The sequence below is a fragment of the Pelobates fuscus genome, chromosome 1 (assembly GCF_036172605.1).
Source record: "Pelobates fuscus isolate aPelFus1 chromosome 1, aPelFus1.pri, whole genome shotgun sequence".
Lineage (NCBI taxonomy): Eukaryota > Metazoa > Chordata > Amphibia > Anura > Pelobatidae > Pelobates > Pelobates fuscus.
In genome coordinates this window covers 315311695-315455873 of record NC_086317.1, presented here as the reverse complement: position 1 = coordinate 315455873, position 144179 = coordinate 315311695, and the positions used below count along the sequence as shown (strand labels likewise).

Here is a 144179-nt window from a genome sequence, read left to right as displayed (position 1 = left end):
GCACTGATTTTGAGGAAGAAAGTAGTATGCATGAGTAAACACTAAGACATACAGGATCTGAGTGCATAAATAAACTGTGATAAGATAGTGTATACACGGTGTGAAAAGAGTAGTTATAAAGGCAGAACCTTACTTGAGTCCAACTAGATACGTTGTCTGAGCTTTTGGCATAAGTTGTAAAACAGAGGAATGGTAGGCTAGCTAGACAAACGTACAGTAAAAATGTGGGGAGAGCAAGCTGCACTATCTTATAAAATGAAAAAGCACAGGCTAGGATGCTTTGGTACCACTGGATATTAAGACTAATAGAGGGGGGGGGGGGGGGAAGCTTACAGATCAAATCAAACAATAAAGTCAGTATTATAACAGCACATTAAACAGCTGAGGTAACAGAGCTTATGTTGTAGCGACATGTCATCCAATACCGCTTACAGGCCAAGGAGTTTTCGTACCAGACTCGGCTTCACCTCTGTCCCCGGTGCTTTGCTGCAAGGTAAGATGAATCGTATACAAACGTGGGGGGCATAATCTGCAATGCCGTGGTTCTGCTCCTCCCCGAGCCCAGGCTTTAGCTCAGGAAAAGGTTGGCATGGGTGGTGAACTGATTTGGTGGTGCAATGGGCCACTTGACTGGTTTTGCCCCCCCAGGCCTAAGGCTGCCAGCCCTCCCCTGCTGGCTCTGCCCCTGATCTGCCTCTTTGTCAGTCTCAGCCAATCCTATGGGGAAGCATTGTGATTGGATCAGGCTACCACATGTCAGCAGACTTCTTGTTATTCTGAGTCTAACAGCATGCAGATTTACAGCTTGATGCTTGAATACAGTACGGTTTTTACTATATTTATGGAGGCATGAGGGGCCCAGGAGGCTAGATGGTGGTGTTAACACTATAGGGTCAGGAATACATGTTTCACAGGGGGAATATGATAGAAACATTTAAATATATAAAGGGAAGCAACACAGTAAAGGAGGAGAAGAAAAACTACCACAAGAGGACATGGTTTTAAATTAGAGGGGCAAAGGTTTAAAAAAAATATCAAGAAGTATTACTTTACTGAGAGTGTAGTGGATGCATGGAATGGCCTTTCAGTCATTCAGATTAACACTGAATGACTTATGCATGCGTGGGATAGACATAAGGCTATCATAGCTATAAGATAAGGCCAGGACTAATGAAAGTATTTAGAAAACTTGGCAGACTAGATGGGCCGAATTTTTCTTACCTGCCATCACATTCAATGTTTCTAACTGTCACCATCTGGTGTGTCCAGTCTTCAGTTCGTGTGTTCTGACTGTCACATTCCACCATACCACATTTCTGGTACAATGGTATAGCTCACTCCAACTAGTTTAATTCAGGAAGTGCTACTTGCCACATTATAGACTCCAACACTTTACAACTTTTGTTACAGGCTCTAAAAAAAACTGTATAAGCCTGTATATAGCTCTATAAAGTAATATGCCTTTTCATTGCATTTGTTCTATAATTACTATAACCGTGTGTATGATAGAATTATGGCTTTGGATCACATTATCTCAGTTCTAGGTATAGAAGCATTACTAAAACTGAGCAGGGAACTTTCATCAGAAATAGATGATAACCCCTGTTATCATGCAAGTGGCAAAGTATAAAATAAGTTAAACGAGCATGGGCAGTGTGTGATGAATTCAACTTACATGATAACAGGAAAAGGACTTTTGATGTGATTTTTTGCTTAAAGACAGTAAAATATCTGCATCCCATATCCCTGCTGCTCTGGCACTGAGACTAATGTTTGCCACTGTGCACAGTTTTAATATTCTAATTATGAGGAATAAGATGTGAAATATACCATGTGGGGGCCCTCCAGATAAGACTAGACACAAACAGGTATATGAATGAAATCAGACATCCAGGAATTGATTACAACATTAAATAAAAGCTCATTATTTATCTGTATGTTCAATACAAGCTTATTTCATCATTTTTTTTTACTTTTATACTTACAGAGACAAAAGTATATTGTGTGAAAGGTAACTGAGATTTCATATTGATAGATCTATTCCCAGCTGGGTGAGGCTGGCAAGCTCCAACATTTCACTAATCCAATTATTCTGCACACTCAGTCACTTGGACTGATATTCATGTAGACAGGCAAATAACATTGTGACATGAGAACAGCCAGAACACTCAGCAGTAAGGAATTGGACCACACTAACAGGAAGCACAATTAAGTTGATATCAGCAAATTCACTACTTTTGTTTTTAAGTTAATGTTATGTGAATAAAAGTGGATTAAATGCCGGCAAGATAACATTGTTATATGAATTTAATTGCTTCTTTGTATGTGGAGTTTAAAATATTAGAACATTGTCTTCACAGTTTCAAAGTTGAAATAACTGGATTTACCTTTATGACTCGTGGAATGGGTTAAAACAGCATTAAAAAAAAAAAAAAAAAAGAAAGAAAGTTTCATTTAAAAAAAGGTTCACATTAAGTATAGGTTGTTTTTCAGTGTTTTATGAAATAAAGTTCAAGAGAAGTGGCAGTGCCCCATAAAGTGAACGGTGATCTAAGTTGGGGATTTGTGCTGATAGTTGTCCAGATGCTTAATATACATCAAGGCAACTTAAATAGGTAGTTTCCTGTCTCAACACAAATCTGGTGCCTAGGAAATTTCGACATTTGTTTTAAAATAAAATGATGGTCCCCACACACACACACACACACACACACATACACTCACAGACACACACATACTGTAACGGATCGACGGGCACCCCGACTGGGTACCTCCGTTGAAAGATGCTCCTAGCGCTTCCTGAGGGCTCCAAGCACCCCAGCCAACACCATAACCACTGTGGACTCCTTCACAGAGCAGGACAGGAACAAGCTCTTACAAGAGCCTAGTAGTGATTTAGCAAGGGAGTATGACAAGCATAGCAATCCCTTGTAGCAGATTCCCCTAATAAGAGACGGCACTCCAAATTAAGGGTGAAGTAGAACTGAAGCTTTTAGTCAAATACATAGTACTGCCCACAGGGTTTTGCAGAACAACCAATCAATACGTACAATACACTCAGACACTCCCACACAAAATCCTCCCCTCTGCCTGCGATATAATTACTGAACACAATGGTCTAACTTAATTATCACAGGCAGGAAAATACACAGTTTTACACAATATTCATAACTCTAAAAGTATACATCATATTCACATAAACAGACTTACATTTTCAGAATCAGCAAACTCCAAATACAAACATACGTCAATTACCTCCAGCATACAGAAAATAGCTCTATTCACAACAACAGTAAAAACACAAAAAATACATAATTCCTATTATACTTATCAGAACCCCCACATTCAACCTATCCCCAGATAGCTTGGATCTGAGCGCTCACTATATCCGAACAGCGCTCAGATACCACAAACACAGTCAAATCTCCATGGGGTTAAAATATAGCAAGAGCTGATGAGAGACCAAGGAGGGGCAGAACAGCAAGTTCCAACTGGTCTGGCAGTGTGCCTGGGACAACACCCTGCTGGAACAATAGACAGGAAACGGGGGAGGGGAAGAGACACATCTTCCCATGGATTCAAATGGGCAGAAACAGTCTTTTAGAAGCCAAAGAGCCCCAAATAGTCTTTTTAAATGGCAATACACCCCAGGGCCATAGTCATGAGGGAGGAGGCTGGCAATCAGGCTCCTTCAACAGCCAGGGGCAAAGGGCAGTTGGTCATATACAAATCCAGTGACAAAAGGCATTTTGTCACACATACACTAACAAATTATTATAATTTTTTTTATTAAAAAAATGTCCACCTCCCAAAGCTGCACCCACAGCGGCAGGGATGCAGTACTAAACTGCCACGACAAACCACCCAACACTTCCGCCATTTACCGGAGGCAACTACCGTGGGCCGCCCACAATGCCTTCCCAGGTTGAAGGCCACAGAGAGAGGCACCGACCACATCGCCGGAGGCTTGCCCGCCGCTGGCGGCGGCTTAACACCCAGGTCTCGCATGGCACCCGACGACGGGTCGACCCGGCCTCTATGAGCAACAGAGTCAGTGGATTACAGGTGCAGGCCTTTGTGGAGACCTGGGGCCGGAGGGCGGCCGCCATCAACCTGCACCATGCTGCACTCTTGAGGATTTCCCAAGACGACGGTGCAGTCTATTCCATCCTACTGGACCGCTCTATGGCCCTAGCCAGCAGCGGTATAGGCTAAACCAGCCTCTTGGACTGGCAGCTTGATTTATAACACTCACTACCAAGGACTTTGGGTGACCTGGCCCAAATGGCTTGCACGAACTCCCCTCACTGGACTTCCACCCGCGGAAACACTTACCACATGGCTTAATGGTATCATCTAGTGGTGGCATTTAGCTAATATCTATAACATACTTATGTATAACGCCTTGCATTTAACTGCTACCCTTACAGCAGCCTACGTTTAAAATTTGTTGTATTTCTTTGTTTTATCATTTATATTGCTGCTTGGAGATGCATGTCTGGGACCTGGCCTACTACAGTCGACTTCGCCTGCATAACTGCCACTAAGCAAGTCAACCATTTTGTATTGAGATCACTTTGTTCATGGTCACAATATATATGTCTGTCTATAAAGCCACCTCTGCATGCAGGCCCTAAGTTTAGAATTGCATTAAATTAAACTACTACCGTTCAATCGACCACTCTCGTGGCCTGACTGCCTAAGCACACGCCACAACATACTTGTATACTAAGATACACTAACTTAACTGCCCAAGTATTGCAGTACTATATGTACCTAACTTGCTTAGATGCAGGCTGTGCTATTTATGCTTACCTTTAACTTTTACGGTTCTGCTTTTGTTCAAACACATAATTCTTATGTTAAAAAAAAAAAAAAAGAGGCATTACTAATCTGGAAATGTGATACTTTATTGATGTCTAACCCAACGATGTAACTCATACGTACGTTTTTCCTGTTTTCTCTTTTGTACCCCATTTGTAACGCCTTAAATAAAAACAGATTGACAAAAAAAAAATGTCCACCCAGCCTGAAGAGTTGGCGTGGACCTGTCCCTGTGGTCCAGTGGGTAGAACACAGCTCACTCGCTGCATCTGATATGGAGACAGGTGCCCGCCGGTGAGGGTCCATCAGGTGGCCATCAGGCCACCTCTTGGGACCCCCCCATGACAGGGGGAACACGGTGGTCGTTTGGGGGCGGCATTTTTTGCCTGCAGGAATAGCAGGAACGCCGTTCCTGCTGTAAAAAAAAGTGCAGGAATGCCGTTCCTGCAGGACTCGAGCCCTGCTTTTGGGACTTTTTAGAAAAAAAATAATGTTTTTTTGTTATTCTGTCTCTCGCTGTTAAAATATACTTACCATTAAAATTATAGACTGATCATTTCTTTGTCACTGGGCAAACGTTTAAAATTAGCAGGGGATCAAATACTTTTCCCCCCTCACTGTATATAGTAATCAGAAAGCTAGTCTGGGTCAATTTTGGGAGGTCAAATAGAAGTTTAGAGTGTCTTAGATGCGAGTAATCAAAGTAGTGTTATCACAGCATTGCAGAAGTAGGCACGAAGTTTACAGTGCACAGAGGCATTGAATGTCTATGTATTTAAAAAAAGACTGTCAGTGTCTCTCTGAAAGAAAAAATGTCAAAGAGACATAACAATATAATAATAAAACCAGCCCTAGTCACACACTCCTAGCTTTAACTTACAAAATCTTAATTTTCACATTTTTCAGCACGATGTGTTTACTTTAGAAGCTCATCTCATGCTTTGTTAATTTAACTTTAAAGGTTTTTTTTTCCCGTCTCTTCTTTTTCTTTTTTGCATATATACCATGTGTGCATTGTGTGTAAAAAGAAAACTTAATAAAAATAAAAACTACAACTTTAAAGAAAAAAACTGTGATACTCTCAACACTTAAACAAGCTTAGCTTCATGGAGTGGTTTTGGTGTATAAATCATGCCCCTGCAACCTCATTGATAGGGATTAACCCTTTAAGAAGTACAAGTTCTGATCAAAACATAAACATAAACAAAACCTGGAATTTGCGCTGTTTAGTCACCTCTCTCATTTTCCCACGCTGTGGAATTTGACTCCCTGATTGGTTACTTAATCCACCAATCAGAGTGTTATGAGTCAAATTACACAGCGTGGGAAAATTCCAAAGAACTTCCCCACGCTGTGTAAAATGACACAGAGGACTCTGATTGGTGGATTTCAAAACCAACCAGAGTGCTGTGACAGGTAAATGTAGAGACTTACCTGTCAGTCTCTTCATTTACCGGTCAGAGCACTCTGATTGGATGGCTTAAACTCTCCAATCAGCGTGCTCTGAGCCTAATTGCAGGGCGGGGCAGGACTTTATAAGGTATAGCGAGTAGGGGCAAAATTTAGTACTACTAAGTAATTTTTACTGACAAATAAGAAATTGACACACAAACAAAGTTAAAAAACATTAGTCATTAGTGTACTTGTGTAGAACTGTCTAAGTCATTGGCAGGGGAGATGTGGCTTGGGCTGCATAACAAAGTGATTTAACTAAATGGCAGAGAATTGGGCAGGCCAGGGCCGGATTAAGAGCACAGTGGGCCTGGTGCTGACAATTATGATGGGCCTAATTACGAAATCTTATCGACCAAAAACACTAAAACAGTCATACCTCCCAAGCGTCATGTATCTGATGGAGATGGTGCTGGAGGGAAACTCATAGGATGCAGCTATAAGAAAAGACATACTCTATGCTAATCTCTCTCTAACTTATGCTTTCATCTTTCAAATAAATCCATAACCCCTAACAGCAGTGTCCAGTGAAGCAGGAAGTCAATGGGTGGGGTAAAAAGGTGTGCCATTGGCGCCAATCACGTTACCAGACCCGCCAAAAGGGGGTGAACATGCCCAAAAAGGGGGCATGTTTGTCCAAAGAATTGGAAGGTCAGCCTGGCATGAATGCATGTCAGGCTGCCTGCCAATCCTGCAGGCTGTCCAACTAAGGGCATACTATGCAGGCAGCACCATGAGCTTGACATAAATGCGTCTAATGATGCACTCACTCAATGCTTTCTAAGGACTGTACCCTAGTACTCGCTGGTCCACTTGTCTCCTTACCTTCTTACTAGCAGGCAGAAGTTCCTGGTATATTGTCTGAGACAGAGAAAAGGTGTATGTAGTGAGTATAGAAGAAAGGGGACATGCCACAGTGTTAGAGAGACCAAACTAACCAAACTTACCTAAACTAATTTTATTGTCAGCCAGTCCACACAAGTTTTGTTCCCATACATCCCTCTTAAGCTTCCAAACTTAAAGGGACACTATAGTCACCAGAACAACTACAGCTTATTGTATTTGTTCTGGTAAGTAGAATCATTCCATTCAGGCTTTTTGCAGTAAACACTGTCTTTTCAGAGAAAATAACTCCACTGGCCGCTCCTTAGATGGCTGCTAGAGGTGCTTCCTGGGGCAGTACTGCCTAGTGTGCAGCACTGCCATTCAGTGTCTCCACCCTCTGCATGCAGACACTGACATTTCCTCATAGAGATGCATTGATTCAATGTATCTTTATGAGGAGGTGTTGATTGGCCAGGGCTATGTTGGACTTGTGCTGGCTCTGCCCTGATCTACCTAGTTGACAGTCTCAGCCAATCCTATGGGGAAGTATTGTAATTTGCTCAGACCACAACTTCTGTTGATGTCAGCAGACAGTCAGTTCAGAGGCAGAGCCAGCAGCTGCAGACTTAAATACAAGTAATATTTTACTATATTTAGGGAGGCAAGAAGAGGCCAGGGTGGTGGTTTTAACATAATAGGGTCAGAAATACATGATTGTGTTCCTGACCCTATAGTGCTCCTTTAAGCAAGAGTATGTGAAGAGTAGTTAAGGTTGCCACCTTTCTTGGAAAAAAATACCAGCCTTAATCATTTGTATAATTAATTAGTTATGCGTGACATCACATGATGCAAATCACAAGGAGTGACATCAGAGAAAATTCTGTAAAATCACCAACAAACTACTCACAGTTTGATTCTGCTGTATAGATGGATTGCTCCCACTGTCTCCCTGTCTCCCAGTGTCTCAGTCTCGCAAGTCACCCAGTGTCTCAGTGTCCCTATGTATCACAGTGTCAGTGTCCCCATGTCGCCCAGTCCCCTAGTCTCCCAGTGTCTCAGTGTCCCCATTTCTCCCAGTGTCCTAATGTCTCAGTGTGTCCCCATGTCACTAGGATACTGGGAACACAGTGAGACATGGGGACACTGAGACATGGGGACACTGAGACATTTAGGGAAACTGGGAGAAATGGGGATACTGAGACACTAGGGACACAGACACTGGGAGACATGGGGACACTGAAACATTTTAGGACACTAAAACACTAGGGACACAGAGACATGGGAACACAGACACTGGGAGACTAGGGGACACTGGCTGGGAGACATACACTTGGGGACACATGGGGACAGTTGTGGACATAGATATGGGGACACTGGGACATATGGGGACACTAGGCACACTGAGACACTAGGAACACAGACACTGGGAGGCATGGGGACACTGAAATATTTGGGGACACTAAGACACTAGGGACACAGAGACATGGGAACACAGACACTGGGAGACTAGGGAACAATGGGAGACTAGGAGACACTGGCTGGGAGACCAACACTTGGGGACACTGGGAGACATGGGGACACTGGGTCATATAGGGACACTGGGACACATGGGGACACTAGGCACACTGAGAGTAATGGGGCACAGACACTGGGAGACTTGGGGACACTAGGGACACTGGCTGGGGGACATGGGGACACTGAGAGACATGGGGACATAGTGTCTCTGTGTCCCAATGTCTCAGTGTCTCCCAATGTCCCTATGTCTCACAGCATCCCCATGTGTCCCAGTGTCTCCATGTGTCTCAGTGTCCCCATGTTTTCCAGTGTCCCCAAGTGTCTCAGTGTTCCCAGGTCTCCCAGTGTCTGTGTGCTCATGTGTCCTAGTGTCTCAGTGTCCCCTAGTGTCTGTGTCCCCATGTGTCCCCTAGTGTCTGTGTCCCCTAGTGTCTGTGTCCTCTAGTGTCTCAGTGTCCCCATATGTCCCCTAGTGTCTCAGTGTCCCCTAGTGTCTCAGTGTCCCCTAGTGTCTCAGTGTCCCCTAGTGTCTCAGTGTCCCCATGTTTTCCAGTGTCCCCAAGTGTCTGTGTTCCCAGGTCTCCCAGTGTCTGTGTCCCCATGTGTCCTAGTGGCTCAGTGTCCCCTAGTGTCTCAGTGTCCCCTAGTGTCTGTGTCCCCATGTGTCCCCTAGGGTCTGTGTCCCCTAGTGTCTCAGTGTCCCCATATGTCCCCTAGTGTCTCAATGTACCCTAGTGTTTCAGTGTCCCCATGTGTCCCCTAGTGTCTCAGTGTCCCCATGTGTCCCTACTGCCTTTCCCCCCTCTCTCACTTACCTGAGCTGTAGAGCTGCTGTCTGGACTCTGTGCTGTGTTGCTGCTCCCCCACGGATCAGTGAGTAGTAGAGAAAGGAAGGGATATGCTGTAACTTCCTATCCCTGCCTCTCTCCACACACAGTGACCCCTACTGGCTGGTGCTGGTATTGCAGAGTAATCTCCATTTATTCTGAGAAAAATACCTGCATTTGTATTGCCGGTATTACTGCAATACCGGCACGGCCAGGCAGCTTCAAATACCGGCTGTGCCAGTTAAATACCAGTCAGGTGGCAAACCTAAGAGTAGTGTGGGCCTATTCCATGGGCCTATTCCATGGGCCTGGGCCTGGAGCTGCAGCTCCATCAGCCCCTATGTTAATCCGGCCCTGGGGCAGGCCTTAGAAAAACAAAAAACCTTCTATAGTACGTTAAACTCATATTTTCCGCTATCCTTATAAGAGGTCAGCAGCCTGTTGCAACAGGCATTTCAGTTTTATAGTCTAACTCACTGCCTTGTTCATCATACAACCCAGTTAAGTCTTTCTTGATCTTCTAGGGAGCCAAGAAAAACTGACAAAGGCTGGTGCCAAAACATTGTTCACTTTCTGTACTCCTAAATAAAAGACTGCTTCTTCAAATAAACCACAGGTGTCCCCAAACATTTCTTTGTTTGGTTGGACTGCCCACTTCAAATAACTTTGTGCAAGGTTCTTGAGCTCAGAAGGAATTAAAATGTCCACTACAGATTATATAATTAAGAGTGGCTACGATTGCCTTACTACAATTTAAAACGGAATTTAAATATGCATGGATTTATATGAAGACAGAAAACTGTGTAGTAGTTACCTACCTAAATGCCAGAGGGGTACAAAGAGTTACCTTCTGATAATGAAGATGAAATGTCTTGGTCTATTTGCAACATAATTTCCAGGAATAGAAAACATCCTAGCAGACTATCAAGTAGCATCTGTCAAAGTAAACATAATGAGCATCTTTCTCCAGATGACGAAGAGCTGGGGTAAGTCTCACGTAGATTTAATGGCCATATCAGAGAACAGACAAGTTCCACAATTCATCCCGAAAGCTCGGTGGCATGGCACGTGCCATGATAGTACCTATCATAATTAGTAACATTGGTTAACCTGGAAGAGGAAATTGTACTCATACTTACTATAATTCTCTTTTCATGGATAAGATCCATGGTGGCATATGACTTTCCTTTGTGTTCCTTTTTTGTTTCCTTTAGATCAGGGGTACCCAACCCTGTCCTCAAGTAACCCCTACCAGTCCAGGATTTAGGGATTACCCTGTTGTGTCTCAAGTGTTTGGTGTTTTTCTAAAAACACCTTAGACACAACTAGGTAATCCCTAACTCCTGGACTGGTAGGGGGTACTTGAAGACTGAGATGTCCAACCTTTTGGCTTCCCTGGGCTGCATTAAGCGAAGAGGAATTGTCTTGGTCCACACAATAAATATATAATATAGTTAATGTATGTAGGTAACGCAACTTTAAAAGCCCTTTTCTTAATTTTTATATTTTACTGTTTAGTAAATGACTCCCTTATTTCTTAGCCTTGTGTGGGATTGCCATATTTAAGGATACCAAAAAAATCACAGATCACAGATACACACACATACACATAATCACAGACACACATACAATGTCAGATCTAAACACACAATTACATACATACACACATTCATAGACCTATGCACACAATCAGACAGACATATACACACATAATAACAGATACACACACACAATCACAGACCCAGAGATCTATACACACACATACAATTATAGACCTATACACCAGTGGTGTATCCTGGTTTTGTGCTGCCCTAGGCAGGACAAAACTCAGGCGCCCCCCACCCCCCCCCCCCCCCCCCCACCAAGGACTTCTCAAAATAGAAATAGTGTTTAGTTTTTCCATTTAACTGCAGCTTTGTGTAAAGGAAATTGATGGTTCAATTACAAAGAAATGTATATGAACACAATAAAACTTCTAAAAGCAAGTGATTTTCAATCTCACTACATTTGTACAATTACTCACAATGTAATTTTGAGAGACAGACAATTGTTTTGTTCTTGTTCTAGGATTTTCTCTCACATGTCCTCTTTTCCTTCTGTATGAATATTAAAACTACAAATATAAATTCCACACATATAAATTTGCTATAAAAATAACAATTACAAAATATAAAGCACTTAAACAATGTTAAGATGTATAGCAATCATAACAAATATATACTTTTGTTTTGTTTTTTAATGGGAAATCCTTTTCTAAAAAAATTACTATTGGCTTTCCTGAAATGTATCATCTGTTTGTTTTATGACTGCACAGCAATACTGAGAAAAATCTTATTTTCCTGGCAGATCCATGGCAGCAAATGCCAATGGGTAGCTCTTCCATCTCAGCCGATAGCACAGGAGCAAACTTCGAAATTATGCAAAGCCCCTCTTCCATGCTAACTTCAATCTGTATTACAAAACTCCAGTTTAAAAAGCTGAAGCAGACGAATATGACGTCATATTCCGGCTCCCGGCATCACTCTGCGGCGCGCGAGGGAGCTGAGCAGAGAGCCCAAGGCTAACAAGACATTTGCCCTGGGCATTTGGGGGCGGCTTTTTTTGCCACCCCCTGGAAAGTGCCGCCCAAGGCAAATGCCTTGTTTGCCTCGCGGCTAATACGTCCCTGCTATAAACACAATCACATACAAACACACACAATCACAGATATACACACACAATCATAGATCTATACACACAATCACATATATACACACACAATCACAGATCTACACACTCAAAAAACAGACGTATGTACACAATCACATACATACAATCACATAATCACAAACACACACACATAATCACAAAATTACACACACAATCACAGACATACACACATACAATCACATTCACACAAAACTACTGACATACACACACAAAAATCACATTTAAACACATTTAGTGAAAAAAAGTCTCCCTACCTTGCTCTAGGAGTGCTGGAGTGGATCATCTCCCTGGTGGCCAGTGGTTGCTGCTGTGATGGGATCTCTGTGCTCTTCCTGCACAGGTCCCTTGCACATCCTGTAGTGATGCTGATGATGGGGTGATGTCATATCCTGGCTGCCGACTCACTGCGGTGCACACAACGGAGCTGTGCAGGGATAGCCCAGTAAGTAATGGGCTACCAGCCTTCATGGCCGCCTGGCAGCCAGGATGGCAATTGGGCTGCTTTGCCGTTGCCGGCCCAAGGATGGCGGTTGTATACGTCTGCTTCAGCTTTTTAAACTGGAGTTTTGTAATACAGATTGAAGTTAGCATGGAAGAGGGGCTTTGCATTATTTAGAAGTTTGCTCCTGTGCTATCGGCTGAGATGGAAGAGCTATCCATTGGCATTTGCTGCCATGGATCTGCCAGGAAAATAAAATGATGGTAAGCATTAAAACATTTTTCTCAGTATTGCTGTGCAGTCATAAAACAAACAGATGATACATTTCAGGAAAACCAATAGTATTTTTTTTTAGAAAAGGATTTCCCATTTAAAAAAAGAAAAAAGTATATATTTGTTATGATTGCTATACATCTTAACATGGTTTAAGTGCTTTATGTTTTGTAATTGTAATTTTTATGGCAAATTTATATGTGTGGAATTTATATTTGTAGTTTTAATATTCATACAGAAGGAAAAGAAGAGATGTGAGAGAAAATCCTAGAACAAGAACAAAACAATTGTCTGTCTCTCAAAATTACATTGTGAGTAATTGTACAAATGTAGTGAGATTGAAAATCACTTGCTTTTAGAAGTTTTATTGTGTTCATATACATTTCTTTGTAATTGGACCATCAATTTCCTCTACACAAAGCTGCAGTTAAATGGAAAAACTAAACACTATTTCTATTTTGAGAAGTCCTTAACTTGAACCTGTCTGTCAAAAGCAAAACATTACCTTTTCTTTACAATTATCACATAAAGCTGCATTATGGGGTCATCCTGGGGTGTGATGTGATATTATTAGTGGTCAGGGCCGTCTTTATAGCGGGGCAAATTGGGCTGCTGCCCCGGGCCCAGTTACTCATGGGGGACCCAAAAAGCTGCCTCGTTTGCCCTCTATCCATAACTATTTATTTTAGGATCACTGATCCTCATGAAATGAATCTTTGCCTCCCCTGCCTGCACAGAAGGTCAGCAGGTTTGGCAAAGTTATATTAACCCTCTAACCCCCTAACCCTGTCTCTCTAACCCCCTAAACCTGTCTCACTAGCCCCCCCAACCCTGTCTCACTAACCACCCCTAACCCTGTCTCACTAACCACCCATAACCCTGTTACACTCGCCACCCTCCCACAATAACTTAGAAACCCCCAACACTCACATTCAAACCCCAAACCCTGTCACTCTCAATCCCTAACTGTGGCATGCTCACCTACCCTCACACCTACTATCACACTTACCCAATGGATGTCGGTGTATGTATCTGTGTGTCAATGTGTGTAAGTACCAGTGGGTGTATCTCTGTGTATGTGTCAGTGTGTGTAGCTTTGTGTCTGTGTATTTGCATGTCTGTTGCTGTGTGTATCTGTGTGTGGCAGTGTATACACTACACACAAATGTACGCCTGCATTCAAAAGCCAACATTCGCACACACATACTCCTTACATAAACATGCTTACATACAATCACACACACTTTGCTCATTGCTAAATACAACCCTGCAAGGATGGGCAAATTGTAGATCCCAACCTAGCAAAGCACTGTGGACTTGTACGACAGATAGGGATCTACATTTTGGCCAACCTTGTGCTAGAAGGCGGTCCCAAAAAATATTCTTGCCCCTGCGGACCTTTAGTCACTTGTCTGTGTATGTGTATGTGTGTGTGTGTCAGTATGTCTGTCAGTGTATATGTCTGTGTGTTTTATTAGGTCTGTCAGTATGTGTGTCCGAGTGTGTGTCAGTATGTCTGTCAGTGTTTGTGTGTGTGTGTGTGTGTGTGTCAGCATGTTTGTTAGTAACACACAGATTGCATACCAGGGAGCAGGGCTGCCATCAGAAATTTTAGGGCCCCTGACACAGCTCAAGATCTGGGCCCCCGGGGCCAGCCCCGAGTCCGCCCACAAGGATGAAGTGTGTGTGTGTGTATAGTGGATGCGGTATGTGTGTCATGGATGCAGTGTGTATAGTGGATGCAGAATGTGTATAGTGGATGCGGTATGTGTGTCATGGATACAGTGTGTATAGTGGATGCAGTATGTGTGTCATGGATGCAGTGTATATAGTGGATGCAGATTGTACGTTTTGTGTAATGTATGTAATGTTTGTATGCATGCATTAGATGCAGAGTGTGTGTGTAGTGAATGCAGGTGTGTGTATAGTGAATGCAGAGTGTGTGTTTTTGTATTGGATGTAGTGTGTTTGTAGTGAATGTAGTGTGTTTGTAGTGAGTGAAACGTGTGTATAGTGAATGTAGTGTGTGTGTGTGTAGTGCAAAGTGTGTTTAGTGAATGTAGTGTGTGTGTAGTACAAAGTGTGTTTAGTGAATGTAGTGCGTGTGTAGTGCAGAGTGTGTTTAGTGAATGTAGTGTTTGTAGTGAGTGCAGAGTGTATAGTGAATGTAGTGCAGAGTGTTTAGTGAATGTAGTGTGTGTGTAGTGCAAAATGTGTATAGTGAATGTAGTGTGTGTATAGAGCAAAATGTGTATAGTGAATGTAGTGTGTGTCTGTAGCGCAAAGTGTGTTTAGTGAATGTAGTGTGTGTGTGTGTGTGTGTAGTGCAGTGTGTTTAGTGAATGTAGTGTTTGTAGTGAGTGCAGAGTGTTTTAGTGAATGTAGTGTATGTGTAGTGCAGAGTGTGTTTAGTGAATGTAGTGCAGAGTGTGTTAGTGAATGTAGTGTGTGTGTAGTGCAGAGTGTGTTTAGTGAATGTAGTGTGTGTGTGTAGTGCAGAGTGTGTTTAGTGAATGTAGTGTGTGTGTGTAGTGCAGAGTGTGCTTGTAAGGATTCAGTGTGTGTGTAAAATAGGGGGAGGGGAGTATTATTTTATTTATTTATTTGTGTATATTTCAATTTTATTCCCCCCTCCCTGGTTCTTACCGTGCCAGGGAGGGGGGAGATCGAATTTCTGTTGATCCAGTGGCATGGTGGAGGGAGCCAGCCGCGGTACATTGAAGAGGGGGCCCAGCAGCACACATTGTCTTTCTTTCCAGCTCCTCTCTGACTAAATCTCACGAGACAGGCCTGCGTGTGTGCGGAGCGTTGCCATAGTAACTCGTGGCAACGCTCTGGCAGCCGCCGGGTGCAGGAAAGTTAGACAGAGAGCAGCTGGAACGGAGGACAGAGTTTGCTGCTGGCCCCCCTCTTCGTCGTACAGGTAGCAGGGGGCCCTCTGTGCACATATATATATATATATGTGCTTCTCTATGACAAGCGTTCAGCGTCGACATGCAGAGCATGGAGATGTTGAATGTCAGTGCTGCACATTTTGCAACACTGACACAGGAAGCGCCTAGGTGTTCCTAGGCAGCAATGTAAACACTGCATTTTCTCTGGAAAGGCAGTCTTTGCAGCAAAAACCCTGCAGTGGTAGACTATACTCACCAGAACAACTACATTAAGTTGTATAATATAAATTAAGCTGTAGTTGTTCTGGTAACTATAGTGTCCCTTTATGTTTGTGCGTGCAAAGGGGTAGGGACTGCAGAGGGTGCCGAAAGGAAGGGGCTGTAAAGGGTGTGAGTGGAAGGGGCTGCAGAGGGTACAGGGGGGAATAGAGGCTGTAGTGGGTGCAAAGGGTAATAGGAGCTGCAGTGGGAGCAGTTGGGTAGCCCACTAGCCACTACCAAAAGCGAAACCCTACCATTGCACACAGTGCAGGGGGCAGGAGCTGCAGTGGGAGCAGGGGGTAGGGGATGCAGTGGGAGCGTGGGGTAGTGGATGCAGTGGGAGCAAGGGGGTAGGGGATGCAGTGGGAGCAGGGGGGAAGGGGATGCAGTGGGAGCAGGTGGGAAGGGGATGCAGTGGGAGCAGGGGGGAAGGGGATGCAGTGGGAGCATGGGGGTAGGGGTGATAGGGGATGCAGTGGGAGCAGAGGGGTAGGGGGTGCAGTGGGAGCAGGGGGTAGGGGATGCAGTGGGAGCAAGGGGGTAGGGGATGCAGTGGGAGCAAGGGGGTAGGGGATGCAGTGGGAGCAAGGGGGGGTAGGGGATGCAGTGGGAGCAAGGGGGGGTAGGGGATGCAGTGGGAGTAAGGGGGGGTAGGGGATGCAGTGGGAGCAGGGGGGTAGGAGATGCAGGGGGGTAGGGGGCATAGGGGATGCAGTGGGAGCAAGGGGGGGTAGGAGATGCAGTGGGAGCAGGGGGGATAGGGGATGCAGTGGGAGCAGGGGGGTAGGGGGTGCAGTGGGAGCAGGGGGGTAGGGGGTGCAGTGGGAGCAGGGGGGTAGGGGATGCAGTGGGAGCAAGGGGGGGTAGGGGATGCAGTGGGAGCAAGGGGGGGGTAGGGGATGCAGTGGGAGCAAGGGGGGGTAGGGGATGCAGTGGGAGCAAGGGGGGTAGGGGGTGCAGTGGGAGCAGGGGGGGTAGGGGGTGCAGTGGGAGCAGGGGGGTAGGGGGTGCAGTGGGAGCAGGGGGGTAGGGGATGCAGTGGGAGCAAGGGGGGGGTGTAGGGGATGCAGTGGGAGCAGGGGGGTAGGAGATGCAGGGGGTAGGGGGCATAGGAGATGCAGTGGGAGCAGGGGGGATAGGGGATGCAGTGGGAGCAGGGGGGTAGGGGGTGCAGTGGGAGCAGGGGGTAGGGGGTGCAGTGGGAGCAAGGGGGGTAGGGGATGCAGTGGGAGCAGGGGGGGTAGGGGGTGCAGTGGGAGCAGGGGGGTAGGGGGTGCAGTGGGAGCAGGGGGGTAGGGGGTGCAGTGGGAGCAGGGGGGTAGGGGGTGCAGTGGGAGCAGGGGGGGTAGGGGGTGCAGTGGGAGCAGGGGGGGTAGGGGATGCAGTGGGAGCAAGGGGGGGTAGGGGATGCAGTGGGAGCAAGGGGGGGTAGGGGATGCAGTGGGAGCAAGGGGGGTAGGGGATGCAGTGGGAGTAAGGGGGGGTAGGGGATGCAGTGGGAGCAAGGGGGGTAGGGGATGCAGTGGGAGCAAGGGGGGTAGGGGATGCAGTGGGAGCAAGGGGGGTAGGAGATGCAGTGGGAGCAAGGGGGGTAGGAGATGCAGGGGGATAGGGGATGCAGTGGGAGCTGGGGGGTAGGGGGGATAGGGGATGCAGTGGGAGCAGGGAGGGTAGGGGACGCAGTGGGAGCAAGGGGGGTAGGGGATGCAGTGGGAGCAAGGGGGGTAGGGGATGCAGTGGGAGCAAGGGGGGTAGGGGATGCAGTGGGAGCAGGGGGGGTAGGGGATGCAGTGGGAGCAAAGGGGGGTAGGGGCTCCCAAAACCCTCCCAAACCTTACCTCTCTGGTGGTCCTCTTCTGAAGGAACCTCACAATGCTGACACTCTGCCTGTAAGTCTGCTCAGGGCAGCTCCGCACAGCTCACTCTGCACTGTGACTGGTGATGTCACTTCCTGCAGAACCAGCCGCAGGGAGCTGCCCTGAGCAGTTACAGGCAGCTCAGTGAGGCTGTGTTTGGAGACAGGCACACTGAGGGGCAGCCTAGTGGGGTCTTTGGAAGGCCCCTATAGCTGTCCCTCAGTGTGCCCTGCACGGGGAGATGATTAGTAGCAGCAGGGGCCCGCGGACGGCTGTGCGGGCCCCTTGCTGAGTGCAGGCTGGCTGGGGAGATTGTTTAACTCCCCAGCTCAGCCATTACTTACTGAAGCAGTATGTGGGGCTCAGGGCCCCCCAGGACCGCCGGGCCCATGACAACTGTTATGGTTGTCATGCCCTGATGGCGGCCCTGCCAGGGAGTGTGGAGGCTGAGTCCAGGGGGCCCAAGCAAATGCTTGCCCAGGTTCCAACCATTATTAAATACGGCCCTGTTAGTGGTGACTATAATAAAATGATAGACTTGCTGGTTCAGTCATAAGTTCAAATTAAAGAAATTATTTATTTAAAACTATTAATAGGTCTCACATTTCTCTACCTTTGAAAGAGTTAAAATTAAATGTATATATCACTATTGTAACGGAGCTCCCTGTACCCCTGACTGGGTACCTCCGCCAAGGACCACTTCATAGCTGGAAGAGGGGACAAACAGCAGCACTTCTGCCCACAGTAGCCGTGGCTTGACTGGGGCCCTGAAACCGCTCCTTCCTGGAGCCGAATGGGGAATAATTTCTAGTCCTTACAAGGACTTTCCCTGTTGAATCCCCTGCAAGCTGGAACAGAATACACAGGAGTAAATCTTCTTTCGCTCCAATAACAGGACGACACAGTTTTGGAGTGCAAGCTGGAATAGATTTTAATGGAGGCACACTGGCCTTTTATGCAAGTTTCCCAACAAGGGCAACACCCAGGTGGACCTTGTTGGGCACAGGGACGCAAGGTGAACAACCAAGAAAAACAGAGTCATACAGTGAGACACTCCCATACACAAACAATAGAATCCTGCCTCTGTGCGTGGGAGATAATTGAATCAGGAACTGTACTAATCTAACCTAATTATCTCCAAGCACAGAAAAAACATACAATTTTATGAAACCCCAAAAAGTACCTTAAAAACACACAAAACCCCATAAAAGTCACATCCTGATAGCCCCGATCTGGGTGAACAACAAATCCAAAAATCACCCAGATCGGGTCAGAGGTTCAGAAATTTCCTGGAAGTCGTAGTTTTGACCGACCGCAAGCATGGCCCCATGCCCAAAACAGTTCCAGGGAAATCAGTGCTAACAGTCGGTCAAGTTCGGTAGTCTTTTACAGGTTTCCCTGCAGGGCTCAGTCTGTGGGCAGGAGGCTGGTAAGCAGGCCCCTCCAAGAACTCGTGGCAAACTCACTTGAAAAGGGGAGTTTGTCACAACTATTATTTCTTAAACCATCTGACCTAAAATTATTGTGGGTATTAGAATGTCTCCACCCATCACTTATTTAAAAACAGGATGTTGAATTAATCGGTGCTCGATTACTGAGATATAACCTAGCCATTTTGTTTGTGAATATTTGTTGCTTTTTAGCTTTGGTTCCTGTAAGTCTGTAAATTTTGGCAGTAAACCTGATTTTCAATGGGGGGGTTGAATAATTTTAAATACAACTGTACACCTTTGCCTAGGGTGGCAAAAAGTCTTGCACTGTCCTTGTTTGTGAATGTGTGTGTGGCTGTGAGTGAGTGTGTGTTCCTCCCTGTGTGTCTGTTAGTGAGTGTGTGTGAATGTGTCTGTGAGTAAATGTGCCTGTGTACATGTGTGACTTTGTCAATGTGCTTGTTTGCGTGCATGACTGTGGGGGCAGCATTTGAGTCTTAGGCCTGGGTAGGAAGGTGATTTTTTTTCAAATTCGTGTAAAAGTAAATTAATAAAGACCTGACGATTTTTCTCGTGCTGGTCCCTAAATGTGGTACACAGCTACCTCAAAGGAAGTGTCACCTTCTCTGCTCCCCTTTTTGTGTACTGTTTATTAGACATGTGCAATTAGTTTCGGTCTGAATTTAAATTCGTACAAATTTCGGCAATTTGGAAATTCGGATGCTTCCGAATGTCCGAAGTGCCGAACTGAACCAAATTTTTTGCCCATGCACATCCCTACTGTTTATTGCCAGTATGTTTTACTGACAATTTTAATATCAGAAGAAATAAATCTTAAACCTTTACTCACCTGCTCGAGTCTGGACTTCTGTTCCCTCAACATATGGGGAAGGATTATGGAACTAATTATGTGTAGGGTGGAGTGGATATTTATAAGAAGAAAACAATCATGCTAATAGTGCAGTATTTAAAGTGGCACCGTCATGGCCGCATCAGTTTTTAGTTTTTGGGTTTTTTAACCCCATTCCAGACTCCACTACATTTGATTGTCCCCCTAGTTGGGGGATAGTAAGTAGGTCCCCCTATATCACTCACTTAGGGCCCCCACCTTCCACTAACAGGTGGGGATTGGGGGAAACTAAGAAGCAAAAAGGTCCCCCCCTCACTTGCCGCTAGTGGGTGTGGGACGAGGGGGACAATAGGTTCCCCATTAAGTTTAAAATCCCTACTTCGCAGGGTAGGAGTGGGGGCTCGGGAGGGACACTATGTCCCTCCATTAATTATTTTAATAGGTGTCCCGCCATGGGGCACTCTATTAGATTTGGTGGGGTCTTCTTTTTTTACAACAGTGAGCAGTTACTTGCTGCTCACGGTTTAGTAGACAGACCCCTACTTGTGGCATAGCACGTAGGGGCAGGAGGGAGATTTCAATCTCGCTTAATTATTACTAGTACTAAGTAATTTTACTTAGTATTCGTAAAGTTAGCTGAAAGACCAATTTTGGCGTTTCAGCTTTTTTTAGTAGATAGTTTCCTAATACTTGTTTACCACTTTGTGTTTTTGTATTGGTACAATTTTGAAAGCTAACTCTCTGAAAGAAAGAGTTAATACCATAGAGGGGTACAGTATACCACAATAATTAAAACATTTAGTTAGTTTATGCAATATAAATTATTATTGTTTTCTTTTTATTATATATTAAATTCAAAATATTTCATTAGGTATTATTTTATCTATTTGCACACTTTGTGTTGGTGTTACTAGTGGGCAGACACTATGTATCTGTTATTTTATCAAGCTGTCCTCTACATGATTTCAGTATGAAATTTATTCCAATTCAGTGTTTGCTAAATAAGTAAATTCTATATTTTATATAAGATTTGCAAGTGAAAATTGCTGATTTTAAAGCAGTCACTGGATGGCACCAAATGAGATGTGCTTATTTAGTTTAAATAACTACATTTCTATTGCATTTGCCTTTAGTAATATGTAATTCTTTAATTTTAACTTAATTTTGTTGAAATTCAATGCATTTGGTTCTTAGTGTGACATTCTCACAGTCTAGAAAGAATTCTACCACTTTTCTATTTTGCACCTTCATTCTGAATTTCTGCCCCGTTTCTTTGTGAATCTACACATTCACAATGAAGCTTCTTCAATAAAGCAAAAAATGGACCAAGCATTGGCAAATATTTTTTTTTGTATAGCTATTAGGTGAATCAATGTATTTGGAAAATGTACTCATATGGAATCAAATAAGGCCTCAACAGTGTATAGCATTCGTATAATAAGTTAATATATTTAGTGAAGGCATATGCCGTTGAATAAATTAGCATTGGCTAAATTGTTAGCATTACTTTATTAGCATACAGATGTATGGTTGATAAGCGGTTTTAAAATGTATTAGTGAAAAATATAAAATGTTGTTATGTAGCTATTATATTTGGCAATAGTGACATCTGCTGGGTTTAATATGCAGCAGTAGACAGAATGTCCCCTACAAAGCTTCCAATATTTTGGATTGTAAAACGGTTACCGTACATTAGACATATGATAGGTAGACAGATATATTTTTTTTAAATTTCATTGCACATTGGCAATGCATTATGTGCAAAGCTACTCACCTCAATTATAATGCTGGTGTCTTAATTTTTTACAAATTAGTTTGCCTTTTTAACAACTCAGAATAGAACAGTGCAATATTCTGCTGTCCATGGTGGCACTTAAAAAAACACTACAGCGCTAAGAATACAAACGTTATAGTGCCCTGTTGACGGTTTAGGTCCCCAGCCCCCCTATTTGTAAAAAAAAAAAAAAATCTCCATGCTGCCATCCCAACTCCTTACCTGGGATCATCGAAATTGATGATCTCAGCCAATCCAATGCTTTTTGCATTGGAAAGCATTGGGATGCTAGTGCACATACGAGTCAAAACACAATTATGTGGTAGTCAGAGTTTTTTAAGGGCCATTCCTGCTGAACGTCAGCGTTTCATATTGCAGGGTTAAAATGAGATGAAGTGGTCAGAGTGCCTATGGTGTTCCTTTAAAGGATTTAGTATAGTTCTGGTGCACATGCCATGCTATTACACTAGTATACTCGTGAAGCTCAGCTTCTAACTAAATGTTTCTTATGACGTCACAAAACTATTGTGTAAATGTAGAGCCAAAATAATAATAAGAGTATAAATAAAATTTGACTTTACGTCTTTGTAAAAGTGTTCTATAAAAATAATCTCCCCGGTGCTAGCGTAGGCATATAAAGAAGTTCTTGCCAATTGGGAGGTCGAGAATAGATTTTAAAAAAAAAACACTGCCCTAGATTAGTGGTTTTCAACTAGTGACCATTGGCACGCTAGTATACCCCAAACAACCTTAAAGACGCACTCTAATGAAAATACAATATACATATATAAAGGGTCACTGTAATCTGTTTTTACAATTCTTGTTTCTAAATGTATTTATTTATACTGCCCTATTGGGCTCTACTATGTCTACCCCATTTTGTAACCACAAAGCCTGTAAATAAACTCAAAACCTTACCTTGATTTTAGTGCTGGGCCAAACTCTCATCAATCATTTCCACTCCCCATACGACACTACATCACATCATATCTTCCATGGTCCAATCAAATGCTTCTCATAAGGAAACATTTGATTGGACCATTCTCTCTGACTCAGAGCATATGGGCACCTTCTGAGCTGGGGAGGAAAGGGAGGGAGTAGAGAGGTAAACGATGGTGGGTGAGTATTGTAAGAACAAGAAAACAGAGGACTATTAAGGAATATACATACGTAATTTTTGCACAAAATTAACATCAGGTAGTCCGGAACAGAGATCCACGCTATCTTAGTACCATGTGCCAGAGGTGCGACTAGGCCCCAAAAGTGCAGATATCTCTGTATGTGCAGCATTTCAAGCAGAAATACTGCACATACAGATTCCTTCGACCATGACCACTTCTAGAACCATAGAAACATAGAAACATAGAATGTGACGGCAGATAAGAACCATTCGGCCCATCTAGTCTGCCCAGTTTTCTAAATACTTTCATTAGTCCCTGGCCTTATCTTATAGTTAGGATAGCCTTATGCCTATCCCACGCATGCTTAAACTCCTTTACTGTGTTAACCTCTACCACTTCAGCTGGAAGGCTATTCCATGCATCCACAACCCTCTCAGTAAAGTAATACTTCCTGATATTATTTTTAAACCTTTGTCCCTCTAATTTAAGACTATGTCCTCTTGTTGTGGTAGTTTTTCTTCTTTTAAATATAGTCTCCTCCTTTACTGTGTTGACTTTACAAGTGGCCATAGTGGTTGGAGCTAAACAAACAAAAACTGAACTTCCCTTTATTACAGCTCTGATACAGTGTCCTAACTGCAGATCAATCATCCTCTAGTGTAGTCATCAAGATTTATGTAATTAATTAAATCAGACGCTTCTCAAACAGATACTATGAGATGAAATGCTTAGACTGCTTTTGGTACTTAGATTGCCCTATTAAATAAGGCCACATTGTCGTTTAAGTGATTCAGATTTAATTTTTTTTTGCCTACACACAGTAAAATGATTTTTAACTTCTGTGAGAAGTTAATCGGCAAGGTTTTTAGAAAAGCTTATTTATATGTTAAAGTAAATTTAATTACAGCCTTGTGTGCAAACCATTCAATCCTTTTATAACAGATGAAAAAGGAGTTGACTCTCAGGGTTAGATAGAACACTATCATTAGTTCTCCAGTTCCAATTGGCTTTAACACCATCTTTTGACTTCATAGAGAGGACCTTTGATACATGATTTATCTATGCTAAATTGACATATTTAATCAAAGATTGTAAAAAAATACTTTTCACAAATAACTATTTTATACATTAGAGTAGAAAGAATATTCTCTCCTGCCTGCATCCAGAAGCCTTAAAGTAAAATAAGCCCTCAATTACTTTGTATATTCTCTGAGCTTCACTCAACTCCTTTTCAAGCATCTCACTTGTAGTGGGGCATGAGAGCCCTTGGTATCCAATGATAAATAAATCACTGCATGTACCTTGGTTGCCCTTCATTATTGGTGAAGTTTATTCCAATTCAGTGTTTGCTAAATAAGTAAATTCTATATTTTATATAAGATGCCTCCACATACAGTTGTTACCACTAACCAATGGGGAAGTCTGTTCTACACATTTACTTTATGTTTCCTGCTATTAATGGAATAGAATATATAACTGAGGAAAGCCCTAACTCCACATCCTTTGACTATACTAATATTCCTAGCATGACCCCAGAAAAGAAAAGAACTAGTGATGCTGCTAATCCAATGGAAAATTTAAATAATGGCGAATAAAAATCTATTTTTTCTTCATACAGATAGTGTCACTAAGGACAAAAGGGATATAGAAAGCTTAGAATTAAAAAGTGGGCTTGACTATTTCCGCATGGGCACACAAAGATTTCACTTGAAAAGGGCTTATTGAGAGACCTAGACATCAAAAAAGTCATATCTTATAAACACATGGGGGCAAGATTAAGCTGTTGATTTACACAAATGCTCAACTGATTCTGATGTTTCTGAAATCCAAAAAGTTGACACCAACCTGAAATTCTGATTGCCAAAAAAACACAACTTTCAAAGTTATACTTTACCAATTGCAGGGTAATAGCTTCTTAATCAAGGATAAATCCATCCTGGGGTCAAGAAAGACTGTTTTCCTAGTTTATTGCAAAATTGGAAGTGCTTCAAACTGGGGGTTTTGCCTTCTTTTGGATCAACAGCAAAAAACAAATGTGAGGAAGGCTGAACTTGATGGACACATGTCTCTTTCAGCCTATGTAACTATGTTACTATGCAAGATAAATGTGCAGGATTCTCTTACTATCCAAGAGGTTACATCTATGTAATCCAAAGAATTGGTAAAATCCTCACAGAAAGCGAGCTGCTTAGATTTGGTCTCAAGGGTGTAAGAATACATAGGACCATTTTATATTCAAGATTAGATATGGGGCATGGGCTCCAAGGCTCGACATTTACCCCCTTTTTTGAGTACTCTCATGGATATTAAACATGCTGTCTTCGAAGAAAGATGCATCAGTCAGTGCAGTGAAAACTGGATTATGTATTCAAGGGCTTATTTTGGACTCTGCTCTTAACAAAACTCATAACAAGAGGATTGGCAGCCAAGTTCTTGATTTAAAAGCAGTTTATAGCCAAAATTTGGAATTTGAGCTAAGTTGCTTGGCAAAAGGATGTATAAAAGAAATATAAGGATGAAAAAACTGAAAATGTAAGAGGATTTTTTTCACCAATGCACATATTTACACGACCCAGACTGACAGATGATCTGTATACAGCACTGATTCCGCTCTCTTAAATGTTATTCATGCATTTCAATTGAAGCAATCTAAGTTAGCAGCATAATAAAATATATAGTCATGATGACAGAAACAAGAAAGTAGAATAACATAAGCATGGCAAGTACTGCACGAGTGCTGCAGTAAGGGGTTAAATTCATTGAAACTTCCTAGGAGATACATTTTCTAAAAGGTTTCTTTTCTAAGTAGTTCACCATCATGTACTGACTCAAGAACATGATCAAATCCCTAAATCTCATGCAGGGTACAGGTTGTCCAACTTCTAGAGAAAAATGGCCGGTCACCGGTGTGTTAGAGTCTTTAGTACAAAAGGAAGTTTTGATGGCAGACTGATGTACCTTCCTTCTTGCACATAGGTAATTTGCCATCTGTAATAAATTCACTTTCTGTGTTTTCCAGGGTGATTGAAATAAGTCTTATATATATCTTCTTTCTTCTTGTTGGGTGGCTTGCCGTGTTATATAGATATACATCTATATTATAATTCTTCTGTGTGTCAGTTACAAACATCAATATGCACCAGACTTACATTTGCTTCAGGTTTATTCTTACAATTACTGATTTATAATAAAATAAACTTGTGATTGCTGCCCACCAATGACTGCACCAGCAATGAAACCAATCAGACTACTCTGAGTCAAATTGCAGGGCATGGGAAGGCTTTATAAGCCTTTCCCGTCCTGCGGAGCTCAGTCTGCGCAGTGCCCTCGCTGGGTGAAGATGGATTAGGTTTTTAATCATCTGGATTATTTTTTTTTCGGCATTTTTTTTACTCAGGTTTTTAATTCTATAAGTTTGACGGGTATTATGGATTTTTATTTGGCCTTTTTTGGGGCTGAAAAAAGAAGACATCAAATGGTAAGTTTTATTTTTATTTACAGGTATTTAGTTTTATTGTTTCCCCCTCATTATTTTTAGGGTGTGGGGGGTAGGTAGGGCTTTATTTTATTTTTTTGGGAGTGTGAGGGTGACTAGGGGTATTTTTTCAATTAGCCCCCACCCGTCGCCCATGGGTGAGGGTGGCGGGGGAAACAAATGGTGTTCCCCTATTGTCTTTTAGGGCCCCACCCGCTACTCATGGGTGGGTTCAGGGGGACAATAGGTCCCCCTTATTGTAATTTAGGGCCCCCACCTGCCACTCATCGGTGGGAGCCAGGGGGGACAATAGGCCCCCCCATTGTCATTTAGGGCCACCACCCATCCTTCATGGGTGGGTGCGGAAGACAATAGGTCTCCCCCATTGTCATTTAGGACCCCCACTTACAGCTCATGGGTGGGGGCCAGGGGGAGGACAATAGGTCTTCCCCCGTTGTCTTTCTGGGCCCCCAACCGCAGCTCATAGGAGTCGGGGGGGGCATTATCTCCCCTTATTATCATTTAGGGCCCCCACTCACGGGGCACAGGGGTGGTACTTAATAGATGCCCCACCATAAGCGCTAGTTTTTAGAGGGGGTTAACAGTGAGCAACCACAGGCTGCTCACTGTTTAGTAGACATACCACTACTCACGGCATAGCAAGTAGGGGCATGCGGGAGATTTCAATCTCCCTTATGGTAATATGGGGGTCATATTGACCCCCATAGAGTGAGTGAGGACATGGGGGGCTTAGGAAGTGGCGGGGAGCACCTACCGCTTCTATTTTTACATATTACAAGGAGGGAGCTGCGTGCCGGTAGCTCCTTCCTTGTAATAAACTAAACGAACGAAGAAATGACCACCGATATTCGGTGTTTGTTTTTTCGTCTGACATTTTTATTCATTCCGTCATCTTTCTGGCGAATGAATGGCCAAAATTCCCGTCCACATTTCGGACAATAGTGAATGCCCCAGTGTTTAACTGGGCATGCGCTGGAATTTTACAGCGCTATCTAGTGTGGGCAGATGACTTGTCCCATAGGGACTTCATCTACCCAGACAAAGATGGCAGCGCCCAGGACCTAGGTCCAGGCACGAAATAAAGATGCAAAAATAGGTAAGATGGGGGGCCTAGGGACATTTGGGAGTGACTATTAGATGTAGTGGAGTTGGGTTAAAAAAAAACAAAAAAACAGATGCCGCCATGACAGTGCTGTTTTACGTATAATAGTTTTCTTTTAAAGTTCACTTTTGATACATTCCTCCTCTTAATTAATACAACATATGCATTAGGCACATGTGCAAGCTGTTGTTGCCCCAACTGATGGCATAAAAAGATATGAGTCAACTATCCCATATCTATTAACAATGTAACATTGCACAACAAAACAAATAAATAATAATACAAAAAACAATAGAATGCACAGTTAAACATATGAAAAGTTTCAGAAACAAAAAGCCAAAACTTGGTGTCACTCCCAAAATGTTCAATATGTGCAACTCCCTCACCCATTCATTGTGTTCCTTCTCCTTGTGCCACACATTACAGCTGTCAAGCACATACATAGACAGACTTCCATTTCTTCATCTTTGATAAAGAGTCCTAGGTAGTGATGTCGCGAACACAACATTTTCGGTTCGCGAACGGGAATTTCCTCAAACGTGCGCGAACTGGCGAACCGGGCGAACCGCCATTGACTTCAATGGGCAGGCGAATTTTAAAACCCACAGGGTCTCTTTCTGGCCACAATAGTGATGGAAAAGTTGTTTCAAGGGGACTAACACCTGGACTGTGGCATGCCGGAGGGGCATCCATGGCAAAACTCCCATGGAAAATTACATAGTTGCTGCAGAGTCTGGTTTTAATCCAAAAAGGGCAGAAATCACCTAACATTCCTAAATCACATGGATATGGATTGACACCTGACATATTGACACCTTGACATATGGATTGACACCTGTCCTCAGAGACCCTGATACACACTGACACAGAACAGAATAGGGACTGTTCCTCCTACATAGAGTCACCATTTTTAGCCCAAGGCAGCTCATCTCATCAGGCCTTTTTTAGTCGAATGTATCGCCCACTGTCAGTCCCTTCGGGATCCATCCCTTATTCATCTTAATAAAGGTGAGGTAATCTAGACTTTTTTGACATAGGCGACTTCTCTTCTCAGTGACAATACCTCCTGCTGCACTGAAGGACCTTTCTGACAGGACACTTGAAGCGGGGCAGGCCAGAAGTTCTATTGCAAATTGGGATAGCTCAGGCCACAGGTCAAGCCTGCACACGCAGTAGTCAAGGGGTTCATCGCTCCTCAGAGTGTCGATTTCTGCAGTTAAGGCGAGGTAGTCTGCTACCTGTCGGTCGAGTCGTTCTGAGGGTGGATCCCGAAGGGCTGTGGCGATGCGTAGGACTTAAGAAGCTCTGCATGTCCTCCATCAACAACACGTCAGCCACTTTCTGCTTATACCGGGGGTCTAGCAGCGTGGACACCCAGTACAGGTTGTTCTCCTTCAGCCTTTTTATACGAGGGTCCCTCACCAGGCATGACAGCATGAAAGACCCCATTTGCGCAAGGTTGGATGCCGAGCTACTCATTTCCCATTCCTCCTCCTCAGTGATCTCAATGAAGGTATGTTCTTCCCCCCAGCCACGTACAACACCACGGTTACCAGATAGGTGACAACGAGCACCCTGGGATGCCTGTTGTGGTTGGTCTTCCTCCTCCTCAAAGCCGCATTCCTCCTCTGACTCCTCTTCCTCACAATCCTCTTCCAGCGTTTCCGCAGGTCCAGCAAGCGATGCTGATAAGGCTGTTTCTGGTGGTGATGTTGACCACAACTCTTCCTCTTCCTCTTCACGCTCATGTACGGCCTGATCCAGTACTCTTCGCAGGGCACGCTCCAGGAAGAAAACAAATGGTATGATGTCGCTGATGGTGCCTTCGGTGCGACTGACTAGGTTTGTCACCTCCTCAAAAGGACGCATGAGCCTACAGGCATTGCGCATGAGCGTCCAGTAACGTGGCAAAAAAATTCCCAGCTCCCCAGAGGCTGTCCTAGCACCCCGGTCATACAAATATTCATTAACGGCTTTTTCTTGTTGGAGCAGGCGGTCGAACATTAGGAGTGTTGAATTCCAACGTGTCGGGCTGTCGCAAATCAAGCGCCACACTGGCATGTTGTTTCACCGCTGGATAGCTGCAAAGTGCGCCATGGCCGTGTAGGAACGCCTGAAATGGCCACACACCTTCCTGGCCTGCTTCAGGACGTCCTGTAAGCCTGTGTACTTATGCACAAAGCGTTGTACGATCAGATTACAAACATGTGCCATGCACGGCACATGTGTCAACTTGCCCAACTTTAATGCCGCCAACAAATTTGTTCCGTTGTCACAAACCACTTTGCCGATATCCAGTTGCTGCGGAGTCAGACACTTTTCCACCTGTGCGTTCAGGGCGGACAGGAGTGCTTGTCCGGTGTGACTCTCTGCTTTCAAGCAAGTCAAACCCAAGACGGCGTGACACTGCCGTATCCGGGATGTGGAATAGTACCTGGGGAGCTGGGGGGGGGGGGGTGCCGTTGATGTGGAGCAAGACGCAGCAGCAGAACTCAGCCAAGGAGGTTATGGAAGAGGAGGAGTAGAAGAAGTGGCAGCAGGCCACAGGTTTACCTCAGGTTTACCCAATGCGCAGTGTAGGTGATATACCTGCCCTGACAATGCTTTGCAGACCAGGTATCAGTGGTCAGATGGACCCTTGCCCCAACACTGTGTGCCAGACATGCCATTACTTCCTTTTGCACAATCGAGTACAGGTTGGGGATTGCCTTTTGTGCAAAGAAATTTCGGCCGGGTACCTTCCACTGCGGTATCCCAATAGCCACACATTTTTTGAACGCCTCAGACTCCACCAGCTTGTATGGTAAAAGCTGGTGGGCTAATAGTTCAGACAAGCCAGCTGTCAGACGCTGGGCAAGGGGGTAACTTTCTGACATTGGCTTCTTACGCTCAAACATGTCCTTGACAGACACCTGACTGTCGGCAGATGAGCGTGAACTGCTCAAGGCGAGAGACGGAGTGGCGGATGGTTGAGAGGGGGCAAGGAGGACAGCAGTGGTTGACGTGGCTGAAGATGCTGGACCAGGAGGAGGATGGCGGCTTTGAGTTTGTGTGCTGCTTGTACTCATGTGTTGATCCCATAGGCGTTTGTGATTTGCGATCATGTGCCTACGAAAAGCAGTTGTACCTAGATGGGTGTTGGACTTCCCACGACTCAGTTTCTTTTGGTACAGGTTGCAAATGGCATCGCTGTTGTCAGAGGCAGACACAAAAAAAATGCCACACTGTTGAGCTCTGCAATGACGGCATTCTGGTGGTGGACACAGCATGCGTTGATTGGCGTGCTGTCGGGCTGACCCCGGGTGCCGATGCATGCTGTCTGACTGTGCCACTAGCTCCTTGCGATGACCTCCCCCTGCTTCCAACTCGTCTCCTCCTCCTCTCTGTCTCCCCATCTGAACTTTCGCCCTGTTCTTCTTGCCGAGCGGGCACCCACGTGACATCCATGGACGCATCGTCATCAACCGCTTCACTTGTATCTGACAACTCAGCAAAGGAAGCAGCAGCGGGTACAACATCATCATCATCACACCGTACGTCCATGTGTGTAATGCTGCCTGCCTGAGACATATCCCTGTTATCTACATCCGCTGGTAATAATGGTTGCGCATCACTCATTTCTTCAAACGGATGTGTAAATAACTCCTCTGACATACCAAGTGAAGCGGCTGTGGTGCTAGTGTTGGTGGTGGCGGCAGGCGGGTGAGTGGTATCTTGAGAGGTGCCTGAAGCTAAGCTGGAGGAGGATGGTGCGTCAAGGTTCCGAGCGGAAGCTGTAGAAGATTGGGTGTCCTGTGTTAGCCAGTCAACTATGTCCTCAGAACTTTTCAAGTTCAGGGTACGTGGCCTCTGAAAACTGGGCATTATTCTAGGGCAAAAGGGAATCACAGCACCACAACCACGATGGCCCCTGCGGGGTGGCCTGCCTCTGCCTGTCATTTTTTTGGGATTAGTGGTACTATGCGTGCAAGCTACTGTGAGACCAGATATGAGTGGCACTGTGCAGTGGCAGAGGTTGGCAGAGTACACGCTGTACGCCTGACACACCCGCTTGAAGACAACTAACTGTTTTTAAATACAAGCTATTGTGACACCAGATATGAGTGGTGGCACTGGGCAAGTGGGCACAGTATCCACTGTGAGCCTGACACACAGACGCTTGCAGACAACTAACTGCTATTCAATCTATTACAGTGAAAAAAAAATTGTTTGTTTTTAAATGCAAGCTATTGTGACACCAGATATGAGTGGTGGCACTGGGCAAGTGGGCACAGTATCCACTGTGAGCCTGACACAGAAGCTGGCAGGCAGGCAGGCAACTGCAATTAGATTAGACAAAAAAAAAAAAAAAAGCAGACTGATGTTCTAGCCCTAAAAAGGGCTTTTGGGGGTTCTGTCCTTACAGCAGAGATCAGATGAGTCCTTCAGTACTGTAGTGGACACTGAATACACTAGCCTAGCTATACATTTCCTTATCAAATGAGCAGCAGCTACACTTTCCCTCCTCTATCTAAGAATGCAGCTTCAGAATGAATCTAAAATGGATGCTGTACAGGAGGTGGGAGGGTCTGGGAGGGAGGGTCTGCTGCTGATTGGCTGGAATGTGTCTGCTGACTGTGAGGCACAGGTCAAAGTTTAGTCAATGATGACGAAAAGGGGGCGGATCGAACCGCGCATGTGTTCGCCTGCCGTGGCAAACGCGAACACGCTATGTTCGCCTGGAACTATTCGCCAGCGAACAGTTCGGTGCATCACTAGTCCTAGGGAAAGAGATATTTTTCTTATCTGTCATAGACTGGCTGATAGTAATGTCTGTTGGAGGTGTGTCACCACTCGTGAAGAAAGGGGTTTTAGCCCTTGAGCAAATAGAATAAAGAAAAGGTGGTGGTGAAATATCAAATAAAAATTTACTTTTATTTCTAAAAAAGTAAAAGTACTGGGATTCTAAAAGCAATGAAACACAATAAGGGGAGTATATACTCGAACACAGAACACGAAACATAGAACATAAAGTTAAGAACGAAATAAATTGGCCACAGTACACATCAACATCGTTGCTGCCGTCCAGGAGTGATGGGAGTGAGCGCAGGTCTTATCTTTTTGTATTTGTATTCACTTTTTGTATCACACAGCTTTGTTACAATGCTGCCACCCATCCCATGTGTTCCCTATTAAGGGTTAATAAGTATATAGGGGTGTATATAAAAAAAAATACCACTCTCTGTCTCATTAGAGATATCTTTGCCAGAGGCTCAGGGAGGCAAGGTGAAGGGTCAGTGTAGACCCGGTTAGGGGGGTCTGCCTTGACGTTGGCAGGCGGGCATTCCCTCCAAAGGCTATTGGAGTAACTAAATGACCTCCACTTGTTTAAATATACATAAAGATTAAGGAAAGAGCGCAGGTAACTTTTTTTTCTTTGGTTTTTACTATATGTCTGCTGTTGACTAAGTTGTTCAGTGATGCTGGTACTCTTCTGGTCCATATTGGCTTTAGTTCTCGAATCCAGTTCTTTCAAGAGGCCTTGCTTCTGGTACTATTCTGGTTGGCATTTGTACACGTCTCTGCTTTTGGGTGTTGAAGAGAGATCTCCCTAGTAATGTAGTAGTTCTTAACTCCACCTTTTGATAAAGGTTCTCTTTACTGAACATGTGCAGTTCTTTGTTTGCTACCATCCTCTTGGGCTCCATTGGCCAATGGCCACCTCTTCTTATCAGTGTATGTAGAATTGGCTGCTTGGTCTTGGTTGGTTATCGTCATGGTATTATGAAGTTTTCTTGCTTCTTTCCATTTCAGACCATCGTTAATGTCATTGCAACCCATATTGTCATGTATTTTTCACATAAACCACCGGTACTCAACTGTCTCAGGACGCCTGTGATGCCCTGCAAGTTGGTCCATAGAAGTTATGGTGCCTGTGGCTAATGCACTCAAAGAAGGACGATGATGAGCCCACCGTCTAACGAATTGTGCTGGGTTGTTTTGTTGCCTGCTTCAGAACGCCTAGCGTTATTTACTCAGTGCTCCCTGTCTTTACAGGTTCCTTACTTTTGCTTGCCTTCTGACCTCAGTGTTTGCTGCCTGCCCTGATGTCTGAATCATCTGATTCTGGTTTCTATTTGTCCCTTGTTTGGATATATTGCTTGGACTTTCTCTTTTTTCTATTAAAGGTTTGGTTTCAAATTCACTGTGAACAGTTTTTTTCCCAAAGCAAACTTGTTCTTTCCATCTGCCCGTTTGGCTGTATCATGAGTGATATTAAATATACTCAGGACTGCAGCAGTCAGCAATATATCTTCAGGTAGTCAGCTGACATTTGCACATCGCCATCTGACTATGATACTGTCACGGCTTACCTTGGTGGGAGTCTGGTATGCAGAGATATGCTCACCCTTGCAATTAAACACAGGCCAAGGTGGTCAGGGAAGAACTCACCAGTCTGTGCACGGGGGCTGTGCAGGATGACGCTCCAAGTCGCAGTACAGATATGGACATAAACAGGAGAATCGTCATGGGTAAGCCAAAGGTCAGTGGGTGCCAGAAATCAGGACAAACGAGTAGAGAGCCGAGGGCAGAGGATGCCAGGGTACCCGAAATAACAAGCCAAGGTCAGGAATCAACAGGAGAACACGAAACAGCAATACTTGAACAAGAGTCAATGAACTGACACTGCCCTCAGGGAGAGGCAGTGTCTTATACCTGGCTAATTGGTGATCAGCCACAGGTGTGCTGAGAATGTTGGAGCAGCCACAGAATAACGACCAGCCCCCAGTGCTGGATACAAGGCAAGATTATACTTCAGGCAATCACTAGAGCTGTATAGTGGCTCAGAGACAAAAAAGCAGGTTCAAATCCCTCATTGGGCACTTCTGGGGTGACCTTGTCTGGATGTTGCGGTGAGAAGACAGACATTAGAATATCAATAGTGCTGTAAGCAGGCCATGTTTCTACCTTTTCCTGGTGCTGGTATTGTATCTGGCAAACCAGTATGGTGGGGGAGGAATAATATCTAGGTTCCATTTGGGAACCCTTAACTTGTATCTGGGGAACCTCATGGTGAACAATCCTCAATGCACGTACTGTCTTGATTTGCCAAAAGCTGTTCTGGAAGGATAGAAACAGTTACATATTTATCACTTTTTGGCTAGCATTAGAAAATGGGGCTACTTTAACTAGTGATGCCAATGTGCTTCTCCCACACTGGCACTCTATCACAGGGACTGCCCTGTGGCATTGCCACTTTCATGTGTGCACTCTTTTCCAACCTTTCTGACACTTGAATCTGCTTTTGTTTCCACTCTATTATCAGCATGTGTTGGTCCCTAGTGGAGATATTTAGTTTATACACCACATATGTCTCACCAGTTTGTCGTAATGGTGAGGGCCTTCCCCAGCCATTCTTTTTATGAAGGGACAATTCATAGAATAACAGAAATCAAGTTGCTTGTATGGTCTGGTCATTGATTGTAGTGGCTTTATCAAGGAAGCTTCATACTTTGTTCTTATAACAGCTTTCGCTCATTTCCAAATTAATCCAAAGAAGAAGATCCGGTGAAAGCAGCACAATGGAAGCAAAGATAAACAGCACCGATCTCAGAGTCATTGTAAAAGAGGGCTTAAAGGAAGAGATACATAGGCTGGGGGACTTGAATTTGAATTTGATGACAGAGCTGCTTTAACACACATGTAATTTTCTCCTGCATGATCCCTGGGTAACCTCCTCTTCCTTTCTTACATAATAAAATGACATGCTTTATACTATTCACTTTCATTCTCACAACAAGTTTTCAATGTAGCCTTTTCTATCAGATTTTTCTAACTGCTGGGCTTTTGCCTCAATGCATATAAGATACGATGTGAATGTATGTCTATCAAGAAGACTCTTTGTGCTTCAGGGGCTTATTGACGAAACTATTAATTTACTATTCAAGGAATTTTGCACTTTACCCAGATATTCATACTTAGTTATCAGGTTAAATCCTATCGACTACGCCATCTGTACATAATATGATATAATATTGCAAATATCAAATTAATATGAAAAACATTTTATATCTAAAATGTCATCAAGATGTATTTTAAAAAAAGGATTTATATATGAGTGTATACATTGATTTAGTTCTCTTTTTGGGCATGTTTGTCCCTTTAGGCAGTTCTGGTTATGCAATTCACATCAGTGGCCCACCCTTTAACCACGTCCACCGAAATCCTGCTTCACTGGATACTGCTGTTAGAGGCTATGGATTTACTTGAAAGATGAAAGCGAGAGATTAGCATAGGGTATGTGTTTTCTGATAGCTATATTCTGTCCAGTGTAGTACATACCGCGGTCGCAGGGGTCGCAGCTACGACCGGGCCTGTCACTCCAGGGGGCCCGGCGGACCCCTGCAACCAGGTGCCTGCCGCCATGTGTTGCTGCCCTGGCCCGTGCGGCAAACCGCCGGGGCCACACGTTCAAGGGGCCCATTGGGTGGCCCATGCTGTTAGGGCCACCTGATGGCTATAAATTTCCAGGGGGCACGGTCAGCGCTGTGGCGCTTTAACAGTGCAAACGGGCCCCCTGTGATGACATCACAGCTGGAAGGAAGTGACTGCCCGGCACTCCTCCCAGCTAACAGCGAGAGCCCGTGCGGAGGGAAGGAGAGGGAGTCAAAGTGGGAACTCTGATTCCCACCAGCCTGAGCCACCACTGGACCCCAGTGAAAGTCACCCTCTTGCACCTAAAAGGCAAGAAACAGGAGGGTGACTTAAACATTTTGTATATGTGTTTTTTTGTTTGTATGTGTGTGTGTGTCTCTGTGTGTATGAGTGTCTCTGTATGTATGTGTCTGTGTGTGCATGTGTCTATCTGTATGTGTCTGATATGTATCTGTCTGTATGTATGTGTCTGATATGTATCTGTCTGTATGTATGTGTCTGTATGTATGTGTGCCTGTCTGTATTTGTGTGTCTGTCTGTATCTATGTGTCTTTGTATGTGTGTGTGTCTGTCTGTGTGTATGTGTCTGTATGTATGTATATGTGTCTGTGTGTATATATGTGTTTGTCAGTATGTATCTCTGTGTGTATGTATATGTGTCTGTTGGGGGTGGGGCATGGATCAGTTTCGCAACGGGGCCCTGTGGATTGTGTGTACGCCACTGATTCTGTGAGTTTCCCTCCAGCATCAACTCCACCAGACACTTGTGAGGTATAATTGTTTAAGTGTTTCTGGCGATAAGATTCTGTAATTAGGCCCATCATAATTGTCAGCACCAGGCCCAATCGGATCTGGGGAGAAGTAGATAATATATAAATACTATATAAATAAATAAGAGAAATTAGAAATCAGCCAGTAGGCTTAATTTAATTGCTTATTTTTAAAAACACAAAGTAGGATTGTATACAACTATAGTATAAAATTTTAATTGTTTATAATACACTTGAATATGAATTCTTTACACCAGATTAGCATTTGGAGATCTCAGTTTTACCTTGCAGAAATGCAAATCCAAATAATGCTGGCTGCATTAATGTTTAACACCTTATGGAGTTGTATAGCTAATTTCTACACTTATCGCAAGCAGTTACCAACAGGCCTTTTATGTTTAAAATGGCTCTTGGGAAAGTTAGTGACTTGCGGTTGTTCCCTTGCTACATCACTTCACTGTTAGAAGCTGCTGCTACTTTTAATCTCTTCTACGGAGATGAATTGGACTGCATTAACTGGATTGAATGTTGCCCCTATTTCACTATAGGACAGTTGTATTATCCATAAGTCTGGTGGAGCCTTATTTTGTTTGATTTTTTCACCAGGCTGATTAGCTATCTGGGATGTAACCCCTACATTTTTTTTTTCTTTTGTGGTATGGGGTGTGTCCTGGCGTTTTTCTGTTCTGGCACATATTTTTTATTTACAACAAAAGTGCATATATAAAACTCTATATGCAGCAACGGCACCACAACACCAGTATCAATAAATTATATGATTACCACTCTGTTATGAGGATATGACATTCCATGGGGATAGAGGTATTCTTATATATAAAAGTAAATGGAAAATTCACCAGAATGTACTAGGTAAAATTGGTAAAAATGAAAGATAAAACAACAATTAAAAACAAACTCACAAACAGAATTGCACATATATAGACAAATATGCAATGAAAGCAGTGCCAAAAAGGGCTCAAACCCACATCTTGGAGGACATCCTTCTCTTTAATGTCCAGGGTAGGAAGCCCCAATTGATAATCCAGTTCCTTTCCAACTACTGGCTGTCTCATGGAAGTTTTAGCTCAACACGTTTCACCCTACATCCTTGGACCTCCTCAAGAGATACTTTCATCTTGGCGTTCAGAGTTTAAATACGCTATTTTCCCGCATTCATTTGATCCAGCGCAAGCCAGTTTTGGCACTCATAAATGTCTAAACTGGCTTGCGCTGGACCAAATGGATGTGTCATGATTTCTGAGGTTTTCTGATGCACATGCACAAAACCAACTTGGAATGCAAGTTAGTTAGGATAGCCTTATGCCTATCCCACGCATGCTTAAACTCCTTTACTGTGTTAACCTCTACCACTTCAGCTGGAAGGCTATTCCATGCATCCACTACCCTCTCAGTAAAGTAATACTTCCTGATATTATTTTTAAACCTTTGTCCCTCTAATTTAAGGCTATGTCCTCTTGTTGTGGTAGTTTTTCTTCTTTTAAATATAGTCTCCTCCTTTACTGTGTTGAGTCCCTTTATGTATTTAAATGTTTCTATCATATCCCCCCTGTCTCGTGTTTCCTCCAAGCTATACATGTTAAGATCCTTTAACCTTTCCTGGTAAGTTTTATCCTGCAATCCATGAACCAGTTTAGTAGCCCTTCTCTGAACTCTCTCTAAGGTATCAATATCCATCTGAAGATACGGTCTCCAGTACTGCGTACAATACTCCAAGTGAGGTCTCACCAGTGTTCTGTACAATGGCATGGGCACTTCCCTCTTTCTACTGCTAATACCTCTCCCTATACAACCAAGCATTCTGCTAGCATTTCCTGCTGCTCTATTACATTGTCTGCCTACCTTTAAGTCATCAGAAATAATGACCCCTAAATCCCTTTCCTCAGATGTTGAGGTTAGGACTATATCAAATATTCTGTACTCTGCCCATGGGTTTTTACATCCAAGATGCATTATTTTGCACTTATGCACATTAAATGTCAGTTGCCACAACTCTGACCATTTTTCTAGTTTACATAAATCAGTTGCCATTTGGATTATCACTCCTGGAACATCAACCCTGTTACATATCTTAGTATCATCAGCAAAAAGACATAGCTTACCATCAAGACCTTCTGCAATATCATTTATAAAAATATTAAAGAGAATGGGTCCCTGAGGTACCCCACTGGTGACAAGCCCAAGCTTCGAATATACTCCATTGACTACAACCCTCTGTTGCCTGTCACTCAGCCACTGCCTTACCCATTTAACAATATTAGAATCCAAACTTAAAGATTGCAGTTTATTGATAAGCCTTCTATGTGCAACAGTGTCAAAAGCCTTATTGAAATCTAGGTAAGCAATGTCTACTGCACCACCCTGATCTATAATTTTAGTTACCCAATCAAAAAAATCAATAAGATTAGTTTGGCATGATCTCCCTGAAGTAAACCCATGTTGTCTCTGATCTTGAAACCCATATGTTTTTAGATGTTCAACAATCCTATCCTTTAACATGGTTTCCATCACTTTCCCCACTACTGAAGTAAGGCTTACTGGCCTATAGTTGCCCGACTCCTCCCTATTACCTTTCTTGTGAATGGGCACAACATTCGCTAACTTCCAATCTTCTGGGACTACTCCTGTTAACAATGATTGGTTAAATAAATCTGTTACAAAAAACTCAAAGTGTTCTGGCACTCAATTACGTAGGGTATTCGAGGTTAACCCAAAACCAACCTCCTAATCACAATCATAAATAAATATGAATACCGCACTCAAATATGTAACAAATTGCAATAAAACGTATTGCTAATCATGCAATTAATTCATAGTTTTAATTATAATAATTATTATTATTATTAAATAAGCTTATAAGTCTTTAGACTGCCGAGAACGACCTGCTATACTGACCACACTAATACTTACTGAGAGGTGGTGAGGTGATCGTTTTTCACATCTCAACAGGAACCTTTTCATCCCCTTCAATATCCTTATCAGATTACAACTACAGACCACAGCATCCTCCTACAGTGCATACCAGGAGAAACTTCTACATTGGTGAGATCCACCCATAGACAGTGAATCATATAGTGCACTATATTTTGGACTGCAATATATCAGGACTGTATCATCCAATTTTTTGTTCTTTATTTTTTCTTTTTCCTTTTTTTCTTTTCTCCTTTTTTGGATTTTTTCTTATTTTTCAATATTTCCAGATTCTGTGGGTCATTACCAATTGTATATACATATCTTATGAACTTTACTTCACACGAGGGAGGATTATGTATATATATTTTTGTAAATAGCTCATGTATATAAGATGAAATGTATGTCACCACATTGCAATACCATATATACCTTTATAAGCTTATTTAATAATAATAATAATTATAATTAAAACTATGAATTAATTGCATGATTAGCAATAAGTTTTATTGCAATTTGTTACATATTTGAGTGCGGTATTCATATTTATTTATGTAAATAAATCTGTTAATGGTTTTGCTAGTACACCACTAAGCTCTTTTAATAGCTTTGGGTGTATTCGATCAGGTCCCATTGACTTATTTGTCTTTACTTTTGACAGTTGAAATAGAACCTCTTCCTCTGTAAACTCACGTGTAATAAATGACTCATTTATGCTTTTTCTTAACTGAGGTCCCTTTCCTTCATTTTCATCTGTAAATACCGAACAAAAATATTCATCGAGGCAGTCAGCTAGACCTTTATCCTCTTCTACATACCTTCCTTCTTTTGTTTTTTTGTTTTTTTTTATTCTTTATTTATGTAGTGCAGTTGGTTACAGAGAGTTAACAGACGCCACAACAGCATTATGTAAGAGTTGCAAGAGTTAGATAGTGGCCTTACAGTTTGCACATTTTTATATATATTTTTCAAGCTTGACCATACAGTTAGAACGTTAGAGTAAAAATGAATGTAAATAGAACAATTAATGCTTAACTACGCTATTTTCACCATACCAATATAGTCGTGATGTCACAAGCTAAACATGCTGCTTAAAACTAGGGACATGTACGTTTTTGTTTTTTCCAATAATCAAGAGTACGTTAGAACCTGCACTTTTTATGGTTATTCTGCATTCGTAGTGGTTTAGTCGCAAGATATTATAAGTGCAAATTATAACAGACAGGCATACAGTGACACATCCCATTGGTGTATACAAGAATATACATGAAAAGGCATAGCGAGGTTGAAAGGTGTCAAAAATGCTTCACTTTCCTATAGTAACATAGACCTCTGTATCAGCTATAAACAATTGTATAGTCGTGAACTTAAACATGAGGACAGTGCTAGTAAGGGGTAGGCTATTGCATAGTATTGTTAGCTAGGGACAGGGCCGGCGCTACCTGTAAGGCGGACTAGGCAGCTGCAAATCCGAGATCCTGCGCCGAAACCCTCAGCAGGTCAGAGAAGGGGCGCCCCCAGGAGCGCCGGCCCCCCTCATGCTGCAGCCGCCCGAGCGCTCTGTAGAGAGCCACAGGCGGCTGCAGCTTTGCCCGGGCTGGTGCGTCCATGAGGGTGCACTGCCCGGGCGCAGCATGAGGAGAGGGACTAACAGGAGGGAAGCGCTCAGCGCTCCCTCCTGTCACTCCCTCAATGTATGGTCCGCCGGTACAGGGAGCATCTGTCTCCTGTACCCGGCCGGACTAACAGGAAGTGCACACTGAGTGTGCACTTCCTTTTAGTCCGGCCGGGTACAGGAAACAAAAGTTCCCTGTACCCGCGGATCATACAGAGCTCGGCCACGCTACAACACAGGTTGGGGGGAGGATAAATATAAAGGGGGGGAGATAAATATAAAGGGGGGGAGATACATATAAAGGGGGGAAGATAAATAGAAAGGGGGGGAGATAAATAGAAAGGGGGGAGATACATTGAAAGGGGGGGAAGATAAATTGAAAGGGGGGAAGATAAATTGAAAGGGGGGGAAGATAAATTGAAAGGGGGGAGATAAATTGAAAGGGGGGAAATTGAAAGGGAGGGGGATAAATTGAAAGGGAGGGGGGGAGATACATTGAAAGGGAGGGGGGAGATAAATTGAAAGGGGGGAGATAAATTGAAAGGGGGGGATAAGTTGAAAGGGAGGGGGATACATTGAAAGGGGGGGGATAAATTGAAAGGGGGGGATAAATTGAAAGGGAAGGGAGGGGAATTGAAAGGGAAGGGAGGGGAATTGAAAGGGGGGGGATAAATTGAAAGGGAAGGGGGGATACATTAAAAGGGATGGGGGGAATAAATTGACAGGGAGGGTGGGGGGATAAATTGACAGGGAGGGTGGGGGGATAAATTGAAAGGGGGGGAATAAATTGACAGGGGGAAAATAAATTGACAGGGAGGGGAGGAATAAATTGACAGGGAGGGGGAATGAGAGTGGGGAGGGGAGAAGAGAGTGACAACAGGGGAGAAGAGAGTGACAACGGGGGAGAAGAGAGGGACAAGCAGGGGAGAAGAGAGTGACAAGAGAGGGGGGAAAGAGAGGGACAAGGGGGGGAGAAGAGAGTGACAAAGGAGGGGGGGAGAAGAGAGTGACAAGGGAGGGGGGAGAGATTGACACCCATCACACACAATGCACCCCTTACACACAGAAAAACACACAATGCATTACACAAACAGATACACACACACAAGCAATGCAACCCTTACACACAATGCATCCCTTGCACACACAGAAACACACAATGCATTCCTTACACACACTCAATACACCCCTTACAGACGCACACACTGCATCCCGTACATACACAGAAACATACCTTGCAGCCCTTACACATACAAACACAGATTCACACAATGCATTCCTTACACACATATCAGGACATCCCCTACACATTCCACCCCCTGTGAACAAACTCATTGGTAAAACATGAAGGTGGACCCTGGGACCCAGACCTTGAGCTGTGTAAAGGGCCCCCCAAAAATGGAGCTGCTTCCCGTCCTCCCAGAACATTGATTTTTGTGACCACAGTTACAAACAGGCTCCAGAGAGCCTGTTCTACACCAGACCAGTGGAGCCAGACTGCAGCTAGAGCCCATCATCATCCTCATTTGGTTGTAAGTAGGCAATCTAGTATATTATTCGTGTCACTAATCTCTAATTTACCTCACATTAAAGAAACACTATAGTCCCCAGAACCACTTCAGCTTAATGTAGTGGTTCTGGTGTATATAGCCTGTCCCTGCAGGCCTATTAATGTAAACATGGCGGCACTGCAGCACTGGCATTAGTTAACATGGCAGATCATATGGATGTCACATGGGGGGGGCGGCAAACTTTACTTTTGCCTAGGGCGGCAAAAATCCTTGCACCGGCCCTGGCTAGGGAAACCACCAACGGCTATTTAGCTTAGCTCCCTGAGTGTAAGAACATGGTAAAGTGGGCAAGGGGGCTATAGTGAGCAGTGGGATATTTGGTACCTTCACCCTATACCCAAGGCATGTAGGCAGGGATCAGGCCCGCGCAAACGGTAATAAGGGTCCACTGGGATTCTGCATCCCGCTGCAGTACAGGTTTCGGCGCAGGATCTCGGATTTGTAGCCCTTGTGCCGCCCGCTGTTGCTGTTTCGGTCTCAGACTAGTTGGGGGTTTCCTGCCATCAGGTTGAGTTACCTGGACCATCGCTGCAGATAATTTCCTCCGTTCCCTCAGTTTCCGCCAGAACCTCCGGCATATGGCATTGAATGCCCGTGTGAAGTCCTCTTCCCAGCTCTGTGCCGGTTCTTGTGTTTCGTGCGTTGCATCAGCGCTGCTGTCAGCCATCTTAGGTCGGCCACATGGGGGCTTTATCTGCAAGCTTCGCTCAGGAGCCACAGGTAGGTGAATGAGTACTGCTTGATGGGGACCGGGATAACCCCCGTCGGTCCAGAGGGGGGGGGGGAGTACGGGGCACTATAGATCCACAAAGAAGAGTACCTGGTCCACCCCGGTCAGAGAGATCGGCCGCTTCTCCCGCCAAGGCAACACCAGGCCGCACGTAGATGGCCGCCACTGCTTGACTGTGAGAGTGTGGACGTCTGGATCTCACTCCAGTGTTGCCTGTATGGTGCTAAACGAGTTTGCCAGTGTGAGTTAGTCCAGTAATAGGGCGCTTGTAACCCTTCAAGTCGATTTTAAGCCAAGATTAGGCAGGAGCCCATGTTTTCTGCGTCCGTTCAGAATGGCGTCCAAGCCCCGCCCCCCTTCTTTTTTTTTTTTTTTTATAAATCTTTATTAGACAAACATTTTTTCATTTTTTTGACATACAACAAATATGCAGGAATTAATACTTAGCAGCATATATGCACATCTATCAAATAAATACATAGATCTTTTATATTTAACATGCATAACACGTATTCACAAATAGTAGTCACGTATTCACTTATAATCCAGCATATCAATATTAACATACATAGAAAAACAACAATAGGACACAACAAAAAAATAAAAAAAAAATAAAAAAGAGATCCACCAACTCAGAGCGCATAATCATGATATGTTCTCTTCCACCTGTACTGGGGTTATTAACTTCTATTTTCAGTTTGAGAGATCTTTCTCTATTTATACAGATGTCAATATGTCTCGTATGAATTAAATTGGGAGATAACCATCTATAGGGTAGTTATCCAAATAGTAAGCTGTATTTATCTAACCATTCACAATACCAATTGTTTTTCCTAGAAGTGAAAGTCGAATTTTTGATCATCTCATGTTCCATTGATATTTGGTACCTTACTTGTTCTATCAGTAGTCGTTTATTAAACGACTTGGATATTTTCCAATTTCTCGCAATAATAATTTTAGCAGCGACTAAACAATGAATGGCAAAACAGATCTCTTTTTGAGAATCAAAAGGCAAATTCAGATGTAAAAGAGCCGCAGCAGCATTCTCCGGAATTCTATCTATGGTCATAGATGCAAAAATATTAAAGGCCCAGGACCAAAGAGCTTTAACAACTGGACATGACCACCAAATATGTATGTAGGTGCCTAAATGACTTCCACATCTCCAACAAGTTGGCTCGGCAGAGTGAAACATTTTGGCTAATCTAACAGGAGTATAATACCATCTATAGAGAACTTTGAAGTGGCATTCTGACAGATTCAAGCAATGGATATGTTTATTAACCCGAGTTAAAGAGGAGTTCCAGTCATCTAACGAAATTTGCAATTTCAAGTCTAATTCCCACGTCTTGATCAATCTATAAGGCGACTCCTTGAGTGGTTCCAACATTGATGAGGCAACAGACATGCTCTTTTTAATAGATTGAGACTTAAACATAACTTCCAAATTTTTAGCAAAAATAGAAGTCGATTTGAGCACGTTTTTATGTATAAAGTTTTTTATCCGCAAATAAGTGAAAATTTCTCTAGATGGAATATGAAAAATATCAATTAGGGTCTGAAATGACAAAATATTATCGCCTTGCATAATTTGTAATAACTTAATTTTATCTGCATTAGCCCAGTTCTTTAGAGAAAAATCTTTTATAAGGATTTGCAGTATATCTAGTGTACATGTCTTAGGTATCTTATTAATTAGGCCTAATTTTTTCTTAATTGTTATCCACTCTTCCAAAGTTTGAAATAATATCGTGGAGTTCTTAAACGTGTTGATTAAAGAATTGTTTGTGACTGTCCACATCGAAAATTGCAATGTATCTGTTTGCACCATTTCAGACTCTAAAATATACCATGGTTCAGGGACCTGCACTGGGTCCTGAAGGAGATAGATATGTCTAATAATATTTGCATAATAACTGTAGGTAATACTAGGGTAATTTAATCCACCATTGGACAGTTTTTTAGTTAAGATCTGTTGAGCAATTCTGGGTTTTTTATTATTCCAGATAAAATTGTTGAAGCTAGATTGGATCATAGCCAACCAAGACCCCGGGACTTTGAGTGGCATCATAGAGAACATATATAGCCATTTAGGCAAAATATATGAATTGATAATATTTATTTTACCTTGCCAGGAGGTTTCTAAATTTTTCCATCTTTTAAGTTTGAGATTCATATTTCTCATGAAAAACATTGTATTCCTCTCCATTATGTCTGTCACATTGGCAGTTATAAATAGTCCCAAATAGTTTAATTCTGAGTCTGTCCATATAAATTTATAGGAGTGGGTTAAGGTATTTACCAGATCATTGTTCAAATTCAAAAACATTACTGTGGTTTTAGTTATATTTAATTTAAAGTTCGAAATATTGGAGTACCTTTTAATTTCAATCATTAGCGCTTTTAAAGAGGACTCTGGAGATGTAAGAGTAAGTAACGCATCATCCGCGTATAGTGATATCTTAATATCCATCATGTTCGTTTGGACACCTTGGATTAGGGGATTATTCCTAATATTGATTGCCAAAGGCTCAATAGACAATATATACAGCAGGGGGGAAAGAGGACAACCTTGTCGTGTACCATTTTTGAGTGCAAACCACCCTGCTGTAATGTTTGGACCCACCGTTCTAGCAGTGGGGGAGGAATATAGGGCCATAATGGCTTCATGTATCCAGCCAGTGAACCCAAAAGCAATAAGAAGTTCGCTGAGGTAGCCCCACCCGACCCTGTCGAAAGCTTTTTCAGCATCTAATGACAGGGCCAGGAAGGGCTTCCTATTTCTATTAGCCCAGTCCAAAGTATCAATTATTCTCCTAATATTATTGGACGCTTGCCTACCCGGCACAAACCCTATCTGATCTGGATGGATCAGCGTCGCGACAATAGTCTTAATTCTATCAGCGATAATGGCCGCATAGATCTTCATGTCCACGTTAATTAAGGCTATAGGTCTATAGTTACTAGGGTTGTGGCTGGGTTTATCAGGTTTCAGTATCGGAATAATATTGGCCTGTAGTAATTCAGTTGGAAAAGATTTGTTTAAAGCTATTTGATTAAACATATCTGTTAAAGGATTAATTAATAGGGACTGCATTTGTTTATAATATATATTCGTGAAGCCGTCAGGGCCCGGAGTTTTGTTAGTAGGAAGTCTATTAATTTGAAATTTAACTTCATCCACCGAGATGATCCTATTTAAGGTTAGTAGATCATGTGGTGTGACTTTTGGGATCTGGATATCGGCTAGATAGTTTTGAATAACTTTTAAGTTAGGCGACAGTTTAAGATTATACAGATCTTCATAAAATTGATTGAATCTGTCCCCTATTGCAGCAGGTGTCGAATAGATCTTTTGGCCATCAATCAATTGTTCCACCCTGTTTTTTGCATAATGATTTAGAAGTCTTTTAGATAAGTTCTTATTGGCTCTATTACCAGTATAGTAATTTTTTAGTCTTAGTTTATGGATATTTAATTGAATTTTTTGTTCCACTTTGAAATTAATTTGTTTTTGTAACACATTTAACTTAGTTTTTATTTCTGCAGATGGATTTTGTTTATTTAATTTAGATAGATTATAAAACTCAATATACAAATCGGTTAGGGGCTTCCCATTTATAGACCTCATTATATGTGCTAATTTAATTAAGTAGCCACGCATAACTGATTTGTGTGTACACCAATTGTTTGCCGGCGAAGTATCGGAGGGACTATTTTCTAACCAAAAAAATTTTAATAATTGGGTTATTTCTTCCTTATTCTTCGGGTCATTTATGAGAGCGTCATTCAGTCTCCAAGTATTATATGCCCTTGGAGATTTATTACCAAAGTCTACTAAAATAAGGCTATGGTCGGACCATAGACTCTCTTTGATTTCAATTGAGTTGCATAAGGGTATCGCTTTAGCCTCTAATAAACAAAAATCAATACGAGCGTATGAACCATGCACGCACGATTGATGGGAATAGTCTTTATCAGTTGGATGTAATAATCTCCATATGTCGTGAAGGTTATATTGTTTACAGATATTATTTAGTTTCTTAGATTGTTTGACAGTTCTTTTATCATTTGTAGTAGCAGAGATATAAGTCTTATCCATTTTGGGGTCTCCCACACAATTAAAATCGCCCGCTATAATTAAATACCCCGTAGATACTTTGTCCACTCTGTCCATTATTGATGAGAATTTTGTCATAGGGTCGACATTCGGTAAATAAACATTTACTAAGGTATAGGTCTTTTTATCCATTACGCATACAATAATTATATATCTAGCTTCTGGGTCTAATTCAATATATTCGATTACCAATTCAATATTACTATTGAAGACGACTGCAACTCCTCTTTTTTTCTTGTCTTTTAAAGAAGCATGGACAATCTTGATAAATTTATCCCCACCCCATCTTTGTTTAAGATCTTGCAACCAATGAGTTTCCTGTAAGAATGCCACTTGAATGTTATGTTCACTAAGGGTATCGTATAATCTACTCCTTTTTTTGTTCGTGTTTAATCCTTGAACATTTAAAGATAATAATTTTAACATCTGTGACTATCAGAACATTAGTCGGGTATATTTATAATTAAACCCCCAGTAACCCCAGATAGGAGTACTATTATCGTTTTTTGCCATACATTTGTCAGTGAATTCATATGCTCTGAGCGCGGAAAAACACACATAAACATAAAAAGAAGAAAAACCAACCAAAAAACAAACTACAAAAAACTCTATCACATTAAAATTGGATCGGAAAAGATCCAACATGGTCATCCAGCATACAGCTAGATTAGAGAGAAGATGGTTCTTTCTACTCTATTTTAACCGTAGATTTCCGGTAGTATTAGAAATCAACGGCAGCAATGTAGTATCACTACACCAAGAGGGGCAAGCCTACCAAAGGGCCCAGAAAAAACGCCTTGGAGGGAACCACTATACCTGATCGACGAAAAGAGAGAAAAAAAAAAAAAAAAAAAGGAAAAACATAAATCCTTGCCCTTTTTTTTCTCTTTCTCCTCTTAAGGACTTATATCGTCATATGTACAAAATTTAAACCAGATCCACTTTCTCCAGTTATTCTATTAATGACACTATTGTATAGCATCTATTTTGTTGATAATAAACAGAAAATGTCAGTTGGCCTCACGAGTCTGACAAATCATATCATCTATCGAAATATATATGCACTGTGTTTTTTTGTGTTATATCGTTATTTCAGTGTGTATCTAAATATACCCCTCCATATTGGTCTACAAAAAATTGACCTACATAGTGTATGTATATGTAGTAACCACTTATGTAATATAAAACTATACAAGCAACTATTTCAAAAATTATCAATTAGTGTATGTATCCTATCCCAATTACAGAATATTATATCCCCGTGTGGAGTTGTATTTTATCAATATACCTCAATGAGGTCTTTCTTATTTCTCAATACTATATCTCTGTGTTATATTAAGTTGTATCATTATATCCGTGTATATCAATATATTTGTGTTACTCCCAATTTTAAATCAAACCTTACTGTGAAATAGTATCGTTCTAAATTAAATAAAAATATGATACAACAATTATTTACTTACACACACGTTTTTGTCTAATTATTGTCAAATTATTTACGATCGCCTTAGTGTTAAAAACCCATAGTGCAGGCTATTATTTACAATAGCCCTTTCAATAGGAGCCCTTTCCATAAACTCCTCACAAAGTGAAAAAAAAAAACCTTTGCTACTTAACACTTGTAAGGTCAAAATTGGTTGCTCACCTACCAAATATAGGGGTTATTACTGATATATTACCATTATCCCACCCAGAAACCACCAACATATCCTTTACACCATAAACGCAAAAAAAAAAAAAAAAAAAAAAAGAGGATTCTTTCTTTCCCTTTCTTTCCTTATAGTATCAGAATCTAGCCCTGGCCCCTGACTCAGCTGTTTACAAAGTCAATTTGTTCCCTTTCAGCCAGTCCAGCAATTTAGTATTTGACTCAAATACCTCTCTTTTCCCTTCAAATGACAAGCTTATTTTGGGCGGGTAAAGCCACCTGTATTTTATATCATGGCGTCTAAGAACTTGGATTGCTGGATTAAACATTTTCCTTTTTGTTCTCGTCTCGAAGGATAAGTCCTGGAATACTTTTACATTTTGAAAACAGCCCGAGGTTAGCTGATTCTCTCTTACGGCTTTCCAAACTTTTTCTTTATAGTCGTCTGTATTGAAACATGCAATGATATCTCGCGGAGCGTCGTTCTGGATGGATTGAGGTTTGAAAAGTCTATGGCACCGTTCTATTAAGTGATTATGTAAATTGCACTCCACCCCCAGCGCAGAAAAATATTCCATCAGGGCCTGTCTTACATCTTCTGGTCTTCCCTTTTCTGCTATATTTCTAAAACGCAGATTTTTACGTCTAGACCGGTCTTCGATACCGTTCAATTTAGACTCCAGGTCTGAAATCTTATGATTGGCCATTTGGCAGTTTTCTGCTAGATTTTTTACAGTGAATTCCAGCTCTTTTATTTGATCCTCGAATTTGTCTATTTTTGCTGCAAGTACATTTATTTCTTGTTTAATTTCTGATTTTATTTCTGTGGCTGTTGTAGCAAGCTCCATTTTAATCTGTTGCAGATTGTCCTTTAAGGTAGAACAAAAGAAAGTAATTGTTAAAGGCTCCTTATTGGCCTCTGAGTCAAAGCATTCTAAGCTGGCATCCGTGTTGTTCATCTTCTGTTTAGAGTTTTTATGTTGGGGAGAGAAATAGGCTGATAAAGATTTGTCCTGAGTTGTATCTTTTTTCTCCTTCCTCAGGGAGGATTTTGAATCGTGTGTCTTTTTAGCAGCCATGATCAAGAGTCACATAGAGTACAGAATGAAATACAGTTGCTCAGATATTGGGTGGGCTGAATTTAACAGATATATTGCCACTTGGTATATTTAAGCGTCCTGAGGATGCAGCAGATCAATAAAGAAAATATCTACATCCACTATAGTGTTCCCAAGGTGCAATTATAATGCTCTGTACTTGTATATATCAGGATTTAAACATATTGTGCATTCAAGACAGATTATACCCCCCAAACTTGGGAAGACATTTAGCAGTAAGTTATAGCCTCTTTTTTTCTTTATCCTTCTAATTGTTCAGACTGTAGCATACTGTGACATAAAAAGACATTATTAAGGGCTTCAGGCTATTTTACCATGCAGAGGCAGGATCAGCTGCAAATATGAGTCTTCACCCACCACACAGCAGATTGAGACAGCACAGCGGCTAATATGTATTACCACACTGAAGCGTCGCTGGAAATCCGACTGTCACATATCAATTTTCAGCGTGGCTGTTCATTAGGAGCTGAGACACGGGAGTCCGGGAATCCAGCGTGGCTAAAGAGCTGGCTGCCCCTCTACTCATTCAGGGCTGCAGAAGGTCGAACTGCCACCGATATAATTTCAAATTGCTGCAGTTCTAGGTGCCCCCTTTCAGTTTTTCAGTTTGATGGCATGCGATATGGGAGAAGAAAAAACCTCGTGGTTCTCGAGGTCGTCTCCCGCCGGGCGCGCCATTACATGGTGGGCCGCCCCTCCTCCTCCGTCACCACGCCGTCAGCGCGTCAGCACGCCTCAGCACGTCCGCACGTCATGACGCCTCTGCCCCGCCCCCTTCTTTTGTTTTTAATCTAACTAATCCTTGTTTTACTTTTCTTTTCTCATTTATGTATCCAAAAAAAGTTTTGTCCCCCTTTTTTACTGACTGTGCTATTTTCTCTTCTGTGTGTGATTTGGAAGCTCATATAACTTGCTTAGCCTCTTTCTGCCTAACCTTATAGATCATTCTGTCTTCCTCACTCTGTTTTTTTTTTTATAATTACTAAATGCTAACTTTTTGTTTTTTTACTATTTTGGCCACATCTGCGGAGTACCACAGTGGTTTCTTGAATTTTTTGCTTTTACTGACAAGCCTAATGCAATTTTCTGTTGCCTTCAGTAGCGCAACTTTTAAATAATCCCATTTCTCTTGGACTCCATTTAAATTGCTCCAGTCTGATAATGACTCCTTTACACATATTCTAATTTTAGAAAAGTCTGTTTTTCTAAAGTCTAAAACTTTTGTTTTTGTGTGGTGTGACTCGGTCACTGTTCTTATATTAAACCACACTGACTGATGATCACTGGATCCTAAACTTTCACCTACAGTAATATCTGATACCAAATCTCCATTTGTTAACACTAAATCTAGTATGGCCTCTTTACGAGTTGTTTTAGAGACAATCCCAATGCATGCGTTTCTCAGTCTGTGAAAGGGCTGATACCTGAAACTTCATAAAAATACATATATAATTACATACATATTAAAAGTACAGTAAATTCCATATTAAAATTAGGAAAACTTTGATAGTATTTTATAGTAGAAAACAAGAAGGACTTCAGTGGAATTAAACCTTCATAATAAAACAAGAAAGACTCCAATGATATCTGACAAGAAAAATATTGATAAGGCTACAAATAGGATAAAAATAAGGGAAATAAAAAACATTATTATTATTATTATTAGTATCCAATAAGAAATACAATTTCAAAAGCATATTATTATATTTAAAAATAATACCCACAAATTTAAAAACTAGAGATATTTTTTTTTGAAAACTTCTATTACTAAAAGTTACTCCATAAAACCTAAAATATCTAAATCTAGTTTACATAGTAGTTTACATAGTCGAGCCTCTGAGGTTATGGGCTGATACTGAATGCGCACGTTCAGAATTTTCGAATGTCTATTTAGTGACGGTATGTAGATCTGGCGCGGACATGATCTATAAAGTTAGTTTGCATTCCAAGTTGGTTTTGCACATGCACATCCAATTATCTCAAGCGTCATGACTAACTAAGTACCCCTGCCTCAAAAAAGCAATTAATATTTAAATGATACATATAGACATGGATTTTCAGTTAATCTGATACTGGAAAACAAGCCTGATTAAAGGTATTAAAGAATATTTTTACAATAAATACGACAATGTGAATATTGTGTATGTAAGGACTTGTGTATAAAATGTGTTCACATAGAGGACACTGACACACATTTACACACAGAGGACACTGATACACACTTACACAGAAGACAGCCTCATTGACAGACACGCACTCTCTGATTTGTCACACTGACAAACCCATTTACAGACACACACACATTCACTGACACAATCACACACAGTTACACACAAGCTTATTTTCTTGCTAAGCCTGTCCATCTTTGTTGATAGCTTATCCCCTTATACATAATAATAATAATAATTTGCGATTTTTACATGAAGCTGCTCTCCTCCTTTCTCTATATGGGAAGTTATATTATCAAAGGAATCAGAATAGTTTTTTGTTTTCTACATCAGAAAGTCACTCAGTAATTACTTTAGCTAGGTCACACAGTTTGAAGAACCTTTCCAATACAATAAAAATGCATAAGACTGACAAACATTTTTACTGCAATCCATCTTATGTGTGTTCGATAACATACCTATTCGATATGACATTATTATAGTAGCACACAAGGTTTTCATTAACCACATACTTGTTCTTATTCATGAATCTCCCCTTATGACCATAAGCTCGGATAGCAGAAACCCCCAAAAGTGTTTCACCAAAGTGGGAGATTCACCATTGAGTCTTCTGATTTGCCGTGAACTTGCAATGTAGTACTGCTGAAAATGCACTGAAAAGACAATTCTTAAAACAAATCTGGGATTCACATAAGTAAATATATTTTTGATAATGATTCTGAAAGGTTTGCTTGAACAGTTCATTTTAGTGAATATCAAACCAGCCCTTGGCAAGGCCAAATATTTTCTTAAAGGGACACTATAGTCACCAATGCAACTACATGTATTCCTGACCCTATAGTGTTAACACGACCATCTAGCCCCCCTGGGCCCCTCATGCCTCTATAAATATAGTAAAAATCTTACTGTATTCAAGCCAGAAGCTGTAAATCTGCATGCTGTTAGACTCAGGAAAAACAAGCAGTCTGCTGACATGTGATAGCCTGATCCAATCACATTGCTTCCCCATAGGATTGGCTGAGACTGACAAGGAGGCAGATCAGGGGCAGAGCCAGCATGATTCAAACACAGCCCTGGCCAATCAGCATCTCCTCATAGAGATTGATTGAATCAATGAATCTCTATGAGGAAAGTTCCGTGTCTGCATGCAGAGGGAGGACATACTGAATCACAGAATGCTCGTGCACAGCAGATCTGAGTGGATGGAGGCACTCAGAGGTCCCTCTGGTTCACTCTGAGTGACTGCAACTGGAGGTGTTCCTAGCTTTAAATGTAAACACTGTATTTTCTCTCCTGAACAACCTCATTAAGCTGAAGTTGTTCATGTGACTATAGTGTCCCTTTAACTTCTATGTAAAGAGGGATAGATTTTTTTTTTTGCAGTCTTAACAACCCTGACATGTCATCTGTCTTAAAGGAATGAGAACATTGACATTCCTTCCTGCATATAAGTAATAATGCAAATATATAAACTTCATTCTCATTCTGACCTGTTTGGTGTTCTTTGAATTTAGTGAATTGTTTTTACAGTTACACTGAAACTGACAATATATTTCTCATTTATCTCTTGACTATTTAAATCTATTGTGCAAAACTCTGTTCTTTTTAGAAAATAACCTTTCTTAAGTAATGACCAAGATGATTCTTAATTGCTTTTATTGATAACAGATATAAAAAATAAAAATACGAGGGGCGTGGCCTGGTCGTCGAGAAGACTGGATGTGTCTCCTTAGAGCTCCGCTCTGATTGCGCCCGAAAGCTAACAAAAGCGACCTAAAATCGTACTTATTCCTCTCCTCATCTCGTCCCATAACATGGAGAAGAGACTCCCTAAAAAACAAACAAAGAAGGGGTCGGAATCTGGGGGTTCTGTCCCAGACCTCCTCACGGCACCTAAGCATGGCCGGCCAGAGAGTCAAGATGGCGACGGTGGTTCCTCACAGGCCTCTCCTCGTGGACACAGGGAGGCCCCCGCCGCCGAACAGGACACGATCCTGATGAGGCTGGCTGAAGTCCGGACCTACCTCGCCAGGGAAATTGCCAAGTCCACAGCAGTCCTGCAGGCCGACATAGGCGCACTGGGGGAACGGACCGCGAGGTTGGAGGCCCGTATGGATGCTACTGCTCAGGCATATAACGTGGTAGTCGATCGGGTCAACCACCTCACTGCACAAGCAGTAGAAACCGACCTAGCTGTAGAAGATATGGCGAACCGGTCACGGAGGAATAACCTCCGTATAAGGGGCCTCCTGGAGGACAAGGGTGAAAACCTGCAGGAGCTTGTACTCTCCATCCTGAGACCCCTCCTTCCAGATCTCCCGGAGGAGCGCCGGCATATGGAGAGGGTGCACAGGGCAATGCGTGCACTGCGGGCGGAAGGGAATGCTCCGAGAGATGTAATTGTCCGGTTCCTGCATTACCGTACTAAAGAGGAGCTGATGCAGAAAAGCCGGAACGGCCCGGTCAGGTATGCTGGCACGCAGATATCCTTCTACCAGGACCTGGCACCTTCCACACTACAGCGACGTAGAGATTGGCGGCCTGTGACGGAAGCCCTTCGGGGTGTGGGTGTGAGGTACGCTTGGGGCTTCCCCTTTAAACTTCTCACCTTCCAAGGAGACCGGGTGCAGGTGTTGCTGCCCGGGGGCGATCCCCACCGTTTATTCCGGAGCCTGGGCGTCCAACCACCCCCAAACCTTCCTAACCTGGCATTGGGCCCGGAGGAGCTACCCCAGTTGCAGACGGAATGGCAAGAGGCCGGTGTGAGAGGCCACCGCTAGACACGGAGGGTATTGTATGGCCTCCTTTTTCCCGGGGTCCGTAGGATGCATCCTGGGGCTGGGGGGTGAAGTAACAAAGTTGCGGGTGGGGACTGGGTATTGGCCTGTTGCCGGGGGGCTTGATTTTTGCTTGACGGGCTTTGGGTGGGGTGCCCGGGTCCTATTATTGCTCCTATCTTCCTAGGGTATTGTTATGTCCTCACCGGAAGGGACGGGGTGCTCCGCGACGGTAGCGGGTATTGGCTGATAGCCCCGCTACGGTTGTAGTGCTGCAGTTGGGGAGTTTTTATTTTTGTTTCTATTTTGGGAGGGGGTGCGGGAAATGGCGCTTGGCGGCACACCCTGGTGGCCTAGGGACGATATGGGAGTTGGTCACTGTTTGCTGGCTCAGTTGGTTCCGGGACCTGGGTATGGAGGCGGATGGCCGCTGTGACTTGGGCTGAGTGGATGTTCCTCTCCCACACACTGAGCACTGCTGCTGTGATTGAAACTGGAGCACGCCGCGTCAGCTGTACTGGGACAGCTCCAGTATGAGCATACTAAGTTCGCGGGAACGCAGAGAAGACTGAGGTCCTGTTGCATGTTTTGTATTTTTTATTGTCCTTTTTTGTTTTCATGACTCTGCAATCTCTCCCTGTCTTTTTTCTCCTCCTCTGGTTTAAAAATTGATAACTAACGAGTGGCTAAAAGGGGGTATTTTGCTGAGACAAAAAAAAAAAAAAATTAAAAATAAATGTACGTTCATTTTAAAAAAGGGGTCACATTAACGAAAACCGCACACACAGTCAAACTTCACAGGCGCAAAAAGGAGGCGCTCTGTACGTACTGTTACTCGCCTAGGTGGGGCAGGTGGAATGTAAAAATAGTTTCCGTGTTTAGTTGAAGGGAGTAGAAGTGGCGGGGGTTTCGTAGGGCGTAAGCCGTAAATCTCAATTAAGCCTTTGTCGACTGTTTCGTAATTGTAGGAATCAATGTTCTCCCTAACTGTGGATCAAAGGTCAGAGGCGCTAGCCCATTGTGCCCTGTGTTGTTGGCTAGGATATACCCAATTTGCTTATTCCCCACCGTGGGTAAATGTTTGACTTTTACGATATTGGTATGTTACTCTGTGTGACGGTGGGGTCGGGGGGGTTAACACACGGTGTGCCAAAGGTAGGGCACCCCCATTAGGTTATCTGTGGCCCTCACTTAACTTCCCTTTGCCCGGGATGTTGAAAGGGGGGGACAGTCGAGGTGCACAGAACGCTCTTGAATGGTATACATTATGACGCAGTGAGGGGCCCCCACAGTGAGGGCGGGACGGCTGGCCAGGACTGGAGGGTGGCGACTGGAAGCGGGATCCGCTTATTATTAGGCTTCACTAGCTTCACCTCTCTGAGTCTGCCCTGGCATAGTGAGGGTCGTTGGGCCGCGGGGGAAGGTAGGGACCAGCGGGAGGGAGTGGCTCTCTCAGGATGGGTTCTAGCTCTCCCAGTCGGGAGTGACCACGTACTTTCCTACAGGACCAGACTGGGGGGATGAAAATGTGGGACTGTGATGTAATTCCAGTAAAATACAAGTTTAGCAGGCTAAGATTGCCACAAGGCATATGTATGTATATGTGTTTGTAGTATCAGTTAGTTAATAACACGTAGCTAAGATACTGTCATCACTGTACTGACCAGGTGCAGGAATGTAAGAACTGGAATTACGCGTCCCTCTCCTTTGTATCAGATGAGCCACGTGGTTAGACCGGATGGATGAGTTTAGACTCTATTCATTAAATAGGTTAAGGGTATGTGTGGGTGTAGTTAATTGTGGGAGGAGCTACAGTGCTATATAAGGAATGTACTCTATGTATTCAGTACTCAGACTTTGCTGTATTTTGGTGACGCTAGTCCCTCTGAGTCCCGATCGGTGATCCAATAAAGAATCTCTTCCTTCCTGAAGAAACCTGTGTCCATCTCTCTGTGCTTGGCTTCCGTCAGTTTCTCCGGTATCATTTGGTGCATTGGCCGGGAAGCTCATCGTTCAACGGTAGCTGAGAGGCAGAGGCGTGAGACGGTCTATCTTTGCCCACGTTCTCTACGGCTGCACCCCTGAACTTCTGCGTGGACCTCCCTTCGTCTCGGCGCCACTGGTCTGTTGTCCAGGAGATCATCGGCCTCTACGTGAGAAGTGCTGGGGTGTCCCCGTCGATGAGTGTGAACTCAGGTTCAGGAACGAGGAGGTAAGATAACTGCTGTTTTAGACGGCAGGACCCGCTAGGGGTATACCGATTGTGCGGTAGGCCCAAAGGGGTTTTGAATCTGTGTATCTGCCCCCTCTGTCGGAGGGAAGGAGCGAAGGCGCACCGCTCGATCGAACGCTCTTTAGTCAGACCGTTTGATTTGGTTAGTCAGGCGGGGTCCTGGTGTAAATAGCCCTAGCCGGACACCGGTGTCTTGTCTAGACTAGCGTTCTAGGGTGTATATTACGTTCGCTAGGTCGGAGGGACCGGGAGACTAAGCGGCGCCTGTGTAAATTCGGTTCGCTAGTTCTCATCCTATCTGGGCTAAGTGGGAAGGCGTGTAAATTTGGAACCCACTAGACTTTTGATAGTGCGACTAAGAGGCGCCTGTGTAAATTCGGTTCTCTAGCTCGCTATATATGTGGTGATTGGGCAGTGTGGCTAACCAAAACGGGTGTATATAGTTTTAGGTAGTCCATTCAAGGTACTGGCCAATAGTTTAGTTGGGAATTGTAAATGTGTTAACGATTGTTTTAGTAAAGTGTATATCTTGTTAGATAGCGCGAGCTCAGCCGTCTAGCGAGAGTGTTAATAGTGTGTTGCTGTATTATAGTGCACGGTACCATAACCCTGTATATTTACTGACATTATATAATAAGTACTAATCATTGTCGTCCATTGCATGTTTAACACCATAACCACTAATAATTGTATTGTGACCTTAACTTGTGCTTTGACCTATGCTAACCGTACTGTAACCGCTATTTGTAAAAGACGATGTTACTGGGGTGTGTTATAGACGGGTAATTCGTATATAGAGAATTATAGCGTGGGTGACTGTATAGTTACGCCAAAGGGCATAATATTGATTATATAGTGACTGGTGTAACAGCTGTGTGTGTACGGGAATTCCCTGAGTGTTTATTGTTATTGTGTACGTTTCACTTGGTAACCGTACCACGTGGTGCTGTTGCCAGAGGAAACGGGTGTGACTGTTGAATAGTACGCGTGTATAGTATTCGTTGTCGACGACGTTCCATTGTTAAGTATGGGTGCGTCGCAGTCAACGATTCCGGATCCCTTAGGATGTATGGTTAAGAATTTTAAAAAGGGATTCAAAGTTTGTGATTTTGGGGTAAAGATGTCTCCTGTACGTTTGGTCACTTTGTGTACTAGGGAGTGGCCTACTTTGGTTGCGGCATGGCCGCCACGTGGCAGTTTGGATCCAACTCTGGTACAGCGCTTACACGTGGCTGTATCGGGTAGGCCTGAACTTTACGGCCAGTTTCCTTATATTGATTGTTGGAGACAGGCCGTAAATGACTCGCCAAAATGGCTCCGGACATGCCACGAGGAACAGTGTCGCCTCATGGTAGCTAGGACTTGTTCGTCCACTAGGGCTGGTGTTAGGCCCATTTTGGACACGCCCCCTGAGTCCGAGATCCCTTTGCCGCCCCCTTACTTTCCGTTAAGAAGAAGTGACGCAAACGCAGGAAGTCCTGCACCCCTCCCCTCATTACCCTCATCCACTTCCGCTTCCTCCTCCAGTACAGGATCCACCCCCCCTCGTACTAAATCTCCCCTTCCGGAACCAGAATCCACCCCCATTAGAAACGAATATCCTGATTTGGCGCCACTTCAGACTTCCGGTCAAGCTTCATCTAGCTCGGCTCGAAGTGTTTTATTTACGACCTTTTCCCAAAACCAACCTCCCACATCCCCATACCCTATCTCTCCCCGACCGGAACCCATGACTGACGCCTCTCTACGTAGCCCCATCCAAACCCGACAGTTGACTGGTGCCCAACAATTAAAGCACTATCAGATGCCTCTTCGTCTGAATCCCGGGTCAGCTTATATCGATGCCGCAGGTCAAATGGCACAAGCTGACCCTGTCTTCGTATATGTTCCCTTCACTACAACCGATCTTTTAAACTGGAAGACCCACAATTCCTCGTATACTGAGAAACCACAAGCCATGACTGATCTGTTCACCTCAATAGTACAGACGCATAATCCGACATGGGCTGATTGCCAGCAGTTACTAATGACTTTATTTAACAATGAGGAAAGGACAAGAATAAATCAAGCAGCCATTAAAGCATTAGAGGATAGAGCCCGTGCTTTGAACCAAGCCAATCCAGCAGCATGGGCCGCGACACACTATCCCAACACCGATCCCGATTGGAACGTAAATGGTGCTGATATGGTTCAACTCAGAGCCTATAGAGACGCTATAATTGCTGGCATGAAAGCCGGAGGAAAGAAAGCCATTAACATGTCGAAGACAGTTGAGGTGATCCAGAAAAGCGATGAAGCGCCCAGTGTCTTTTATGACCGATTATTGGAGGCATACCGCTTGTATACCCCCTTTAATCCGGAAGACGCAGACAATTCCCGAATGGTTAACTCCGCCTTTGTCAGCCAAGCATACGGAGATATTAAGCGCAAGCTACAAAAGTTAGAAGGGTTTGCAGGTATGTCCATCACCCAACTAATGGAGGTAGCAAATAAGGTCTATATGAACAGGGATACAGAAAGTAAGAAAGAGGAAGAGCGCAAGATGCGTAAAAAGGCTGATATGCTAGCGGTAGCGATCGCAGGCGTAGATAAACGGGGCCCAGATAGAGGCAATAATAGATGGAGTAGGGAGCCTTTGAGTAGGGATCAATGCGCGTATTGCAAGGAAGAAGGGCATTGGAGGAACGAATGTCCGCAAAGAGAGCAGTACGAGAGAGACCAACCCAGGGCAGGCTACGGAAACTTTAGAGGTAGAGCGAGAGGTAGAGGAGGCCCCGGAGGGAGTAATGGTTATAGAGGGAGTAATGGGAACAGAGGAAGTGTTAGGGAAGACAGGTATATTCCAGCAGCGCAAAGGTCCCGCGATAGAGAAGGTAGGGACTTTGTAGGATTGGCTGACACTGTCATGGAGGACTATTGATACCGACCGGGCTCCATCCCCCTTGGTCGAGCGGAGCCTATGGTCGATGTATCAATAGGGGGGAAAAGGAGTGCGTTCATGATCGACACTGGTGCTGAACATTCAGTGGTGACTAATCTAGTTGCTCCTCCATCTGGAAGGACTATTACTGTGATAGGAGCAACTGGAAGAAGTGCTGAAAGACCGGTTCTTAAAAGTCGACTCTGTACATTGGGAGGCCACGTAGTAAAACACCAATTCCTTTATATGCCTGAATGTCCAGTCCAATTGCTGGGACGTGATATGCTATCCAAATTACAAGCGCAGATTACGTTCCTACCAGATGGAACAACATCTTTAAAGTTTAATGGACCTTCAGGTATTATGACTTTATCCGTACCAAAGGAAGAAGAGTGGCGACTTTATACAGTGTTGACTAGCCAAAACCCTAGGAGTGATGAGACATTGTTTAACATACCAGGAGTTTGGGCAGAGAACAACCCACCAGGACTGGCCCGCAATATTCCACCAATAAAAATTGAACTGAAACATGGGGTTTATCCAGTGAGCCTAAGACAATATCACATTCCGCAGAAGGCTAAGAAGAACATCCAATCCTATCTGGATAAGTTCATACGGTATGGTATCCTAAAATTCTGTACTTCCCCCTGGAACACCCCATTGCTGCCTGTTCAAAAGCCCGGCACAGATGAGTATCGACCTGTGCAGGACTTAAGAGCAGTCAATGATGCGGTTGTTAGTATACATCCAGTTGTACCCAATCCATATAACCTGCTTGCTTTAATTCCGGGCGGGGCTACTTACTTCACAGTCTTAGATCTCAAAGATGCCTTCTTTTGCCTCCGAATTGCCGCAGAAAGTCAATGTATTTTCGCTTTCCAGTGGGAGAACGCTGTAACGGGCTCAAAACGCCAAATGACTTGGACAAGACTGCCCCAAGGGTTTAAAAATTCACCTACCCTATTTGGTTCAGCCCTAAGTCAAGATCTATTGGATTTCGAGTCCATCCCAGGAGAGTGTGTATTGTTACAATATGTAGATGACTTGTTGATAGCAGCAGTTACAAAAGAAATCTGTCAGCAAGCAACGCACGATCTACTACACATTCTCTGGAAGGCAGGATACAAGGTGTCTAGAAAGAAGGCTCAGTTGTGTTTGCCAACTGTCAAGTATCTAGGATTCCATATCTCTGAAGGTCAAAGAATTATGGGGCCAGAGAGAAAAGAAGCTGTCTGCCAAATACCAATACCCAAGAATAGAAGACAAGTGCGAGAATTCTTGGGGGCAGCAGGCTTCTGTAGGATATGGATTCCCAGCTATGCGATACTAGCAAAACCTCTGTACGCAGCTATCAAAGGTACAGAGCACGACCCCTTCTTATGGACCCAAGAACAGCAAACGGCATTTGAAGATGTGAAGAAGGCTTTGATGAGTGCCCCAGCATTAGGTCTACCTGATCACACACGACCATTCTACTTATATGTACACGAGCAAAGAAGAATGGCTGTGGGAGTATTGACACAGTACTTGGGATCATGGCAAAGACCTGTTGCCTACATGTCTAAGCAACTGGATGCAGTGGCCAGCGGACTTCCACCTTGTCTAAGAGCCGTAGCTGCAGCCGCCCTGCGAGTAGCTGAAGCCGATAAACTCACTCTGGGTCAAGAACTTTATGTACGAGTCCCACATGCAGTACAGACGTTGTTGGATTACAAAGGAAATCATTGGTTTAGTAACAGCCGTATGACCAAGTATCAAGCAATGTTGTGTGAAAACCCAAGAGTGCATTTAGAGACTGTAAACACCTTAAATCCAGCTACCCTTTTGCCGCAACCTACTGAAAGTCAACATGATTGTTTGGAAGTAATGGATGAAGTATTCTCAAGTAGACCAGATCTTCGTGATTTTTCCATCCAGAACCCCGATGTTCAATATTACACCGACGGCAGTAGTTATGTGAAAGAAGGGATCCGCTATGCAGGATATGCAGTGACAACAATAGACAAGGTGATAGAAGCTCGGCCACTGGCGAAAGGAACATCAGCACAAAAGGCAGAATTAATAGCACTAACACGAGCGTTACAATTGGCTGAAGGTTTAAGAGTAAATATCTATACGGACTCTAAGTATGCGTTTTTAACCACTCATGCCCACGGAGCTTTGTATAAAGAAAGAGGACTACTGAATTCAGAAGGCAAAGAAATCAAGTACGCAGCTGAAATCCTACAACTATTGGAAGCAGTGTGGGAGCTGAAAGAAGTCGGTATCATACATTGTCGAGCGCATCTGAGAGGAGATGGTGATGTAACCAAGGGAAATCGGATGGCAGATAGTGCAGCTAAGCGTGCTGCTGAATCAGGAAGACAGGAGTATGTGGGGCATATAGCTGCTCTTATACCAACTCCACTGTCCCAATGGACTCCAGTTTATACAGCTCAAGAAGAGGAGTGGTTAAAGACTGAACCGGGAAAGTATCTGGAGAACAAGTGGTATCAGCTAGAAGATGGAAGAATAGTCATACCAGCATCACTAGCGGTAGAAATTGTCCAAAATTATCACAACGGGACACATTCTGGGAGAGACAGTACTGAAGAATCTCTTAGAAAACATTTCTACATACCAAGATTGTCCAACTTGACTCAGGCCATTGTACGCAGATGTGTAACGTGTGCTAAGAATAATGCAAGACAAGGACCAGTAAAGCCACCAGGAGTTCAGTTTATGGGGGGACTCCCCATGTCCGATCTACAAATAGACTTTACAGTGATGCCTAAGTCGGGTGGACATCGTTACCTGCTGGTAATTGTGTGCACCTATTCAGGCTGGGTAGAAGCATGTCCTACTCGTACAGAGAAAGCAGGAGAAGTTGTGAGATTCCTGCTACGAGAAATAATACCCCGATATGGACTACCCTGTTCTATAGGATCGGACAATGGTCCAGCTTTTGTTCATCAGTGCCTACAACAACTGACTCATATGCTTAGTATAAAGTGGAGGCTTCATACTGCATATAGACCCCAGAGTTCTGGTAAGGTAGAGAGAATGAATAGAACTATAAAGAACCAGTTGGCTAAAATGTGTCAGGAAACCCAACTTAAGTGGAACGTTCTCTTACCTATAGCCTTATTGCGAATCCGCAGTACCCCTACCAGAAGGATGGGCCTCTCTCCTTTTGAAATCATGTATGGGCGACCACCTCCCGTACTTGGTAACTTAAGGGGGGACTTGAGTCAGTTGGGAGAAGGAATTACCCGGCAGCAGGTTGTAGAGTTGGGTAAGACTATGGAGGAGGTACAGAAATGGGTACAAGATAGATTACCTGTGAATATTTATCCCCCTGTTCATAGTTATCATCCAGGAGACCAAGTGTGGATTAAAGAGTGGAATAATGTACCGTTAGGGCCCAAGTGGAGAGGTCCTTATGTTGTTCTTTTGTCTACCCCTACAGCGATAAAAGTAGCCGAAGTAACTCCGTGGATACATCACTCCAGGGTTAAACCAGCAGCAGTCGATTCTTGGCAAATTACAGCAGATCCAGAGAATCCCTGCAAGATCCGGTTGAAACGCACTACTCAGTCGGAGTAACGAGGAATTATTGTGGATTACAAATTTTATTGTTACAGGTGTGAGTGAGAAGGCCATAATAAAGCCTGTCCGCTTACCATCACATAGTGTATAAGCCAGGAAAGTCTCGAAGGGACACCTGTGAAGATGAGCAGAACTCCATTCCCTGCAGCCCCTCACATCCTGGAAGCTGAGGCGCCATCGCACGGACGAAGACTGAGGATGACGGCGAAAGATGTGCTTTTGATAGTGTTTATTTATATGTGTTTTTATATTCAGGAAGGAAGAGGTACCGACACTCCTAGCTGTGAGGTATGCATTAAGACTACGAGAACAGGTAACCATATTTCCCAAACCCTAATTTGGCATTCACAATACGAATGTAAAGGAGATGTATCGAGATGTAGATACTTAAATATAGATTATAGTGTGTGCCATTTAAGAGTAGGAGAACCTAAGTGCTTCAGTCCGGAGTATCAGCCTCGTACAATCTGGTTGACTCTCAGGAATGGAGATCCTCAGGGGACCCTAATTAATAAAACGGTGTTAGAATCCGTACATTCTTCGGGTGTTCTGCTATTTGATGCGTGTAAAGCGATATCGAGTGGTAGAAAGCCGTGGAATGTATGTGGGGATCTTAGATGGGAGAGGACGTATGGGTCTAACGATAAATATATTTGTCCCAGTAGCAAAAATAAATATGTAAGTCCTAGATGCCCAAATAGAGATTATAACTTTTGCCCATATTGGTCTTGTGTGGGGTGGGCGACTTGGGGACAGACAGTAGATAAAGACATGATAGTGACTAAGTTGCCGACTAGCCCTTATTGTAAGTCTATGGAATGCAACCCAGTCCATATACTCATTAATAACCCCGACAAGTTCTTAGATAAGTATGGAAATTTATTTGGGTTTCAAATATACGGGACGGGTTTAGATCCTGGGACATTATTGTTTATAGGAATAGAGACTGATACGGTATCCTCCCAGACTCATCAAGTATACCATTCCTTTTACGAAGAGATGAGTATAGATAATAAGATCCCCCATAATGCTAAAAACCTGTTCATCGATTTAGCTGAAAGTATTGCCGGTAGTCTTAATGTTACCAACTGCTATGTGTGTGGAGGTACTAACATGGGAGACCAATGGCCTTGGGAAACAAAGGAGGTAATGTCCGGTTCTGAGGCAGTTGACCAATTAATATCTACACAAGCCGATTATCATATGAGTGTTAGAGGTAAATCTGAGTGGAGATTAAAGACCTCCATCATAGGTTATGTTTGCATAGCAAGGAAAGGAATAATGTATAATACTTCTGTAGGAGAATTAACTTGTCTAGGGCAAAAAGCTTATGATGATGATACTAAAAATACAACTTGGTGGTCGGCTTCAAATGTCTCAGAACCATCTAACCCGTTTGCTAGATATGCCAGTTTAAAGGATGTGTGGTTTGATCTATCCATCACATCTACTTGGAGAGCCCCAGCAAATTTGTACTGGATCTGTGGTAAGAAAGCCTATTCGGAGCTGCCACAGGACTGGGAAGGGGCATGTGTGTTGGGTATGCTCAAACCATCCTTCTTCTTGTTACCGATTGAAACAGGTGAGACTTTAGGTGTTAAAGTGTATGATGTGAATCATAGGAAGAAAAGGGGACCCTTAGAGATAGGCACCTGGGAAGATAATGAATGGCCTCCCCAGCGTATCATAGATTATTATGGGCCAGCCACGTGGGCTGAGGATGGTACCTTTGGTTATAGAACCCCAATTTATATGCTCAACCGTATTATAAGATTACAGGCGGTGGTTGAGATTATTACTAATGAGACCTCACAAGCACTCAATCTTCTAGCGAAGCATAACACCAGGATGAGGACAGCAGTCTACCAAAATAGATTAGCCTTGGATTACCTTTTGGCAGTAGAGGGAGGTGTATGTGGGAAGTTTAACCTGAGTAATTGCTGTCTTCAAATAGATGACGAAGGGCAAGCAATAGCTGAGCTTACTAGCCATATGGTTAAACTAGTGCATGTGCCTACTCAGGTATGGAAAGGGTACAATCCAAGTAGTTGGTTTGGTAGCTGGTATGAGTGGTTTGGAGGGCTTAAGGCAGTGGTAGGTGGAGTCCTACTGATTTTACTGTTGTGTCTACTCCTACCGTGTCTTATACCCTTAGTAGTTAGGTCTGTGCAAAGCCTGATAGGAAGTATAGCAGAGAGGAAGGCTGCTGCACAGATAATGGCGATATATAAGTATAAGGCTCTAGATCAAGGAGAACCAATGCAGGAAGATGAGTGTTAAAAGATTCACATCATAAGATAAGTCTGGTCTGGTTCATGGTAACCTGAGGTATATGCAAACCAAGGTTAAGTGATGCCTCAAGTAATTGTGAAATATCAGAGGCATCAAAGGGGGGAATGTGATGTAATTCCAGTAAAATACAAGTTTAGCAGGCTAAGATTGCCACAAGGCATATGTATGTATATGTGTTTGTAGTATCAGTTAGTTAATAACACGTAGCTAAGATACTGTCATCACTGTACTGACCAGGTGCAGGAATGTAAGAACTGGAATTACGCGTCCCTCTCCTTTGTATCAGATGAGCCACGTGGTTAGACCGGATGGATGAGTTTAGACTCTATTCATTAAATAGGTTAAGGGTATGTGTGGGTGTAGTTAATTGTGGGAGGAGCTACAGTGCTATATAAGGAATGTACTCTATGTATTCAGTACTCAGACTTTGCTGTATTTTGGTGACGCTAGTCCCTCTGAGTCCCGATCGGTGATCCAATAAAGAATCTCTTCCTTCCTGAAGAAACCTGTGTCCATCTCTCTGTGCTTGGCTTCCGTCAGTTTCTCCGGTATCAGGACGAGCGACATCCGGGCACCCTGACAGTGGACAGGCCCGAGTTGCCACCAATGGGGGTTAGTAATGGCGGGGACAGGGTTTGGAAACCTTGGAATACTTCATAGGAAGTCACTAAGAGGTCAAATTAGGTGACAGACGGGCGTATGGGAGACAGGGCTCTGGGTTCCACAGCTCCTCCCAGCGGGATTATGGAGGTGAGGCGGGACCGTGCTCCCCACATGTATCTGGCGACAGGTAAGACCAGATCTTTCGGGCATCGGCTGATGTCCGGTTTGTTTTCTACTAGATTCTTTTTTTTTCCTTTTCCTTTTCCTTCTTTCTTCTTCTCCTTTTTTCTCAGGGGGCAGGGGAGTCCTTTCCATAGGGGCAGGTTTTGGAGACGACCCGGGACCGACAGTACAGGCCAAGAGTAATGTAGCTTGGGGGATGGGGTCTAGTGCCATGGTGACCTGTAGCTTACAGCGGGTTGGAAGAGTATGGGCCGCAAAGTCATACAGCAGGGTAGGAAATCACACACAATGGAGATCAAGATCACTACGTTGAACGTTAAAGGCCTTAACGGCCCGAAGAAGCGTCGTCTCATGTTTAGGGAACTGAAGAGAATGAAATCAGACATTGCTTTCCTCCAAGAGACCCATATTCCTAAACAAGCCAGTTTCAGACTACGGGATCGCGCCTATGCGGGGTCGTACGAAGCAAGGTCCCATCGCAAGCGTAACGGGGTGGCCATCCTTATTAGTAGCGGCTGTCCCTTCCAGCTGATTTCCCAGGAAGCCGACTCGGAAGGCCGGTACGTTCTTGTGTTGGGCACCTTACATTCACACGCCATCCATCTGATTAATATTTATGCGCCTAACCAGCCGGATCCCGAATTCTGGCGCTCATTGAGGGATAAACTCTCAACGATGTCTCATGGCATGATCATAATGGGGGTGGATTTTAATGCGGCCCCGTGCCCGGCGACGGACAGGAGCACGAAGGATGGAGTCCCAAGATCCCAAGGGAGGGGGCGACAGGACCGGTTGCTCAATGACTTCATTGCCGAAACCGGGCTGATAGATGTGTGGAGGGCTCACCACCCGGGAACCAAGGACTACACTTTTTATTCAGCCCCACATGGAACTTACTCCAGGATCGACCTATTTTTAACGAACACAGCAGGTATCTCCCGCACGATAGGGTCACAGGTAGGTAACATATCGTGGTCGGACCACGCAGATGTCTCCATCACCCTGGGCAACCTCTGTATAGCATCACCATGGACATGGAGACTGAATACGTCCTTATTGCGGGATCCTGAAACGGTGGAACAGATCCGGAAAGGGTTGATAGAATACTTTGAAGTGAACGACACCCCTGACGTGACGGCGAGTACTGTGTGGGCGGCACACAAGGCTGTGGTGCGTGGGATGATGATTAAGTTAGCTACCAGACGGAAGAAGGTGAAACATCAAAAGCTAGAGGCCCTGTTGGGGCAATTGCGGACCCTTGAACAGAAACATCAATTGACCCCGAATGGTGAGCTCTACGGGCAATTGGAAGCAGTGCGGAGAAACATCCGTACACTGTTGTTAGATGACACTGCCAGGTCCATGGTATGGTCGAAACGTACTTTTTTCGATAAAGCGAACAAAATGGACACTTTACTTGCCAGGAAGCTTCGCCCCAGACATGAACGGTCTCACATCACAGCAATACGTCACCCGGATGGCACGACTAAATCAATCCCGACAGACATAGCTGAGGTTTTTGAGGAATACTATAAGCAACTATACAATCACACTCCATTGAGAAATACTCACGCCGAACAGGAGGAGGAACACATCCTACAGTATCTTGACACTTTGGGATTGAAGAAGTTGAGCAGAGAAGTGGCGAAGGGTTTGGCAGCTGAAATCACTGACGTAGAAGTGGATAGAGCCATTTCGGGCCTGAAGGGTAATAAGGCACCGGGACCGGATGGTTTTGACGGCGCGTATTATAAGACCTACAGGGAAGAAATTACACCCCACCTGGTGAAGCTATTTGAAAACCTGAGGCAAGGTGGGACCTTAGACCCTGACATGTCCATTGCCACGATTGTGCTTCTACCTAAACCTGGGAAAGACCCACTCCACCCCACAAATTACAGGCCTATCTCATTAATCAACCATGATATGAAAATCCTAGCGAGAGTACAAGCGGACAGATTGAACCCGTTGTTGAACTCCCTCGTACATGCAGACCAGGTAGGTTTTATCCAAGGTCGGCAACTGTTTGAAAATACGAGGAGGAATGCGGACCTGATTTGGAAGCAAAAGGTCACCGGGACACCCACCCTGATCGTATCTATCGACGCAGAAAAGGCCTTCGACATGGTTCGATGGCAATTTCTGTTCTCCGTGCTGAAGCATTTGGAATTTCCGGAGGAATACATAACTGTTATCAGGGCAATGTACCATAAGGTCAGGGCACAGGTGTCGATACCGGGAGCCCCGCTGAAACCTTTCAGGCTCTACAACGGGACCAGACAGGGATGCCCACTTTCCCCTCTTCTCTTCGTACTAGCGCTTGAACCCTTGCTACAAGCGATACGCAGACACCCGAACATCAGAGGAGTCAGAGTGGGGATAGAGACTTCACCGTCTCGGCGTATGCGGACGACGTCCTCCTGACCATGACGGAACCTGCAGATTCCATGTCTGCGCTGCAAGAGGTAATAACGACATACGGGGAAGTGTCCGGATATAAAGCGAACATCCACAAGTCCAGCGCCATGTCAGTGGGCCTTTCGGAGGCGGAAATGCAGGAGACTTACATAAAGATGGGAAACGACTCCTTGACGTATTTAGGAATTAACCCGGAACGACTGACCCGGAACGTTTATATTCTGCAAACTACACTCCCATGTTCAGGGCGCTGATCAGGGATCTGGAAAAATGGACGGACAAACCTATCTCTTGGATTGGACGGATCAATTCCGTTAAGATGAATGTCCTCCCGCGCCTTTTATTTCTATTCCAAGCGCTACCTGTACGGGTTGCAAAAGCACAATTGGCACCGTTACAAAAATCGGTAGGGGATTTTATATGGCAGAATAAAAGGCACAGGATCTCCAGAAAAATCCTGTATAGACGTAAAGATAGGGGGGGGCTCGGACTGCCTAACCTGTATTTCTACTACCTTGCTGCTCAATTGACGCAGGTTGCCATGTGGCACTCCCCGCCAGAGGAAAGAAGGTGGGTGGAGATTGAGTCTATGCTAGTCGGTTCAGATATACCCCAATTCACGATGTGGGTCCCTAAGGAACATAGACCTATGATAAGGGTGACAAGTCCAGCCATACTCAACTCGCTCCACATCTGGGACATGACAAAAGATAAATACGGACTGGCGTCGGCTCCCTCTCCTCTCACCCCCCTGCTTAGGAACAGAGAGTTCCAGCCCGACATGGCTCCACGGGGCTTTAGAAACATAGAAAGAGCCGGACTACAGCGGATCCATCAGTTATACCGTAACGGGGAGATCATTCGCTTTGAGGACATACAACAAGGCAACCACTTGACCCCAGCAGACTTTTTTCGATTTCTTCAGGTAAGGGATTTTGCTGGACGACCGCTTGTTAGGGCGGCAGCCCTGAAGAAGCTGACGTTCTTCGAGAAAATTTGTTCGGACGAATTGGCACCTAAAGGTATGATCACACTTTTGTATGCTCACCTTAGCGCAGAAAATAAAGAGTGGGGGGTTTTGACGTACACTGAGCAATGGGAAGCGGATCTCGGTGAGACATTGGAAGGTATCGAGTGGCAGGAGATATGGGAAGCGAATAAAAATGCTTCCATATGCGTCACACTCCAGGAATAGACTTGGAAGACTATGTTCAGGTGGTATACTACGCCCGTAAAACTATACAAAATGCATAAACTGGACACGGATGACTGCTGGAGAGGCTGCGGATCCCGCGGAACATACATTCACATGTGGTGGGATTGCCCGAAGGTACGCAGTTTTTGGAAAGCGGTGGAAGATCTGCTGCAACAAACTTTCGATAGACCCCTGAAGATGGACCCCTGGATATATTTGCTAAACAGAACAGTTGACGGGTGGACTAGGAGGGAGCAGACACTGACTCATAAAATAACTCTAAGTGCGCGCAGGGAGATAGCGACTAAGTGGCTAAAATCAGAGGGCCCGGAGTTCTCAGGGGTGGTCTCTAGAATACGTGACTGTAGAATTATGGACGACTTGACGGCTAGGGTAAGGGGTACGACGGTGTCTTTCCAAAAATTATGGGAGCCTTGGGACAACAGTCCAGTGGGCTTGAGCGGAGTTTGAAGGGATGCTGCTCAGAGACTAGACGCGGTTCATACTGAGGCCCCACGAACTAACACGGATATAATACTGCTAGTGGGGACGTTCTCCCCCCCCCCCCTCCCCTCCCATCTTTTTCTCAGCTAACTATCTCTTCTCACTTTTTCTCAAAATTTTATTCTTGCTTATTTTGATTCCTGCTCTGCTTTTTCTCTTTATTTTATTTTTCTTTGTACTCATTCTTTATTTCTTTCTCTCTCTTTTTTTTTCTCTTACCCCTTGGTTTCCAAGGGACAATCTTTTTATATACCAGGCATAGTCAAGCTGCCGGAGGTGCTGGGAAACCCACTACTGATTTTAGCTATAAGACATAAGGTATAAGAAGGGGTCCCAAATGCCGCCTATATGCCTGAACATATATGAATATAAAACTCCCTCGATAGGGTGACGGTTGTGCGGGGAGGCAGGTGGGATGCGCAATGCCTGCTTAATCTATATTGTTTATATCACTTGCAATATTTATGCTGGCTTCTGCGTAAGCCTGACTTTTTCTCTGCACTGATTTTTCCTGTCGAGCAAAAATGGAGAATTCGAATTAAGCAAAAAAAAAAAAAAAAATCCTCGATGGGGGGCAAGTGGTACAGAATTCATGGAGTGGCTTGTCATATGGGCTGATGTCAATTTTTGTGTTTGCACGATTGTTATTTTGCATTTTGGCTTCTGCGCAAGCCTCAAAGTTGTGTTATTCTTGCCTTGCCTATCGTGTGCAAAAATAAAGAATTAAAAAAAAATAACAAATAAAATTAAAATACACACATAACAGTTACACACAGAGAACACAGACACACACACTTAAACACAGGGGTCACTGACACAGATAAAACCGACACACTTACAAACATATATTGCTAACACTGGTGTTAGACTACATGCCTAGGTCCCTGGCTGCCCTCAGACTGGAGATAAAAAGTAGCTTTTCTTACCTTTTCTCCAGCGCCACATTGGTTTCCCCGTGGTTGACCCTGCCTCCATGGCTGAGAACATCAATGTTGATGATTTCAGGCAATCCAATGCTTTCCTATAGGAAAGCATGGGGAGGCTATTGCACACGTGCAGCAAAATGCTATGCCAATCAGAATCTCCTCATATAGATGCATTGGCTCAGTGTATCTCTATGGGGAACGTTCAGTGTCTTCATCCAAGAGTGAAAACACTGAACGTAGGTACTACACTGTGTAGCACTGAAATAGGAAGCACGGCTAGTGGCTCAGTGACTTCCACTAGAGTTGTTACCAGGTTGCAATGGAAACACTCTTTTTTTTATTTCACTGAAAAGGCAGCATTTTCATTGCTCAGCCTGCAGAGACAGGCTATAGACACAAGAACCACTACATTAAGCCACAGTGGTTCTGGTGACTATAGAGTCCTGATACTGGAGAAACTGACGGAAGCGAAGCACAGAGAGATGGACACAGGTTTCTTCAGGAAGGAAGAGATTCTTTATTGGATCACCGATCGGGACTCAGAGGGACTAGCGTCACCAAAATACCACAAGTTCTGAGTCCCGGACAATAGTGCAGGCTCCCTATATAGGCACATAACTCCTCCCATATTAAGCTCCACCCGCACATTCTCTTGACCAATCAATACAAATAAGAATTAACTTCCTGCTTGACCACATGGCTTGTCCAGCACAATGGAGGAGGGGGAGTACTACATCCTGTATTCTTGCACATGCTCCGTACACTACTGATCGTATCTTGCCTCGTGCAACCAACTGATCGATACGTCAGCATATGCACGTACACATGCCACGTGGTAATCTCGGCCTACTAAATTTATTTTTACCGAGATTCCACCACATTCCCCCCTTTGATGCCTCTTGATATTTTACAATTACTTGAGGCATCACTTAACCTGGGTTTGCATACACCGCAAGTTACCATGAACCAGACCAGACTTTATCTATGATGTGAATCTTCAACACTCATCTTCCTGCATTGGTTCTCCCTGATCTAGAGCCTTATACTTATAAATCGCCATTATCTGTGCAGCAGCCTTCCTCTCTGCTATATTTTCTATCAGGCTTTGCACAGACCTAACTACTAAGGGTATAAGACACGGCAGGAGTAGACACAACATTAAAATCAGTAGGACTCCACCTACCACTGCCTTAAGCCCTCCAAACCACTCATACCAGCTACCAAACCAACTACTTGGATTATACCCTTTCCATACCTGAGTAGGCACATGCGCTAGTTTAACCATATGGCTAGTAAGCTCCGCTATTGCTTGCCCTTCGTCATCTATTTGAAGACAGCAATTGCTCAGGTTAAACTTCCCACATACACCCAGCAATTGCTCAGGTTAAACACCACATACACCCTCTACTGCCAAAAGGTAATCCAAGGCTAATCTATTTTGGTAGACTGCTGTCCTCATCCTGGTATTATGCTTCGCTAGAAGATTGAGCGCTTGTGATGTTTCGTTAGTAATAATCTCAACCACCGCCTGTAATCTTATAATACGGTTGAGCATATAAATAGGGGTTCTATAACCAAAGGTACCATCCTCTGCCCACGTGGCTGGCCCATAATAATCTATAATACGCTGGGGAGGCCATTCATCATCTTCCCAGGCGCCTATCTCTATGGGTCCCCTTTTCTTCCTATGATTCACATCATACACTTTAACACCTAAAGTCTCACCTGTTTCAATCGGTAACAAGAAGAAGGATGGTTTGAGCATACCCAACACACATGCCCCTTCCCAGTCCTGTGGCAACTCCGAATAGGCTTTCTTACCACAGATCCAGTACAAATTTGCTGGGGCTCTCCAGGTAGATGTGATAGATAAATCAAACCACACATCCTTTAAATTGGCGTATCTAGCAAACGGGTTAGATGGTTCTGAGACATTTGAAGCCGACCACCAAGTTGTATTCTTTGTATCATCATCATAAGCTTTTTGCCCTAGACAAGTTAATTCTCCTACAGAAGTATTATACATTATTCCTTTCCTTGCTATGCAAACATAACCTATGATGGAGGTCTTTAATCTCCACTCAGATTTACCTCTAACACTCATATGATAATCGGCTTGTGTAGATATTAATTGGTCAACTGCCTCAGAACCGGACATTACCTCCTTTGCTTCCCAAGGCCATTGGTCTCCCATGTTAGTACCTCCACACACATAGCAGTTGGTAACATTAAGACTACCGGCAATACTTTCGGCTAAATCAATAAACAGGTTTTTAGCATTATGGGGGATCTTATTATCTATACTCATCTCTTCATAAAAGGAATGGTATACTTGATGAGTTTGGGAGGATACCGTATCAGTCTCTATCCCTATAAACAATACTGTCCCAGGATCTAAACCCGTCCCGTATATCTGAAACCCAAATAAATTGCCATATTTGTCTAAGAACTTATCGGGGTTATTTATAAGTATATGGATGGGATTACATTCCATAGACTTACAATATGGGCTGGTAGGCAACTTAGTCACTATCATGTCTTTGTCTACTGTCTGTCCCCAAGTCGCCCACCCCACACAAGACCAATATGGGCAAAAGTTATAGTCTTTATTTGGGCATCTAGGACTCACATATTTATTTTTACTACTGGGACAAATATATTTATCATTAGACCCATACGTCCTCTCCCATCTAAGATCCCCACATACATTCCACGGCTTTCTACCACTTGATATCGCCTTACACGCATCAAATAGCAGAACACCCGAAGAATGTACGGATTCTAACACCGTCTTATTAATTAGGGTCCCCTGAGGATCTCCATTCCTGAGAGTCAACCAAATTGTACGGGGTTGATACTCCGGACTGAAGCACTTAGGTTCTCCTACTCCTAAATGGCACACACTATAATCTATATTTAAGTATCTACATCTCGATACATCTCCTTTACACTCGTATTGTGAATGCCAAATTAGGGTTTGGGAAATATGGTTACCTGTTCTCGTAGTCTTAATGCATACCTCACAGCTAGGAGTGTCGGTACCTCTACCTTCCTGAATATAAAAACACACATAAATAAACACTATCATCAACACATCTTTCGCCGTCATCCTCAGTCTTCGTCCGTGCGAAGGCACCTCAGCTTCCAGGATGTAAGGGCTGCAGGGAATGGAGTTCTGCTCGTCTTCACAGGAGTCCCTTCGAGACTTTCCCTGGCTTATAAACTATATGTCGGTAAGCGGACAGGCTTTATTATGGCCGTCTAAAAACACTCACTTCACCAAATCCCTGTAACAATAAAATTTGTAATCCACAATAGTTCCTCGTTACTCCGACTGAGTAGTGCGTTTTAACCGGATCTTGCAGGGATTCTCTGGATCTGCTGTAACTTGCCAAGAATCGACTGCTGCTGGTTTAACCCTGGAGTGATGTATCCACGGAGTCACTTCGGCTACTTTTATCGCTGTAGGGGTAGACAAAAGAACAACATAAGGACCTCTCCACTTGGGCCCTAACGGTACATTATTCCACTCTTTAATCCACACTTGATCTCCTGGATGATAACTATGAACAGGGGGATAAATATTCACAGGTAATCTATCTTGTACCCATTTCTGTACCTCCTCCATAGTCTTACCCAACTCTACAACCTGCTGCCGGGTAATTCCTTCTCCCAACTGACTCAAGTCCCCCCTTAAGTTACCAAGTACGGGAGGTGGTCGTCCATACATGATTTCAAAAGGAGAGAGGCCCATCCTTCTGGTAGGGGTAAGAGCTATGGGTAAGAGAACGTTCCACTTAAGTTGGGTTTCCTGACACATTTAAGCCAACTGATTCTTAATAGTTCTATTCATTCTCTCTACCTTACCAGAACTCTGGGGTCTATATGCTGTATGAAGCCTCCACTTTATACCAAGCATATGAGTCAGTTGTTGTAGGCACTGATGAACAAAAGCTGGACCATTGTCCGATCCTATAGAACAGGGTAGTCCATATCGGGGTATTATTTCTCGTAGCAGGAATCTCACAACTTCTCCTGCTTTCTCTGTACGAGTAGGACATGCTTCTACCCAGCCTGAATAGGTGCACACAATTACCAGCAGGTAACGATGTCCACCCGATTTAGGCATCACTGTAAAGTCTATTTGTAGATCGGACATGGGGAGTCCCCCCATAAACTGGACTCCTGGTGGCTTTACTGGTCCTTGTCTTGCATTATTTTTAGCACACGTTACACATCTTCGTACAATGGCCTGAGTCAAGTTGGACAATCTTGGTATGTAGAAATGTTTTCTGAGAGATTCTTCAGTACTGTCTCTCCCAGAATGTGTCCCGTTGTGATAATTTTGGACAATTTCTACCGCTAGTGATGCTGGTATGACTATTCTTCCATCTTCTAGCTGATACCACTTGTTCTCCAAATACTTTCCTGGTTCAGTCTTTAACCACTCCTCTTCTTGAGCTGTATAAGCTGGAGTCCATTGGGACAGTGGAGTTGGTATAAGAGCAGCTATATGCCCCACATACTCCTGTCTTCCTGATTCAGCAGCACGCTTAGCTGCACTATCTGCCATCCGATTTCCCTTGGTTACATCACCATCTCCTCTCAGATGCGCTCGACAATGTATGATACCGACTTCTTTCGGCTCCCACACTGCTTCCAATAGTTGTAGGATTTCAGCTGCGTATTTGATTTCTTTGCCTTCTGAATTCAGTAGTCCTCTTTCTTTATACAAAGCTCCGTGGGCATGAGTGGTTAAAAACGCATATTTGGAGTCCGTGTAGATGTTCACTCTTAAACCTTCAGCCAATTGTAACGCTCGTGTCAGTGCTATCAATTCTGCCTTTTGTGCTGATGTTCCTTTCGCCAGTGGCCGAGCTTCTATCACCTTGTCTATTGTTGTCACTGCATATCCTGCATAGCGGATCCCTTCTTTCACATAACTACTGCCGTCGGTGTAATATTGAACATCAGGGTTCTGGATGGGAAAATCACGAAGATCTGGTCTACTTGAGAATACTTCATCCATTACTTCCAAACAATCATGTTGACTTTCAGTAGGTTGTGGCAAAAGGGTAGCTGGATTTAAGGTGTTTACAGTCTCTAAATGCACTCTGGGGTTTTCACACAACATTGCTTGATACTTGGTCATACGGCTGTTACTAAACCAATGATTTCCTTTGTAATCCAACAACGTCTGTACTGCATGTGGGACTCGTACATAAAGTTCTTGACCCAGAGTGAGTTTATCGGCTTCAGCTACTAGCAGGGCGGCTGCAGCTACGGCTCTTAGACAAGGTGGAAGTCCGCTGGCCACTGCATCCAATTGCTTAGACATGTAGGCAACAGGTCTTTGCCATGATCCCAAGTACTGTGTCAATACTCCCACAGCCATTCTTCTTTGCTCGTGTACATATAAGTAGAATGGTCGTGTGTGATCAGGTAGACCTAATGCTGGGGCACTCATCAAAGCCTTCTTCACATCTTCAAATGCCGTTTGCTGTTCTTGGGTCCATAAGAAGGGATCGTGCTCTGTACCTTTGATAGCTGCGTACAGAGGTTTTGCCAGTATCGCATAGCTGGGAATCCATATCCTACAGAAGCCTGCTGCCCCCAAGAATTCTCGCACTTGTCTTCTATTCTTGGGTATCGGTATTTGGCACACAGCTTCTTTTCTCTCTGGCCCCATAATTCTTTGACCTTCAGAGATATGGAATCCCAGATATTTGACAGTTGGCAAACACAACTGAGCCTTCTTTCTAGACACCTTGTATCCTGCCTTCCAGAGAATGTGTAGTAGATCGTGCGTTGCTTGCTGACAGATTTCTTTTGTAACTGCTGCTATCAACAAGTCATCTACATATTGTAACAATACACACTCTCCTGGGATGGACTCGAAATCCAGTAGATCTTGACTTAGGGCTGAACCAAATAGGGTAGGTGAATTTTTAAACCCTTGGGGCAGTCTTGTCCAAGTCATTTGGCGTTTTGAGCCCGTTACAGCGTTCTCCCATTGGAAAGCGAAAATACATTGACTTTCTGCGGCAATTCGGAGGCAAAAGAAGGCATCTTTGAGGTCTAAGACTGTAAAGTAAGTAGCCCCGCCCGGAATTAAAGCAAGCAGGTTATATGGATTGGGTACAACTGGATGTATACTAACAACCGCATCATTGACTGCTCTCAAGTCCTGCACAGGTCGATACTCATCTGTACCGGGCTTTTGAACAGGCAGCAATGGGGTGTTCCAGGGGGAAGTACAGAATTTTAGGATACCATACCGTATGAACTTATCCAGATAGGATTGGATGTTCTTCTTAGCCTTCTGCGGGATGTGGTATTGTCTTAGGCTCACTGGATAAACCCCAAGTTTTAGTTCAATTTTTATAGGTGGAATATTGCGGGCCAGTCCTGGTGGGTTGTTCTCTGCCCAAACTCCTGGTATGTTGAATAATGTCTCATCACTCCTAGGGTTTTGGCTAGTCAACGCTGTATAAAGTCGCCACTCTTCTTCCTTTGGTACGGATAATGTCATAATACCTGAAGGTCCATTAAACTTTAAGGATGTTGTTCCATTTGGTAGGAACGTAATCTGCGCTTGTAATTTTGATAGCATATCACGTCCCAGCAATTGGACTGGACATTCAGGCATATAAAGGAATTGATGTTTTACTACGTGGCCTCCCAATGTACAGAGTCGACTTTTAAGAACCGGTTTTTCAGCACTTCTTCCAGTTGCTCCTATTACAGTAATAGTCCTTCCAGATGGAGGAGCAACTAGATTAGTCACCACTGAATGTTCAGCACCAGTGTCGATCATGAACGCACTCCTTTTTCCCCCTATTGATACATCGACAATAGGCTCCGCTCGACCAAGGGGGATGGAGCCCGGTCGGTATCAATAGTCTTCCATGACCGTGTCAGCCAATCCTACAAAGTCCCTACCTTCTCTATCGCGGGACCTTTGCGCTGCTGGAAAATACCTGTCTTCCCTAACACTTCCTCTGTTCCCATTACTCCCTCTATTACCATTACTCCCTCCGGGGCCTCCTCTACCTCTCGCTCTGCCTCTAAAGTTTCCATAACCTATCCTAGGTCTGTCTTTCTCACACTGTTCTCTTCGAGGACACTCATTTCTCCAATGCCCTTCTTCCCTACAGTATGCGCACTGATTTCTACTTAGAGGTTCCTCATTCCATCTACTATCGCCTCTATCTGGGCCCCGTCTATCTACGCCTGCGATCGCTACCGCTAGCATGTCTGCCTTTCTACGCATCTTGCACTCTTCCTCTTTCTTACTTTCTGTTTCCCTATTCATGTATACCTTATTCGCTACCTCCATTAGTTGGGTGATGGACATACCTGCAAACCCTTCTAACTTTTGTAGCTTGCGCTTAATATCTCCATAAGCTTGGCTGACAAAGGCGGAGTTCACCATTCGGGAATTGTCTGCGTCTTCCGGATTAAAGGGGGTATACAAGCGGTATGCCTCCAATAATCGGTCATAAAAGACACTGGGCGCTTCATCACTTTTCTGAATCACCTCAACTGTCTTCGACATGTTAATGGCTTTCTTTCCTCCAGCTTTCATGCCAGCAATTATAGCGTCTCTATAGGCTCTGAGTTGAACCATATCAGCACCATTTACATTCCAATCGGGATCGGTGTTGGGATAATGTGTTGCGGCCCATGCTGATGGATTGGCTTGGTTTAAAGTACGGGCTTTATCCTCTAGTGCTTTAATGGCCGCTTGATTAATTCTTGTCCTTTCCTCATTGTTGAATAAAGTCATTAATAACTGCTGGCAATCAGCCCATGTCGGGTTATGTGTCTGTACTATTGAGGTGAACAGATCAGTCATAGCTTGTGGTTTCTCAGTATACGAGGAATTGTGGGTCTTCCAATTTAAGAGATCGGTTGTCGTGAATGGGACATATACAAAGACTGGGTCAGCATGTGCCATTTGGCCTGCGGCATCGATATAGGCTGACCCAGGATTCAGACGAAGAGGCATCTGATAGTGTTTTAATTGTTGGGCACCGGTCAGCTGTCGGGTCTGTATGGGGCTACGTGGAGGGGCGTCAGTCATAGGTTCCAGTCGGGGAGAAATAGGGTATGGGGAGGTGGGAGCTTGGTTTTGGGAAAAGGTTGTAAATAAAACACTTCGAGCCGAGCTAGATGAAGCTTGACCGGAAGTCTGAAGTGGCGCCAAATCAGGATATTCGTTTTTAATGGGGGTTGGTTCTGATTCCGGAAGGGGAGATTTAGTACGAGGGGGGGTGGATCCTGTACTGGAGGAGGAAGCGGAAGTGGATGGGGGTAATGAGGGGAGGGTTGCAGGACTTCCTGCATTTGCGTCACTTCCTCTTAACGGAAAGTAAGGGGGCGGCAAAGGGATCTCGGACTCAGGGGGCGTGTCCAAAATGGGCCTAACACCAGTCCTAGTGGACAAACAAGTCCTAGCTACCATGAGGCGACATTGCTCCTCGTGGCATGTCTGGAGCCATTTTGGCGAGTCATTTACGGCCTGTCTCCAACAATCAATATAAGGAAACTGGCCGTAAAGTTCAGGCCTACCTGATACAGCCACGTGTAAGCGCTGTACCAGAGTTGGATCCAAACTGCCACGTGGCGGCCATGCCGCAACCAAAGTAGGCCACTCCCTAGTACACAAAGTGACCAAACGTACAGGAGACATTTTAACCCCAAAATCACAAGTTTTGAATCCCTTTTTAAAATTCTTCACCATACAACCTAAGGGATCCGGAATCGTTGACTGCGACGCACCCATACTTAACAATGGAACGTCGTCGACAACGAATACTATGCACGCGTACTATTCAACAGTCACACCCGTTTCCTCTGGCAACAGCACCACGTGGTACGGTTACCAAGTGAAACGTACACAATAACAATAAACACTCAGGGAATTCCCGTACACACACAGCTGTTACACCAGTCACTAAATAATCAATATTATGCCCTTTGGCGTAACTATACAGTCACCCACGCTATAATTCTTTATATACGAATTACCCGTCTATAACACACCCCAGTAACATCGTCTTTTACAAATAGCGGTTACAGTACGGTTAGCATAGGTCAAAGCACAAGTTAAGGTCACAATACAATTATTAGTGGTTATGGTGTTAAACATGCAATGGACGACAATGATTAGTACTTATATACAGTGTCAGTAAATATACAGGGTTATGGTACCGTGCACTATGATACAGCAACACACTATTAACACTCTCGCTAGACGGCTGAGCTCGCGCTATCTAACAAGATATACACTTTACTAAACAATCGTTAACACATTTACAATTCCCAACTAAACTATTGGCCAGTACCTTGAATGGACTACCTAAAAACAATCTACATACGTTTTGGTTAGCCACACTGCCCAATCACCATATATAGCGAGCTAGAGGACCGAATTTACACAGACGCCTCTTAGTCGCACTATCAAAAGTCTAGTGGGTTCCAAATTTACACGCCTTCCCACTTAGCCCAGATAGGTTGAGAGCTAGCGAACCGAATTTACACAGACGCCGCTTAGTCTCCCGGTCCCTCCGACCTAGCGAACAAAATATACACCCTAGAACGCTAGTCTAGACAAGACACCGGTGTCCGGCTAGGGCTATTTACACCAGAGCCCCGCCTGACTAACAAAATCAAACGGTCTGACTAAAGAGCGTTCGATCGAGCGGTGCGCCTTCGCTCCTTCCCTCCGACAGAGGGGGCAGATACACAGATTCAAACCCCTTTGGGCCTACCGCACAATCGGTATACCCCTAGTGGGTTCTGCCGTCTAAAACAGCAGTTGTCTTACCTCCTCGTTCCTGAACCTGAGTTCACACTCATCGACGGGGACACCCCAGCACTTCTCACGTAGAGGCCGATGATCTCCTGGACAACAGACCAGTGGCGCCGAGACGAAGGGAGGTCCACGCAGAAGTTCAGGGGTGCAGCCGTAGAGAACGTGGGCAAAGATAGACCGTCTCACGCCTCTGCCTCTCAGCTACCGTTGAACGATGAGCTTCCCGGCCAATGCACCAAATGATACCGGAGAAATTGACGGAAGCGAAGCACAGAGAGATGGACACAGGTTTCTTCAGGAAAGAAGAGATTCTTTATTGGATCACCGATCGGGACTCAGAGGGACTAGCGTCACCAAAATACCACAAGTTTTGAGTCCCGGACAATAGTGCAGGCTCCCTATATAGGCACATAACTCCTCCCATATTAAGCTCCACCCGCACATTCTCTTGACCAATCAATACAAATAAGAATTAACTTCCTGCTTGACCGCATGGCTTGTCCAGCACAATGGAGGAGGGGGAGTACTACATCCTGTATTCTTGCACATGCTCCGTACACTACTGATCGTATCTTGCCTCGTGCAACCAACTGATCGATACGTCAGCATATGCACGTACACATGCCACGTGGTAATCTCGGCCTACTAAATTTATTTTTACCGAGATTCCACCACAGTCCCTTAAAGTTCTTGCGTGCAATTTTACAATTTGCAACACTAAACTGCAAACAACTGACTAGAGAATCTGTTTGGACCATAGAGAGGGAATAAATGAGGAGGCATGATGAATTTAAAGGACCACTGTAGGCACCCAGACCACTTCAGCTTAATGAAGTGGTCTAGGTGCCAGGTCCAGCTAGGATTAACCCTTTTTTATATAAACATAGCAGTTTTAGAGAAACTGCTATGTTTATAAATTGGTTAATCGAGCCTCTAGTGGCTGTCTCATTGACAGCCGCTAGAGGCGCTTCTCACTTCTCTCTGCGCATGCACATTCAGCCGATGACGTCGCTATGGAGGAGGAGAGAAAGAGGTAAGTTTAACTCTTTCCTTCCCCTAGAGCCTGGCGGGAGTGGGACCCTGAGGGTGGGGGCACCCTCAGGGCACTATAGTGGTCCTTTAATTAATTTTTATTTTACAGGTCTAATAATTTTAAAAGAGGTGTTGGCAAAAGGTACTAGTGCCCAATAAGGCATAATATATCTATATATAATTAATTTTAATTTAAAAATGGTTAAAATAACCCTAGAAATGTGATGTTTTCCAGTCAAACATACCTATAGGCTGGTAATGTCGCATTTCAGAAAGCCTTTTTTTTTTTTTTTTCTTTAAAGTTAAAAAAAAATAAAAAATGATACAACAAGAGCAATTCATTTTAATATGCTGGTACTGGTATTATGTACAGGGAGCTGTCACAGTGCTGAGCTCTCTCCATTGTACTAACACACACACACACCGTGCAGAGCAGCCTGCCAGCCCGCTATATGGCAGCACTGTGTGTGAACAGCCAGCTATCACGCTGTCACTGAGCGCTTCCTGTACAGCACGCTGGGCCCTGTACACCCGCCCCCCAACTCTATCACTTCCTGTCTGCTCGCGTTCCATGACGGGCAGCTTGGTGTCTATGGTGCCGCGCCGCGGTGTTTGCTGGGATACCTCCGCCCTCCCCGTAGTCCTCCCAGTTTGCGCTGCCTGAGGTCCGTGTCTTGTAGCAAGATGGCGGCGCTGGGCTCGGGCTGACAAGACAAGCAGAAGAAGGAGGAAAAAAACAAACAACAAATCACAAAAAAATAAAACAACAAATCAACCACAAGCAATACCCGCCGCCGGTGATCTGAGTCCTCGCTGTTCTCGTCGAGGTGTGACAGGCCCTGATATAACCCCCCACCGACCCCGGGCTGGCTGGCTCTCCACACCCCAATAGACAGACACCCGATACAGACTGCGGCCCCACACTCACAGCATCACTCAGGCTGTGCATATAGGGCAGCAACGTGCTGCATGCACACATACACACATATATATATATATATATATAAACACACATATATATTTATATACAGCATCATTTACTGTGCAGAATAGGTAGCCATTCATAGTGTTGCTAATATTAGCCCTGACAGCTTGATGAAAACTGTCAAATGAGCACACAGCAGTGACACCCTAAGTACAAAACCCAATTGCACCTCAAGGGCAAATACCAGGGGCTCGTGTATATCTAATAGCTGCTTGCAAACCATCCAGGAGCGGAGAGGCACATATATAGGAAGAGCAGGGACTGAGCAATCTGCCTAGTACACACATTTTTGATTATTACAACTGTTTGTATGGCCCAAGGGTCTGTGATTGTGTAGTAGTTGTGGTTGTTTGTTAGCGGGTTCTCGCATGAGTTCCCCGGACCGGAGTCGGCGGCAGCAGGAGAGAGAGGGAGCCCCGGAGCCCGAGAAGAGGAAGACACAAACCCCCTGCAGCAGCCAGGAACACAGCCCCGTTGGAGACAGGTCAGCATGTGCATTGATGTATTATGTAACTGTCGTGACAGAATTCTGTTTTTTATTTTTTATTGATTTCATCTGTACATTGTGCTAGCCGAACCACAAAAAACTGTAGCCATGACTGCCAGAAATGGATGATAGATGCTGTCTGCGATGACTTGGGGCATGCCGTTGCATGAATGGGTGGCTACATATGGAGCCACTACTCTTCTATCCGACAGTCACCATGGAGGGGGTATATTCATTTTTAAAAGGGGATCTTTGCATTTGGGTTTTTGGAACAACCCAATAGCTAACAAAAAGTTAGCTGCAGGTTGTGTAGTTATTGTTTAAAAAAAAAAAAATCTAAGCAGATTTCTTATACTTTTATGTTGCATGTTTTTTTGTTTTGTACTGGCGCATCATGAGAGTACGTGCACACTCATATGGCACTGTGGAAGAAATGTCTGAGAAGCATTTTTCAACAGCTGCACAAATAAGCACGTGCGCCCAGAACATCATGAGTCTTTTAAATCATCCTAAACATGGAAATACCTCGTCTGCATGGCTTACACCATTAAACGTTTCCAAATAATTTTCTGTGGTGAGAGAATGTGGAACTAGAACCTCCAGAGTTAAAGTTCCACATTAATCTGTATTTATATGAACAGTCCAAACACCTAAAGCATTTTAGCTTGCTGAAGTACTTTGTGTTATGAGTGTGTCCTCTTATTCTTAGTTTAAAAAAAAAAAAAAAAGGGCAGTTTTCAATAGAAATTCACACTTTTTTTTATAAATTAACCTTGTTAAACCCCTTGGCTATAAATCACACTACCATTCCTGGTACTTCCTTTAGCATATTCATATTGAAGATAAACTGAAGATTAGGGATGCCCCGAAATAAAAATTCTGGTCCAAAACCAAAAATTCAGGATGCCCTTGGCTGAAAACCGAAACGGAAAATGACTTCCTCCCCCCCCCCCCCCCCCAAATGATTTTAAAATAGTTTTTTTCTATAATTTTATTATTAGACTTTTTAATGAATATAATATAAAAAAATACAAGCCAATAAAATAAATAACCACACTTTTATTGAAAGTAACACATCAAAATTGGACAGAAAATAACAAAAAAAATAAATAAAAATCTGTTAAATCTGTTTTATATAGGACTGAAGAATCCTATATTGTTGTTAATTTAATATCAATATACATTCTTCATTCAGTTCTATGTAACATAATCAGATTTAAATATATATATATAATATATATACAGTGGGACCTCGGTTTACACACGCCTCGGTTAACATAATTTTCGGTTTACAAATGAAAATTCATTGAAAATAATGTCTCGGTTTACAAATGAAAATTCGCAATACAAAGCGAGTTTCCCCAGGATGCATTGCACCTGGGAGGTTTATAGCACCGCCCCCTGCATGCTGGAGCCTGTGGGTAGCACGTGGCATCGAGTGTGGAGGTGTTGGAGCGGCTTTTGCATTGAGTTTTGGAGCCATTCTGGAAATTGTTTGTAGTTGTTTTGGGACTTTTTGGTGCATTTCTCAAGCTGTGGAAAGGTAGGGAGCTGAGCTTCGTCGTTTGCATGCCTTTTACGGTGTTTTCTGCATTGGGTGTTGGTTTCCATGCCAGCTCATTTTGACGTTCTGATCTCCAGAACGGATTAATTGGTTTTCAATGCATTCCTATAGGAAACCGTGTTTCGGTTTACAAATGTTTCGCAATAAGAAACGTCCCGGAGAACGCATTAAATTCGTAAACCGAGGTCCCACTGTATATATAAATAAAAAAGCCCTGCACTTCTACTCAGTGTATATTTGACCCGGTGCTCGACTGCACTTTTAGACACAAAACAGAAATAGTCAGCACTCCCAGGGTTTGTAAAATCAAATTTTACTCCAATAGTCGACGTTTCACGTGCTGACTATTTCTGTTTTGTGTGTGTGTGTATATATATATATATAGATATATATATATATATATATATATATATATATATATATATATTTTTTTTAACAATTATCCAAGTAAAGTATAGTCCTAGAAAACTATTATATGCAAAACCGTAAGGGCTAGATAAATTACAATCTAGTTTTTAGCTATTTCACCAATTAAGAAGCACATAATTAACTGCATGCATGTTTTTATTGGGTAAATATCTACGATATAGTAATTTGTTCTTGGACAGTAGAGTGTCCCTTTTAAGCTTTCAACCAAGATATGTCTACCAAGATAGGGTTATTCACTAAAGTGAAAATTCAAAGTGAATTTCAATTCTAAAGTCAAAATAGCCGAACTGGAAACAATCTCAAAGTCAGCTATGCTCTTAGGCTCTGGCCTCGTATTTGATATTCACCCTGAATTAATATTGGATTCTCCTTGCTTTTGGATAACCCTGCTAATTTGTCTGACTCTGTCAGCCACTTGCAGAAGCCACTTTGAATGGATAAATATCTATGTGTTGGGTCTGTTCAATGTATCATATTTTTTCTAAGAAACAACATACTTTAGTGTTTTTACTGACTGTAAGAAAATCCAAAATTAATGTAATGCTAGGTTCCATTTAAACCCTACTACCTCATTAGTCAAAGCATATATCATTGATTAAAGTGATCAATGGTGTGCAATTTTGCTTAATGAAGATATTGGGTTAAAACGTACATCCTGTCTAGCACAGTGAACCTTGTGTGCGCTACACTAATTATTTATATAGCACCAACAAGTTCCGTAGCGCTGTACAATTGGGTGGACTAACACACGTATTTGTATCCAGACAAGTTGGATGCACAGGAACAGAGGGATTGAGGGCCCTGCTCAGTAAGCTTACATGCTAGAGGGAGTGGGGTATAGTGACACAAAAGGTAATGGTAGAAAAGTAGGCTGCTAGGTTAGTGTTCATTGAGGGTTTATTGTTCTATCTTGATGACAGTTTCAGGAGAGGAATCAGGGTGCGAGGAGGGAAAGCTGTTCACAGTTTAATTGATATGCTTTCCTAAAGAAGTAAGTTTTCAAAGATCTTTTGAAGGAGTGGAGACTGGGTGAAAGTCTAACAGAGAGGGGAAGGTCGTTCCAAAGGAACGGTGCAGCCCAAGAGAAGTCTTTAAGGTGAGCATCAGAGGTAAGAGTACAAGCAGAGGTTAGACGTAGGTCTCCGGCAGAGCGTAGGGGCCTTGACGGGGCATATTTGTGTATTAGTGAGGACAAGTAGGTTGGAGCAGCATTGTGTAGTTATTTGTAAGCAAGTATGAGGATCTTAAATTGAGTCCTATATCTTATGGGAAGTCAATGTAGGGACTGACAAAGGGGGGAGGCGCTGGCCGGCAGGAAGATGAGCCTCGCTGCCTCGTTTATAATAGACTGTAATGGGACAAGTGGTGGACAGTAATTAGGTGGAGCCATGGGTGAGGTGGCAGTATAAGAGGGCATTAGAGGTCCCCTGTAGGGAGGGTTCTTCTCCTTTTTTTTTTTTTGGTCAGTTAATTTTCTTTGTGGATGGATGCCAACAGCATAGAATTCTGTGCTGGTAGCTGATTGTTTGACAGGTGGGGTGAGAGACATTACTTAAAAAAATAATAATAATAAAAAAGTCCATACATTTGCTAGCACAAGATATAGATAAATCACAGATTTGTATATGCCAAAACTGTTACACTTTAAAAATTGTCACCCAGACCTCTTCAGCTCAATGAAGTGGTCTGGGTGCCAGGTCCCCCAGGTTTTAACCCTGCAGCTGTCAACATAGCAGTTTCAGAGAAACTGCTATGTTTACATTGCAGGATTAATCCAGCCTCTAGTGGCTGTCTTCCTGACAGCTGCTAGAGGCGCTTCCCCGACGTGTGAAAATCGCATTGTGCACGCAGAACGTCCATAGGAAATCATTGAGAAATGCTTTCCTATGTGCTTTTTCAATGCGCGCGTGGCTCCGTCGGAGGGGGAGGAGAGGTCACCAGTGCCGAGGGAGCCCGGCGCTGGATTAAGGTGTGGGGGGGGGGGGGGGGGTCCTAAGGATTATATAGTGTCAGGAAAACTAGTTTGTTTTCCTGACACTAGAAACATAGAATGTGACGGCTGATAAGAACCATTCGGTCCATCTAGTCTGCCCAATTTTCTAAATACTTTCATTAGTCCCTAGCCTTATCTTATAGTTAGAATAGCCTTATGCCTATCCCACGCATGCTTAAACTCCTTTACTGTGTTAACCACTTCAGCTGGAAGGCTATTCCATGCATCCACTACCCCCTCATTAAAGTAATACTTCCTGATAGTCTTAAATTAGAGGGGCAAAGGTTTAAAAATATGTCCTCTTGTTGTGGTAGTTTTGCTTCTTTTAAATATAGTCTCCTCCTTTACTGTGTTGATTCCCTTTATGTATTTAAATGTTTCTATCATATCCCCCCTGTCTCGTCTTTCCTCCAAGCTATATATGTTAAGATCCTTTAACCTTTCCGTGTAGGTTTTTTCCTGTAATCCATGAACCAGTTTAGTAGCCCTTCTCTGAACTCTCTCTAAAGTATCAATATCCTTCTGAAGATACGGTCTCCAGTACTGCATACAATACTCCAAGAATCTATAGTGATCCTTTAATGTAAAACCTAACCAAATTATGTTACCAAAAATCTGTACAGCCAAACTCTAGAATATCTTTCAAAATAAAATAGAATTATGAATATAAGATAGCATACAGGGCATGTTTTGGGTAATGTCAAATTTAGGCAATAAAGACCATATGACACTGGTGTAGATTGCTGTCTTGGGTTTTGCGTGGTTGGGTTAAAGGAACACTAGTCACCTTATCAACTTTAGCTTAATAAAGCAGTTTTAGTGTATAGATCATGTCTCTCAGGTTTTACTGCTCCATTCACTGCCATTTAGGAGTTAAATCACTTTTTCTGTTTATGCAGCCCTTGCCACACATCCCCTGGCTATGATTGACCCAGCTTGCATAAAAAAAAAAAACTGATTTCACTTTCAATCAGATGTAATTTACCTTAAACTATTTTGTCTCTTGCTCTGTAAATTGAACTTTAATCACATGCAGGAGGCTCTTGCACGGTTAATCAAGCTATTAACATAGCAGGGGATAAGAAAATCTAATTTAAACAGAACTTAGGAAGGATAAACTTTAGATGACTCTTTACAGGAAGTGTTTAGGAAGGCTGTGCAAGTCACATGCAGGGAGGTGTGACTAGGGTTCATAAACAAATGGATTTAACTCCTAAATGGCAGAGAATTGAGCACTGAGGCCGCAGGGGCATGTTCTATACACCTAAACTGCTGCATTAAGCTAAAATTGTTTTGGTGACTTATAGTGTCGCTTTAACTATAAGTCACCACGTCAAAGGCATTTAGTGAATCATTTTTGTCTATAGTATTACACTACAATGGTTTTATAGTTTTTTTTTTGTTTTTTTTTTTGTGTGTGATTGTTTGAAAATGAGTGGATACAGTATAGTGGGAATAATTATTAGCAGTATGGTTTTGTAGAGCTAAGTGACCAGGGCTGTGTGTGCAAATTAAGCCCTCTTAAAGGACCACTAAAGGCACCCAGATTACTTAAGACATGAAGGGTCTTGGTGCAGAGGTCTCACCATAACCTTGTTATGTAAAAAAAATTGTAGTTTCGAAGATGCATATATTGTAGCTGTCTTCCTGACAGCCATTAGAAGTGCTTTCTCCTCCAGAACTGTGTAAAAAAAAAAAAAAAAAAAAAAAAAAAAAAAAAATGAATTTGAATGCAGCTGATAGCAGCATTTAATTGGTGGAATGCTGTGTTTTTCCACACGTTTTCTCCAATCCAGTTCTTCTCTATGAGAAGCATTGTATTAGACAATATCTCAAGTGACATCAGCATGGATGCGGACATTGACAGAGACGGAGCTAGAGGCTACTGTGGAAGAGTCTTAACGCTGGAAACTAGGTGACATGTCGTTATTTAACTTGGCTTTTACTGAGCAAAGGGGAGTGGACAATGACCACAATGCTTTAAGGGAACCTATAGTCCCAAAATAATGATTATTTTCGGGACTTTATGTTCCTTTTAAATTTATGGTTATACATTCTGTAAATTGAGTGTTTCTACCAGGACACATTGACCTTTTCTCTGTAAGTTGTTAGCATATTGTGTTCATGTAAAACTTGTTATTTTCTTTCACACTTTGTTCATATTTTAAAGTGATACTCCAAGCACAAAAAACTTAAACCTAAAGGGTCACTTTAGGCACCCAGACCACTTCAGTTAATTTGTTTGACCAGGGCCCTCATCTACCTATTGTTCCTGTGTCATTGTGTAATTGTCTCATTTATTATAAATTTCCCTCTTTCATAATATTGTAAAGCGCTGTGGAATTAGTTGGAGCCATATAAATACCAAAAAATAATAATAATATTTCCAGGTCCCTTGACAAATTTGCTTGGAATCTAGGAGCCAGCTAAAAAAATTAGGAGCCAGGTTTTTCAACTGCAAAAATACAATTCTTAAAGGGACACTATAGTCACCAGAACCACTACAGCTTCATGTAGTTCTGAAGTCTATAGCCTGTCCATACACGCTTTTCAATGTAAACACTGCCTTTTCAGACAAAAGGCAGTGTTTACATTGCAGCCTAGTAACACTCAGACTGTCTCTAGAGCTGCATTCTGGGTCAGTGCTGCACAGTGTACAGCACCACCATTCGGCGTCTCCATGATCTGCATGGAAACGCTTAATGCTATCCATATGGGTGCATTGATTCAAGCGTATTTTTCTGCGCATGCGCAGTAGTCTCCTATACTTTCCTATGGGAAAGCATTGGATTAGCTGAGATTGTCAAGTGATGATGATCTCAGCCATTGTGAGACCAGTACGACGTTGGGAAAAAAAGGTCCATAAAAGCACCATACCCATGCGATTGGAGGGGCCAGTCACCTAAACAAGACGCACTCACTGACAGACAGACACTCGGAGGCAGAGAGACACACACTCACTGAGACATATTTTCACATACTCACAAATTATTATTTATATTTAAATGTGTCCGCCCAGCTGCTCATCTTCCTGCTCCCTAGCACTGTTTAGTGAGCCGGGGCCTGGAGTGACGTTGTATTCCGGCTCCCGGCATCAGTGGACGGCGCTCAAGGCAGCAGGAAGATCACACCTCCCTCGCCCCCTTCATAATCAGTCAGCTGCCTGCCTCAAGGAATCTTGCGCAATGAACCGCCCGCCTGTCTGTCCGGCCACCTGCCTTGGCTCACTATGAGCCGCCTGTCTGTCTGGCCACCCGCCTCCGCTCACTAAGAGCCGCCTGCCTGTAATTCCTCCCGTCTCCGCTCTCTATGAGTCGCCTGCTACCTCAGGTTGCCAGTCAGCTAGGGGGCTGAAGGGACTCACTCATTTCCTAATCGCCATGGCGACCTGGCGCCTGGGATTTGTCAAGCCCTGCCTTAACCCTGGAAAGGTGAACATTGCAGTTTTTACTGAACTGCAATAATTACCTATATGGGTTAACTCTACCAGACAGCCGCTAGAGGGGCTTCCGGGTCGTTAGGCGACTTATGGTCGCCTAACTGATGCTGGTCGTCCTCACGCTATGCATGAGGACATCCAGAGTCACCCGAAACACCATAGGAAAAGCATTGTATAATGCACATTAATTCTTCCCTGACAGCTGATGAAGGCGGGGGAGGAGCGAAGGTGGACCCTGAGACAACGCAGAGGGACATCAGTGCTAGAACAAGGTAATGCGCTTGTAACACATACTAATTAGCCCACCTGTCAAACGATGTGGAACGCTGAGGGAGATCGGCGATGGGACTGGGTAAGTGTTAAATTTTTTTTATTTTTTTTTTTAATCCCTTTCCATGCTGGAGAGGGCCAGAGGGAGTAAATGGAAGAGGAGGGAGGGAAGGGGGTTAAAAAAATTGTGGATGGAAGAGGGGGAGGGATTTAAGAAGTGTAGTTGGGAAGGAGGGAGGGGAGATGAGCTTTTCCCGTGCAGGATCTTGCCGTTTCATCTGTTGGCAGCGTGTAGTGCGCACTAAAGACATAGTTTTTATGCACAGAATTGACACTAGGCAGCCTGCCTAAGTCATGTGTGCTGGGGGTGCAACTTGCTCCCAGCACACAATTAAAAATATCTATGGATGTGCAGATAAAAAAAGTAGAAGTGGTCATGGTGGCTGGGGTAACCCTTTATTGAAGCTGTTTTAGTGTGTAGATACTGCTCAATTTTCTGCGATGTAGGCATTGAAACCCTTTCGTTTTTGCTTATGTAGCACTAGCCACACTTCCCTTGGCTTTGACTCATGCATCCAATATGAAAATAATGGTTTCATTTTCAATGATAAAGTGACTTAACTCCTGACTTGGAAAATAATTGAGCAGTGAGACTGCAGGGACATTATCTATGCACCCAAACTGCTTCACTAAGTTAAATATTTTTCAATGTGTATAGTATCCCTTTAAACCTTGCATCTCTCTTTCAAGGGACTATATAGGGAGACTGTGTAGGTCACATGCCAGGGAGGTTTGATTAGGGCTGCAGAAACAAAGCGAATTGGCAGAGAATTGAGCTTAAGTTGTTTTGGCAGTTAAAGGAACACTGTAGGGTCAGGAATAGAAATGTGTATCTCTGACCCATATTGTTAAAAACATGTTAGATGCCCAGCCCCCTATTGTCCCCTTTAAATAGGGTTAAAGCTTACCTTTATTCCAGTGCCGCACTGGCTCCGCATCCTTGGCTGAGCTTATCAGAATTGACTATTTTAGGACCTATAATGCTTTCCCAGAAGAGGCTAATGAGTGGCAAAATGCTGCTCTGGCTAATCAGCATCTCCTCAAAGGGATGCATTGAATCAGCATTTCTGTTTAGCGTGGTGACGCTGAATGTCATAGCTGCATGACTGTCACTAGAGGTGTCCTTAGGCTGTATTGTAAACTCTGCCCTTTATCTTAAAAGGCAGTTTTTACATGAAAATGCCTACAGGGACAGACTATACACACTAGAACAACTATATTAAGCTGTAGTTGTTCTGGTGACTATAGCGTCCCTGTAAGGATGTAGTTTGGGATACTTTGCATACTTAAAATATTGCACAAATATATTTTTTTAAAGGAACAAAACCTGTATTCCTGACCCTATAGTGTTTAACCCACCATTTAGGTGGCTTGCCCCTCCTCCCCCTTAAATCCCCCATAAAAGTTTAAAACGCTCACCTTATTTCCAGTGCAGCGTGGGTCTGCTGGTGCTGGCTCCGCCCCCTTTGTGACATCATCAAAATTGTCTGAGTTTTAGCCAATCCAATGCTTTCCCATAGGGAAAGCATTGGATTGGCTAAAATCAGCACGGGGGTGGGGCTAAATGCCATTTTGGCCAATCAGAACCTCCTCATAGAGATGCATTGAATCAATGCATCTCTATGAGGAAAATTCAGCGTCTCCATGCAGAGCGTGGGGACGCTGAACGTCAGGGCTGCTTTTTTGGCAGCACTGACCCAGGGAGCACCTCCAGTGGCCATTTAAGGATTTTTCTGAAATGGCAGGGTTTGCATGAAAAAAGCCTGAAAGGAACTATTATACTCCCCAGAACTACATTAAGCTGTAATTGTTCTGGTGACTAGAGTGTCCATTTAACTAGTAGAAAGATGTTGAATAAAGCTAAACACATAATATTGTACCATCTTTGTGTATTGTTTCAGAATCTCTTTACTATATAACAATAAGTTGGCCAAAGTTCTCACATCTGATCAATAAGTGACATTTTTCAAAATCTGGAATTAAATGTGTTTGTATAATTTTGACTGAGTGGGCTTGTTTTGCAACCACATATGTAGTGTGGGTTTAGAGAATATAAATCCATGTTTTACTGTTAATTTAAACTCGCTTGAGCCTATTGTACCAGAGTTGTTATTTCTTATGCAGAATTAAAAACAAAAAAAGATTATCTCATAAATTAATAATAATAATAATAATAATAATAATATTATTATTATTACATGTGTGTGTATTTTTACTGCATTATCAACTACAGCCTGCGGTGCTCTTTAAACATGGTAACTGTTGTACATACTACATTCTCTCATCACCTGTCATTTTATATTTGGTAGCAGGGCAGGAGTTGATGACATGTAAATCTGTATTTTATTATTGTTAAGGAGTGCAAAGGCGTGATAAGTAATATTCAAAGCACTCCTCATTTGTAGATGAACCATTTTTAAAGTGACTCTCCTTCAGTTTGCACTCCAAATAAGCATGGCCATTTAAAATTAGCATTTCAAATTTTAGTGTAAATATTATGCCCCAAGTTTTGTGAGCTTAAAGGGACACTATAGTCACCTGAACAACGTTGGCTTAATGAAGCAGTTTTGGTGTATAGAACATGCCCCTGCAGCCTCACTGCTCAATCCTCTGCCATTTAGGAGTTAAATCCCTTTGTTTATGAACCCTAGTCACACCTCCCTGCATGTGACTTGCACAGCCTTCCATAAACACTTCCTGTAAAGAGAGCCCTATTTAGGCTTTCTTTATTGCAAGTTCTGTTTAATTAAGATTTTCTTATCCCCTGCTATGTTAATAGCTTGCTAGACCCTGCAAGAGCCTAATGTATGTGATTAAAGTTCAATTTAGAGATTGGGATACAATTATTTAAGGTAAATTACATCTGTTTGAAAGTGAAACCATTTTTTTTCATGCAGGCACTGTTAATCATAGCCCGTGGAGGTGTGGCTTGGGCTGCATAAACAGAAACAAAGGGATTTAACTCCTAAATGACAGTGAATTGAACAGTGAAATTGCAGGGGAATGATCTATACACTAAAACTGCTTTATTTAGCTAAAGTAATTTAGGTCACTATAGTGTTCCTTAAAGGTGGGAGATTTGTTGTGAGAACAAGCCAGGTTATTAAGGTGAGGTTTGTCAAAGCACATATTTGTTGCTAACAGTTTGTTTTGTATGAACAGCACAAATAATGTGAACTGTTTGAGAAGCCACATGGGAACCTTAGAAACATGACTAATTTTAACTACGTTGGACGATTATTATATGGAAGGGGAGCTCCTGTGTGTTGCTGGATATACTTTTTCTCTTTCTATTATATTTGATTATAACAGCATAACTTTATTACAGATTTTTTTTTTTTTTGGTCTGAAATATTAACATGTTGCTGATTTAAAGTTGTTACTTTTTTTCCTTTCTCTGTTATTCCACGTTTTATCTCCTTGCTTTTTTATTATTGAAGGAATTAATAAGGAAAAGTAATAGTTTTTGACAAAGGGCAGAGTTTCAACCAAGCTCCACTTCCTTTGTCAAGTCGACCAGGGCTGTTCTCTAAGAATACTCACCTTCTCCCTGTGTCTTGTCTCGTGAGATTTTACAGAGAAAGTGTACACTGGGCATGAGTGAACCACCTGGGAGCTATATTACGAGGACAGACTGTGCCACACAATAAACTTCCTTAGAGGAACATTATGGCTTGAAGTGAATGGAATAAACATTCAGTGAGTCAATAGATAACTCAAAAATTAGAGAGAGACACTTTTAAGTAAATGAACACATACAGCGTTATTCACTAAATTCCAAATTGTCGCTGAGTTGGAGATTTTGATGAGTAACTTTAATAGATGTTTATTTACCAAACATTATTTGTGAAATACAATAAGTAGGTAAAAATGGCCTTTCAAACTGTTTTTAATTCTGCAGATTTCAGATTGGTCTTTCAGTATGTTTAAACACAGATTAAAGGGTTAATTACGAAAACACTGCTTTTGATTAGCCTAACCCTTCCTAGCTTGGTCCATCCTCCCAAACTTAAACGAAAGAAATAACACTAAAACCTAACTTAGTGCCGAGGCCAAATTCTCCCTGCAGCCTGATCTTCCTCTACTGACGTACTACCCTTCCTGGAAGGAGAGGGACATCAAGAAGGACATGGGCAGCTTGGAGGGCTGTGTATATTGGCATTCCGATGCCAAATTAGCACCAAATTTACATTCACAAGAGTTCCAGGATAGCTAATGATGTTGCCAGAGGTGGAGTTACACATCTGGCTGTATAGGGGTTAATCTAGCATTTGCAGCATTTCATATTGAAACGCTACTCATACAGACTCTGGGCACCATGTCCTTGGAATACCTCTTTAAAGGGATTCTATTGTGCCAGGAAAACACAGCCGTTTTCCTGGAACTATAGGTTTCTATAGTGCCCCCCCTCATACCCCACCTCATGCAGCGCTAAAGGTCTTAAAACCTGTTCAGTCACTAACCTGAATCCAGTGCAGATGTCCCTCGGCGCTGCTCATGCTCCACCCACACTTCTCCACCACCTGCAGCCACGCGCTCACATTAGGATTCCCTATCGGAAAGCATTGCTTCAGTGCTTTTCCTCTGGGGATGTGATTGACTCTGGATGTCCTCGGGCACAGTATGAGGATGTCCAGTGTCCTTTAGGCAACTTTGATAGACACCCATTACAGGTGGAGTTAACCCTGAGAAGTAATTAATAATTACCTTTGCTGGGTTAAGGGACACAGGGCATTGCAATGAGCTGAAGTTGTCTGGGTGCCTACAGTGTGCCTTTAAGGCAAGGGTTGTCAACCAACAGCCCGCGTGCCACACCTGACCCGGCAGCTAATTGCTGTAAATTATGGGATCCGGCCTGCTGACTCTCTCCATCACCCCTGCTGCACCAGACCAAAGGGGCAACACTTTTAAAGAAGGGGGCAATGAAAGGCGGATGTGGAGAGAGGGTACATAGAGGTGATATGCATAAGGAAAGATAGGGACAGGGGGAAAGGGTACCATGGATCAGAAGAGGATGGGGCAAAGAGGCATGACATGGATGAGAAGAGGAAGGGGCATGGTGAGAAGAACATGGATTTTCCGAATTTTGATCAGCTGTTTGGTATATAGCTTGCTAATTTGGTATCATTATACATGCTAATCCCACTTAAGGAAACCAAATTATGGGGCCATCTACTAAATTGTTGAAATGTCAGAATTAAATGACCACTATAGTGCCAGGGAAACAAACTATAGGGTTATTAGATCCCCCCCCAACCCTCAGGGCTGAAGGGGTTAAAACCCCTTCAGCCACATACCTTTCTCCAGCGCCAGGCTCCCTCTGCGCTGGGGAACTCTTGCCGCGCACGCATTCTAACCGCCCATAGGAAAGGATTACTCAATGCTTTCCTATGGACGTCCAGCGTCTTCTCACTGTGACTTTCGCAGTGAGACACTGCGGAAGCGCCTCTAGCAGCTGTCAGTGAGACACTGCGGAAGCGCCTCTAGCAGCTGTCAGTGAGACAGCCACTAGAAGCTGAATTAACATAGCAGTTTCAGTGAAACATAGCAGTTTCTCTGAACTATGTTTTCAGCTGCAGGTTTAAGCCTAGAGGGACCTGGCACTCGGACCACTTCATTGAGCTGAAGTGGTCCTTTAAGAATTAGGCTAATTTCTCTTGTTTGTTATCACTACTATTATGGATGAATGCGGTCCTCCATCCATACATGGACATGTCATCTGGTCCTCGTGTGGAAAAGGTTGCTGACTCTAACTTTAAGGGTAATTCCAGGCACCAGTACAAGCTTGTTGCATTTGATAAGTTTTGGTCTTATTAATATGCTCTATTCTTATTTATTTATTTGTTCTGATGAGTAATCGTTTCCTTCAGACTTTTTGCTGTAAACACTTGTCTTTTCAGAGAAAATGCAGTGTTTACATTGCAGCCTTGTGATAACTCCACTGGTCACTACTTATGATAGCTGTTAGAGGTGCTTCCTTGGGCAGTGCTGCAGAGTAAGCAGCTCTGCCATTCAGTGTCTCTACCCTCTGCATGCAGACAGTTTCCTCATAGAGATGCATTGATTCAATTCATCTCTATGAAGAGATGCTGATTGGCGAGGGCTGTGTTTGACTTGTGTTGGCTATGCCCCTGATCTGTCTCCTTGACAGTCGACTCTCAGCCAATACTATAGGGAAGCACTGGAATTGGCTCAAATCACCACATCTGATGATGTCAGCAGGCAGCGGCAGTTCACAGGCGAAAAGGGGCAGAGCCAGGAGCTGCAGACTTGAATACAAGTATGGTTTTACTGTATTTACAGAGACAAGAGGGGATTACACTAAAGGGTCAGGATTACATGTTTGTGTTCATGACCCTATAGTGGTCCTTTAGGCTAAAGTTTATTTAAAGTCTATAGTATCCCTTTAAGTAATTTGTCTCCTTTGAATTTATACTGTTAGTGTTGACAGAAAATGGCAACAATGTTGCATCCAGTGTTCTGTCTAACATGCTGGCCCTGTTACACTCTTTCGAAATACACCAAACCTTGGAGCGCTAGTTATAAGTTTTATTGTACGGTTTTGGATGGATGATGTGTAATTTCTGCATTATCCATGCAGTTTGAGTGGCTTGACTTTGACTGCCAGGTATATCAAAGCATATGTCATACTAATAGAACACGGTATGAGCTGTAGTGATTATGGTGTATAGAGTTTATCTAATCCATTATGACAATTTACTTCTCTATAGATTTATATAGTGCGTAGGCATAGATTCAATTTATAAAAGTGCACATTAAACAATTATAGTTGTTTGAATGTCTTTTGCTGGTTTTCTCAGGGATTTGAGTCACCTGTACTGCTATCAACTTGTTGATGGTCTCACATTCATTCCTATTTTTAAGTTAATAAATTGATTTTCCTCTTAGATGTAAATGGGCTTGCATTCCATTTTTTTTTTAAATAATACCCAATCGTGCAAGTAAACACGGTTGCTTTAAACTAATCAAGCCAATTTAAATCATGAAATGTAAAGACTCATTGCTGCAGGTTGTAATCTTTTAAATGACCACTATAGGATCAGGAACACAAAAATGTATTCCTAACCCTATAGTGTTGAAACCACCATCTAGCCCCCCTGTCCTCCCTTACCACCCTACATGTAGTAAACGTTTACTTGTATTCAAGTCTGCAGCTGCCTCTGCCCCTGACCTGCCTGCATACAGCTGACATAATCAGAACTGATTCTGTGGGGCAATCACAATGCTTTCCCATAGGATTGGCTGAGACTCTCAAGGAGGCAAATCAGGGGCAGAGCCAGTACAAGTCAAGCACAGTCCTGGCCGATCAGCATCTCCTCATAGAGATGAACTGAATCAATGCATCTCTATGAGGAAAGTTCAGTGTCTGCATGCAAAGGGTGGAGACACTGAATGGAAGTACTGCACACTGTACAGCACTGCCACAGGAAGCACCTCCAGTAGCCATATGAGTAGTGCAAAGTGGAGGTATCCCTAGGCTGTAATATAAGCACTGCTCTCTGAAAAGACTGTTTACTGGAAAAAAAAAAATTGAAGTGAATGATTCTACTCACCAAAACAAATACAGTAAGCTGTAGTTGTTCTGGTGTCTATAGTGTCCCTTTAAAGGAAACTTGAGCCTCAGGAACACAAACCTGTCTTAAAGTAGTGTTAAAATCACTATCTAAAATTTGAAAACAAACCCATTTTCCTGGCACTGTAGGCTCCTGAGGTGCCCCCCTTCAGTGGGTCTGAAGGGGTTAAAACCCCTTCAGCAACTTACCTGAATCCAGCGCCGACATCCCTCGGCGCTTGCTCAAGCTCTTCCCCTGCCAACATGAGCCGACAGGGGAGACCTGATGTGCATGCGCGGAAATGCCCACGTGAGCATTAGCCCTCCCCATGCGAAAGCATTATTCAATGCTTTCCTATGGGGAAAATCTGACGCTGGACCTCCAGCGTCAGATAACGGACCAAAATTCTGTTTGGATTCCGGAAGCCCTCTAGTGGCTGTCTGGTTGTTTTACATTTCAGCACTAAGTGCAAAAGGGTAACAGCACCTAGAATACTGCAATTAGCTGAAATGGTCTGGGTGCCTACAGTGTCTCTTTAAAGATTGCAGTTTATTGATGAGGCTTTTATGTGGAACAGTGTCATAAGCAATGTCTACTGCACCACCCTGATCTATTATTTTCGTAAGCCAAACTTTTTTAAATGTGGTAATTGTAGTATCTGCAAAGTAATGGGTCCCCCATATGGGAAGATTTCCAGCTTCCAATCCTTTGTTACGAATAATTTTTTTTTTTATACATAAAGGACTGTATCACTTTCTAAACAAATAATTTATTTATTTAGCTGTTCCTGCAGTATTCAGTATGTAGGACAAACAAAAAGAATGCTAAAAATTAGACTTAATGAACATGTGCATAACTTTAAGAGGAAGTTTGAGATACACTATTTGCACCACCATGCAAGTAACCCAGGGTGTCTAAGTTACTGCGGAATTGAAAGGGTTAATATTCCGTGGAGAGGGGGTGAATTGGTGAAGAGGTTAACATATCAGAAATGTCGTGGATTTATAAGTTGAAAACCCTTTGGCTTGAATGCCGACTTTGAGCTATCTGGCATTTTATGATTTTAATTAGTGTCCTATGAATATCTATAGATTCGATATTATATGAACTAGGTTTTTTTAACTTGTAGTCAGCCGAAACCCTTTTAACCTTATCCTGCTGAGTTTTTCTCCATTATATACACAGAACTACATCTAAAATATATTTCTGATAATATTAACTCCCACATCTTAAAACCTTTTAATAGAAGTACATTTTCTAGGGTAATTTTTTTTAGAGGTAAATAGTCCTTGAGAAAAGACTTTGGTGTTAAACTGTTAACGGTTACCTAAAAGTAAGCTGGTCCCCGCGATCATTCTGATTAAGTTGTTCAGGTGCCCAGAGTTCCTTTTTAATATATGCACAATATATTGCTTTAACCCCTCTTCAGGACACATGGCGGAAATTTTCCATCATGATTCCCTGTTATCTCTGAAGCTGTGTCCTTAAAGGACCACTATAGTGCCAGGAAAACATACTTGTTTTCCTGGCACTATAGGATCTTTGGGTCCCCCCCACCTCCTGCCGGGCTGAAGGGGAAGGAAGGGGTTAAATTCTTACCTTTCTAAAAGCGCCAGGCTCGCTCAGGACTCTCCTCCCTCTTCCGACGCCAAACGCGCATGCGCGGTAAGAGCTGCGCGTGCATTCAATCAGTCCGTAGGAAAGCATTTCTCAATGCTTTCCTATGGATGTTGGCGTGAAAATCACAGTGAGAAGCGCGAAAGCGCCTCTAGCGGCTGTCAGTGAGACAGCCACTAGAGGCTGGATTAACCCTAATGTAAACATAGCAGTTTCTCTGAAACTGCTATGTTTACAGCTGCAGGGTTATCCCTAGATGGACCTGGCACCCAGACCACTTCATTGAGCTGAAGTGGTCTGGGTGCCTATAGTGGTCCTTTAAGGGTGCTTTAATGGCTTGAAAACATATGGAACTCAAAAGGCAGGCTAGAGTGCTGACATTACCGAGGACGTACACTGCTTAAAATAATAAAGGGAACACTTAAACAACACAATGTAACTCCAAGTCAATCACACTTCTGTGAAATCAAACTGTGTACTTAGGAAGCAACTCTGAGTGACAATCAGTTTCACATGCTGTTGTGCAAATGGGATAGACAACAGGTGGAAATTATAGGCAATTAGCAAGACACCCGCAATAAAGGAGTGGTTCTGCAGGTGGTGACCACAGAACACTTCTCAGTTCCTATGCTTCCTGGCTGATGTTTTGGTCACCTTTGAATGCTGGCGGTGCCTTCACTCTAGTGGTAGCATGAGATGGAGTCTACAACACACACAAGTGGCTCAGGTAGTGCAGCTCATCCAGGATGGCACATAATGCGAGCTGTGGCAAGAAGGTTTGCTGTGTCTGCCAGCGTAGTGTTCAGAGCATGGAGGCGCTACCAGGAGACAGGCCAGTACATCAGGAGATGTGGAGGAGGCCGTAGGAGGGCAACAACCCAGCAGCAGGACCGCTACCTCCGCCTTTGTGCAAGGAGGAACAGGAGGAGCACTGCGAGAGCCCTGCAAAATGACCTCCAGCAGGCCACAAATGTGCATGTGTCTGCTCAAACGGTCAGAAACAGACTCCATGAGTGTGGTATGAGGGCCCGACGTCCACAGGTGGGGGTTGTGCTTACAGCCCAACAACGTGCAGGACGTTTGGTATTTGCAAGAGAACACCAAGATTTGTAAATTCGCCACTGGTGCCCTGTGCTCTTCACAGATGAAAGCAGGTTCACACTGAGCATATGTGACAGACGTGACATTCTGGAGACGCCATGGAGAACGTTCTGCTGCCTGCAACATCCTCCAGCATGACAGGTTTGGCAGTGGATCAGTAATAGTGTGGGGTGGTATTTCTTTGGGGGGCCGCACAGCCCTCCATGTGCTCGCCGGAGGTAGCCTGACTGCCATTAGGTACCGAGATGATCTCCTCAGACCCCTTGTGAGACCATATGCTGGTGCGGTTGGCCCTGGGTTCCTCCTAATGCAAGACAATGCTAGACCTCATGTGGCTGGAGTGTGTCAGCAGTTCCTGCAAGACGAAGGAATTGATGCTATGGATTGACCCGCCCGTTCCCCAGACCTGAATCCAATTGAGCACATCTGAGACATCATGTCTCGCTCCATCCACCAACATCACGTTGCACCACAGACTGTCCAGGAGTTGGCAGATGCTTTAGTCCAGGTCTGGGAGGAGATCCCTCAGGAGACCATCCGCCACCTCATCAGGAGCATGCACAGTTGTTGTAGGGAGGTCATACAGGCACGTGGAGGCCATACACACTACTGAGCCTCATTTTGACTTGTTTTAAGGACATTACATCAAAGTTGTATCAGCCTGTAGTGTGTTTTTTCCACTTTAATTTTGAGTGTGACTCCAAATCCAGACCTCCATGGGTTGAAAAATTTGATTTCCATTTTTTTAATTTTTGTGTGATTTTGTTGTCAGCACATTCAACTATGTAAAGAACAAAGTATTTCAGAAGAATATTTCATTCATTCAGATCTAGGATGTGTTATTTTTGTGTTCCCTTTATTTTTTTTGAGCAGTATATAAACCGAGACTTACTTAGTGATTCTCTAAAAAGCATTTTATACTGTTGGTTACCTTACAGAGAAAAAAAAAATGTATAATACATTTTATTCAGTATATGATAAGATTGAAAGCGCTGTTCATTTAATGTCATTAGGACTGCAGTTCACTTATGGTCTTTGATGTGTGGAATACATTAAGTGTAAAATGGATTTTAATTTTTTTGCTGGAGGTGAGCATAGATAAAAGCTTAATGGAAAGTATGAGGAGAAACTAATGCATGAAGTAGGCATATCAAAACTGTTATCCATAAAGTCTGCCAACTCTGGGTTTCAGGATAGTACTTGTCACATGCTAATTACCTTCTTATCTGGGATCAACCAATAAAAAATGTTAAGAGCCGATTGCCGATAACCGACAAACACAATTTCTACTTATATTCATGAACTGATCCTGAAGAAAGTACCGCCAGGGGAATGAAATGTCAATAACTCTGGAATTTTAAATCAAATTAAGAAATATTACAGGTGGGGAAACTATATACAGAAACTATCCAGTCACTCGAAGGTGGCTGTTGAGGAACGAGCGTCGGAGGACAAGGCGTGACGGTGTCCACCAGTGGTCCGCCCAGTCCCGTCCGCCTATCTGTGGGCGCTCTATCCTATGGGGGAAAATGGAGTAGGCCGGGAGTCTCCGTACGGGTCCCCCCCGAGGAGTCCAGGATCTTACGGCTCCCAGTGCCTTCGCTCCCGAATCTCACTCGAACCGGACCTCGTCTGGAGCCCTCGACTCCCCTGTGGCTTTAAGCGTGAGTGGTGGGTGGTTGTTCCACCCTCGTCCTAAACTGTAGCGACCAAAGGCCTTTAGTGGGTAATGGTTTGCCCCTTCGGGCGTCAGAGAGTGCTGCGGTACATAATTCAATAAACATGTAATAACGGTTTGAAAAAACAACATAGTAAACAGTATCTGCCGGTTACAAATATAAAATCCCCAGAATCCCCAAGTTAAGTCCTGACACCTCCACCCAGCCCCAAGGTGTCGGGTTCCTGCCCACCCCTCTGTTCGGTGGTGAGGTTAGAGTGTTACCAGACCCCTTAGTGTGGGGAGAAGGGGCACCCGGACTGTGGTGCTAACGAATGTCGCTGGTAGATCAGGTTTTAAGCGATGCGACCCCCGGTATCATGTATCAATCCCAAGACAGGGGTGGGCCCTGATCACTTTCTCCCCCCCCCCAGGTTCAGTCCCAGGTTATCCATCCCTTCCCGTTTTTTATGGGGGAGTCACGCCCCAGGTGAGCCGCACCGGCGCCAGTGCCCCCGCCTCTGTTCCCCTAGCGGTTCCTCGCAGGGCGGTAGACACCCCGGCGGTGCAGCCCAGCCAGGGGGCGCCCCCCCCACCTCATTGCCAGTGGGCCCCTCGGCAGCTTAATGTGGGTTGTATAACTGGCCAGGGGGGTGTCTGCATGGGGTCGGTTAGGGTTCGCTAGGGCATGTGGTGTGCTGCATTCTGGAATGCGGCCCCTCTCGGGGTAACCTCAAATCATTACATTGATAATTCCTCCCCCCCCCCTTTATCGCATGCAATTGGGTCAAATGAAAAGCCCCACATTCAGTGCCTGGGTGGTCATAGTCCCTTAGCCCGTAGGGCAAATCAGAATACTTGCGGTTGGGTTCGGTGTTCATCATTGGCAAGTGGGTCAAACGGAAAGTCTCTCATTCAATGTCCGGGTGGTCTTAGTCCCTTAGCCCACGGGCGAGTCAGAGTACTTGCGGCTGGGCTCGGTGTCAGCGAGGTCCCTCAGTTTAGGAGGTGGTCCCTGATTGACGTATGGTCTGGGTTCTGGGTCTCCGCTGTCTGCGGGGCTGTGGTACCGCTCCGGGGTGGAAGGAGTAAAATGACATCGAGTCTGGCCATGCCAAGGGAATGGGCGGTAGTTGAAGTTCCGCAGTCAGGTCCACGAGATCCTCTGGGTTCTTCACCATAAACGGGCCATTAGGAGTAGAGGCCTGTAGTCCCGAGGGAAAGGTCCAGCGATAGCGTATTTTATTAGATTGCAGGACACGGGTCAGGGGTTTAAGTGCCCTCCTGTATGCCAGAGTCGCTGGTGATAGGTCCGGGTACAGTTGCAGAGGTGTGCCATTTAACAGGACTTGGTCAGTGTCTCGTGCTTGCCGCAGGATATCTTCCTTTAGTTGATAGCTGGCCAGGCAGCAGATTACGTCCCGAGGGGGGGGACTCTGGTGGCCCCCTGGGTCTCAGAGCCCTATATGCCCGCACAAATTCAATAAGGGCGGTTTCAGGGCGTCCGAGGAGCCTGTTGAACAGTCCCGTGAGTGTTGCGCCGATCGGGGTATCCTGATCTAGGTCTTCTTGTATACCCCTGACCCGGATATTTTGTCGGCGCCCTCTATTATCCAGGTCTTCAAGGTGTAGGGCCATTTGGCGCAATTGTGTCTCATGTACCTGTAGGGTATTAGTGGTGGCATTCTGCGTGGCAGTTAGGTGGTCACTGTCTGCCTCTAGCTGGGAGACTTTTTGGTGTAGGCCCTGAAGGTCTTCGCGGAGGGAATGGAGTTCCGCGGTGATGGACTTACGGAGTTCCGTGTTCGCCTCCTTGAGGTCTGTCTTGGTGGGTAGTGCCCGTATCAGGGCCACCCAGTCCGGTGCAGTCTCCTGGTGGGAGATAGAGTTAGGACAGTCTGTGCAAAGCTCTGTGCTCGGGGAGTGTGGGCGCGAGGCCCATGAGGTGCCGGAGTCAGTTGAGGCCTGTGTGAGACCAGGTCCGCCGGGGCCTTCATGTATTTGTGCAGCGAGGAGGCCGGGGTGCCCTTGGATGTGTCGGCGGGCTTACCGGCATGCGAGGTGCGGTGTGTTTTACCCATTTTGCGGTTTCAGGGAGCGGATGGACGAGGATTCGTGATAAGCCTGCGGGGAGCTCTCAGGTTAAGCTGCCATGTCTCTCGGCCTCCAAGCCACGCCCCCTAGACATGCTTTTTTAATTATGAAAGTGAAAGTACACTGAACTATTCTAAATGTAAATTATGAATAAATCTATGCTAAGGAAGTGAATCCGCTATATATTATATCATTGCTTTTTTCTTAAGTTTACCAAAATATCTCTCAGGGAGAAATATCTTAATTTCTGTGATCTTTATGATCATTTTGACTTACAAATAGGTAGTTCAGCATATTTAAAATGCATTTCAAGCACGTTGTGCAGTGCAGTTGAACGACATGGTGTACATAACCTAGTATTGACCTTCGGTTTGTGACTGCCTGCAGGCATTATGATTAAATGTGCACCTTTGCTGTCTTTGCTGTCGGACTTGGAATCACTTTCTAGGTAAAAACATTTAATCTGTACATTTTGTTACCAAAGTACTAGCTCATACATAGGTTAAAGGAACAGTTCAAGCACCATAACCACTACAGCACTTTGTGCGTTTTAAGAATTCAAATTGTCATTCTTCTCTCTTTTCTTGGCCTCCGTTGTTCTCGTTCTGTGATCAGTGCAACGAGTAAGGATTGTATTTACAACTTATCCTTATGGAGCATGCCATGAATTTTCATAGGAACACTCCCATAGTACTTACTGACATTATTGGTTTACTGAAGGACCCAAACAGAAGAAAACCATAGGTTTAAGCATTCACATTTAGTCCTCTATCAGTACTCATGAGCAGCCCTAGTAATGCATATAGTCTGTAGGCATGTTGGGTATCGTTTATGCCAGGGCTCGACAAATCCCAGGCGCCAAGGTGACTAGAGATTTTGTCCTGGCACCCGGGATTTGTCAGTCCTTTAGTGAAGGCAGCCGCCCTGAAGAGCATTGGAAGTGGCCGGCTGATGCAGCAAGGAGGTGGTGCGGGAGCAATAATCTTTCTGCAGTTTCTCTATGCTCCCTCGCACACTGTTGAGTGATGCTTGGAGCTGTATGATGGCATCACTTCTGCCCCAGTATCACTACCGAGAGAGTTCAGGGGAGCAGAGAGGAACTGCAGGAAGCTGATCAGAGCAGCCACACTGATCCCCAGTGAAAGACCCACTCAGCTTTCCCAAAGGTAGGGAGGCTGGGTAGAAATAAATGTAAAATAAAAATGTAAATATGTGAGTGTATGAGAAAATCTGTCTGTCAGTGTGTGTCAGGAAAGGGTACAGGAAAGCAGGGACTTCTGGTTGTCCTCAAATTCGTATAGTGTAGTATATTTTATAGGTGGTGAGGTAAAATAAGAGGCTACTTACAACTTTCTGGAGTTAATGTTTAGCTCCAGATATGTGCGCATGGGTGGTATGATCTCCACCTCTGAATATGTCGCTCAGCTTGGTTCCTTGTAGATGGAAAGTCAGGGTCAAGGGCCAGTTGAGGTTTTGAGTGTTCACGGATATTTCCTTCCAAATTGCAGTGTTGCATAAATTCACCAATTACATAAAATGAGAATAAAAACCGAAAATAGTGTTTCTGTCTGTCAGTGTGTGCGCATGTCTGTCAGTGCGTGAGTTTGTTTAGGTACCTGCCCCCTTCTGATCGCATGTGAAAGGTGTTTTTATTCACCTATTTTTCCCACCTCCATGGCTGAGATCCTCAAACTTTATGATCTCTGCTAAGCTCATGCTTTCCCATAGGAAAGCATGGGGAGGATATTGCGCATGTGCAGCAAAACACTGCGCCAATAAGCATTGCTGAACGGAGGAGCTGCACATTATGCAGCACTGACCCAGGACCTTCTAGTGGCCGTTTGATTGACTGCCACTAGATGTGTTACTAGGCAGCAATGTAAACACTGCCTTTTCTATGAAAAGGCAGTGTTTACATTGAAAAGCCTTTGGGGACAGGCTATAGACTGACTGCATTTAAGAATTGTATTTTTCTCGTTTAAAATTAAACTTTGTTAGTTGAAAAAAAATTACAAACAAAACTGTCTCCTAACTTTTTTAGCTGACTCCTAGAGTCCAAAAAATGTCAAGCCTTGGGTTATGTGGCATTTTTGTGTAACAAACGCTAGATTGGACTTTCAAAATAATTGACAGAAGTAAAAAATTTTATAATTCTTTCTAAACTGTTTAAGAGGGAAGCTTGCAGGTCTTGAAAATGCGGGTTGGGGCAAATAAAATGCTAGTTGTGTATTCATTTAAAGGACCACTATAGTGCCAGGAAAACACTCATTTTCCTGGCACTATAGTGCCCTGAGGGTTCCCTCACCCTCGGGGTCCCACTCCTGCCAGGCTCTGGAGAGAGGAAGGGGTTAAACACTTACCTTTCTCCAGCGCCGGACGGGGAGCTTTCCTCCTCCTCTCCTCCTTCCTCGCGACGTCACCGGCTGAATGCGCATGCGCGGCAGGAGCCGCGCGCGCATTCAGACGGTCGCATAGGAAAGCATTTACAATGCTTTCCTATGGACGCTGGCGTCTTCTCACTGTGATTTTCACAGTGAGAAGCACGCAAGCGCCTCTAGTTTCTCTGAAACTGCTATTTTTTTTTTTTTTTTTTTAAATGCGTTACTCCTAGATGGACCTGGCACCCAGACCATTTCATTAAGCTGAAGTGGTCTGGGTGCCTAGAGTGGTCCTTTAAGCAACTCAATGAAAAATGTCTTCTTTAAGTATTAAATTGGTGAAACAACTGAAATAACCTTAACAATTATATCTTACAGGTCACCAGGAGATACTCATTCAGATAACCTAGAAAATAGCCGGATGTAAGTAAAACACTTTAGAAAATGTTTCAATTTACATAAACCAGCTTAAAAGCTGTTTTTTTTTCTCTCTCTCCATAATGTTTACCAGGTTTCTGACTACTATTCATCAAGTTTGCAATGATCATTGATTAAATATTCTTCTTTTTGTAGCATTGAACAGTATGCCATTAGATAGCTTTGTTCAATGGAAATTATTTAGTATAGTAAGGGAACAGTAACATAAAAAAAATGCATTATAGATTCCTATAGCAGTGATAGTTACCCACAAACAATGTACCGTATATACTCGAGTATAAGCCGAGGCCCCTAATATTACCCCAAAAAACTGGGAAAACTTATTGACTCGAGTATAAGACTAGGGTGGGAAATGCAGCAGCTACTGGTAAATTTCGAAATAAAATTAGATCCTAAAAAAATTATATTAATTGAATATTTATTTAGAGTGTGTGTATATGAGTGCAGTGTGTGTGTGTATGAGTGCAGTGTGTGTGCGTATATATTAATTGAATATTTATTTCGAGTGTGTGTATATAATGAATGCAGTGTGTGTGTGTGTGTGTGTGAGTGCAGTGTGTGTGTGTGTGTGTGTGTGTGAGTGCAGTGTGTGTGTGAGTGCAGTGTGTGTGTGAGTGCAGTGTGTGTGTGAGTGCAGTGTGTGTGTGTGAGTGCAGTGTGTGTGTGTGAGTGCAGTGTGTGTGTGTGAGTGCAGTGTGTGTGTGTGAGTGCAGTGTGTGTGTGTGTGTGAGTGCAGTGTGTGTGTGAGTGCAGTGTGTGTGTGTGAGTGCAGTGTGTGTGTGTGAGTGCAGTGTGTGTGTGTGAGTGCAGTGTGTGTGTGTGAGTGCAGTGTGTGTGTGTGAGTGCAGTGTGTGTGTGTGTGAGTGCAGTGTGTGTGTGTGTGCAGTGTGTGTGTGTGTGTGTGTGCAGTGTGTGTGTGTGTGTGTGTGCAGTGTGTGTGTGTGAGTGCAGTGTGTGTGTGTGAGTGCAGTGTGTGTGTGTGAGTGCAGTGTGTGTGTGTGAGTGCAGTGTGTGTGTGTGAGTGCAGTGTGTGTGTGTGAGTGCAGTGTGTGTGTGTGAGTGCAGTGTGTGTGTGTGAGTGCAGTGTGTGTGTGTGAGTGCAGTGTGTGTGTGTGAGTGCGGTGTGTGTGTGTGAGTGCGGTGTGTGTGTGTGAGTGCGGTGTGTGTGTGAGTGGTGTGTGTGTGTGCGGTGTGTGTGTGAGTGCAGTGTGTGTGTGAGTGCAGTGTGTGTGTGAGTGCAGTGTGTGTGTGAGTGCAGTGTGTGTGTGAGTGCAGTGTGTGTGAGTGCAGTGTGTGTGTGAGTGCAGTGTGTGTGTGAGTGCAGTGTGTGTGTGAGTGCAGTGTGTGTGTGAGTGCAGTGTGTGTGTGAGTGCAGTGTGTGTGTGTGAGTGCAGTGTGTGTGTGTGAGTGCAGTGTGTGTGTGTGTGTGCAGTGTGTGTGTGTGAGTGCAGTGTGTGTGTGTGAGTGCGTGTGTGTGTGTGAGTGCGTGTGTGTATGTGTTGGTGGGGGGTGGGCATTTAATATATTAATTATTATTATTTTTTTATATTATTATATTTTTTTTGTATAATTATTTATTATTTAATTATTCATAATTTTTTTTTTAATTATATTTTTTTTTCGTCCCCCCTCCCTGCTTGATACATGGCAGGGAGGGGGGCTCCTTCCCTGGTGGTCCAGTGTCATTGGCAGTTCAGTGGGGGGGGGAGGGTGCTGGCAGAGCTGTACTTACCTTTCCTGCAGCTCCTGTCAGCTCTCTCCTCCTCCGCGCGGTCTGTGCAGCTCCCTCTGTCAGCTCCCAAGTGTGAGACTTACACTGGGAGCTGACCGAGGTGCTGAACGGACGGCGCGGAGGAGGAGAGAGCTGACAGGAGCTGCAGGAAAGGTAAGTACAGCTCTGCCAGCACCCCTCTCCCCCAGTCTGTATTATGGCAATGCAAATTGCCATAATACAGACTATGACTCGAGTATAAGCCGAGTTGGGGTTTTTCAGCACAAAAAATGTGCTGAAAAACTCGGCTTATACTCGAGTATATACGGTAAGTCCTATGAGAATCTCAAGCTGCTTTTAATAAAGAATGTGCATGAGAATTTCTAGCTCCATTGCATCCTTATTCCAGTTAAATTGGCATAAGAAAAATATTTAATCCTTTATCTATGTGCTGCGCACTTTTTGGTTTATAGACATTCCCTCCATTTAAAACGAGATATCCACCATGTGGAACATCTTGAGTAACTAAGTATTGCCTCTAGTAGTCATCCATTAGAATCTAAAGCTGACCTATTATTGAGTATTATTTACATTTAATCAAAATTAAACTTCCTTCTGGAAGTATATCAAGCTTGGGGTGGGGGTAGGGGGTTACTTTATGCAAGTTAATCCAAGATATAAAATTACACCTGTCTAGCAATTGATTTTAATTTTGTAATTATGTATATTTAGTTTAGCAACTTTTGAGTGCTTTGTTTGTTGTTTAGGTTTTTTTTTTTCTTTAACCATCCATTCTTAAATTTGTAATGTATTTTCTTCTATTATAGTTAATCATTTTAGACAACTTATTATTGTTAGGTTTAAGTGTGGTATAATATAAAACTGCTTTTCTGCATGGGGAACTTGACACATACATGATTTTAGCTGAAACCTCATGCATGCTTTTTGTTTTGCAAAAGTTGGAAAAGAGGATGTTCCTGGACTGGATATTGCAGTGGTGTGGATGAGGCATTTTAAAAAGGCACAAATCAAAGGGAACAAGCATGTGCTCCTCGAATGGGTGTATTTATAGAACCATTTGCTGGATAGTTGCCATGTTTTGCATGTCTGGAGACATTACAACGTGCCTTTAGAGAGTAGGTTTGCAATGTGTCTTTAGTGGCTGTTCATGGTTTTGCTGAGAGCAGTGTAGCAATCTCTCAAACATTAAGAAAGAAAAAAAATCCTGATGTAGAGCAGAATAATCATTTAATTATGGTATGCATTTTTTAATGTATTTGTCAGGTAAACATCAATGAATGACATATGCTAGTCGTAGTTTTGCTTCACTGCTTCCTTTAACTACATACATACTTAAAAAGACAGCAAAACAAAATTTTTATTATATATGTATATGGGACTTGCTGAATATACCGGATGTGGTTCTTGCCACACAATCCTTGAATAATTATTAGATAATCTGTTTAAATTATGTATTTTATGTACTATATTTGGTGTATTGCCCGCTGACATTCTATGTACAAAACATTGATTTGTAATAATGCAGTGTTTAAAAAAAAAATAAAAACAATATATATATATATATATATATATATATATATATATATATATATATATATGTTAAAAGGCCTGAACTTGTGGAGGCCTGAATTTGTGGGAGGAGTAAGTCCCCTACTTAAACTCCTAGCCCCTACTCACCTCTGCCTTTCAGCTGATTGTTTTGTCCCCATAGCAACCAGCACTTCCTGTCCAGCTTCCCTCCAGAATTTTTTCCTGTTTCCAGCAGTCAGACGTCCTGACCAGTCCTCCGTCCGTTTGAGGCCTTCCACTCGGTTCCCGGTCAAGGTACCCGGTTTCCGGTCACGAGACCGGCACGTTCACGTAAGTTAGGCGTAGGAAATAGCGCCCCGCTATTTCCCGCCGTTCGGGCCTAAAAACGTAGGGGTAGGCTCCCTCTATCATATTCGTACAAATACACGCTTTTCTAACCGATTTCAGTGTTCACGCCAAAACAGACGAACGCTCGGCACTTTATCACTGCTTTTACATATTCGTACGGAAACTACCTAATCTATTATTATTTATATACACAGTAATATTATTACGGGCATGCTCTTATTTCCGTTTGGTCACCCAGGACCAATCTATTTCGTACGATTAAAACACAAACACCTTGCTCTAAATCCATATTCGGCTAGTTCTTATTCAAATAGGCTACAGTATGCACTAAGTTCTATTTCACGAATTCTACTTTTCTTTACTTATATTCCCTGTTCGGTCATATTGCTACTGATACCTTTTTTTGTCAGTTTGGGGATATAATTAGCTTGTTTAAAAATCTGCCTTGTGATTTTCTTTCTATGTTAACCAGTTAATTTGTTTTACTACTTTTTTAAATATCCACGTCTATCATAAACGTACGGTTTCTATACACTGTGGCAGGATGGCCAGGCTCGTCACAAACTTCAAATGCAACAGTCAGGATAAAATAGTACTGCAGTTTATTGTCACTTTCCACAATATATACAAGGTTGTGCTCTCCCACAAAATAAAACAAAAGAAAATAAATCCTACTCCAACTTGGAGACTTACTAAACAGTATTACTAACTATCCAACTGGCCAGCTAATCTAGTTCCCAGTTTTAAACAAAATGAAATACAGCACTTTAAGCAGGTTTCACACAGTACCTTTGTCTCAGGCTTAACTGCCTCCTCTCTCCCAGCTGTTAGACTCTCTGATGTCTTCAGAGGCTAACCTTTTAAAACCCTAGTGCTGGTTAATTACATTCACCTGGTATATAACATTCAAGGGGTGACTCCCACCAATTAACCCCATCATGCTGGGAATAGAGAGCACTCCAATCTATTACTAACATAGAAAGCCTCTCTGACAATGCCACAACACATATTTACCTATTAAACACTTCATTTTGTCACATATACTAATAAATACTGTTTATAAACACAATATCCGGCACATAAACGTCTGTACTAATCATTTTCCATATAATCACGCTGTCACATATTTTTGGCTTTACAGACTGCTTCGGTTTCTCGCTTTTTCTGCGCTAAAGTTGTTTATTTCAAGGTCTTTTATTACAGGAACAGGTATTGTATTTTATCACTTTGCATTATAAAGCCATAGGCCTAAAATGTTTACATATTGGGTTTTATTACTTACCTCCACACCTGTCGTTAACTATGGAATTTTTCTTCGGTTAACCCTTAGCGCCAGTATTATTCTAGGCTTCCCCCGGTTCTACACAGTTAAACCGTTTCGCATAACGTAATTTCTTTATGTCAAACCAAGGTATAGTTCACAACTCGTTTGTTTCTACACCTCATATAAAACCTATCACGGTCTCAAGTTCATTACTACTTTTCCACAGGCTTACGCCCACGGTACGTTAATTCTTTACTATTATTTCTACTCAGACATACGGTCATACAGCCATCAGGCTCCGGAAAACACCAAAACCTGACCCGGTACTCAGCCATACCTTCAGGTACTTACGTCTATACCCAAATACGTCCAATCGTCACCCCAAGGCCTCATCCAGCCTTCTCACAAATATCTATTTCAGCCCAGTCACACACTTAAACCTTCCAGATCCCTCAATGCAGGATCTCACGTTGCGCCCCTAACAAACAACCTACTCCCAATTCAAATCATACGCCACCACGATACGCATAAACACGTCAACATCTGTCTTAAAGCCTCAGGACTCTTCCTCAAGGACAGCATCCGACGAGACTTACCACACTTATTACCACCAGAAGGTTCCAGATACCATTCGCAAGAAGTCAAGGTTAGTATCTACACAACATTCCAGTCCTCTCACCTTATCCTTAAATATACAATCGAACTGGCTACAGGGTCTAGGCTAATGCCTTAGCGCACCCTATCAGAAAACCCGTCCCAGCGAGGCCTTCCACCCCCCCCCCCACCTCAACACGGAGGTACGGCCCCACGCCCAAATCATAGTTACAAGCCTCGCATGCCCTACTACAGGGCGCTAGTCAGGGCCTCACCTGTCACGGCCACACGTTTTGATTTCTCTCTACTGTCACCGAGAGGCCAACATCCCGCCACCACGTCTGTGGCAACTACGTCATAAGCCAAATCATAGGTAGAGCCTCTCACCGCCACTTGGCATTAGCAGGGCCTCACCTATCCAAACATTCAACAGTTAAGTTTTTCGCTTTGGCATCTAGCATTACAGTCCAGTTCTTCCATATACACCACCCCACATACCCCACCTACTTACCTTACGCCCCTTCTAATATATCTTTCACATAATCATTCCTTTTAGAATGTCCCACGAACCTATTCCAACCAAAGAATTGACAGAAGAAACTCCATTCACGCCTACCAGACCCGGGTCTCCAGGCGAATCACTCACTTTTTCAACCCCCACGTCCTTGAGAGCATGGACTATTCCCAAAATTACGGCCGAGCTTAGGCTCAGGGGAATCCCCTTTCCGGTCACAGCTAGGAAGGCTGAACTTTATAGGCTACTTACTCACCAAGCCCCCGAGCCCAGGCCAGGGACTAGCTCTCAAGGACAACCACCAAGCAACAGCACGGCCACCCAGGATACCCTGGCAGAGATCTTGGCCAATCTACAGACCCTCAATAGCAGGCTATCTAAGGTGGAAAGCGCCATCTCCTCCCTAGGTACTACCACGGTAGTCCCAGTCGCTTTCACGGCTGTACCTACTACACCAACATGCCCTCCTATACTCCTCCCTCCAGCACCGGGCACAGCCATTACACCATTTGAGTCACCAGCACACTCCGTCCCTGACTCTATCAGGAAAGATATCCTAGACGGGAAGGATGTGTGTCTGGTGTCCTTGCTCATAGCCTCACAGGATGTACTTGAGAACAAGGCATTCAATTACGGTGATATCTCTGTGGTGCTCAAGACAAGGGATCCCAGGCTTAATCATCTGGTGGATTATCTCACCACAGGGTTCACTAAAGGGTTTCTCACGGGTATTGTAGCCATTCCCCCAGGTACACTAGAATGCCCTAATCTCCAGCCAGCACGTTTAGACCCAGTCTCCATAGACACTCTCATTGCCTCTGAAATCACCAACGGTTTCATGATCGGCCCCTTCACCTCTTCACCATTCTCCTCCTGGCGCACTAACCCCATTGGTATTGCTATTCACAAATATTCAAAAAAAAACAACAAAAAAAAAACACGTCTAATTATTGATTTATCGGCACCGCACTCCTCTTTTGTTCCAAGCATAAACGCACTCATTCCAGCAGACGAATTCTCACTTCAGTACGTAACCATCGACGACGCCATACAGTCCATCATATCATCTGGTAATCGACCCTGGCTTAGCAAAACGGACATCACAAACACGTTTAAATTACTACCCATGCACCCCTCACTCTGGCACTTACACGGTGTTAAATGGCGAGGGAAATATTACTTCTCTACACGACTCGCTTTCGGCTCTCGAAGCAGCCCCAAACTGTTCGACATTTTCGCAGAGTCACTATGCTGGCTGCTTCTGAACGTCACCAGGTGTCACTCCGTTATCCACTACCTCGACGACTTTTTACTAATAGAGCCAGGGTCACCTTCACCCACAGCAATCAGAAGCACTACTGCACTATTTTCCACACTTGGAGTCCCTTTGTCCACAGCCAAAACTATAGGCCCCACAACTAAATTGACCTTTCTGGGGATAGAACTGGACTAGGTTAACCTCAGAGCTAGCCTCCCCCACAACAAACTGTCACGTTTGAGAGGGGAGATGACTTGTTCCTGCGGAATGATGTTTGCACTAGAAAATAACTTCAGTCCCTTCTCGGATCCCTGAACTTTGCGATGCGCATCATTCCGCAGGGAAGGTCTTTCATATCCAGACTCCTTTGCCTGCTGCACGGAGTTCCGGACTCTGGCACAGTTTCTTTGGACCCCCACGCCAAGGCTGACTTAGCTTTGTGGGGGAAGTTTTTGAAGGACTGGAATGGAATCTCCATGTTTATTCCCCCTCTCTCCACCTCTTCACCCATCATCCACACAGACGCAGCAGCCAATACCGGTTTTGCAGCCATTTTTGGGAACCACTGGTTCAGGGGCCATTGGCCCACTGATAAGGATGCCTTGCCAGGATTCAGAGAGACCTCAGCACTATTTGAAATTTATCCCATTGTGGCGGCCGCACACACCTGGGGTCATCTCTGGTCTGGCAAGGCAGTCAAATGCTACTCTGATAACTCGGCAGCTTGCGAAATCATGAACAAAGGGCGATCATCTTCCCTGACCATCATGCGGCTGATTCGCAAGCTGACCTGGTTGGCAGCATCCGGCCAGTTTCACTTAGTTTGTTTTCACATCCCGGGTATTCACAACACGGCCGCTGACGCTCTTTCTCGTTCTCAATTTCAGGCATTTTCTCAGGCACTCCCAACGGCTCACCTACAACCATCCAGGACACCACGGTTCCACGATCTAATCCTGGATTAAGCACACTCTTGAACCACGCTAGAGCACTCACTCACCAAGCATTATCACCAAACACGGCTATCACTTACAATAGGGCTCTTAATATATTTAATAAATTCACAGCAGAGTTCGGTTTACAAGGTGACTTCTCTATTCAAACCATGGTGGCTTTTGCCTCTTTTTTCCACCTACACCTTAAACTATCTCACAACACCATTAAACTATATCTCTCGGGGGTCCAGCACCACAGCCTCACCTTTTTTTCCTAACAACACACCTTTCCTGTCTTCATACCCCGTCAAATAAGGTTTTGAAAGGAATATCAAAGGTTTCACCTCCACTCTCTACCATTAGATTACCTATAGATGGGCCTATCTTCAGGTCACTTAGCAATCTCCTTGACACAGCCCCATTCGACATCGGCACAAATACGGTGATCAAATCTGCTTTATATCTCGCTTTCTACGGTTTTCTCAGACCTAGAGAGTTCACCGTAATTTGTCAAGGAGATACGAAGCTAAGACTTAAAATATCACACCTCACTAAAATAGAGGATCACTACCAACTTTCGATCCCTACAACTAAAACCAACCGGTCACTACACCCTACTATAATTCCTCTCTTCCCTACTGATAATGCCTGGTGTCCGGTAAAAGTACTAGACCACCTACGGTCAACTCTGCACGGTCACCTACTGGACTCTCCGCTCTTAACACTACAAGGGCACCCGTTAACCACAGCAAAATTGATGGTTCATATCAGAATTCTGTTATCTAGGCTCGGACACAACCCGATTGCATTCTCTAGGCACTCCTTCCGTATAGGAGCAGCCTCTAGCACTAACACACCGGTCCATATCATCAAGAGACTGGGGCGGTGGAAATCCTCCATATATACTGCATATATTCCACAGCCGGAGAAAGAGCTTCGCCAAGCTTTCAGCAACTTGATTTTGTAAAAAAATGCAATAAAGTGTGTATTTCTCGAATTTATCTTTTTGCCCTCTTTTATTTACAGGCCCACTCGTACGTTGGTTTCGGCACACCACAACCAACTTTGCTCACAGTTACTATCCATTACGTATTTAAATTCCGAGCACAAGTTAAAAGGCCTGAACTTGTGGAGGCCTGAATTTGTGGGAGGAGTAAGTCCCCTACTTAAACTCCTAGCCCCTACTCACCTCTGCCTTTCAGCTGATTGTTCCCTACATTCTCCTTGGTGGGCCCTCTTTTATTTACAGGCCCACTCGTACGTTGGTTTCGGCACACCACAACCAACTTTACTCACAGTTACTATCCATTACGTATTTAAATTCCGAGCACAAATATATATATATATATATATATATATATATATATATATATATATATATATATAAAAGAAGTGCACTGGGAAATGCAAGGATGGAATAAGAAGTAACATACTTTGTGCATCTGACAAGCAATACCTACATATTGTCATAGAGTGAAAGTGCTTGATTAACCCCTTAAGGACACATCATGTACATTTTCCATCATTAGAACAGTTTGATTTCTCACCTGGTGTACACTGGGCTTTGCTCCCTGCCTCGACTACATCAGACAGAGAGCCAGAAGCTCCCTCTCTGAGCTAAGCCCTGCACTGCGAGGCTTGGCTCACGAGTATTAACTAACTGAAGCTCCTACTTACGTGCTTCTTGTTCTCTGCCTGAAGTTGTGGAGGTGGGTAGTGGCACCCAGTGGATCCCAGGTAAGAAGTCAAAAACGGTTTACCTACTTACAAGTGGGTGCTAGAGCACTCCTAGCATTATAAACTTTACAGCACACTACAGTTGCTATGGTGCTTGAACTATTCCTTTAATGCAACTGCAGTTAAACTGTTACTTTATTATTTAGGCTTAAAAACCAGCAAACAGCAATCTATTGCTTTCCTTGGGTTCCATGCCTTAACCAATAAAATAAGTTTTTCTTGCACAAATACAACATGCAGAAGTGATTGCACTAAAATGACCATGCACTAAAATGACCATTAAAGGAACAATATAGTGTCAGGAACACAAACCTGTATTAAACCCACCTTTTAAAAGGGATTAAAACGCACCTTGTTTTCAGCGCCGAGCGGGTCCACCGGCGCTGGTCCAGCCCCAATCCGCCTCCTTGATGACATCATCAGAATTGCAGATTTATTTATTTATTTTTGCCAATCCATTGCTTTCCCATATGGAAAGCATTGGATTGGCCAAAATCGGCATGTAGGCAGAATGGGAGCAGGGCCAAACAGTGTTTTGGCCAATCAGCATTTCTTCATAGAGATGCATTGAATCAATGCATCTCTATGAGGAAAATTCAGCGTCCCCATGCAAAGCGTGGAGACACTGAACGGCAGTGGTGCCTACTGTGCAGCCCTGCCCCAGGAAGCATCTCCAGTGGCCATTTGGAGGTGTCCCTAGGGGCAATGTAAACACTGCCTTTTGAAAAGGCAGTGTTTGCATGAAAATGCCTGAAGGCAATATTTATACTCACCAGAACAACTACATTAAGCTGTAGTTGTTGTGGTGACTATGGTCTCCCTTTAAGGCCAAAAGAGCATTGAATGTTTGAATGATAATCAAGCCCTTTGCTGTCCTTTATTCTATTCCACAAGGAACTGTTAAAGGACCACTCCAGGCACCACAACAACTTAGAATCAGATTTATGCTGCGAGGAGGTCCCAGCACAAACTTACCTTTGTGGTTAAACCTTAAATGAGCAGCTCTGCCCCTCACTTCACCAGGTGCTGCTGGTGAAAAGTTCTGTATCTTTTTTACTCTATTTTTGAGAATAGGGAGTTACTGATGGGCTGAAAACGTCAACTGATGCTCTCAGCCTATCATCACTGTCCTTTATGAGGCTTCCTGATTGATGCCTTGCACTGAAATGGAAGTAAAGGGGCCGATCAGACAGCAGCTGATTGAAGATTTTATGGTGTAACTATTTAACTGAAATAAATCCGGAAAATATGTTCCCAAATTTTTTGATTGTAAATTGGAATAATTTAATACATAATTAGATTTGTTTACAAATATTCACCTGGAACCACTCACTAGAACCCCTACTATTTGTACCCACTAAATTTGAAATGTTTCAGTGCTGAGAAAAAAAAAAAAAAAAGATATCCAAATAAAAACTATGTAAAACATGTAGTAATACACAGATTAAAATGGTAAAGCAATGTACTGGTGACTCCTCTCTATCATGAGCCGTTTCAACATTTCCATGTCTTATCAAAATGTCATTCTGTCATAATGTGATAATAAGCACTTGGAGATATTATGGTGACAGTCACTTTAAATTTACCACTGCATCTGGATAATCCAGTATATGAATACACTGCACAAACATTGGCAACATGATACATGAAATTACTTTCAACTAGGATTTGTGTCTAAAATGAAACTAAAACGTAAAACAAAATATTTAGCTTGTGCAGCACGGACGTGCAGTGTCTCCACATCCTCCATGTAGTTGCTAAATGTTCCTCATAGAGATTAACAACTTTTTAGTCTTCTGACCATATTCCTGACACAAGCGTTCCTTTACATTTAGCCTGCACGTATGTAGTTCTTTTTGAAAATTTTTCATGGTTTGTTTTTTCGCTTCTGTCACGTTAAACCATTAAGGACAGCAAAGTTAAAAAATAATGATAATAATCACCATATCAAATGTCTTTAAAATGGACACTTTCAGCTGTATACAAACCACAGCTTATTGCAGTGGTTATGATAAAACGAGTCATTGTCTGTAGTCTCTCCATTTTTAGTGAAATAGTTTTTGATAGTGATCACAGAAAACAGGGCTCTCCCAGCAACCTATGCCTGCTCTTTGCTGCCACCAAGCTAATGAGAAATCTATTATTTAATGGCCCCATATCATTTAATATTACACAGGCCTATTGTGCATTTTTGCAGTTCCTTATCACCTGGAGAAAATGGAAACCAAATTATGGTAGGGGCACACTAAACACCCAAATTGCAGTGATTTTAGTCTGTGCTTGCCATCCCTGGTTATTGTTCAAACAATACTTAAGTTCTTTGACATAAATGATGGCTCTCTTCAGCTCACATAACCTATCCCTCTGAAGCTGCTCTGGTAAACTCCTACTCTTTTAGGCTATTGTTACTGCCCAAGATTAGACCCTTACGTACAAATGTTGCTGAAGTGTAATTTAAATAGTATTAGTGTAGCCCTGGTTTGTGCTATTCCACTCAAAATGGTGTCCTACAGTGATCTGAATTAATTATGGTTCTTAGAGTGCCACTTTAATACCAATGTTTCAAACTTTCATTAAACCATTGCCAGAGATGATTTTCAAGAGTACCTTATGCACGCACAGCTGACGTTCATACAATATTTCTGCATGCAATTTTATATTTCCATGGCAGTTTAACCCTTTATTTTACCTTGATAATTCAAGGTTCATCTGCTCTCTAGGGATGGATTTCCATAACAGTTGTGGAAGTTTAGTCATTAAATGTTCCAACAACTGTTTTTTGTCCTTTTGTATGACTTAAATCAGTAGAAAGTAGTCTGTAGGTATGGTGTGCGTTTCTAACAATGTTTAACAATTTTGATTATTGTTTTATGTATATTTTAATTACACTTGGCAGGTTTCCAATTGTTTTCTCTTCATTGTTTTTTGTGGGGATTGATTATTACGTTGTGAATTAACAAACACCGAACAATGACTTCAATGAAATAGGCAAATGTATTAGTTTAGCTTTAAGCATTAATATTATATTGCTTTGCATTTAAAGTGTCTGTCACACACACTCACTCCAGCATGTCAGCTTGCTGAAGTTTTTTATGTGTATGGAGTCTATTTTTAACAGTTTTTAAAATGCAAATTTCAGCAGAAATTGACACTTTTATAATTGGGGGACAGAAAACCCCTCCTTGGCTGTCAATCAGACTGCCGGGAAAGTTTTTTTTCTTCTTCTGTTGGCTCGACTGAGCGAATGGAAGTAGCAGACACGGCTGGATTCCTCTCGTCTCAATAAGCTGTACTATATTTCATTAAGAAGCATTGACAAACCTCTGATTGGTCAATTACCAACACAGGCTGCAATTCTGTGCCTGGCAAAGATGGGAGGGCTTGCAAAAGGCTTCAGATATCTCCAAAGAAAACGTGCATGGATAAAATACATGCATGTTTTCTTTGGGCGTACATTTACTACATTGAAAAAAATATCAGTTAAGTGATCCTTTAATATGAATTCGCTGATTGCTGTAATATCGATTGCCGTTATATTGATAAAGTGGATTTAGAAGCTTGCACACTAATGCAGTGGCCATTATAGCGAGAATTGTCACTCTAGCTGTATCATATTGACTTTATTATCTGGCTCACTGAAACTTTCCATTATCTGATACTGTTGGTGCATTTACTTTATATTTTAAATAATGTCATCACGTGTTACTGTTTAAATGCCAAACTAACACTGCTTCTCTAACAATGTGAATGAGCTTGGTATATGAAAGCTGTACTAATCCACATGCCTGTTTGAATGTTTGGTACAGGAAGCGAGCAGCTGCCAAGCATCTAATAGAACGCTACTACCACCAGTTAACTGAGGGTTGTGGAAATGATACCTGCACGAATGAGTTTTGTGCTTCCTGTCCTACTTTTCTTCGTATGGATAACAATGCAGCAGCCATTAAGGCCCTCGAGTTATATAAGGTTAACGCAAAACTCTGTGATCCTCATCCCTCCAAGAAAGGAACCACCTCATCCTATCTAGAAAACAACTCGAAAAGCGCCCATAACAACTCGTGCACAGAAAGAAAGATGAACAGGAAAGAAGTACACGGACCGCGTGATGACTTTAAAGGTAATGCCTACAGAATGTTTAAATGCAGCAATGGACTTCTAGTGTGCTAGGACTCCGGCGGGTAAAACAAAACTAAGAACAAAAATAAATTGAATATTCTGTCTACAATAACTGTATTGGTCAGGTTTCTTTTATCTTCTCTATTGATCTGGGGTGATTACATTTTTAAATCAGACAGTATGTATGTATGTGCATTATAGAATATGCATTGTTCTATAGAATATGCAATTGTGTCTATATCTGCATTTAATAATAATTTTCAAATAAATCTGTAAATACGTTAAAAAATGAAATTAAAATTAAATAAAAATATGTGTAAATTCGTTCTTACTGTATCTTAAAATTTATATATATATATATATATATATATCTCAAAATACACGTAGAACGAAATATATATCTATATACATAAGTATATACGTATATATCACTATATATATAAATAAAAATAATAATAAATAAAAAAAAAATATATATATATATATATATATATATATATATATATATATATATATATATATATAATTCTACGTATATATTTATGTAATAATTTTACATAATTAGGTAATTTTATTAATTACAATTTGCAGGACCAGCCTGACAACCCAGGCCAAAAGTCCAGGGAATTTAATTTGCTAGAACTATATTTAACCCTGTAACTTTCCAAGACACCATAAAACCTCTGTACATGTGGTGTACTGTTTTACTCGGAAGACTTTGCTGGACACAAATATTAGTGTTTCAAAACAGTAACATGTATTACGACGACGATATTGTCAGTGAAAGTGACATTTTTAGCATTTTTCACACCCAAATGGCACTTACACGGACAATATAATTGTTGTGATACGTTTTATGGTTTACAACTTATATTTGTGTTCAGCGAAGTCTCCCGATTATAACAGTACCCCTCGTGTACATGTTTTATGGTGCTCTCAAAAGGTAGAGAGTCAAATATAAGGCTTGCGTTTCAGTTTTTTCACATTGAAATTCGCCAGATTGGTTACGTTGTCTTTGAGACCGTACGGTAGCCCAGGAATGAGAATTACCTCCATAATGGCATACCATTTGCAAAAGTAGACAACCCAAGGTATTGCAAATGAGGTATGTCCAGTCTTTTTTAGTAGCCACTTAGTCACAAACACTGGTCAAAATTGACGTTCAAATTAGTTTTTTTGCATTTTTAAATATTAACACTAATTTGACCAGTGTTTGTGACCAAGTGGCTACTAAAAAGACTGGGCAAACCCCATTTGCAATACCTTGGGTTGTCTACTTGTGCAAATGGTATGCCATCATGGGGGTAATTCTCATTCCTGTGCTACCATACGGTCTCAAAGGCAACGTAACCAATCTGGCAAATTTCAGTGTGAAAAAACTGAAATGTAGCATGCTTTATTTGACCCTGTAACTTCCCAAAACACCATAAAACCTGTACATAGGGGGGTACTGTTTTACACGTGAGACATCCCTGAATACAAATATGTGTATTTTATTGCTGTAAAATCAAACAGTATTATGACATTCACAGTTAGAATGTCACGTAGAACTAAACATTTTTTAAAAATTCTTATTTTCGCCCATTTTTTTTACATTTTATTCATATTAAATTATGTTTTATACCTAAATATTTGATGTTAAATGAAAGCCCAGTTTCCCCTGAATAAAATAATATATAATGAGTGAGGGTGCACATAATCTGAAAGAGGTGAATTACGCCTGAACAGACATATAGCGCAAAGTCAAGTTTTTGTTTACATTTTGTTTTGATCACAACGTGTACATTTATTCTGCTGCTTACGAATAACACTTACTTTCATCTTTCTCGGAACATCATTTCACCTATATTTTTGTTTCTTGTAACTTATGAATTGTCCAATGATTCATGGGATTTTTTGGGTGTGTCGAAGTTTGTTCCGTTTTAGAATTTAAAGGAACATTATAAGCATCAAAACTAATTTAGCTGCATGGAGTGGTTTTGGTGTATAGATCATGCTCTGCAGTCTAACTGCTCAATTCTCTGCCATTTCAGATCTAAATCACTTTGTTTATGCAGCCCTAGTCACGACTTCCCTGCTTGTGACCTACACAGTCTCCCTACACATTTCCTGTGAAGATAGATCCATTTTTTTAAGTGTCCTTTATTGCACATAGTGTTTAATTTAGAATTTCTTATATCCTGCTTTGTTAATAGCCTGCTATAGCCTGCAGGATTCTCCTGTGCGTTTGATTAATGTTCAATTAACATAGCAAGAGATACAAATTTCTAAAGTAAACACACTGCACTGATTGAATATTAAAACCTTTTTGTCGTGTGTGTGCTGTTTGAGTGTGTGGCTAAGACAGCATAAACAGAAAAAAACATGATATAACTCCTAAATGTCAGAGAATTGAGCACTGAGACAGCAGGGACATAATCTAAAAACAAGGTGGATTGATTTGTTTGTTGTTTTTTTTTTAATTATTTTACTTTTTTTTTTACAGTGTACAAAAATGTTGTTTTGTTTAATGTATGTATGCTAGTATTTTTCTTTTTCTGTGTTCCAGATGTGGCTTTCTTATCAGAAGAAAAGGTGTATGAAATCCTTGAATTATGTAGAGAAAAAGAGGACTACTCTCCTCTTATTCGAGTAATTGGTAGAGTTTTTTCCAGTGCCGAAGCCTTAGTTCAGAGCTTCCGAAAAGCTAAACAGCATACAAAAGAAGAACTAAAATCCTTGCAAGAAAAGGATGAAGATAAGGATGAAGATGAGAAAGAGAAAGCTGCTTCATCTGCAGCTGCTATGGAAGAAGATTCTGCCGCATCGTCCTCAAGGTTAAGTGACAATGCACAAGGAGATAACAACATTCATAAATTAGGTCCAGAAGAAGTGTCACTAGATATTGAAGCAGTTAGACGGGTCTACCACAGGTTACTTTCTAATGAGAAAATAGAATCTGCTTTTCTTAATGCACTTGTGTACCTTTCTCCCAATGTGGAATGTGACTTAACTTATCATAACGTTTATTCTCGAGATCCCAACTATCTCAATTTATTCATAATTGTGATGGAGAATGGTAATCTCCATAGCCCAGAATACCTGGAAATGGCTTTACCATTGTTCTGCAAAGCAATGAGTAAATTGCCCCTGGCAGCACAGGCAAAGTTGATCAGACTTTGGTCAAAGTACACTGCTGATCAGATTCGACGAATGATGGAAACGTTTCAACAACTGATCACATACAAGGTTATAAGTAATGAGTTTAACAGTCGCAATCTAGTTAATGATGATGATGCTATTGTTGCCGCATCAAAATGCTTGAAAATGGTTTACTATGCAAACGTTGTGGGGGGAGAGATTGAAACTGATCACAATGAAGATGAAGACGAGGAGCCCATCCCTGAATCCAGTGAACTAACCCTTCAAGAACTTCTAGGGGAAGAACGAAGAAATAAAAAAGGCCCTAGAGTAGACCCTATTGAAACGGAGTTGGGTGTTAAAACTATTGATTGCAGAAAACCGCTCATCCCTTTTGAGGAATTTGTTAATGAACCATTAAATGATGTTCTTGAAATGGACAAAGACTATACGTTCTTTAAAGTGGAAACTGAAAATAAATTCTCCTTTATGACCTGCCCTTTTATCCTGAATGCAGTAACAAAGAATCTGGGTTTATACTATGATAACCGGATCCGTATGTACAGTGAGCGACGAATCACTGTGCTCTACAGTCTAGTGCAAGGACAGCAACTTAATCCTTACTTGAGGCTCAAAGTCCGGCGGGATCACATCATTGATGATGCACTTGTTAGGGTAAGTTAAACAAAAAAGTACTATTTATTTACCGCTAATTTTTCCTATTTACCATTACACCTAATTTCATGTAAGAATTATTCCTGGATAGCTCCAATTCAATGTGCATTGTATACTAAGATAGGATCCACATAATTTCAATTGATCTATCCCTCCAGAGGGTTAACGCTACAAAATGTAAAAATAATAAATGATTGAATTGTTTGTGAAAGGCTTTGTATTTAAAGTAGAGTTAAACATTTTAAACATTGTATGTCACTGACCCTATATTGAGAGACTTTATTTTGTCAATAACTATCAATAATAGGCTAATTACTAGCAGGTATCAGTTGGACTGATTCCTCGGGAAGATCACGGTGGATGGGGACCCTTTGTTACTGCAACCCTAGGCTTTTTGCACAGGAGGTCCTGGTTTACTAATCTTCTCAGACTGTCCAAGGGCATTTGCTAGAGACTTCCTATTCTACCAGAGGTTATCCTCAATCCAAACTCAGTGCAATGCGTGTATCATCCATGTGGTTGAGGAGATTCATCAATGTAGATATAGGGGACTAGATATCTTTTAGAATATGTTATTACTATAGATAGTGTGGCCTTGGAATTTAATTTATTCAGAATTTCATTTTTTATGAGGTGATGTTTTACATTTACAATCTCTTTCTTCAGCTAGAAATGATTGCCATGGAAAACCCTGCTGATCTGAAAAAGCAATTGTATGTGGAATTTGAGGGAGAACAAGGAGTAGACGAGGGAGGTGTTTCTAAAGAATTTTTCCAACTTGTTGTAGAAGAAATTTTTAACCCTGATATTGGTAAGCATTGACATCATTGTGTGACATACATGTGCTTTATTCATCATTATGGCAACATATGCTGGTTTTTGTATTTTATTCACTTTTTGGGGTTTCATAATTTTTGTTGGGCATTAAATCACTGACATACTTTTATATCTGACTGCGTAAAGTGGGTAGGTCACCTAAAACTTACCCTTTTCCTATTGTTTCCTCTTATCTTCCTCTTTCCCAATCTGTTCTTATTTTCTTTATTTCTGATCTATTTCTTTAAACATAAGACCATGTATTTTTCCTATGCTTAACAAATGTGACAAATTGGTGGAGCTTAATTGGTGGTGCAGAACATGAGGACCTCCAGCATCAGATACAAGACCAAAGGTCCGTTTTGACCCAGGAAGCGCCCACAGTGGCTGTTTGGTAGACAGCCACTTGGGGCAGACGTAGAGCTGCAATGTAAACATTCTCTCTGGAACTGCAATGTTTTACATTGCAGCACCTAGTGCAAAAGGTACACTGCACATAGACCACTTCAATAAGCTGAAGTGGTCTGGGTGCCTGTAGTGTCCCTTTAACCAAGCTCCACAGAACTCCCTTCTCTCTCCTCCGTCCGTGCAGCTCCCAGGTCAGCTCCCTCTGCAACTCTCGCGGCCGCGCGGAGCGTTGCCACGGTAACCCGTGGCAACGCTCTGACCCCGCGGCTCTCGCGAGAGTTGCAGAGGGAGCTGACCTGGGAGCTGCACGGACGGAGCAGAGAGAAGGGAGCTGACAGGAGCTGCGGTGAAGGTAAGTTACAGCTTCCTGCCAGCCCCCGGTCCTTGTCTGTATTATGGCAATGAAAATTGCCATAATACAGACAACTGACTCGAGTATAAGACGAGTGAGTGGTTTTTCAGCACAAAAAATGTGCTGAAAAACTCGTCTTATACTCGAGTATATACGGTACTATATATTTTTATTTATATATAGGTATATATATAGTGATATATACGTATATATTTATGTATATAGATATATATATTATTTCGTATTTTAAATATAGTGCTAGCAAATTAAATTATCTTGACTTTCTGTCTGGGTTGTCAAGCAGGTCCCCCATATTGCAATCAATAAAAATATTACATAAATATATGTGTAGAATTAATATATGTGTGTGTGTGTGTGTGTATATATATATATATATATATATATATATATATATATATATACCGTATATACTCGAGTATAAGCCGACCCGAATATAAGCCGAGGCCCCTAATTTTACCCCCCAAAAATGGGAAAACTTATTGACTCGAGTATAAGACTAGGGTGGGAAATGCAGCAGCTACTGGTAAATTTCTAAATAAAATTAGATCCTAAAAAAATTATATTAATTGAATATTTATTTACAGTGTGTGTATATAATGAATGCAGAGTGTGCGTATGAGTGCAGTGTGCGTATGAGTGCAGTGTGCGTATGAGTGCAGTGTGCGTATGAGTGCAGTGTGCGTATGAGTGCAGTGTGCGTATGAGTGCAGTGTGCGTATGAGTGCAGTGTGCGTATGAGTGCAGTGTGCGTATGAGTGCAGTGTGCGTATGAGTGCAGTGTGCGTATGAGTGCAGTGCGTGTATGAGTGCAGTGTGTGTGCGTATATATTCATTGAATATTTATTTCCAGTGTGTGTATATAATGAATGCAGTGTGTGTGTGTGTATATGAGTGCAGTGTGTGTGTGAGTGCAGTGTGTGTGTGTGAGTGCAGTGTGTGTTTGTGTATGTGTTGGTGGGGGTGGGCATTTAATATATTATTAATTATTATTATTATTTTTTTTATATTATTATTTTTTTTGCATTATTATTTATTATTTAATTATTAATTATTTTTTTTTCTATTTTTTTTTCGTCCCCCCTCCCTGCTTGATACATAGCAGGGAGGGGGGCTCCTTCCCTGGTGGTCCAGTGTCATTGGTAGTTCAGTGGGGGGAGAGGGGTGCTGGCAGAGCTGTACTTACCTTTCCTGCAGCTCCTGTCAGTTCTCTCCTCCTCCGCGCGGTCTGTGCAGCTCCCTCTGTCAGCTCCCAGTGTAAGTCCGCGGCTCTCGCGAGACTTACACTGGGAGCTGACCGAGGTGCTGAACGGACGGCGCGGAGGAGGAGAGAGCTGACAGGAGCTGCAGGAAAGGTAAGTACAGCTCTGCCAGCCCCCCTCTCCCCCTAGTCTGTATTATGGCAATGCAAATTGCCATAATACAGACTCTGACTCGAGTATAAGCCGAGTTGGGGTTTTTTAGCACAAAAAATGTGCTAAAAAACTCTGCTTATACTCGAGTATATACAGTATATATATATATATATATATATACACACATATATTAATTCTACACATATATTTATGTAATATTGTGTGTGTATATATATATATATATATATATACACATACACACACATATATTAATTCTACACATATATTTATGTAATATTGTGTGTGTGTGTATATATATATATATATACATACACACACATATATTTTATATATAACGTCATACTGTTAAGTGAATGTTGTAATTAATATATACATATATTAATATAAAAATACACTTAGAGTAAAATTACACACGTGTGTGTGTGTGTGTGTGTGTGTGTGTATATATATATATATATATATATATATAACACTATATATTATGTGTATATATATTTATATTAGAAAAAATAAATAATTAAAAATACATTTAAAAAATGTAAAAATAATAAACTATGTAATTTTATTCTAACTGTATTATGATATTAATATATATATATTTATATCAAAATACACTTACCGTATATACTCAAGTATAAGTCGAGTTTTTCAGCACATTTTTTGTGCTGAAAAACCCCAACTCGACTTATACTCGAGTTACTGTCTGTATTATGGCAATTTACATTGCCATAATACAGACAATGGGGCTGTGGGGGCTGGCAGGAAGCTGTTACTTACCTCTCCTGCAGCTCCTGTCAGCCCACTTCTCCTCCGCGCCAGTCCGGTCAGCACCTCTGTCAGCTTCCAGTGTAAGTCTCGCGAGAGCCGCGGGGTCATAGTGCGGCTCTCGTGAGACTTACTCTGGGACTTGCAGAGGTTGCTGACAGGATCTGCAGGAGAGGTAAGCGCTCTCTGACAGCCCCCTCCACTGAACTCCCAATGCCACTGGATCACCAGGGAGTGAGAGCCCCCCTCCCTGCCATGTATCAAGCAGGGAGGGGGGACGAAAATAAATAAATAATAATTAAATATTAATAATAAAAAAAAATACTAATAAAACAAACAAATAATAATATTACAATAATAATTCAAAAAATAATTAATAAAAATGCCCACCCCCCACCAAGGCTCTGCAACACACTCTGCATTCACACACACGCTGCATTCATACACACACACGCTGCATTCATACACACACACGCTGCATTCATACACACACACGCTGCATTCATACACACACACGCTGCATTCATACACACACACGCTGCATTCATACACACACACGCTGCATTCATACACACACACGCTGCATTCATACACACACACACACGCTGCATTCATACACACACACACGCTGCATTCATACACACACACACACGCTGCATTCATACATACACACACACGCTTCATTCATACACACACACGCTGCATTCATTCATACACACACACGCTGCATTCATTCATACACACACACGCTGCATTCATTCATACACACACACGCTGCATTCATTCATACACACACACGCTGCATTCATTCATACACACACACACGCTGCATTCATTCATACACACACGCTGCATTCATACACACACACACACGCTGCATTCATACACACACACACACGCTGCATTCATACACACACACACACACACGCTGCATTCATACACACACACGCTGCATTCATACACACACACGCTGCATTCATACACACACACGCTGCATTCATACACACACACGCTGCATTCATACACACACACACGCTGCATTCATACACACACACACACGCTGCATTCATACACACACACACACGCTGCATTCATACACACACACACACGCTGCATTCATACACACACACACACGCTGCATTCATACACACACACACACGCTGCATTCATACACACACAGACACACACGCTGCATTCATACAGACACACACGCTGCATTCATACACACACACACACACGCTGCATTCATACACACACACACACACGCTGCATTCATACACACACAGACACACACGCTGCATTCATACACACACACACGCTGCATTCATACACACACACACGCTGCATTCATACACACACACACGCTGCATTCATACACACACACACGCTGCATTCATACACACACACACGCTGCATTCATACACACACACACGCTGCATTCATACACACGCACACGCTGCATTCATACACACGCACACGCTGCATTCATACACGCACACGCTGCATTCATACACGCACACACGCTGCATTCACACACGCACACACGCTGCATTCACACACGCACACACGCTGCATTCACACGCACACACGCTGCATTCACACGCACACACGCTGCATTCATACGCACACACGCTGCACTCATGCACACGCTGCACTCCATATACATAATTACATTAATAATTAAATATACACGTAGACTTCAAATATATAAATATGTATATATATTTAAATTCTACATGCATATTTATGTACTATTTTTACATAATTAAGTAATTTTATTGATTGCAATATGGGGGACCTGCTTGACAACCCAGGCAGAAAGTCAAGATAATTTAATTTGCTAGCACTATATTTAACCCTGTAACTTTCCAAGACACCATAAAACCTGTACATGGGGGAGTACTGTTTTACTCGGGAGACTTCGCTGAACACAAATATTAGTATTTCAAAAACGTAAAACATATCACAGCGATGATATCGACAGTAAAAGTGAAGTTTATTTGCCTTTTTCACACACAAACTGCACTTCTACTGATGATATAATTGTTGTGATACGTTTTACTGTTTTGAAACACTAATATTTGTGTTTAGCAAAGTCTCCCAAGTATAACAGTACCCCCCATGTACAGGTTTTATAGTGTATTTGAAAGTTACAGGGCCAAATATAAGGCTTGGTTTTCTGTTTAAACTTGCCAGATTGGTTATGTTGCCTTTGAGAGTGTATGGTAGCCCAGGAATGAGAATTACCCCCATCATGGCATACCATTTGCAAAAGACGACAACCCAAGGTATTGCAAATGGGGTATGTTCAGTCTTTTTTAGTAGACACTTAGTCACAAACACTGACCAAAGTTACCGTTCATAATTGTTTTTTTGCATTTTAAATACCCAAAAAAATATAAATGCTAACTTTGGCCAGTATTTGTGGCTACTAAAAAAGACTGGACATACCCCATATTGAATACCCTTGGTTGTCTACTTTAAAAAAATATGTACATGTAAGGTGTGATTCAAAGATTTATGACAGATAAGTGTTACAATGTCACTATTGATACATTTTTAAAATATATATTTTGAAACCGCAATGTCCTACTTGTACTTATAGACCTATAATGTGCAAAAGAAAAAAAAAAAGCTAAGAACATGTTTACATTGGGTATTTCTAAACTCAGGACAACATTTAGAAACTATTTAGCATGGGTGTTTTTTGGCGGTAGTAAATGCAGAAAAGATTTTGGGGGTCAAAGTTAGAAATGTGTTTTTTTTTTTGTTTTTTTTTGGGGGGGGGGGTCATGAGATTTTATAAATAGAATTTATAATTTAAATAATATTATCTTTAGAAAGACCATTTAATAGCAAGAAAACCAGTATATAATATGTGTGGGTACAGTAAATGAGTAAGAGGAAAATTACAGCTAAACACAAACACCGCAGAAATTTAAAAAGAGCCCTGGTCTTTAACGGTAAGAAAATTGAAAAACGGTCTGTCACTAAGGGGGGTTAATTCTATTTTAATTGTGCCGGTTGGTTAGCAAGATGATAATTAGCACCTGCACCGCCGAGTTGTTTGGGAATCATGGCCTAATTTTGGTCAAACCGTCACATTGACAAGTGTCAGACGTCCCAAACAAAATTGGCAGCATGCACAAGTCTAAGTGAACATAGTCTTGCTCAAGTGAATAGAACTTGACAAAGAAATAAAGGAACATTATAGGGTCAGGAAAACATACATATATTCCTGACCTTATAGTGTTAAAACCACCATCTAAATATAGTAAATCTTACTTGTATTCCAGTCTGCTGCTACTGACTCTGCCCCTGATCTGCCTGCTTGGCTGACATCAGAAGTGTTAAACTACAGCCTATTACGCCTGTCAAGAAGGCAGATCGGGCAGAGCCAGCACAAGCCAAACACAGCCCTGGCCAATCAGCATCTCCTCATAGACATGCATTGAATCAATGTTTCTCTATGAGGAAGGTTCTGTGTCTCCTTGCAGAGCCTGAGGACACTGAATGCTCCAAGAAGCACCTCTAGTAGCCATCTGAAGAGTGGCCAATTGAGGTATCCCTAATCAGTAATGTAAACACTTCCTTTTCTCTGAAAACAGTGTTTACTGCAAAAAGCCTGATGGAATGATTCTACTCGCCAGAATAAATACAATAAGCTGTAGTTGTTCTGGTTACTGTAGTGTCCCTTTAAATTTACCTGTGATAATTCCTCTCCCTAATCGTAATTATTCATTTTTAAAAGACCTGTACATATTTTTTATTTTGCTACATGTAAGATGTCTTGTTTAGGTCCATTTAATTTTCACTATATATGGAGATTTATACATTTGCAAATTGATTACGAATTATCACCTTTCCTTTTGCAGGTATGTTTACTTATGATGAATCTACTAAACTGTTTTGGTTTAATCCATCATCTTATGAGAACGAAGGACAGTTCACGCTAATTGGAATTGTTCTTGGCCTTGCAATTTACAATAATTGCATTCTAGATATTCATTTTCCAATGGTTGTTTATAGAAAGCTGATGGGGAAGAAAGGAACTTTTCGTGACCTTGAAGACTCTCATCCTGTAAGTTACTTTTATGCATCTTCTGTACCTCTCACTACACTACCATGTTTCAGTCGTAAAACACACAACAATTTCATGTAAAATGTATTTAAAAAAAGAAAATGGGCCTTTTATACAGGAAAACTGTACTAATTGACCAAGTGTAAAAGTTTATTATTGGATAATCTGGTTATGAATAGTTGTCAGTAGCACCCGCATAGTAGTGTTTATGAGCAGTCTTTGATGCCTGCTCTAATATATACTTTTTTTTTTTTCTTCTTCTTCTCTCTCAAAACTTATTTCTCTGCATTTGTTGTACACCAAACTATTAATTTTTAAAACACATATTACATATTATTTCAACCGATTGTTTTCAGATCCATCAACTCACAAGGCTTGTTATCCATGTTATCGCATAATTCACAATGATGTCATCCATATAAACTGCAGAGTTTATAATTCAAGAAGTGAACATCTCTTCTGCCTTTGCCAGTATGTGGCAGCTTAGTTAAAGGAACACTCTAGTCACCTAAATTACTTTAGCTAAATAAAGCACTTTTAGTGTATAGATCATTCCCCTGCAATTTCACTGCTCAATTCACTGTCATTTAGGAGTTAAAACACTTTGTTTCTGTTTATGCAGCCCTAGCCACACCTCCCCTGGCTATGATTGACACAGCCTGCATGAAAAAAAAAACTGGTTTCACTTTCAAACAGATGTAATTTACCTTAAATAATTGTATCTCGATCTCTAAATTGAACTTTAATCACATACAGGAAGCTCTTGCAGGGTCTAGCAAGCTATTAACCTAGCAGGGGATAATAAATTCTTAATTAAACAGAACTTGCAATAAAGAAAGCCTAAATAGGGCTCTCTTTACAGGAAGTGTTTATGGAAGGCTGTGCAAGTCACATGCAGGGAGGTGTGACCAGGGTTCATAAACAAAGGGATTTAACTGCTAAATGGCAGAGGATTGAGCAGTGAGGCTGCAGGGGCATGTTCTATACACCAAAACTGCTTCATTAAGCTAAAGTTGTTCAGGTGACTATAGTGTCCCCTTAATACTGGTCATAGCGGGGAAATTATCTAATACTTCTTTTTCACTGTCTAAACTTCAGGCTGTTTGTGGCAGGTCCATCAAGTTTAAGTTTTTCTTGGAAGTTTTATTGCAATGGTCCATAAGGAGTTAGATCCTTTTCAACATATGTTTACTTTTACTCCTCCCCTTTCTCACTCAACTTTTTTTTAAATCAATTCTCTCATCACTAATATAAAATAGTCTAGCTTTAGCATTAAAATTTTTTTTTTTGGTGTAAATCCTAATTATCTTCAATTTTAGCCCTCATAGTTTGCTCCCTGTGACCTTTTAAGTAAATATTGAAACAGTGGAGGTGTTCTTTAAATGGTTACCCTAACTGAACAGAAAAAACAGAATAACCTTTTTGTGGTAGTCTGTTACCCACGCAAAAAAAAAATAATTAGTTTTGCGCAGTGTGCTTACAAGAGTAAATGTTTTTTTCTTCCAGGTTCTCTTTCAGAGTTTAAAGGACCTTTTGGCATATGAGGGCAATGTTGAAGATGATATGATGATCACTTTCCAGATCTCTCACACTGATCTGTTTGGGAATCCATTAATGCATGACCTGAAGGAAAATGGCGATACAATCCCTATTACCAATGAGAACAGGAAGGTAATGAGACAAATAAAAAGTATTTGTTAACCTGAAATTTCTTTTAAAAATAGTAGCTTTCAGTCACAAAGGTACTCTGATAAATTACCGATGTTATTTGAACCATAATAAAATACTAAAATTATTGAGCATTTAAAGGTCTTCAAAACGGAACATAAAAATACATTTATTCAATATTCAGATGTCAACATATTTATTAACCCGTTAAGACATGTCATTACGTCCTAACTATAACAGGCTTTGATGACTTTAGGGCATAGTGACACATTGTGCAGATTTGGTGCATTTATAGTGGCCCCATACTTTTTGATGCACTGCATGCAGTTCTGAAAGTCAGCACTGCATATAGCCCTTTAAATCCATAGCGAACACTACAGCTGAGTGATCAAGTTCAGACACAGGGATTCTCTCACTTGATCTAGAGATTGGTAGACCCATAGGGTCTAAACAGACCTTGGACGGTCTCCCTTCCTGCCCCAATGGCATTTTGATCCGTGCTGAACTTTGTCATTTGCCCAGAACCAATGTCAATCTATTTGGCATATATATTCAATGAAAAGGATAGGAAGTTGTCATACTGTAAATAGCCAGGAGATGGCAGCAACATACTACTCTGTTTTAGCTTAGATTTCCTTTTGCTAATATTAGTACTGATATTAGCCGAGGGAAACCTTTGGGTTTAGGATTAAATGGATTCTATAGTGTCAGGAATACAAATCTAAATTCCCAACACTATATAGTGCCCTCTGGTTCCCCCTCCCTTATGGGCTTTGTGCACCCAGGAATACCTATCAATCTAGTGTTCCTTTAATAAAAAAAATTGATCCATCAATCACGGTATTCACACATGAGTTGCGTTTATTCAAGAGATTTGTTAGGACAAAAGCATAACACAGATTTTGATGTACATGTAGATCTGAGTAGGAAACTCATGGATTGAAAGTGAAACACTGTTATGTGTATTATTGTTCTAAAATCCTAAGCTTATTATGTGTGTATTTCTCTATTCAATACATTCAATCTGCTCTAACACGAAGACCAATTTGCAGTACAATTTCTGAAAGCTTTTTTTTATTATTATTTTTATAGTGGAAATTTTAGTTCGGTACTAAAATCCTCTGCCATATGAAGCCATCAGCGACAAATATTTGTGCAAGCTTAAAATGCTTCATAAAGAAATAAATAAATAGGGACTTACTTTCAAATTAAGGAAAGCCATTGTGGAAAACCTCAATCACCACTATGCTATAGCCTGTCTTTGTCCAGACACAATAAAGACAATGAATCAGAGCTTTAATTCCATATAAATGTACACAAGATCATACTACCTGTATTTTGAATATACCATGTGGATGGTGACAGCTGAAAGTATAAGTAGAATTTGATTTACATATGCTCAGAGCGCTCATGTTTGATACACATTGATACATCTTTACTATAACTGCAATGATTTTCAGAAATCTCTGTTTAATATGCCCTCCCCCTCTCTTTTTGAGATCCAAGAGTAAGCCCCTAACTAGAGGTGATGATGAATGAAGCCTTTATTGAAACATGCCTTTAACATACTATTCTCTCATTTATTTTAGGAATTTGTCAATCTTTACACAGATTACATCTTAAATAAATCAGTAGAAAAACAGTTTAAAGCATTCAGAAGGGGATTTCACATGGTTACCAATGAATCACCACTGAAGTATCTGTTTAGACCAGAGGAGATTGAACTCCTCATCTGTGGAAGTCCGGTAAGTATTCTTTGAATTATTTATTTTACTCCTAAAACATTTCCAAGATTTATAATCTGTAGTTTTTAGGCTGGTATGCGTAAAAATTTTTTGTTTAGGTCACAAAATGTAATTTTGTATTCTCTTTTTTTTAAGGCAGACTTGTGCATTAATGCTTTTCAACTGGTTACGAACAAATCAAATGCCTTATAATCCATTCGGGAATTACCAGTGGAGTCTTATTCACTGAATAGGACTCGGCATGTTAGTCCTAGGCATTTGGGCATAGATTAAAACGATTTGGATTTGTTCATACCAGCTGAAAAGCATTAATTCACAAGTCGATTTAAATGTTAGTGCCATGAGACTAATGATAGAAATGTGATTTTATACTTACAGAATTTAGACTTTCAAGCTCTAAAAGACACAACGGAATATGATGGTGGCTACACTCGAGAATCAAATATTATTAGGTGGGTGCAGAGCTGTTAATGACAATATGTTACTGTGAAGGAGCAATGTAAAATAGTGTGTGCTATGGTGCAGTTACCCTTGTTAGGCTAACAACACGGTGATTAGTAAAGTTTGCAAATGCAATGTAATCAAATCATTGCCAGATGTTTATGAGCAGATAGGACTGATTCATAGATGAAATTTAACAACTGTAAATGATGTTGCAGAGCAGGCTGAGTTTGTACTTGAAATTGAGAGAACTAATGTTGCCTCTTTGGCCAGTACAGCTAAATTGGATGACATTATCTAGTGCTGTAGTATTGATAGATAAGGAGAAACTGTCAGTGAGGAGAGGGTGAGTTGCAGATGGAGGATAGTTTCCATTTTTTTTTTTTTTTTTTTTTAATAAAAGAAAGAATAGTATTGGAAAAACATTAATTGTTAGCTGTTATGCATTTAAAATACCAATGCCCAAGTGTGTTAAAGACATAACCAAATAGAAAATAGCGGTATCTAGTTGCTACATTTAAGAGTACTGCAAAAATCTACCTCTTGTCCCAATGTGCTTCAATAAGGATTACTTTTAGCATCGTATTGGCTAGCATATCTTTACAATGGACAGCAAGTAAACCAATTATTAGATTCTAAAAATTAGATAAAAGTTTCAGTATTTAGTTTTAAAAACAAAACTGTCATCATTTTGTAAGATTACACCTAATTGCAAGCATTATTTCAATTTCACAACTGCTATCAGAAATAATAGTAACCAATTTCAAAAATCAAGATATTACTGTTCCTTAAAGGGAATTGTTCCTTGCTCTGATTACTCTTTACTGTATTTTGTGATTTATAAGTTTTGTTTGTTTTTATATGCTTTGCATGTGTTATGCCTGGTCAGATGCAGGCTTTGTAGTTTGTAAATCATGAGTACTTTTTAAGAATAATTAAGCCATTCGTATAAAACCAAACTTTGAAGGGGAATTGCCAAAAAGCTTAAAAGGGTAGCTTTATATATCATTTCATACAACCCCTCTGTTCCTGTGTGTCCAACTTGTCTGGTTACAAATGTGTGTCTGTTAGTCCACCCATTGTACATTTGTTGGTGCTTTAAGAATAATAATAATACATTGCATGCCATTACTTGAGGTGTCATGATCTTCCTTAGGATCCTGGCTTCAAGATTATTTTCGGGGCTATAGGTTCCATTTAAGCCCCTGCTGTGTAGATGTTTGCCAAACATTTCCATAGGTTACTAGATGCAATCAATTAAGTATATTGAAAATAATGTTTTACAGATCACTGTGCAGATATTCGTGTTCATTGATTCTAGTTAGATTTCTATTTTCTTCTTTTTTTACTTCAGAGATTTCTGGGACATAGTGCATTCATTTACAGATGAACAGAAAAGGTTATTCCTGCAGTTTACAACCGGCACAGACAGGGCACCTGTGGGAGGACTGGGTAAACTAAAGATGATTATAGCCAAAAATGGCCCTGACACAGACAGGTAAGATACCTATTTATCACGTCATTTCAGACATAACTTATTAAGGACATTGTAATAATTTGCTGATATATCTTAACGTGACACCAAAGGCACCAAGAACACTTCATCTCGTTGATTTTGGTCTAGGTGCAATGTCCATGTCCCCTTAACACTGCAGGTGCAAACATTTCAGTATTCGAGAAACTGCAATGTTTCCATTGCAGAGTTAAGACTGCATCTAGTGGCTGTCTACATGACAGCCACTGGAGGCACTTTGTGCAGCTTATCAGACTCCGTGAAACAAGGTCTGATGTCCTAAAGGCCTAATGTGCGATCAGTGCTCGCCAGGCATGCGCTTTAGGTTCCTGAATCGCAGTGACATTGGTGGATGAGGAGCCTGACTCTTCTCCCAGGGACATTGATGCTAAAATCAGGTAAGTGAAAACAGGTTTAACCCTTATTTGCGGTTGAGGGAGTGGCGAGGAAGCGGTGTGGCAGAGTTTACTATAGTGTTAGGAATACAGTTTTGTATTCCAAACACCAGTGTACATTTAAGTAAGCTGGAATGTAGAATCTGTATAGTTTACATGTTGGGATGGAAAAAGTTGCAGAGAGTAAAAACATAGCTTGTAGTATAACCTATTACCTAATTTCTTCCATATAAACTGATATAACTTACCCTAGAGACTGAATATGCTAATTTAGAGAAGGTTACTTTGAAGTGGTTATGGTGGGAAGAGCCTGGATGTGCAGCGTTTCAGCTTGAAATGTAGTTGCACACATGGCTATGGCACTCTGGAACTCTTTACTGTATTGACATTTGGCAGCCCAGAATAAATGACTTTATCAGCAAGCACTGTGCGCTGGCAACAAAAGGATCTTCTACCTTGTAGGCAGCGAGCCTTCATGGGGAAACATTCTTTCTCCCCCTGTGCAGTCTCTCTTGTGCCCGCTTTTGTTTTGTTTTTTAATTACAATAAAAATGCCTCCCTCGCTGGCTCAAAACGCATGCGTGCACTCTGATCCTGCGACAATGGTCAAAACAAAGTCTTTTCTATGAGAAGCCTTTGATTGGATTTGTCAAGTGCAGGGATGGCATCAGACGGGGCGTGGAGCTGGGCACCAGGATCTTCGCCTGGTGGTAGATTTTGGGTAGGTTTTAAAATTTTTTTTTTTTTTTTTAACACGTTTGATAACGGGGATCCTATTAGTAATGCCCAATAGGGCATTGTAAATCAAAATCCATTTAGTGTCAAAAAGGGTTGGACTAACCCTTTAATGTTTGATTTTTATTGCCGTATGAGTATATCTCTTTTATTTTTTTTTCTGGAAGAAACTCACTTCTCCTTACTTTCTTGCAGGTTACCAACATCTCACACATGCTTTAATGTCCTTTTGCTTCCGGAGTACTGCAGCAAAGACAAACTGAAAGAGAGATTGTTAAAAGCTATCACATACGCCAAGGGGTTTGGCATGCTGTAAAATGAAAATGGCAAACAAGCTCAACAAAAGGGATCACAATAGTTGAAATTGATATCCCTGTTCAAAAAGGCCATAAGATAGCAAGCTACAACTAGTCGACTGTGTGTGTGCCTCCCTTCTCCTTTGAGGACAGTGGGCTGGAACAGCAGATTTCAGCTGCTTGTATGAACAACAATTATTTTGGGGTTTTGTTTTTGTTTTTTTCTTTGTTTTGGTTTGTTTGGGGACTTTTCCAGCTAGTGTGAAAGTGTTGTACAATCTTTCACATTGATGTACAGAAACATTTTCCTGAATATTTATTTTTAAGGGTTAAATCACTTTTGCTTGTATTACATACTGCTTGAACTTGAACCTATTTGAGTATTGGAAAATGTACTACTCTCATGTGAAAAATTTGCCATCGTTAAGCAGAAAACCTATCTTTCAAGTGTATGCTTATTTGTCTATGTCCATGTGTCCCTGCAGCTAATCGGGAACTGTGCTTTCATTTTACGTTTTTCTTTTTCCTTTTTATTTTATCATTATTATAAATTTGCTTTTGAAACTTGAATTCATTGAATACCATGTGATGCAATGACTGCTGTTCTAGCCCCAACGAATTTCTGTGAGAAGATAATGTAGTCAATAAAGATGGAAGGGAGTACTTGGAATGTTAACATGCAGCCTTGCAAACTTTTTACTTTAGTCACAGCACAAAAAATTAAAGAGAAAATCACTTCACTATTTGTTGTCCTCAAGTCTTGTAAACTATATTGTTTCGTTTAAAAAACAAAAAAAGAGAGAGAGAAAGCAATTTGATAACAATGGTATATCAAAGGGATATAGAGTTTAGCGCGGTTTTATTTTTCCAATGACCGTTTACTGGCAGAAATGCATTTTTGGCCAAATGTTCTGTGGTAGATGGTGGACTTATTAAATTTATGAGCATTAGCTATTTCCTTATTATAAAACAAAAAAGCATGTGGAAGTGCACTTAAAGAATATTAATTACATATTACGTTAACAATAAAATAGACAATCCAAAGTCTTCCCTACATATTATGTTGAAATCCTTTAATTTTGTGTTGTTTTGTATTTTATTCAATGCACATAATTTTGTGCTGCTTCATAATTAGTAGGGATTGTCCTGGCTTCTCTCCAAGACAGATCAGAAGAATTGCAAAAATAACGTAATAAAAAAATAGTATCTTACCATCTATAAATAGGCTTCATTATTTCTTTTTAAATTGAGGGTTTAAATCATATCGGAATGTATTTGTGTACCTTTCTTGGACTTCTATGTGTGACGTTAACTTCATTTTGCAATAGTAAATAAAGGGATTATTCATTTTTAACCAAGGATAAAATTAGTATATCTTTTAGTAAACTGTTGCTGCAGATATACAAAACTGAGTTTGTGCCTTGACAGCTGCGCAAAAATGTTCTGATGGTTTAATAGTTTATTTAAAATCTGCAGTATAAAGGCTATATATTTTCCGGTTTCTTCTAGAATATTTTTTATTAAGTAAGCCCATGAATAGTTTTTTTTTTTTTGTTTTGTTTAGTTTTTTTATGTGTGTAAAGTACAGTGATTGTACTAAAGGGTTTTTTTTTTTTTTTGTTTGTTTTTTTGTTTAACTGCACAGTTAAAAGCCCAATTCATTCTGCTTTTTATTATATAGGTTTGTATCCCAAACTTTAGAAGTCACCATTAATAAATGTATAAGATAGCAGAAAATTATGTATTATTTAGCTCTTTTCATATACATTAACTGGATATACATGTGTAACCACAAATTTTGATACTTCTGGTAATGTGGTTTTGCTAAATTTTGTACTGGAACTATCCAGAAATCATCCCATGAGCTGCCAATAAATTTTATGTGAAACATTTTTCTTTAGTAAGTTTCAATAAATCTTCCTAATTAAATGGGGGAGGGGAGCACAAGCAAGAAATATGTTTATAATCTGTTTCATATATTAAAGAATGCCTTTGCAGGTTTGGTTCTCAATGTTGAATGTATACATTTTACTACATAAGTATAGTGGATAAAAGGCAAAACATGTTCAGTTTAGTAATACTTGAGCTCATTGATTTATACATGTCTTTTAATACACACTAAAAATATACTGAACTGTACTCGAAACAGGGAGTTGATAAATTAATAGTGCAATTAAGGTACGTGTTCGCCTGATAAGAAAAAGTCTCCAACTCTGCCTAATTAGAGAATTTTTATTCCTAACCCTGATGATCTGGACCCAATTTAGCAAGCTTCTTGACCTCAGCACAGCCAATTGTATTGTGGGTGAAATCTAGAAGTTCACAGGTATTATATTTTAAATCCTACATTTTCTATGCATTTTACTGTTGTGAAAACAACCAAATGAAAGATTTTGTAATTTTCAACATCACAGATTTAAGGCTGCATATAATGTTTTT

General features: G+C 42.4%; 1 protein-coding gene across 2 annotated transcripts; it reads left to right on the top strand.

The window, feature by feature from the left end:
- Positions 1 to 83805: 83805 nt before the first annotated feature.
- UBE3A (ubiquitin protein ligase E3A) lies at positions 83806 to 143632 on the top strand. Of its 2 annotated transcripts, none has more exons than XM_063459126.1 (11): positions 83806 to 84691; positions 109249 to 109293; positions 123027 to 123337; positions 125885 to 127131; positions 127798 to 127942; positions 134742 to 134947; positions 136454 to 136618; positions 138205 to 138360; positions 138739 to 138812; positions 140156 to 140299; positions 141640 to 143632. In XM_063459126.1, exons 1-11 carry the CDS (start codon positions 84576 to 84578, stop codon positions 141758 to 141760), a joined length of 2730 nt encoding a protein of 909 aa, XP_063315196.1. In that variant the 5' UTR covers positions 83806 to 84575; the 3' UTR covers positions 141761 to 143632. The 2 variants fall into 2 exon arrangements, with proteins under 2 accessions (XP_063315196.1, XP_063315205.1); XM_063459135.1 differs by having other exon boundaries at positions 84646 to 84691; positions 123223 to 123337.
- Positions 143633 to 144179: the final 547 nt, after the last annotated feature.

What these genes read in the sequence shown, in the direction of transcription:
- UBE3A (XM_063459126.1), top strand. Translation starts at nt 84,576, where the DNA reads ATGAGTTCCCCGGACCGGAGTCGGCGGCAGCAGGAGAGAGAGGGAGCC. An exon ending in TTGATGATGCACTTGTTAGG is followed by an intron (nt 127,132 to 127,797) that starts GTAAGTTAAACA and finishes CTCTTTCTTCAG; the next exon opens with CTAGAAATGATTGCCATGGA. An exon ending in TCCTCATCTGTGGAAGTCCG is followed by an intron (nt 138,361 to 138,738) that starts GTAAGTATTCTT and finishes TTATACTTACAG; the next exon opens with AATTTAGACTTTCAAGCTCT.